This window comes from Leucopleurus acutus, assembly GCF_964270905.1.
Source record: "Leucopleurus acutus genome assembly, chromosome: X".
In the NCBI taxonomy this organism is placed as follows: domain Eukaryota; kingdom Metazoa; phylum Chordata; class Mammalia; order Artiodactyla; family Delphinidae; genus Leucopleurus; species Leucopleurus acutus.
This window is the reverse complement of record NC_139148.1, coordinates 131,970,836-132,115,014: the sequence shown is the minus strand read 5'-3', so window position 1 is coordinate 132,115,014 and position 144,179 is coordinate 131,970,836. Positions and strand designations below refer to the sequence as shown.

General features: G+C 39.1%; 1 protein-coding gene across 1 annotated transcript; it reads right to left on the bottom strand.

Annotated features, from left to right (window-relative positions):
• Nucleotides 1-48,308: 48,308 nt before the first annotated feature.
• Nucleotides 48,309-115,430, bottom strand: VAMP7 (vesicle associated membrane protein 7). The gene is made up of 8 exons (XM_082864277.1): nucleotides 115,313-115,430; nucleotides 100,626-100,780; nucleotides 95,061-95,118; nucleotides 92,934-93,071; nucleotides 83,331-83,421; nucleotides 61,933-62,000; nucleotides 54,250-54,342; nucleotides 48,309-50,140 (listed from the first exon to the last, which is right to left on the bottom strand). Exons 2-8 carry the CDS (start codon nucleotides 100,769-100,771, stop codon nucleotides 50,072-50,074), a joined length of 663 nt encoding a protein of 220 aa, XP_082720403.1. The 5' UTR covers nucleotides 100,772-100,780; nucleotides 115,313-115,430; the 3' UTR covers nucleotides 48,309-50,071.
• Between the last annotated feature and the right edge of the window lie 28,749 nt (nucleotides 115,431-144,179).

The window sequence follows — 144,179 nt, the reverse complement described above, 5'->3', positions numbered from 1 at the left end:
AAAGGTGGGGGGCACAGGGCAGCCCTTCCTGCAGGAGGCCTGGCAGCTCAGGGCACTGACACAATGTGCCTGAGAACCCCAACCTTTGTGTCGAGCACAAGTGCACCACTCCACGTGTGCCTGGGAGAACCCAGCTGAGACCAGAGGTTCCCAAACAGGGACATGTGCCCCCTGTCCAGGGTGCAGGAGAGTGCATGGTTTGTAAGGGGGTCACTTTGCAGCTGCCCCTGAAACTGGCCTTCCTGGAGCCCCTGCTTGCAGAGCAGCTCACGTGCAGAGGGACTCTGGTGCAGTCCCCCCTTCCTAGGACATTAAATCCTTAAGGCCCCATAAATGCAAGACATCATAACTTGGTTACCATAACAAATACAACACACAGGGCTGCTTAAACAACAGACATTTATTTCTCACAGTCCTGAAGGCTGGAAGTTCCAGAGCAAGGTGTCAGTGGGGCTGGTTCCTGCTGAGGCCTCTCTCCTTGGTGTGTACATGGCCGTCTTCTCCCTGTGTCCTCATATGGTCATCCCTCTGTGTCTGTGTCCTAATCACCTCTTCCTATAAGGGCACAGTCACGTTGGAGTATAGCCCACACTAGTGATTCCATTTTACCTTATTCATCACCTCTTTAAAGACCTTGTTCTCCAAACACAGTCCCATCCTGAGATCCTGGGGGTCAGGACTTAACATGTGAATTTTGAGGACACAATTCAGCCCACAGCAGGCACATGCCTTTCCTGGCCCGGGGATGTTTGTGTTAAGGGCGAGGACAGGAGATGGGACAGGTGGCCTCAAGGGAAGGCAGGAAATAAGCTGTTGGTGGAGCCAGGACAGTTCTGTCACGTGTGCCTCATCTATCCTCCAACTACATGAGAACCACTGCCCCCAAGTGGGAGCCCACTTGGACAAGGTGTCCGCAGTGCTGGTGAGAGGGGTGAACACAAAAATGTGTCACTTTTTTAATACAAGCAGTTTTTTTCAGCTTTTCTCTACATGAAAGGAATGATCCCAGGAAGGTCAGGACAGGATGGGTTGTCAACTGTCATGCTGTCCAGGGCTGCGGCTGTTCCCTGGAGCAAAGTGCTCTGTGACTTCTTCCTGGTGGGCGTGCTTTCCTGGAGCAGCCAGAGCTTCTTTTGTTTAGTTTCATGTGTGGCTGGTCCTCATCAAACCTTAGAAAATGTCTATAACTTTCTATTAATAGAGTATCTATCTGTACACTTTTCTATTAATACAGTGTATTCTACCTGCTGACCTGATCTGCCCTGTCCCACCTGCAGTAAATGCCTCTCTACTGCCTTGAAGTTTGACCGTGATAAAGTCATTGAAGGCATTTTTTTTTTTTTTTTTTTTTTTTTGCGGAACGCGGGCCTCTCACTGTTGTGGCCTCTCCCGTTGCGGAGCACAGGCTCTGGACGCGCAGGCTCAGTGGCCATGGCTCACGGGCCCAGCCGCTCTGCAGCATGTGGGATCTTCCCGGACCGGGGAATAAAACCATGTCCCCTGCATTGGCAGGCAGACTCTCAACCGCTGAGCCACCAGGGAAGCGCTGAAGGCATTTTTAATCTTTATGTCTTCTTAGTTACTTATTCTGAAGCTAAAAACCAAAGTTTGATACAGCCACTCCCCACACTCACATGTACATTTCCAGAAAGTGCAAAGTAATCTGTAGTGATGGATAGCAGATCCAAGTTTGCCTGGATTGGGGAGAGCAGGAGGAAAGTTCTGGGGATGAAGGTATGGATGAAATAAAAACTCATATTTTAAGGCAAGACAAGACAAATTAAAAACATAAGCTTTTTCTCTGCCCTTTGGCCTCCTCCCTCCCTACTAGTATGCATGTGCATTTGCATTATGTGTTCACCTGACCTCCCCAGTGACAGAAATATCTGTTCACACACAAAAATCATTTTTTCTCCTTCTGGCAACAGCCGTGTAACTCCTTATAAGGTAGCATTCCTTTCCTTATCCTGTAAGGGGTCACAATGACCCACCACTCACCTTGTACGTGCAGACGTCTTTGGTGGACTTTATGGATAAGGCCATTATATCATTTCCCTTAAAGATAATGATTGGTGCAGAACAGACAGGTCAGACGACCTGGGGAGATACTGGGCTGCACCTAAAAGAAGTTCTTAGCTTAAATACTTACTTATGACATTATTAAAGTCACTAGCTATATTACTTGTATTCTGACTATTTTACCAGATTATTCTTTCTTGCATTACCAAATGTGTGACCAAGCGTCCGATAAAAATAATGATGACTACGTGACCTAAAACAATTGTCAAATACATAGTTCTATAAGATCAGTGACTGTAATAGTGTAACTCTAGATATGGGAAGAAGCCACAAGAGGGAACCATTTCCTGGACCATAACAGACTAGTAGGACAGGCGGCCCAGAGGCTTTGGGCTACTGTTAACAGGGCCTAGTCCAGTAACAGAACATTGAGTGGCCTATCAAGGAAATCCTCGCCTAAACTGGGAATGAGCATTCCTAGCACCGTGAGATAAATTGATCACTAAAAGTCTCCCAAACCTTGGTCAAAATTAAGACCAAAAGGGAGGGGTTGTAACATGAAGAATGTTGCCCACCAACCAGTTCTACAAGAATTGTCATCACCCACCACAATCTCTGACTTACAGGACACGCTGAAAGGAATTCAGACAACAATCAGGATGCGGCACTTTGTGCCCTGGGAAAACTGGCCCGCAGAGAGTTCTATATTTTCAGGAGAAAATTTTTATGAACCTGGATTCTTGCCTCTTCCCACACTTAGAAAAGCACTGAAACCATTAAGGTATCTGTTCCTTGTGAATAGCAGTAACCTCCTACCAAGCTGTGTGCTTGGCTGCACGCACCCCTTCATCAAAATCACATATAAACTGGCTTCCCCCCTTGCCTCTTCAGGACAGTCCTCAGACCTTTCTGAAAAACTGTCTCCTGGGTTATAATCCTCAGGTTGGCTGGAATAAAGATTTCCATTTCTTTCTTAGATTGACCATTGATTAATTTTTCATTGACAGTATAATCATTATCTTGATGGGGTACATGTGTTTCCAAACCTATCAAATTGTACACTTTAAACATGTGCATTTGTCGTATGTCGATTACACCTCGATAAAGCTGTTAAAGTATCCCAGCGTTTTAAGTAATAATGCATCATTGCATGTTCAGCGGCTTAATGAGAAGTGACATTTTGATCTCTCCTGTTTCTGTGACTTAAATAGGAACCAAGTTCACCCCAGCTCCATCATCTTATTCTGATCTCGGTGGGGCTGCTGTTTGCCTGCAGTTTGCCTCTCACCGGTTTGGTGAGCCTCCCCTCAACACAAGCACGCACTTCTTGCAGTGCACATTGAAATGAGTCTTAACTATCAGAGAATCCAACCAGGCCTGTTCAATTGTTGCAACTTTCCTGGGCCATCAGGTTAAGCAAGACTTTCTCAGTGAAAGAGTAGCTGGTCAAATTGACAGTTGCTCAATTGCTGAGCCTAATGAAAGCTTTGTCCTGCTTTCTAGACACTGAGAAGGGATTCTCATAAATCCTCTTGAAAGTTTTCCATGGTTTGCTTTCAGTAAGATTGAAAGAAAAGCTAATGACATCGTCAGCTGATAGATTACCAAATATTTTGTGTAATATTTAGGTAGGTAGTTGGGAAAGAATAAGTGACATTTTTAAAACAAAACTCCCACTCTTATCTGAACAAGGTGTCTCAGTGCTAATGTGTAAAAGATACAAACTAGGAATAGATCCAATTTCTGAATCTTTTCTCTTCCTAGCAAATAGTCATGGTCATCCTTGAATGCATATAAAAAACAAAAGGGAAAAGTCACATTCATTCTATTAAAAGATATGTTTCCAAAAAGCATTTATCGGGCTTCCCTGGTGGTGCAGTGGTTGAGAGTCCACCAGCCGATGCAGGGGACACGGCTTCGTGCCCCGGTCCGGGAAGATCCCACATGCCGCGGAGCGGCTGGGCCCGTGAGCCATGGCCGCTGAGCCTGAGCGTCCGGAGCCTGTGCTCCGCAACGGGAGAGGCCACAACAGTGAAAGGCCCATGTACTGCAAAAAAAAAAAAACCAAAAAAACAAAAAGCATTTATCTTTAATAATTATAAAATATGTGTAATAATATATATACTGTTTTAATGAGTTGGAACTACTTATAATTGTAATAACAATTAAGAAAAAAATGCAACCCTTAGAACTCTATGATCATAGTAAATAAAACAAAAAATTAATAATCTATTTATAAACATGGATATGCTGGGTAGTCAGTGAGACTTCTAGGCATCAAAGTCCATTGCATTGGAATAAGTCTCTGAGTGACGTGGAATGAAAAGACAATTTCAAATAAAAAAAGAAGAACAAGAAGTTGGTCTGAGATGTTACATCCTGTGTGATTCCAACCAAATGACATATTGGGGAGGGCAGATTACAGAGACAGAAAGAGGATGGTGTTGCCAGGGGCTAGGGCATCAAATGGGCAGAGCACAGAGGATTTTTAGGGCAGAGAAATACTCTGTATGATACTATAATTGTGGATACATGACATTATGCATTTGTGTATATATGTATATATGTGTGTGTGTGTGTGTATATATATATATATATATAGTGATGTATACACACATACATGTGTAAAATAACTCAATAATCAATAGCCATACATATGTCCCAATAATACATAGCCCAGTAGAAAACTGGGCCAGTCATAAACAACATTTCACAGGAGAGCAAACTGAATGGGCCGGTCAACAGTGGTGAGAAGGTCCTCAACACGTGCCTTGACCTACGTGGTCTGAGGTCCCACATGGCTCTCCTTTCACCCACTGTGTTGGGGGAAGTTGAACCAGAATGTCTGGCCCTGTGTGTCTGACATGCCTCTACTGGCCCCCCAGATATGGGGCTCCTGGTGGGGGAAAACGCAGCCCCTCAAGTCCTTCTCCTTGGTCTCAGGTGCAGGGACCACCTCTCCGTGGGCCAGATGCCTTGGCACAGAGCAGCCGCTGGTGGGGGTGGCCCTCACTGAAGCAGCTGAAGAGGAAGGTCACCATCACCATGGAGGTGACCCTCTTCAAGTAGTACTTGCCCAGGGGACATACTCTGTGCAGGTGCAGCCACTGAGGGGGACATAGCTGGGGACATGGGAGCTGCTGGGGCATGTAGTGGGGGAAGGATGCTCCACACCAGGCAGGGTTGGTGGCTCGAACCTGTGGCAGCTCTGCAGCCCTGTGGTGCCCTGCCCGCCAAGATGCCAGGTGCACCTGATCACGTGTGTTTGCACCACTGGTGCATCACATGTACCTGATTTCTCACACATGTGTGCTCACTGCTGACCCCACATGTGCCTGATGTCAGACACACGTATGCTCACCTGCTCACTGCAAACCCATCACATACACTTAATCATACTGCTCACTGCTCACTGCTGCCTGTCACCCCCAGACCACATAGGTTGAGTCCTATAAGGAGGACAGAGTTGCCCTGCTGGACTTCATCAGCTGGTCCAGTGCTGCTGCTGTGAACTGGACCCTCACACGGGTGCTTCCTAGCATTCTTCACACTCGGGTCATGAGTTGCACTCTCCTGCCCACGTCAATTTCCAAGACCAGGAGGGCTCAGATCTCTTCCAGGGGCTGGCTTAGGTAAGGGGCTTGCTTGTTTTCTGGGCAACATTATCTGTTATCTCAGAGTGAAGGGGTATCGTGTACCCCACAGGGAGACATCCATTTCCTGACCCCAGGGCCTCAGGACGTGACCTCGTTTGGAAGTAGGGCCTGGTGGTGTAAGTAGGTAAGACAAAGGCATTAGGGTGGCCCCAATCCTGTGTAACTGTGTCCTTATAAGATGAGTGGAGACACAGACACGGAGGGAAGCCATGAGAAGATGAAGGCAGAGATGGGAGGGATGCAGCCAGAAGCCCAGGGACGCCTGGAGCCCCCAGGAGCTGGAAGAGGCGGGAAGGACCCTCCCCTGGAGCCTCCGCACTTTCCAGCTAGACGGCTACCATGAGTGGGCCTGAACTGAAGGCAGCACCGTGGCCCTGACCATTCGGTCTTGCCCGCGTGGTGCCCTGGGGAGTGGCTCTCACAGGACGCGGACCAGCGAGGTGTTTTCACATGAGACCGTGGGACACTGGTCCTGTAAACAGGCAGGCCCGTCTCACCTTTCCTTCTGGGCTCTGGTTTCACGGGGGACTGGGCACCGTGTGGGGTGGGCGTTCAGCCTCTGCACAGGACCCCTGGGTGTTGCTTAAAAGTGCAGGTTACACCCCAAGAATGACGGAAGGTGAAACTCTCATCTGTCTCTGTGGATCTGCCTGCCCCAGGGGCCTCGTGTGAGTGGAATCACACAGTATTTGTCCTTTTGTGTCTGGCTTATGTCACTGAGCATAATGCCCTCAGGGTCATCCACGCTATAGCCTGTGTGAGAATTCCCTTCCTTTTTAGGCTGAATAACATTCCTTTGTGTGGATGGACCATGTTTTGGTTTTCTGTTCAGCCATTAATGGACACAGGTAGTGTCTACGTTAATTTCTCATGTCTTATAATATTCAGGGAGTAACTTGCTCAGCACAGCCCCGACTCTGATGGGGTCAGCACCTCTTTCCTCAGAGTGTCCTACTGTTCAGTGAAGGGGGTTCATTCTCTTCAAACTCAGCATCAAGAGTTGGGGAGTTGACAGCCCCCACTGGGTCTCCTTCATGTGAGACTTTGCTTTTGAAAGAGCAGGCACCATGCACACAGGGGTGGTGGGCATGGGATATGGGCCCCTGGTGGACAGGTGGGTCACTGGGTGGAGATGGGGCAGTGTGCAAGGAGTTCAGCCTGTGGGTTCTCCACTTGGATGGCTTCCCTTGAAGAAGACAGTGCAGTGCCCATTCTGGGCATCATACTAGTGCAGGAAGTCACTTGACCAGAAGCCATAGGAGCCATCAGGCCCACACACACACACATGCTGCTGGGAAGCAGGACCTGAGTGTGGGGCTCTCGGTGACCCTGAATGTGCTACGTCTGGAGTCAACCCGTGGGATGGATTGTTCTGCCCAGGCTTCCAGTGCAGCTGCCTCCTGCTGGAAGCCCAGGACGCTGGAGTCAGGCCACTTCTGGTCTGTCCTTGCAGGAGCCTGGGCTGCACTACATGAAGCTCCCTGCTCACCCTGTTACCAAGTCCAACCTCACTCTGCTCACCACATGACAGGCCAATAAATTGGGAGACGAGATGTTGAGGCAAGGAATAGTGACTTTATTTGGAAAGCCAGGCATCCGAGAAGGTGGCAGACTAATGTTCTAGAGTACCATCTTCTCAGGGCCTGGATGCCAGTTTCTTTTATAGAACAGAGAGGGGGAGGAGGTAAGGAAATAAAGTAAAAAGGCCATTAGTCTTGCAAAATATCTCCCTGTTTGGCCAGCAACAGGGAGGGGATGTGATAACTTCTTCTTTTCTGCAGCCATTCACAGGTGGGCAGGGTCAGAACCTCTCCCTGTGAGCAGAACAAAGGCACTTCAGTTTAACATTCAGGCAGAGGGGCAGGGTTCCCCGAGGCAGGCCATTATGTATGCTTACAGCTATAGACAGCATCCTTTTAATGATTATAATAACAAAAGCAACTAAAACAAATGTTAAAGTAAAAGAAACAGATCCAACATGGAGTGAAATTTTGCTCTTCCCTGTTACAATTCCCCACAGTCAATGTTCATTCCACAATCTTGTGGGAAAAGGGGCGATGACCACTCTAACTGCTTCCTGAGGTGTAAGGTTGACGAGGGGTGATCATGGAATAGAATTGATCAGCCTTGTGCAGGGAATAATTCTTAGAATTTTTAGTAAATAGTGAAACTCCCAACTCTTTGAACCTGATGCTGTGTTGTTCAGTTGAATAGGATTAAACAAGTAGATTAACCCACCCTTGTCCAACTGTAAGGAAATTACAATCTCAGGTTAAGGAGTTTAGCAGTTTTCTTTGTATGGGAAAACGGCAAGAGTCTGGGCTCGCTGAAATCATTCCTTTGATATGCTCCTCAGCTATCTGGGGCCTGAATCCTGTATTTTCACATCCTGAGTTTCCTCAAGGTTCACCATAGGGAGTGGCTGCAGTCTGATGGCTGCTAGATGGCAGGCATTCTTCCTTCCACAGGGCTCAACAGCTCATGTTGGAGGGCTGCAATCACCAATGACTGTGGCAGGAAATATTCCATTTCTCAGATCCTCCTCTTGGTCTGGAATTCGACCAATATTTGGGAGACATTTCATGACCAAATTTTGTCCCACAGCACTGGGAAGGCTCATCCAAGATCAGGTGAAAATTCTTGTTGATATGCCACTCCAGGTGCTAATTTCCAGATTAAGCCCTGGTGATAATTAAAGATTCTCTGTCTTTCTAGTCTATTATGATCCAGAAAATGTTTTCCCTTATTGCTTCCTCACATACTTAGAATCACAGTATTACAATTATTCTATAAGAGTCATAAATGTGATCTATTTCCTCAAGATGTTGAGCTATCATCAATTGTGTTGGAAACCTGGTTACATACTAGGTACTCTAAGAGACAACAATCTTATAAAATAGACAGTATATAAGTAATGCAGCTAGTAACATTGACAAAGTCATAGTGCAGTAGGGAGACACAAAACATAAACAATTTGGAAACAAAGAACAAATTAAAACAATGCTTAATATAACTAGTTGTAAACCAGTTACAGTAAACCATCAAGTCCACAGGAGAGCTAGCTGGAGAAGCCAAATTCTGGCAGGATCAGGTAGAGAGAAAAAGCTAAATGTTTCACCTTTGTTTACAAGGGTATACTTTATCAACTTGTTGTAGGTCATAGCATAAGAGAAAAGGTCTTTCTGGAAAACAAAGATTAAGGCTAGTATATTTCCCAAAGTCATAAAATTATAAATTATATTTATCAGTTCACTCAGTCCCATGTAATTAATTCCTGTTGATCTAGATGAAGTAATGTTTTCCCATTAGTTTTGTCATTTGTTACCCAGTCTAATGGTATTATCTAAAGGCCATCAGAAACTTATATTTGTTAAAAAATTTCTTTTTATGAGCCTTCTTTTTTAAAATTAATTAATTAATTAATTTTTGGCTGCGTTGGGTCTTCGTTGCTGCGTGCGGGCTTTTTCTAGTTGCTGTGAGCGGGGGCTACTCTTCGTTGTGGTGCGCGAGCTTCTCATTGCGGTGGCTTCTCTTGTTGCAAAGCATGGGCTATAGGTGTGTGGGCTTCAGTAGTTGTGGCATGTGGGCCCAGTAATTGTGGCCCACAGGCTCTAGAGCGCAGGCTCAGTAGCTGTGGTACACGGGCTTAGTTGCTCTGCAGCATGTGGGATCTTCCCAGACCAGGGCTCAAATCCGTGTCCCCTGCATTGGCAGGCAGATTCTTTTTTTTTGTTTGTTTTTGCAGTACGCCGGCCTCTCACTGTTGTGGCCTCTCCCGTTGCGGAGCACAGGCTCCAGACACACAGGCTCAGTGGCCGTGGCTCACGGGCCCAGCCACTCCACGGCATGTGGGATCTTCCCGGACCGGGGCACGAACCCATGTCCCCTGCATCGGCAGGTGGACTCTCAACCACTGTGCCACCAGGGAAGCCCCTGCAGGCAGATTCTTAACCACTGCACCACCAGGGAAGTCCCTATGAGCCTTCTTGAAGATGTGGCAGTTTTGCAAAGCATCACCTTAGCTGCCCATGAATGATAAAGGTCTTAAAAAGATAAGATTAAAGATCTGATTACAATTCTTCTTGGCAAAGAAGCTTATCCAAGTTGTTGTGACATACAACACTTTAAGATAACAACTAAAACTATAAAATTATACCAGGATATATGCAAATTTCAGAAACTTTATATAATTTTTAGAATGTCTATATCAATAACATTTATTCATACTGTACAATCTGAGGAGGCTTATCATTCATTTGACAATGCTTTCCATGTAATTTAGCATACCAACCAATTCTAGTCAGTTTAATATATATATATTCCCCCCCCCCCGCCGCCTTGGAGGTGCCTCAGGGTCACAGTTCCCTAGCCCCAAAAAAGGAAGATTCCCAACCAGTGCCCCATCACTACAAAAGGGAAGAACCCCAACCAATGCCCCATTGGAGATGAAGCTGAATGAATGACCAAGGCTAGTTCAAAAGGGAAAAATCCCAACCAACACTCTGCCATAGGCAAAACCTACACAATAGGGAAGGCTCTCAGGGGCCCTCTGAAGCATCCCAAAGCTAGCTGAAGTCAAAAGAACTTTAATTAGAATTTGATAGGAAAATCATCAAAAATATCAAAAAAAATTTTTAAGCATTTGGTCAGATAGAAAATTTAAGAACAAATACAGCTCAAAGGCAAGATAGTTCACACAATCTGTTATCAAAAGCAGCATTCTAAGTAAACTTGTTCTCTTAGCAAAGAGGCACAAAATCTGGTCCTGCACCACTCTACTTTTAATAACAAAATCTATTTACCCAATTTAGTTTAATCCAATCTCAGCCTGACCATGCATAAAACTCCTTTTTACTCAAAACATATATCCCACTTTCCTATTATATAGTGAAATGTTTCATTATTTTTAGTAGTTTTAATTACATATTTAAATTAGAATCTCCAACTCTTAAAAACCTTAATTTCTAGTGAAAACCAAGAGGCAAGTAATAGTCACCAAATCTGGAGAGACTACTTTAGATAATTTTCAGAACATAATTATTCGTATAGAGTTTACCTAAAAGCTCTTATCTCGTTTACATTTACTTTAAAGTTTCATCATATCAAGTTATTTTCCTTACAACAGATGTAATAAGGTCTTATTTGATTCCTACGTACAAAAAAGTATTATGCTTAATATTAATGACTCTGAAGACATGTCTATATTAATTAGATCAACAAGCTTAAGCCACCTTCAGTACCAGATATCAGTTTAATGTTGAATATTTTCTAGATCATGTGAACCTAAAATTCATTCTGTCCAGTTTTATATTCCTGAGTATTTATATAAGCACTTAATTTTTTAAAAGTCAATTAGGTAGAGCTCTTTTACGAATTAATTTTGGTAATACCATACATCTACAACACACATAGACACATACAAACACACAAACAGAGAGACATAGTTCTCGTTTCAAAATTTCAGCCCTGAGTCAGGTACAGCATGTAAAATCCATCAGTTTACAAAAGTGGTTGGATTAAAATTGGGTTCCTGGCAATGGAACAAATCAAGCTCACTTGTCTAGATGGCTAAATCTTTTTACTAATGTTTATGGAAAAGACACTTAGGATTTCTATTTATCCTTGACAAGTCAATTTCTAAATTACTTTACCCTCTTTTCAAAATTTGCGTTTTAAAAAGATGGCAGAGGTAAAGGGTTCCTGAGAAGACCAGGTAGGACATTTGCATCTTAAAGATATAGGCAAGTTTCCCCTAGGATGACTTTGTTTCCCCTTTGTTTAATACTTACAAGCCTGTTAAGATAAATAGGGAAGGTTTGGGGAGTGGTAAAAGGATTGGTGGGTTTCGGATTATTTTTGGAACCGCACCTCTGGCCCTGTAAAGACTAGATTTGTAAAACAAGAACAGTTTTTTCAAAGAATTAGGTGGCTACCTCAATGATATTGAAGGACTGACATACCCATTTACCTACTTTGGAACGTTTTACTCTTAGCTGCTGTGATTCTTCTGCAATAGGAATGCAGAAAAAAGGCATCTTTTAAGTCCAGGACTGAGAACCAGCCGTATTCTCCCAGAATAGTTGTGAGCAGAGTGTGTTGATTAGGCACCACAGGGTTTAAGTCTTGGACTACTTGATTTATAGCCCTCAAATCTTGGACAAAGCGATATTCTGCTGAGTTTGGCCTTTTGACCAGTAGGATAGGGGTGTTATATGGGGACCTTCAAAGTTTAATCAGTCCTGTTTTCAAAAACTTTTCCAAAATTGGCTGAATTCCCTTTTGGGACTCTTGTCTCAGAGGATATTGTTTTAGATTAGGTGTTCCAGCATTCCTTTTACAAAGGAGATCTCACCCTAAAAGGGGGATTGAACACTGGATGTTTCAGGGTGAGGTCCCCTAGTTGGCATTCTAGAGATTGTAAGAACGAACGGTTTTGTACTTCTCCAGAAACTCCCTTGACCAGGTTAGACTGGGATGTTTTCTGTGCCACCTTGGTGTTTACCACAGAATATGTGACACCCGTATCTATTAGAAAGTCAATCAACTTGTTCCCCACTGTCAAAGTTACCCAGGACTCCTGTGGGGAAATTAGAATCAGATGTGTCAAGCCCAAGGGAGTCCCCTGGCCTCTTCATTCATTAACAGAGTGTTCCTCTCTTTTTAACATATGAGAGGCTCCTGTCCTCCTTCTATTATTCTTTAGTCTAGGACAATCTTTTTTTCCAGTGCCCTTCCTCCTTGCAGTAAGTACATTGTTCCTTCCCCAGTGTTGGCTTACCTTCCTTTAGGTTACCCCCCTTCTGGGAATTCAATGCTACTGCCAGAAAGGCTGCATTTCATTTTGCATCTTCTTGCTTCTGTCATTGTTCTCTGTTGTTGAATACTTTAAAAGCAACATCTACTAATTGAGAAGTGTTCATTCCAAATGCACCATCTAAATTCTATAATTTTCTGTTTATATCTGGGGTGCTTTGCCCGATGAAGGTCATATTTACCATCCTTAAGTTCTCAGGGGCTTCAGGGTCTATATCTGTATACTGCCTATAAGCTTGATAAATCCTTTCTAGAAACTCTATCTTGGTAAATCCTTTCTAGAAACTGTAGAAATCCAAATGAGGATGGATCCTCATTTGGTTTTTGTTTTATCTCCTGAATTTTCTTTAAGCTCTTTTGTCTAGGTCCCCTCTTGGATTTTCTTTCAGACCACTGCACCATAAGGCGGCAGCCCTCTGATTCCTTTTCCTCCTGATGCAATAGCATAAAAGCTTCTACACATGGAATCTCATCTCTTTTCCCTGCTCTTTTGCAAAACACTTCTAATTGCAAGATCATATAATAATTGAGTGAGCCATTCAGGAGCCATCATTCTTCTATCCTAACATATATTCAGTCCACACCCTATTACAATAGTACATCATGTCTTTCTTAGTCCACCATCACAGCTATGTTTTGCCCATTTATCTAATATATGCCCCAAAGGGCTCTCCTTCAGGATAGATGGAGTATTTCCCATTTTTATAAGTTTGATAACACCAAAACACAAAAGACGCAAACAAATTCCAACACAAAAGCCAAAAATAAATTCCAGCATTGATGCACACAAAACCAAAACCAAAACCAACGAACCGCTTCCCAAATCAGGTAGAGTCCAACAACAATTCCCCTCTCCAACAGGTACCCTGACCAAACAAATTGGCTTGCCCCATAAAGGGAAAGCCAAAATTGAGGGGGGAATATGCTCCTGGGGTGCACACCAGAGTGACTTACCCTCCAAAATTGAGTCCATCAACTAGCATAAGTTTGTAGTTTCCTTGCTTCAACTGCCAAGCGCTGGGGTAGCAGGTGCTGCTTCATGGAGTTTGAAGAGAAGATCTTCAGGACAAATGGTCCCAGCAGCTGCTAGGGTCTTGCCCTAAAATTCCTTGACCAGGACTGGCTAGCCACGAGCAGGAAGGCTCCTGGCTGGCTAAGCCAAATTTGTTACCGAGTCCAAGCTCACTCTGCTCACCACACAACAGGCCAATAAATCAGGAGATGAGGTGTTAAGGCAAGGAACAGTGACTTATTTGGAAAGCCAGGCGTCTGAGAAGATGGTGGACTAATGTCCTAGAGTATCATCTTATTGGGGTCTGGATGCCAGTTTATTTTATAGAACAGAGAGGGGGAGGATATGTGGAAGTAAAGTAAAAAGGCCATAAGTCTTGCAAAATATCTCCTGGTTTTGGTCAGCCTCGGGGAGGGGATGTCTTAATTTCTTCTTTTCTGCAGCTATTCACAGGTGGGTAAGGTCAGAATGTCTTCCTGTGAGTGGAACAAAGGCACTTTAACATTCAGGCAGAGGGGCAGGATTACCCAAAGTAGGCCATTATGTATGCCAATGGCTATAGTCAACATCCTTTTAGTGATTATAGTAACAAAAAGCAACGGAAAAAAAAAAAAAAAAAGCAACGGAGAGCAAAAGTTAAAGTAAAAGAAGCAGATCCAACATGGAGTCATATTTTACTCTTCCCTGGATCCCAACCATAATGTGGCCAGAGAAACTGGTAACATTTTTGTTTTGCATGTCAAAATGTTTAATGACAGAGAGATTTTGTTCCGTTTCCTGATGTGGGTGAAGTGTGGAGCCCAATGTTGATTTAGTCTCCAAGCAATGTACCATGAGAGTGAGCCCCCTGTCCAGAGATGAGAGACCCCACTTGTATGACCTGTCCTCCTAGGAGAGCAGCCCTAAGGTAGTTTAAACCTGACCAAGTTCTGTCTACACAGTAGATTTAGATCTCCCATATTCTGTCTACACCGAGTATGTTTAGACCTGACCATATCCTGTCTACACTGTGATATTAAGACCCAAGAGTGATCTGTCTACACTAAGTACATTTATACCTGGCTATGTTCTTTCTGCACTGGAACATTAGAACATTTATCTGAAGGTGTCCTCTCTACACTGAGTATATTTATTTATTTATTTTGGTAAGAAGAGATGCTTTTACTTCCCTGCTTTGTCCTCTTTGCTATTTTTTTAAATTTTTTAATTTAATTTTATTTATTTTTTTATACAGCATGTTCTTATTAGTCATCAATTTTATACACATCAGTGTATACATGTCAATCCCAATCACGTAATTCAGCACACCACCATCCCCAACCCCCTGTGGTTTTCCCCACTTGGTGTCCATATGTTTGTTCTCTACATCTGTGTCTCAGCTTCTGCCCTGCAAACCATTTCATCTGTACCATTTTTCTAGGTTCCACATACATGCATTAATATACGATATTTGTTTTTCTCTTTCTGATTTACTTCACTCTGTATGACAGTCTATAGATCCATCCACGTCTCAACAAATGACTCAATTTTGTTCCTTTTTATGGCTGAGTAACACTCCACTATATACATGTACCACATCTTCTTTATCCATTCATCTGTCAATGGACATTTAGGTTGCTTCCATGACCTGGCTATTGTAAATAGTGCTGCAATGAACATTGGGGTGCATGTGTCTTTTTGAATTATGGATTTCTCTGGGTATATGACCAGTAGTGGGATTGTTGGACCATATGGTAATTCTATTTTTAGTTTTTTAAGGAAGCTCCATACTGTTCTCCATAGTGGCTGTATCAATTTACATTCCTGCCAACAGTGCAAGAGGGTTCCCTTTTCTCCACACCCTCTCCAGCATTTGTTGTTTGTAGATTTTCTGATGAGGCCCATTCTAAGTGGTGTGAGGTGATGTCTCATTGTAGTTTTGATTTGCATTTCTCTAATAATTAGTGATGTTGAGCAGCTTTTCATGTGCTTTTGGCCATTTGTATGTCATCTTTGGAGAAATGTCTATTTAAGTCTTTTGCCCATTTTTGGATTGGGTTGTTTGTTTCTTTAATATTGAGCTGCATGAGCTGTTTATATATTTTGGAGATTAATCCTTTGTCCATTGATTCGTTTGCAAATATTTTCTCCCATTCTGAGGGTTGTCTTTTCATCTTGTTTATGGTTTCATTTGCTGTGCAAAAGCTTTGAAGTTTCCTTAGGTCCCATTTGTTTATTTTTGTTTTTATTTCCATTACTCTAGGAGGTGGATCAAAAAAATCTTGCTGTGATTTATGTCAAATACTGTTCTTCCTATGTTTTCCTCTAAGAGTTTTATAGTGTTCAGTCTTACGTTTAGGTCTCGAATCCATTTTGAGTTTATTTTTGTGTATGGTGTTAGGGATCGTTCTAATTTCATTCTTTTACATGTAGCTGTTCAGCTTTCCCAGCACAACTTGATGAAGAGACTGTCTTTTCTCCATTGTATATCCTTGCCTTCTTTGTCATAAATTAGTTGACCATAGGTGTGTGGGTTTATCTCTGGGTTTTCTATCTTGTTCCATTGATCTATGCTTCTGTTTTTGTGCCAGTGCCATATTGTCTTGATTACTGTAGCTTTGTAGTATTGTCTGAAGTCAAGGAGTCTGATTCCTTCAGCTCCGTTTTTTTCCCTCAAGACTGCTTTGGCTACGCGGGGTCTTTTCTGTCTCCATACAAATTTTAAGATTTTTTGTTCTAGTTCCATAAAAAATGCCATTGGTAATTTCATAGGGATTGCATTGAATCTGTAGATTGCTTTGGGTAGAATAGTCATTTTCACAATGTTGATTCTTCCAATCCAAGAACATGGTATATCTTTCCATCTGTTGCTATCATTTTTAATTTCTTTCATCAGTATCTTGTAGTTTTCTGCATACAGGTCTTTTGTCTCCCTAGGAAGGATTATTCCTAGGTATTTTATTCTTTTTGTTGCAATGGTAAATGGGAGTGTTTCCTTAAGTTCTCCTTCAGATTTTTCATCATTAGTGTATAGGAATGCAAGAGATTTCTGTGCATTAATTTTGTATCCTGCAATTTTATCAAATTCATTGATTAGCTCTAGTAGTTTTCTGCTGGCATTTTTAGGATTCTGTATGTATAGTATCATGTCATCTGCAAACAGTGACAGTTTTACTTCTTCTTTCCCGATTTGGATTCCTTGTATTTCTTTTTCTTCTCTGATTGCCATGGCTAGGACTTCCAAAGCTATGTTGAATAATAGTGGTGAGAGTGGACATCCTTGTCTTGTTCCTGATCTTAGAGGAAATGCTTTCAGTTTTTCACCATTGAGAATGATGTTTGCTGTGGGTTTGTCGTATATGGCTTTTATTATGTTGAGGTAGATTCCCTCTATGACCACTTTCTGGACAGTTTTTATCATAAATTGGTGTTGAATTTTGTCAAGAGCTTTTTCTGCATCTACTGAGATGATCATATGGCTTTTATTCTTCAGTTTGTTAATATGGTGTATCACACTGATTGATTTGCGTATATTGAAGAATCCTTGCATCCCTGGGATAAATCCCACTTAATCATGGTGTATGATCCTTTTAATGTGTTGCTGCATTCTGTTTGCTAGTATTTTGTTGAGGATTTTTGCATCTCTATTCATTAGTGATATTGGTCTGTAATTTTCTTTTTTTATAGTATCTTTGTCTGGTTGTGGTATCAGGGTGATGGTGGCCTCATAGAATGAGTTTGGGAGTGTTCCTTCCTCTGCAATTTTTTGGAAGAGTTTGAGAAGGATGGGTGTTAGCTCTTCTATAATTGTTTGATAGAATTCACCTGTGAAGCCATCTGGTCCTGGACTTTTGTTTGTTGGAAGATTTTTAATCACAGTTTCAATTTCATTACTTGTGATTGGTCTGTTCATATTTTCTGTTTCTTCCTGGCTCAGTCTTGGAAAGTTATACCTTTCTAAGAATTTGTCCATTTCTTCCAGGTTGTCCATTTTATTGGCATAGAGTTGCTTGTAGTAGTCTCTTAGGATGCTTTGTATTTCTGTGGTGACTGTTGTAACTTCTTCTTTTTTATTTCTAATTTTATTGAGTTGAGTCCTCTCCCTCTTTTTCTTATGAGTCTGCCTAATGGTTTATCAATTTTGTTTACCTTCTCAAAGAACCAGCTTTTAGTTTTATTGATCTTTGCTATTGTTTTCTTTGTTTCTAATTCATTTATTGTTGCTCTGATCTTTATGATTTCTTTCCTTCTGCTAACTTTGGGTTTTGTTTGTTCTTCTTTCTCTAGTTCCTTTAGGTGTAATGTTAAATTGTTTATTTGAGATTTTTCTTGTTTCTTGCGGTAGGCTTTTATAGCTATAAACTTCCCTCTTAGAACTGCTTTTGCTGCATTCCATAGGTTTTGGATCATCGTGTTTTCATTGTCATTTGTCTCCAGGTATTTTCTGATTTCCCCTTTGATTTCTTCAGTGACCTCTTGGTTATTTAATAACGTATTGTTTAGCCTCCATGTGTTTGTGTTTTTTACATTGTTTTCCCTGTAATTGATTTCTAATCTCATAGTGTTGTGGTCAGAAAAGATGCTTGATATGATTTCAATTTTCTTAAATTTACTGAGGCTTTATTTGTGACCCAAGATGTGACCTATCCTGGAGAATGTTCCGTGCGCACTTGAGAAGAAAGTGTAATCTGCTGTTTTTGGATGGAATGTCCTATAAATATCAATTAAATCTATCTGGTCCATTGCATCATTTAAAGCTTCTGTTTCCTTATTTATTTTCATTTTGGATGACCTGTCCATTGGTGTAAGTGAGGTGTTAATGTCCCCCACTATTTTTGTGTTACTGCCGATTTCCTCTTCTATAGCTGTTAGCAGTTGCCTTATGTATTGAGGTGCTCCTATGTTGGGTGCATATATATTTATAATTGTTATGTCCTCTTCTTGGATTGATCCCTTGATCATTATGTAGTGTCCTTCCTGTCTCTTGTAACATTCTTTATTTTAAAGTCTATTTTATCTGATATGCGTATAGCTACTCCAGCTTTCTTTTGATTTCCATTTGCATGGAATATCTTTTTCCATCCCTTCACTTTCAGTCTGTATGTGTCCCTAAGTCTGAAGTGGGTCTCTTGTAGACAGCATATATATGGGTCTTGTTTTTGTATCCATTCAGCAAGCCTGTGTCTTTTGGTTGGAACATTTAATCCATTCACATTTAAGGTAATTATTGATATGTATGTTCCTATGACCATTTTCTTAATTGTTTTGGGTTTGTTTTTGTAGGTCCTTTACTTTTCTTGTGTTTCCCACTTAGAGAAGTTCCTTTAGCATTTGTTGTAGAGCTGGCTTGGTGGTGCTGAATTCTCTTAGCTTTTGCTTGTCTGTAAAGCTTTTGATTTCTCCATCAAATCTGAATGACATCCTTGCATGGTACAGTAATCTTGGTTGTAGGTTCTTCCCTTTCATCGCTTTAAGTATATCATGCCACTCCCTTCTGGCTTGTAGAGTTTCTGCTGAGAAATCAGCTGTTAACTTTATGGGAGTTCCCTTGTTTGTTATTTGTCATTTTTCCCTTGCGGCTTTCAATAATTTTTCTTTGTCTTTAATTTTTGCCAATTCGATTACTATGTGTCTTGGCATGTTTCTCCTTGGGTTTACCCTGTATGGGACTCTCTGCGCTTCCTGGACTTAGGTGGCTATTTCCTTTCCCATGTTAGGGCAGTTTTCAACTATAATCTCTTCAAATATTTTCTCTGGTCCTTTCTCTGTCTCTTCTCCTTCTGGGACCCCCTACAATGCGAATGTTGTTGCGTTTAATGTTGTCCCAGAGGTCTCTTAGTCTGTTTTCATTTCTTTTCATTCTTTTTTCTTTATTCTGTTCTGCAGCAGTGAATTCCACCGTTCTGTCTTCCAGGTCACTTATCCGTTCTTCTCCCTCAGTTATTCTGCTATTGATTCCTCCTAGTGTAGTTTTCATTTCCGTTATTGTATTGTTCATCTCTGTCTGTTTGTTCTTTAATTCTTCTAGGGTTTTCTTAAACATTTCTTGCATCTTCTCAATGTTTGCCTCCATTCTTTTTCCAAGGTCCTGGATCATCTTCACTATCATTATTCGGAATTCTTTTTTTGGAAGGTTGCCTATCTCCACTTCATTTAGCTGTTTTTCTGGGGTTTAATCTTGTTCCTTCATCTTGTACATAGCCCTCTGCCTTTTCATCTTGTCTATCTTTCTGTGAATGTGGTTTTTGTTCCATAGGCTGCAAGATTGTAGTTCTTCTTGCTTCTGCTGTCTGCCCTCTGGTGGATGAGGCTATCTAACTATTTTATTTTTTAAATTTATTTATTTTATTCATTTATTTTTGGCTGCATTCGGTCTTCATTGCTGCACGCAGGCTTTCTCTCGTTGCAGTGAGTGGGGGTTACTCTTTGTTTTGGTGCACAGGCTTCTCATTGTGGTAGCTTCTCTTGTTGTGGAGCACTGGCTCTAGGTGCATGGGCTTCAGTAGTTGCAGCACATGGGCTCAGTAGTTGTGGCTCATGGGCTTCTAGAGCGCAGGCTCAGTAGTTGTGGTGCACGGGCTTAGTTGCTCCACAACATGTGGGATCTTACCGGACCAGGCTCGAACCCGTGCCCCCTGCATTGTCAGGTAGATTCTTAACCACTGCACCACCAGGGAAGCCCTACACTGAGTATATTTAGACCTAACAGTATTCTGTCACTCTGACCACATTGATACTTGATGAAGTACTGTCTACACTGAGTACATTTAGACCTGAGCTTGTTCTGTCTATACTGGAACATTTAGACCAGAATATTTTCTGTCTATGCTGGGAAATTTAGACCTTACCATCTTCTTTACACCAAGTATATTTAGACCTGACAGTGTTCTGCATGCACTAAGATGTGGAGACCTAGGTAGAGACCCAGCCTTGCCTCAGTCCTGGGAGCTTCAGGGTGGATGTGGAGACCTGGCCTGGCCTCAGCACTGGGAAGCTCTGTGCTTTCATCCAAATGTCAGTGCTCAGATGTCTGGGGTCTGGAGCTGATGTGGGCTTGTCTGGGTAAGAGCCTCTGCTCTGAGTGTGGTTACCTGGCCCTCCCAGGGGATGCATGCTGAGGGTCAGTGCTGTGGTAGAGGCCTCAGTTCTCATCCCTGTGAGGTTCACCTTCCCTAGGGCTCATGGAGATTCCTCAGGTGTGCTACCTGGTAATTATTCCTATTCACCAGCATGCACAGGGAGAGTAGGGAGGCAGGTTTACCTGGTGAGTTGACTGCAGGGCACGTGGACCTGGACTTAAGGCTGATGGGCAGCAGGTGAGGTTGCTTCTGCACTGTCCTTCCGGTCGACCATCCATCCCCACTCTCTGGGCCTGTCCTCCTTTTTCAGCCTTCCTGTCCCATGAGTTTTCTCATCACCTCAGTGAGAAAGGAAAAGGCTGAGCCTGCCAGAACCAAGGTGGTATGTTCAACTTTAGCATGAAAGCATTAAAAACAATTAAAATAACATAGAACCAAAGTGGAAACAGGAGGGGACTGACTTCTCTGGGCCAAGTGTGGGGAGAGGAGATGGACCCTACACTTCTTTCTAGGGTCCCAGGAGGTCCAGGAACCTGCCTTGTTCACACATATGGCCCCACTTAGCACAGCCATGGTGTCCTGACCAAGGTAGATATGTGACCCCAGGTGTGGAGTCTGGGGAAGTGGGAGTCACTTGGTGAGTGTGGCAGGTAACCCCAGGTTCAGGGTCTGGGAAGGTGAGGGTCACCCTGGAGAGTGTGGACGTGTGACCCGAGGTGGGCAGTTTGGGGAGGTGGGGATTACCCTGATGAGTGTGGAAGTGTGATCCCAGGTGCAGTGTCTGGGGAGGTGGGGTCACCCTGGAGAGTGTGGATGTGAGACCCCAGGTACAGAGTCTGGGGAGGTGGGGTCACTCTAGGGAGTATGGACAGGTGACCCCAGGTAGGGAGTGTGGGGATTGTGTGGGTCTCACGTCATCTGCATGGGTCAGGATCACGTGTACATCTGCTTTTTGGCTGTAGTGTGTCTTGTGCCCTCTGAGATTTCCAACATCTGAATTGAGGCTGTTGCCCTGATTAACCTGTGGTCCCTTTTCTTGTCTTAATCTTGTCACATTCATTTGAGGACAGGCAACTTTGAGTGAGTTGCTGTTCTGTGTTCTGCTGAGTGACAAATAACCCTTGGTGGTATCATATTAATATCATAGCATATTGTATATCTAATCTGAGGGGTGTCACCACTGTCTGCGTTCCCCTGAACAGAGCTTAGGTATCACAGACTAGCCCCCCTAAGAATGGTCCCTCACGTGCCATGGGAGGGTACCATTATGGCCCCCAAGGTGATGGATGGTGCTTGGGCCTCACACATTTGTGATAAAGGAGAGTCTAACTGGAATCCCAATTAATAAGACATCATTTAAAAATTTTGTTTTATTTTAAGTGAAATAAAACATACATTGCATACACTTTACAATCATCACCATTTTAAGTGCATGTTTCTGAGGCATCAGATATATTCACCTTCTCATGGAGTCATCACACCAACCCTAGAACTTTTCATCTTGTAAAACCAAAATTCCACAACAACGAAAGTCTCACTCCCATTCCCTCCCACTGTCCCAGCACTGCCGTCCACCTCAGTCCCTGAGTTGTCAACTCCAGGGCCCCCATTTGAGTGGAATCCTGCAGTGTTTGCTGAGGGATCATTTTGGAAGAGCTGACTTTCAGTCTGAAGCTCTGCCTGTTTACATCTGAAGAATCTGCATTTAGGGAGAGGGTATATGAGGAAGGGAGTGTATGAAGGACAGGGTGTCTGGGGTGCAGATGAGCCAGGACCTGACCAGCTGCTTGTTGGGCCCTCTGGTCCAGTCTCTTGGGCTGTGCCTCATCTGTATCATCACTGTTCCCGCTGGCACCCCTGGGGTATTGTTGTCTAAGTGAGATTCCTCTGGTGACCCTGCTCTCCTCCCCTCTTCCTGTTAGTTGGGGAGGGGGCTGCTTGCTGGGTGGTCTCTACTCCTGTGGCAGGAAGGACCCTGCAGGGTGGACCCATAGATTGCGAGGTGTGGTCCCAAGAGCATGGGGCCCATGTTGGACACAGCATCAGGGCTATGCAAGCACTCAGATCACTTCATCACCAACACATAATGTTCCCAAGACTCCGCTCAGGAGGGCATGACGGGTGGTCTGGGACCCTGTTTCTGTCGTGGAGCTCAGAGAGCACGTCCCCCATGGGCTCCAAATTCACCCCTGCATCTCAGCCATCTCCTTCTGTCCTGTCTTTGAATGCAGGAAAACGACCTCTGCTGATCATTGTCCACAACATAACGCCAGGTCCTGTCAATATTAGGATTCTTTAATTTAAGTATTCTGGGATAGCAACTGTTTTTTAGGCCTAAGAAGGAACAGCTCATAAGTGTAAAACATTTTCAGATGAAATTAACATTTGATGATTATCTCTATGCTACTCCCTTATTGACTTCTTTTTTTTAATTCCATTGATTTCTTTTTATATATTTATTATTTATTTTATTTGTTTATTTTTGGGGCTGCGTTGGGTCTTAGTTGCGGCACATGGGATATTCATTGAGGCATGCACGATGTTTCGTTGTAGCATGCAGGCTCTTCGTTGCATGGCGCAGGCTTTTCTCTAGTTGATGGGTGCGAGCTCAGTAGTTGTGGCACGCAGGCTTAGTTGTCCCACAGTATGTGGGATCTAGTTCCCTGACCAGGGATTGAACCTGTGTCCCCTGCATTGGAAGGTGGATTCTTTACCACTGGACCACCAGGGAAGTCCCTTGTTGGCTTCTATTAGTTATAATTCTCCTGGTTTTAGATCTGATGTGGGGATTATAGAGGAGTCAACATTTAATTCTTCATAATCTGTGTATTTGTAGCTTCAGCATCATTACTGACCCCTAGTTTTTATGGTTTGGGAAAAGTTATTGATTTCCTGTATCATGCAAAGGATTCACAATGATGATAGGGCAATTAAGATTACAATGATGGCTGGCAAATTGTTCAACTTCTCTTTAACTGTGCATCTGTTTTACACATATGAGTCAGTTTAGTTGTCAATATTAGTGAAATAATATAGAGGACTAGAAAACTTATTTTAAAAATTATTATTAATGTGTGATTATGAAAATGTAAAAGTTCTTCCATAATAGATGATGCTGCATCTTGAGAGCCTAGATGAAGTGGATGTGCCTTAGTGATACACAGGATTTTTGCCTGTGATTTAACTTTGACAAAGTTATGTAATTTTTTACTATTATCTCATTTATTGAGAAAGAAATAATGATTATGGTGTTGGCTTGACAGCAGTTGAAAACAATTCTATTCCTTCCTTATTTTAACTTTACATAGCAGTGTACGAACAGAGGTAAAATGACAGAGCTAGCATTAGACTGTAAATCTAAAGACAGAGATTGAGCCCTCTTTTTGCCAAACACTGTGGTGAATCAACAAATTGAATTGTAACTTCAAAGAAGCAGCTTCAGTTCTGCTGGTGCTTTTCCCACCTTTTTTTCCTTGATGGCAAAATTAGATTGAAGCCAGTTGACTAGAGTACATACCTATTAATGAAAATTTCCTGGGGTGGAAGAACATCAATCTAGTAAGGATTTAGCTTAATTAAAGTGTTTTCTTGGCACTCAACTGATGTAGGATAGAGTCTTGCAATCCTTATTTTCAGGAATTAAGTAAGTAATATTTGCTTACGGCTTTGAAAGCTCTTGGTCTAAACTAACCTAAATTCCTAGTCCAGCACTGATAGAAATCAGAGTTAAGGGTAGTAATCATGTGGCTATCACGATTAGTAATGATAGGAAGGTTATTTGTTTTGTATGTTCAAACTGTTGTTTTACTTTTGTGTTGTTTATTGAAGGGAATATAGTTAGTGATGTGGAGTATGTTAGCTGCAAGTAGAAATATATGCTGAGTACTACTATGATGGCTATTAGTGTTGGTAGAATGATGTTATCATTTTTGTTATCTCTTGGATAATTATTCATTTGGGTAAAAACCCTGATAGTGATGGGCGATGTCCTAATGATACTATAATGGTGAGGAAAAGGATTGTGATGGGAGGTGTTTTATCTCATGTGTGTGATAATGATACTCTTGTAGTACATGATCTGGGCATAAATAAGAAGAGGAGAGTGTTGTTATGATATAAATTAGTATGTTTAGGATTGTTATAATTGGAATATACTTTATAATAGCTGTTATTCATCCTATATGGGCAATTGATGAGGAGGGTGTTATTTTTTCCAGGTGAGTATGGCTAAGTCTGCCTCAGCCTCCAGCTATGATTTATAATATCACTATGATTAATAGTATATTTAGGTTGATGGATGGTGACATGTGGTATAAAACTGATAGGGGTGCAATTTTGTCAGGCTGATACCATCAGGCCTGCTGTTCATGGGATGCCTTGTGTGACTTCAGACACTCAGAAGTGAAATGGGGCAAGTCCTACTTTTGTGACAAGGGCGATTGTCATGAGGGTGGCTGCTGCTGGATTAAAGATTTGTGTTATTCTTTGTGTTCTTTGACCAGAGTATATTAGATTAATGATAATAGCCATTATAAGTAGTATTGATGTGGTGGATTGTTTTAGAAAATATTTGTTGAACGTTTCTATAGCTCATGAGTTAAATTTTTTATTATAATGGGGATAATAGTAACCAGTGTGAGTTTGTTACTACTATTATGGTTCCTGAGATGATGGTCAGTAGAATGATAGTAAAAATAGGGTTTCTTAGTACAGGAAGGATATACAACAACATTTTGGGGGGTATGGGCCCGCTGGCTTATTTAGCAGACCTTACTATTGCATGTGGTGTTATGTGGTAGCATGGAGAATGTAAAATTCTTAAGGGTAGTTTCAATTCCTATGATTATAGGAATAAGAGCATTTAAACCTCTATTATTTACTCTATCATAGTGACTCTTTTCTCACACATATTACTTATGTTTGTGGTGTGATGCCTGATGTGATGAAACCTCTCATATATAATACATAGGGCTAATGTTAGTGGTAAAAAAATTTTATAAGAGATGTAAGTCAGAAAGAGAAAGACAAATACCATATCATATCACTTATATGTGGAATCTAAATATGGTACAAATGAACCTATCTACAAAACAGAAACAGACTCACAGACATAGGCAATAGACTTGTGGTTGCCAAGGGGGAGCAGTATAGAGGAGGGAAGGACTGGGAGTTTGGGATCAGCAGATGTAAACTATTATATATAGAATGGATAAACAAGGTCGTACTGTATAGCAGAGGGAACTATATTCAATATCCTGTGATAAACCATAATGGAAAAGAATATAAAAAATATCTATATGTGTATAACTGAGTCACTTTGCTGTACAGCAGAGATTGGCACAGCATTGTGAATCAACTATATGTCAATATAAAATAAAATTAAAAAAATAAGAGATGTATAAGTTGATCCTTTCCAAATTGTGCATACGATGCTTGAATTCATAGAAAGGAGACTGTTAGGAGTGGGTTTTTTTGTTTTTTGTTTTGTTTTGTTTTGTTTTGTTTTTGCAGTACGCGGGCCTCTCACTGTTGTGGCCTCTCCCGTTGCAGAGCACAGGCTCCGGACGCGCAGGCTCAGCGGCCATGGCTCACGGGCCCAGCCGCTCCGCGGCATGTGGGATCTTCCCGGACCGGGGCACGAACCCGCGTCCCCTGCATCGGCAGGCGGACTCTCACCCACTGCGCCACCAGGGAAGCCCTGTTAGGAGTGTTTTAATGATGACATTAGCTGTATATAATTCTGGAAGGAAATGCGAAATTCTCCTAAAAATAAGATTGTTATGAAAATGTTTCTTATGATGATATTGACATATTCTTCTAGGAAGAACAGGGCAAATTGTCCGGCTACGTTTTCTACATTGAAGGCAAATACAGGTTTCTCCTTCTGTTAAATCAAATGGGGCTCCATTGGATTTCTGCTAGAATAAACGATTTATGGATGGGGTCAGGAGGAAAATTAGTTACAGGTGTTCTTGTGTGCCAGATAAAGGTTGGCACTTGCCACCTATCTCTACAAGGATTAACTCACAAGCTGCTGAGACCACTGACTTTCAACAACCCCTGAAAGGAGTTCAGGGCAGAGATCAGGAATGAGGCCCTCTGTGCTCTGGGGAAAACTGGCAGAACAGGCCTTCAGAAATTAGATATTTTCAGGAGAAAATTTTATGAGCCCAATTCTTGCATCTCCTCATATCTAGAAAAGCACCAAAATCTGTCATGGTGACATCTGCTTCATGAGATTAGCAGCAGCCTTCTGAAAAATCACATATGTACTGACCTTCCTCCCTACCTCTTTGGAGCAGTTTTTCAGAGTTGTTTGCAATGCTGTCTCCTGGGCTATAGTCCTCATTTTGCTCCAAATAAAACTTAACTCACAACTCTCACGTTGTGCATTTTTTTCAGTCCACATGTGTAATAATTGCTGTTGAAAGTGTAAATGATCCATTTATCAGTAGGACTGATAAGAGAATAACTGCTACTGTTACTTCATATGAAGTTTCCTGTGCTACTGCCCATAGAGCTCCAATTACTGCATATTTTGAATCTGAAGTTCATCCAGGTCAGAGGATGGAATAAATGGCTAGGCTTGATATGGCTAATATAAATAGTATGCCTAGTTTATATTAATAAGTGAATAAGGTATAGGAAGAGGAATTCATATTGTGAGAGCCAGGGTTAAGGCTAGCATTGGCACAATAATAAACATATAAAGTGATGATGTTGATGGTCATAGTGGTCCCTTAATAAATAATTTGACTGCATCAGCAGTAGGCTGTAATAATCCATAGGGGCTGGTGATGTTTGGCCCTTTCTGGATTTCAATATAGCCTAGGATTTTCCATTCAGTTAATGTAAGGAATGCTATGGTGAGTAAAATTGGGTAATTAGTGAAAGAATGTTAATTATAAACATATTCTTAGGAAGAGGACATGAACCTCTGGGAATAGAGGTTTAAGTTTTATGCAATTGCTGGGCTCTGCAAACCCTAACAAACCCTGTCTACAATAGGATATGTATAAATTAATTGAATGTAGATTTTATCATCATTTAGTTTGAAGGTGCTTTTGTAAAGTGGGCCTTATTTCTCTCATCCTTTCATACTGAGACAAATGTATAATAGATAGAAACCGACTGGGATTACTCCAGTCTGAACTCAGATCACATAGGACTTTAATCATTGTACAAACAGACCATTAATAGCAGTCACACCATTGGGATGTCCTGATCCAACATTGAGGTCATAAACCCTATTGTTGATATGAACTTTAGAAGAGGACTGAGCTGTTATCCCTAGGGTAACTCGTTCCATTGATCAATATTTTGAATCAATAAGTGGTAAAGCATTTTGACTAGTTGGTCTAAATTTTAATCACTCGGAGGTTGTTTTAATTCTTTTAGGTCACCCACCCAAAATTGTTAATCCATTAAAAGTGATGTTAGCAAAAAACAAAAAAAGTGATGTTAGCCCTTAAAGTTTATTGTTTATTTTTTGGATTAATTAATTAAAGCTTCATAGGGTCTCCTCATCTTATTTCCACCTCTTCACAGGAAGGTCCATTACACTGATTAAAAGAGAGAGTAAATCCCTTGTGTGACCAGTCATACAAGTCCTTCTTTAGAGAACAAACGATTAGGCTGTGTTCCCACAGTTGGGATACCACAGCCATTAAAGAGATGTCACTGGGCAGGCAGTGCCTCTAATACCAGAAGTGCTAGAGGTAATGTTTTTGGTAAACAGGCAGGGTTTGTGATTGCCAAGTTCCTTTTATTTTCTAAAATCTTTCCTTAAATGCATACTTGTGTTGGGTTAACAGTGTTTGAATAGATTAAGTATTAGTTTAGGTTTATTGTTAACTATCAGTGGGCTATCTGTTCTGATATAAGCTTATGCATGGAGAAATATTTCTTGTTACTCATATTAACAGTATTGATTCTATTAATTAATAGATTAGTCCAGTATTAAATTAGAAGTTGGTTTATTTACTATTGGTATTAAGATGAATGTGTTGTTGACCTTGAATGCTTTCTTAACTGGTGGCTGCTTTTAAGTCAGCTATGGTGATATTTATGCATACTCTCTAAGGAAGGTTGTATCTTATATCTAAGAAGCTCTACCTTTTTATAATAACATTTAAAATTATGTTAAAAGTTATGTTTTTAAAGTAATATTTAAAGTTAAACTAAAATTCTTTTCTGGACCACCAGCTGACACCAGGCTTGTTAGGCTTGTCACCTCTACTCATAAATCATTTCCACTATTTTGCCATAAAGATGAGTTTGTTCTTGTAAACTGTTCATAAGTAGCTTGTCTGGTTTCAGGGTATTTAACTTAAGTTCTCTTTGTTAAAGTTTTCTAGTTAAATCATTATGCAAAAGGTAAAAGGGGTAAGTTTTTGCTACTTTTAATACTTCTTCCATCATTCCGTTATGGTACTTTATAGCACCAGACAAATTTCTATATCCTATACTTAAGATGTTGAATGAATGTTTTATTTAATTTACTTAATGATAGTTGAATTTGGTGGGAAGTTTGGGCTACTTGTAGTACAAAGTGTTCATGCAGTATGAATTCTCTTGGGTGTGAACTAGGTGCTTTTCTTTTCTTATTTATTTTTTTAATTTTGGCTGTGTTGGGTCTTCGTTGCTGTGCACGGACTTCAGTAGTTGTGGTGTGCGGGCTCCAGTAGTTGTGGCACTCAGGCTCAGTACTTGTGGCTCGCAGGCTCTAGAGCGCTGGTTCAGTAATTGTGGCGCACGGGCTTAGTTGCTCTGAGGCATGTGGGGTCTTCCCAGGCCAGGGATCGAACCCATGTCCCCTGCATTGGCAGGCGGATTCTTAACTACTGTGCCACCAGGGAAGTCCCTAGGTGCTTTTCTTTAAGCTACACTTTGGTTCATCCAAGCACACTTTCCAGTATGCTCACCTCCTTACAACTTATCTCCTCTTATATGTCTGGAACTTATTACTGGCATATGAAATTATCAGTATTGGAGGGGAAGTGACAGTCAGTGTGTGTGTGTGCTTCATGGCCTGATTCATTTAAGCACTCTATTCTTAATTTACTACTAAATCCTCCTTTGGTTTTATTTCATACAATCTTTCATATAAATTATTTATATTCTTGAGGTAGAAATTGTAGCCCATTTCTTCCCATTCCATAAGTTACAACTTGACCTCAATTTTTTTTTTTTTTTTTTTTTGGTACACGGGCCTCTCACTGTTGTGGCCTCTCCCATTGCGGAGCACAGGCTCCAGACGCGCAGGCTCAGCGGCCATGGCTCACGGGCCCAGCTGCTCCGCGGCATGTGGGATCTTCCCGGACCGGGGCACGAACCCATCTCCCCTGCATTGGCAGGCGGACTCTCAAACACTGTGCCACCAGGGAAGCCCTGACCTAACATTTTTATGTCTTATAATTATGCTTACTACTGTTCCTTTCTAGGGTTTCCTGAGGATGGTGGTGTATATGTTTGGTGAGGTTTATTGGGGTTTATTGATTATAGAACAGGCTCCTCTAGCAGGGTATGAAGCACCACCAGGTCCTTTAAGGTTTAGGTTGATGCTAGTAAGTACTCTAGTGAATAATTTTATTGTTATAATTATTTGAATTTAGGGCTAAGCATAGTGGGATAGCTAATCCCAGTTTAGATCTTAGCTGTCATATAATCAGAAATGTTAAGTCACTTTTATAGCTTATTTTTATTTTAGCTAGGGCTTTTTAGCTTAGCTAGGATTTTATTTTGGGGTAATCTTTAACATGCTTTACTCTGTAGTTCTATTAATATGGGTTAATCTTATGACCAAGGTGGCTGATATGAAATTTGCCAGCCCTAATTAGTTAATATAACTTACTCAAACTTTCTTTTATGGCTTAATTTTTATCACTGCTATTTTCCATGGGGGCGAAATTAAGCAAGGCATTGTGAGCTACTTTTTAGTGTGCTTGATGCCTGCTCCTTTTAATCTTTTATGATTTAGAGGGCATTCTCAATGGGATGCAGATACTTGCATGTGGAATTTTATAAGAAATTAATAGGCTGGGATCACACCTATGTGTTTATGGAGTTAATAAATTCATCTAGGCATTTACAGTGCTTCACTTTAATTATTAAGCTACATTACAGGTTAAGCAGGACTTTGTACATATAAGATTTCTGTATTTAAGTGATATATTGGTATTTGGTTTAGTAGTTTGGGTTGTGTTAAAATTAGTATTGAAATATTTAATATTTTTTCTTATGCAGAGTATTAAAATGTACTTTATTATTTATTTTGTTTGAAGTAAATGGCAGATCTAGGGGGATGTCTTTCTATATAAGACTTCTATAGGTAATTGGTATTATGAGGAGGCTAGTTTGTAGTTATACTAACTTTGGGTTGGTGAGGTAAGGGCAATATGTTTGTTAGATGAGTTAGTTGACTCCTGTGTAGTTATATGCTTTGCCTTGTTTGGGGGGGGGTTGGCAGGGCAATAATGGCATACAAAGTATGAGATTTAGTGGGAAGTAGGAGGGTTTGATTAAGGAAGCTATTTACTTGAAACACATGTGCATATGTACATATATGTGTAATTGCTCTATGTACTATGACCATTGACTCAATAACACATTATAGTTGCTTATTGGTAAATAATTGGTAAATAATATTCAATTTAAGCTCAGTTACAAGTTGCTTGACTGTGTTAAAGCCTCTGATGGCCATAGCTGAGTCACAGCACCCCCCAAAATTTAAAAATACCAAATGCATGAAACCTGTTATGTGTTAACATGGGGTGGTTAGTCATTAGTCCATCAAGATGTCTTATTGAAGTAGAATGAGTAGGCAATTTTAGGTGAGATGGCCCTTAAGTAAGATGCAGATGCCAGATATAGTTCATTTACAAAAATCCCCATGGTTCATGGGCCCAGAACAAAGAGAGAGGCATGTTTGTGGGTGGGTTTATGATTTACTGTGGCTTACTGATTAAGCTCTCATTATCAGTTATGATAAACATGTTGACTGGAAATGATTTGACTTTATGTGGTATATATGATTAATAAATGTATGTCCTATGTAATATTAATCACTTCAATTATCCCTATGAATATCCTTAGGGGCTGGAATCTAATATGCATTGAACTGTTTTAATGTGTTATGTAATATTAATAGACTGATGTACATGCTTATATGCATGGGGTAGATAATTAATTCACAATTATACATATATGTACCATGTATGATAAAGCATATTATGTGTTTATATATGTGGGAGGGCACAATGCACAAATACATAGTAATGTTAGCTTTTATGATGTCATTTTTAAATACTTATATATTACTTAAAGATAGCGTTTATGTCCCATAGCAAATTGTTCAGGGCATAGTTTAAGTAAAATTTCATCTTTGGGTCCTGATGGTGGAGCTGGAGCTTCTTCCTTGAGTCTTAGTGAAATATATGTTCTCCTGGGCTTCCCTGGTGGCACAGTGGTTGAGAGTCCGCCTGCCGATGCAGGGGACATGGGTTCGTGCCCCAGTCCGGGAAGATCCCACATGCCGCAGGGCGGCTGGGCCCATGAGCCATGGCCGCTGAGCCTGCACATCCAGAGCCTGTGCTCCGCAACGGGAGAGACCACAACAGTGAGAGGCCCGCGTACTGCAAAAAAAACCAAAAAAAAAACAAAAAAAAAGAAATATGTTCTCCTTTTCTGGTTTACAAAACCAGAGTAATAAATATACTACAAAGACTCTTCATTTTAGGGGGTTGCTTTCAATAATGCTTGTTAGTGGTATTAGAAGAAAGTATAGAATAGATGCTGGTTGTCCAATGATAATAAATGAATCATTAATGGGTTGTCCTCCAATTTATGTTAGTGTTAATAAGCCTGCTACTAGTACTCAGAATAAGTATTGGCTAAGAGGTCAGAATGTTATACTCTGTTGTTTTGATGTATGAAATATTTGGACAATTGCTAAAATTAGGATCGAGAAGATTAAGGCTAGTACACCTATTTTTTGTGAATGGATCATAGAATTGTGTATGCAAATAAGAAATATTACTCTGCTTTGATGTGTGGGGAGTGTTGGAGGGGTTAGCTGGAGTATAATTGTCTGGGTCCGCTAGAAGTTCAGGTGAAAATACTACTAGTATTAGTAAGATTAGAAATAGGAACAAGGCACCCAAGATATCTTTAATTTTGCAGTATGGATGAAATGTGATTTTGCCCATATTGGATGAGATTCTTGTTGGATTATTAGAGCCTGTTTCATGAAGGACTAATAGGTGAACAGCTGTTAAAGCTGCAATAAAAAATGGGAGGATAGGGCTTCCCTGGTGGCGCAGTGGTTGAGAGTCCGCCTGCCGATGCAGGGGACATGGGTTCGTGCCCCGGTCCGGGAAGATCCCACATGCCGCGGAGCGGCTGGGCCCATGAGCCATGGCTGCTGAGCCTGCGCGTCTGGAGCCTGTGCTCCGCAACGGGAGAGGCCACAACAGTGAGAGGCCCACGTACCGCAAAAAAAAGAAAAAAAAAAAAAAAAGAAAAAAAAATGGGAGGATAAAGTGGAAAGTGAAGAATCAGGTAAGGGTGGATTTATCAACTGAGAATCCTTTTCAGATTCATTTGACTAGGCTGGGGCCAATGTAAGGAATTGCTGAAATGACTGTTGGTCCTCAAAAGGTATTTAGCCTCATGGTAAGATGTAATAACCTATGCTGTGGCTATTACTGTAAATAGTAGGATGATTCCAATGTCTCATGTTTCTAAGAAGGGTGCAAAATCCATAATACAGGCCTTCACCCTACATGAACAAATAAGCAAATAAAGAATATGGAAGCTCCACTTGCATGTAAGTATCGGATAATTCATCTGTAGTTTACATCTTGGTAGATATGCATTACAGATGAGAAAATGGTTATTGTATCTGATGTATAATATATTGCTAGGAATAAATCTGTTAATATTTGTAAAATTAAACAAATACCAAGCAGGGAATAGAAACTTCACTATGATGAGATATTTCATAGGACTGGTAGATCAATAAACTTGTCATTAGCAATTTTGATTAATGCGAGGGATTTTTGAATGTTGATCATTAGTGTTCTTATAGTTGAAATACAGTGAGGATTTTTCATGTCATTGGCCATGGTTACATTCCATGTAAGAATAATGATGACATACACTGTATTTAAGTACTATTTTTCTAGTTACTTGTATAGGCTTTTCTTTAAAACCTTCACAAATTTATTGTGAGCTTGTGTTAATTGTGAGTGTTAGAACTGGTTGTGGTATTGTAATGAATTTTGGTGGCTCATTTTTGGGCCTAATGGTTTTTTTTTTTTTTTTTGCGGTACGCGGGCCTCTCACTGTTGTGGCCTCTCCCGTTGCGGAGCACAGGCTCCGGACGCGCAGGCTCAGTGGCCATGGCTCACAGGCCCAGCCGCTCGGCGGCATGTGGGATCTTCCCGGCTCGGGGCACGAACCCGTGTCCCCTGCATCGGCAGGCGGACTCCCAACCACTGCACCACCAGGGAAGCCCGGCCTAATGGTTTTAAACATGTATTTAGGGTAAATGTTAATAGTTTGGGGTTATACAACAGCTATGGCTACTGAGCAGTATCCTGAGATTTGAGTTTCTAATAAAACCATCTTAGGTATATTTTTCATGTTATGATGGAAACGCAAATTAGAACACAATGCAATATATATTCATATACACTAAATGGTTATAATCAAGAACAAACAAATAAACGTGTTGGCAACAATGTAGCAAAACTGGAACCCTTACACATTTCTTATGGAAATGTAAAAGTTCAGACCATATGTTTGGCATTTCCTCAAAGAGATAAAAATTAAATTACCATTTGGTTCAACAACTCCACTCCTAGATACAGGCCTCCAAAGAATTGAAAACAGGTGTTCAAACAAAAAGTGGTACACGAATATTCATAGCAACTGTGTTCACAATAGCCCAAAGGTAAAAACAATTCAAATGCCCATCAGTGGATGAATGGATAAGCAAAACAGGGTAGATCCATAAACTTCCATATTATTCTGCCATATAAGAAATAAAGTAAAATGGTGCAGCCACTGTGGAAGACATTATGGCAGTTTCTCAAAATCTTAAACATAGAATTAACATATGATCTGTCAATTCCACTTCAGAGTATACACCAAAAATGTTTGAAAGCAGAATCTGAAACAGATATTTAGACACCCATATTCATAGCAACACTATTCACAATTGCCAAAAGGTGGAAGTAACCCAAATGTCCAAAGATGAATGAATCCATAAAAAGAATGTGGTATATACACAAAGGAATATTATTCGGCTTTATAAATGAAAAAATTTCTGACACATGCTACAACGTGGATGAGCCTTGAAGTCATTATGCCAAGTGAAATAACCTTGTCACAAAAGGTAAACGTTATATGATTCCACTTATAAGACGTATTCAGAGAAATGAAATTCAGAGACAGAAAGTAGAATGTGGTTGCCGGAGGCTGAGAAGCGTTTGTGTTTAATGGAGGCAATTTCACTTCGTAAAAATGAAAAAGTACTGGAGATGGATGCTGAGGATATTTATAAACTCCTGACTCTTTCTCTTCCCTGGAACACTCTTTCAGTTTCACCTGAATTGCAATTCTTTTTTTTTTTTTTTAATATTTATTTATTTATTTGGCTGCGCTGGGTCTTAGTTGTGGCATGTGGGATCTTCATTGCCGAGTGCGGGACCTTCATTGAGACATGCAGGATCTTTAGTGGTGGCATGCATGCGGGATCTAGTTCTCTGGCCAGGGATCAACCCCGGGCCCCCTGCATTGGAAGCATGGAATCTTAACCACTGGACCACCAGGGAAATCCCTGAATTGCAATTCTTAAGACCTCAAATAAACTCTTCTTATTTGCAGCCTTCTGCATTGTTTTTTGGTCCACACTTCATATAGGCTTCTTGGCCCTGAATTCCCTATCTCACAGGATAAGGGTGTCTCTTTACCACCCTTATGGGAGTGCACCTTTCATAAGGGAGATGTATTTCCTGCTTTCAGGGAGATAGAGAGGAAGGTCAGCCATTTCTTAAATAACTTTAATTCAAAATAATCACTATGCCATTGTGGCATATTTTGGAGTGGGCCAAGCTAAGCTTCAACAGTACACATAGGTTGGATATATTTTCTTGCATTGTCATTGGGGCACATTTAGCTCCCACATGTACATTTTTAATACCATTCTCTAATAAAATGAACCAGGGCTCTTTGAAGAAATGGCTGATGCTAGGACTGAGACAGTAAATATATAAGCCAGGATAATCTTGAAAGTAAGGAAGTTCCAAAAAAAAAAAAAAACCCCACAAGATGGAATTATGTCAAAGGAAACCAGGAGCCAATGGAAAGACCTCTCAATAGTCAAATCAAGAATGAACTGGGGTGTATGTATCTTTTCAAATTAGTGTTTTTTGGGGGTTTTATTTTATATTGGAGTATAGCCAATTAACAATGTTGTGATAGTTTCAGGTGCACTGCAAAGTGACTCAGCCATACGTATACATGTATCCATTCTCCCCCAAACTCCCCTCCCAACCAGGCTGCCACATAACATTGAGCAAAGGTCCTGTGCTACACAGTAGGTCCTTGTTGGTTATCCATTTTAAATATGGCAGTGTGTACATGTTGATCCCAAACTGCCTAACTATCCCTTCCCCCCAGTAACAGTAAGTTCATTCTCTAAGTCTGTTTTGTAAATAAGTTCATTTGTATCATTTTTTTAGATTCTGAATATAAGTGATATCATATGATATTTGTCTTTCTCTGACTTACTTCACTTAGTATGGTAATCTTTAAGTCCATTCATATTGCTGCAAATGACATTATTTCACTTTTTTTTTTTTTTTTGTGGTACATGGGCCCCTCACTGTTGTGGCCTCTCCCGTTGCGGACGCGCAGGCTCAGTGGCCATGGCTCACGGGCCCAGCCGCTCTGCGGCATGTGGGATCCTCCCGGACTGGGGCACGAACCTGCGTCCCCTGCATCGGCAGGGGGACTCTCAACCACTGCGCCACCAGGGAAGCCCTATTTCATTCTTTTTTATGGTTGAGTAGTATTACATTATATATATATATATATATATACCACATCTTCTTTATCCATTCATCTGCTGATGGACACTTAGGTTGTTTCTATGTCTTGGCTATTGTAAATAGTAGTGTTATGAAGACTGGGGTGCATGCATCTTTTCGAATTAGACTTTTCATCTTTTCCAGCTATATGCCCAGGAATGGGATTGCTGGATCATATGGTAGTTCTATTTTTAGCTTTTTAAGGAACCTCCATGCTGTTCTCCATAGTGGCTTTACAAATTCACATTCCCACCAACAGTATAGCAGGGTTCTCCTTTCTCCACACCCTCTCCAGCATTTATTTTTGTAGACTTTTTGATGAAGCCCACTCTGACTGGTGTGAGGTGATATCTCATTGTGGTTTTGACTTGAATTTCTCTAATAATTAGTGATGTGAGCATCTTTTCATGTGCTTATTGCCCATCCGTATGTCTTCTTTGGTGAAATGTCTATTTAAGTCTTCTGCCCATTTTTTGATTGGGTTGTTTTTTGATATTGATCTGTATGAGCTGTTTGTATATTTTGGAAATTAAGCCCTTGTTGGGCGAATTGTTTGCAAATATTTTCTCCCATTCCACAGATTGTCTTTTTGTTTTGTTTATGGTTTCCTTTGCTGTACAAAACTTATAAGTTTGATTAGGTCCCATTTGTTTATTTTTGCTTTTATTTCTTTTGCCTTGGGAGACTGAACTAAGAAAACATTGCTACAATTTATGTCAGAGAATGTTTTTCCTATGTTCTCTTCTAGGAGTTTTATGGTGTCATGTCTCATATTTAAGTCTTTAAGCCACTTTGAGTTTATTTTTGTGTGTGGTGTGAGGGAGTGTTCTAACTTCATTGATTTACATGGAGCTGTCCAGCTTTCCCAGCACCACTTGCTGAAGAGACTGTCTTTTCCCCATTGTATATTCTTGCCTCCTCTGTCAAAGATTAATTGACCACAGGTGTGTGGGTTTATTTATGGGCTCTCTATTCTGTTCCATTGATCCATATATCTGTTTTTGTGCCAATACCACACTCTTTTGATTACTGTAGCATTGTAGTACTGTTTGAAGTCTGCAAGAGTTATGCCTCTTGCTTTGTTCTTTTTCCTCAGGATTGCTCTGGCAATTCTAGGCCTTTTGTGGTTCCATATAAATTTTAGGATTATTTGTTCTAGTTCTGTGAAAAATGTCAGGGGTAATTTGATAGGGATCACATTAAAACTGTAGATTGCTTTGGGTAGTATGGCCATTTTAACAGTATTAACCCTTCCAATCCAAGAGCATGGGATATGTTTCCATTTCTTTGAATCACCTTCAATTTCCTTTATCAATGTTTTATAGCTCTCAGTGTATAAGTCTTTCACCTCCTTGGTCAGGTTTATTCCTATGTATTTTTTTAATGCGATTTTTAAAAGAGATTGTAGTTTTTACTTTCTCTTTCTGATATTTCACTGTTAGTGTAGAGAAATGGAACTGATTTCTGTATGTTTATCTTGTATCCTGCTAGCTTGTTGAATTCATTTATCAGTAGTAATAGTTTTTGTGTGGCATCTTTAGTATTTTCTATATAAAGTATCATGTCATCTGCATATAATGACAATTTTACCTCTTCCCTTCCAATTTAGATATCTTTTACTTCTTTTTCTTGTCTGATTGCTGTGGCTAGGATTTCCAATACTATGTTGAACAGAATTGGTGAGAGTGGGCTTCCTTGTCTTGTTCCAGATTTTAGCAGGAAGGCTTTCAGCTTTTCATTGTTGAGTATTATGTTGGCTATGGGTCTGTCATAAATAGCTTTTATTATGCTGAGATATGTTCCTTCTACACCCACTTTGGCGAGAGGTTTTTTTTTTTATCATGAATGGATGTTGAATTTTATCAAATGCTTTTTCTGCATCTATTGAGATGATGATGTGTCTTTGATGATCATCTTTTTGTCTTTCCTTTTGTTGATGTTGTGTATCACATTAATTGATTTGCATATGTTGAACCATCCTTGTGACCCTGGGATGAATCCAACTTGATCATGCTGTATGATCCTTTTTATGTGTTGCTGGATTCAGTTTGCTATTTTGTTGAGGATTTTTGCATCTATATTCACCAAAGATGTTTGCCTGTAATTTTATTTCTTGGTAGTGTCTTTGTCTAGTTTTGCTATCAGGGTGATGGTGGCTTCATAGAATAACTTTGGAAATGCTCCCTCCTCTTCAATCTTTTGGAAGAGTTTGAGAAGGATGGGCATAAGTTCTTCTTTGTATGCTTGATAGAATTCCCCAGTGAAGCTATCCAGTCCTGGACTTTTGTTTGCAGGGAGCTTTAAAATTACAGATTCTCTTTTACTTCTAGTATCAGTCTGTTCAAATCATCTATTTTTTCTTGATTCAGTTTTGGTGGGCTGTATGTTTCTAGAAGCTTGTCCATTTCTCCTAGGTTGTTCAACTTGTTGGCATATAATTGTTCATAGTATTGTTATAATTTTTTGTATTTCTGCAGTATTGGCTGTTATTTCTCCTTTCATTTCTTATTTTGTTTATTTGGGTCCTCTCTCTTTTCTTCTTGGTGAGCCTGTCTAGAGGTTTGTTGATTTTTTTATCCTTCCAAAATACGAAATCTTGGTTTTATTGATTTTTTCCTATTTTTTATTTCTATTTATTTCCTCTCTGATCTTTATTTTTTCCTTCCTCTGATGGAAGGAAATAATAGTTTTGTTTGTTCTTCTTTTTCTAATTCTTTTTGGTGGTAGGTTAAGTTGTTTATTTGATATTTTTCTTGTTTTTTTGAGGAAGGCCTGTATTGCTATGAACTTCCATCTTAGGATTGCTTTTCCTGCATCCCATAGATTTTTGTATGGCCGTGTTTTCATTGTGATTTGTCTCAGAGTATTTTAAAATTTCTGCCTTGATTCCATCATTGACCCACTGGTTTTTTAGTAGCATGTTATTTAGCCTCCATGTAATCTTTTTTTTTTTCCTCATTTTTTTTTTTTGTGGCTGATTTCCAGCTTCATGCTATTTTGGTCAGAAAGGATGCTTGAAATCATTTCTACCCTCTTATATTTGTTGAGGCTTGTTTTGTGTCCTCGTATGTGATCTATCCTAAAGAATGTTCCATGTGTGCTTTTTTAAAAACATCTTTATTGGAGTATAATTGCTTTACAATGGTGTGTTAGTTTCTGCTTTATAACAAAGTGAATCAGTTACACATATACATATGTTCCCATATCTCTTCCCTCTTGCGTCCCATGTGTGCTTTTAAAGAATGTGTATTCTGGTTCTTTGGATGTAATGCCCTGAAGATATAAATTAAGTCTAACTGTTCTATTTTGTCATTAGGATCTCTGTTGCCTTATTGATTTTCTGTCTGGAAGATCTGTCCATTGATCTCAGTGGGGTGTTAAAGTCTCCTACTATTATTGTATTCCCATCAGTTTCTTCCTTTATGTTTGTTGATATTTGTTTTATGTATTTAGGTGCTCCTATATTGGGTGCATATATGTTAATGAGTGTAATATCCTGTTTTGCATTGATCCTTTTATAATTATGTAAGTGTCCTTCTTTATCTTCCTTTACGTCCTTTGTTTTAAAGTCTATTTGTCTGATATGAGTGTTGCTACCCCTGCTTTCTTGTCATTTCCATTTGCATGAAATATCCTTTTCCATCCCCTCACTTTCAATCTATATGTGTCCTTCACTCTAAAATGGGCCTCTTGTAGGCAGCATATTGTAGGTTCTTGTTTTATTATCCAGTCTACCACTCTGTCTTTTGATCAGAGCACTTAGTCCATTGACATTTAAGGTAATTATTGATAGATAAGTATTTACTGCCATTTTAAACCTTGTTTCCTGTTGATTTCATACTTCTTCTTTGTTCCTTTCTTTTTATTTTTGTTTTTCCTTTTGTGGTTTGATTAGTTTACTTTTGTATTACGTTTGAGTTCCCTTCTTTTTGTTTTTTGTGAATCTATTGTATGTTTTTGATTTGTGGTTACCCTGGTTTTCAAGTATGTTAGCCCATTACTATATCTACTTACTTGAGACTGGTAGTCATATAAGCTCAAACACATTATTTAAAAAATCTACATTTTCTCACTCCCCTCCCCCACACTTTATCATTTTGATGTCCTATTTTACATCTTCATGTTTATCCTTTTGCTATTCATTGTAGTTAAAACTGCTTTCACAAATTTTTTTTTAAATCTATACACCTGCTTATATAAGTGATCTATAATCCTTTTATACATTTGCTTTTCCTACTGTGATTTTCCCTTTCCTACAGATTCTTGCTTCATTTCTATTTAGAGATGAAAATAAATATTTCAATTTTTTTTTTTTTTTTGTAGTACACGGGCCTCTCACCACTGCGGCCCCTCCTGCCGTGGAGCACAGGCTCCGGACACGCAGGCTCAGCGGCCACGGCCCACGGGCACAGCCGCTCCACGGCATGTGGGATCCCCCCGGACTGGGGCACGAACCCACGCCCCCCGCATCGGCAGGCAGACTCCCAACCACTGTGCCACCAGGGAAGCCCTCAATATTTCTTTTAGGATAGGTTTAGTATTGCTATATTCTTTTAGTTTTTGCTTGTCTGAGAAATTCTTTCTCTTCTATTCTAAATGATAATCTTGGTGGGTAAAGTATCCTAGCTTGCAGGTTTTTCCCCTTCAGGACTTTGGATTCATCTTGCCACTCCCTTCTGCAAAGTTTCTGTAGCAAAACCAGGTGATAGCTTTATGAGGGTTCCCTTGTAACTAACACTTTGTTTTTCTCTTGCTGCCTTTAGAATCCTGATATGCCTTGGTTTAGGTCTGTTTGGGTTCATCTTGTTTGGGACCCTCTGTGTTTCCTGTACCTGGATATGTTTCTTTCTTTAGGTTTGGGAAGTTTTCAGCTATAATTTATTCAAGCACATTTTTGATCCCCTTTTCTCTTTCTTCTCCCTTGGGGATCCCTATTGGCATGCTTTATATTATCCCATAAGTCTCATATGTTGCTTTTATTTTTTTTCATTTGTCTTTCTGTCTGCTGTTCTGATCAGATGATTTCCATTATTCTATCTTTCAGATCACTTATTTGTTCTTCTGTATTATTTACCTTGCTATTTATTGCCTTTAGCTCAGTTTTCATCTTGGCAATTGAGTTGTCTAGTTTTGATTGACTTCTCTTTAAAGTTTTTAGTTCCTTGTTACAGTGATCTGCATTTCTATTGATAGCCTATCTTAATTCCTTCAGCATTTTTATTACCTACTTATTGAACAAAGGGTCTGGTAGACTGAAGGTCTGTTTCATTGTTTGTTCTTTCAGGGGATTTCTCTTGTTCTTTTAATTGGGAGTGGTTCCTCTGCTTCTTCATTTTGCTTATATTTCTCTGACGCTATGAATTTAGGAGAAACAGTTATCTACTGTTGTCTTGAAGGCCTGTTTTTATGTGGGGTCATCCCTGTGTAGCCTGCACAAGTCTAATATTTTTGGTGCAAGGGCTGTTTTTGGTATGGATGCCTGCCATATCTTTCCTCAGGATGTGTTGGTCATTATCCCCTTGATAGGGGGCATGATAAGTGCTGTGGTGACCAGAGTCTGCACTGGATGTTAGACAGGGCCTCCTCTTTGCTCCATGGTTGTCACAGCCCTTTTGGGGACAGGGTCTGCTCTCCAGTTTTTGGAGTACAAGTCCCCAGATCCAGTTTTAAGCTGAGGTGTGAGGTAGGTGGAATTGGAGTGCTCCTGCTGGGAAAGGAGTCACTGTGTATTCCTCTCCAAGAGCTGTCCTCCAAGACTTGTACTCTGTGATGTTGCCTGTCACCCACTGTGTGTGCTCACAAAGTACACTGTTGTTGGCACTACACTTGGGTCCACCTCTGCTGTGGAAGTACTTGCAAATCAGCTCAGATTTCAGCCCCACCTCTGTGTGTGTGCACCCATAAAGCCTGCTGCTGCTGGTGCTGGACCCACCTCAGCTACGGGAGCACCGGTCATCACCTTGGATGTCCCCCAGGTGCTGCGCTCACAAAACTGCCAGAATGAATCTGCCAAAGTTGCACACCCACTGGGAGTCAGCTCAGAGTTCAGCCCTCTTGCCCCCAGAGCTTGCGTGCTCCAAGAACTCATAGCAGTGGAGCTAGGCCCATTGTGAGCAAGCTAAGAATGAGGCTGCTATGGCGGGGCCACACCCCTCCCTTCAGGCAGGCATTGATCATGGGGCTCTTATTGTGGACCTGAACTCCATCCTGCTCACACCACCAGTTGTGGCTCAGACCACACTCCAGGTCCTTTGGGCTGTCTCCACAGAGCCAAACTGAGTCCTGTCCCTGGGTCTGTCCACTGAAGCCTGGATTTCAGCACCCAGCCGATGCATACACTGGCAGGTACACATCTCAGGCTGGGGTGTTCAGTGAGGTGGCCAGGTGGCCTTCTGTGCAGGTCTATCTTTGTTCTGCCTGCTGCAAGCAGGCTGCTGCACTCTCCTCTGAGCCTCTGAAGCTCTCTATCTGTCCAGCTAATCTCCCAGCCAGTGAAGGGGGTTCCCAGGATGAGGGCACCTTTCCCCTTTCAGAGTTCCCTCCCTGGGGCATAGGTTCTGTCCTGATTCCTTTTTTTTTTTTTTTGCCCTTTCGTCCTATCCAGTTATGTGGTGATCTTGCAGCTCTGGTTGTATGATATCACCTGCCAGTGTTCAGCAGGTATTCTGTGAGAATTATTCCACATGTAACTATTTTTTATACATTTGTGGGAGGAGGTGACCTCCATGTCCTTCTATTCCATCTTGATCTCCTGTCTGCTCTCAATTGCTTTGCTCCATTATCTACATCGTAGGCTTCGTCCCACACACTCTGTTCTATATATAGCCTGTCCCTTTAGGGATAGCTTTAGAGCCTTCTATCTCTTGCCTCTCTCCCTGGGTGGAATATCTAAGGCACTTCTCTGGAGCTAGGGACAGGAACCCACTTCCCTCAAAGTGATACCTGTGCTTTCTGACAGGGTGCTGAGCTGGAGTGGCAGCCTGTTTGCCTTGGCACAGAATCTGTACTCTACAATTGACCTGGGGTGAGGGAGATTGGAGCCCCAGTATTTTCATCATGCTGCACCTGAGGTGAAGCCTCTGCCCTATGAAGGGGTACTAGGTAGAGGAAGGGAGCCTTGATTCTTGGCTGCACTGACCTAGGATTGAGCCTCTGTAATGTGGAGCTGGGGACATAAGAAGGGCTGGCAGCCTGACACTCCTGGGGAGATTCCATATCTCTTGACTGGAGCTGGAAGAGGAGGGATACCTATCTTCTAGCCTCACTCCATCAAGCTTGAGTTTGGAGGGGAAGAGAGGGAGTGGGTCAGGGTTAAAGTGCCACAGAATCTCACTGTTCTTACCAAGATGTAGCAGACTTTCCTGATTTTTTTTCATGTGCTGACTGCCCTTAAGTCAATTTCCAGGACTGCAATGGTGGTTTTTTTTTTTTTTCTTTACAGTTTTCACCAGCGTTGCTTGTTTTACTGGTGTGTGGGTCAAAGTTGATCTTTGTGTGCTCAGTTTATTTACTTCAAAAGCCACATGGAGCCATCAGAGAAAAAGTGGCTTTCAGAAATGTTAGCGCTAATCAGAAACCCAGTGTTCATTTTCCTCAGGATTGTTGTGTATGTTTTACCTGTAGCAAGTATTTGCAGACCATAAAGCAAATAATAAAATTAAAATTCATGCCTCTATATTGTAACCTTTAACATGTATTTATCTGTGCTTTATCTATTTATGCACAATGATGAGCAACTGAACTGCCCCTAACCCTGACCCCTACCCCTACTCCGGACAACTACCCCTGGCCCCTGATTCTGACCCTTACCCTGACCCCTATGGAGTCCTTAACCTGATCATAAACATGAACACTGGAAAATACTTGTAATTTTCTAATGGCACACATTTTTGGGATTGTAGTTATGCAGTAATATATAATTGATAAAGGTATACTTTTGATTTCTCATGTCTCACTGTACCTCCAGTCACAATTCTTTACTAGGGTCAGTTTCTAAGCAAGAATCTGAAGTACAAACCAACCTCTAGTATTTATTTTTTTCCCCATATTATAGGGCTGCAGTTAGAGGTGACCCCAAACCTATCCCCCAATATTAATCCCTATACCCTGACCCCCGATGAATTGACACATAAACTCCTTCATCCCTGGATACTCTTTGCTCTGAAATCTACTTCATCTGATATTACAATAGCCATTCCAATTTTCTTGATTGGTGTCAGCATGTATATTGTTCCATATTTTTACTTTAACCCATTAATGTTTAAAGTGAGTTTCTTATAGGCGTTTAGAGTTGACTCTTCCTTTTTTAAAATTCATTTTGACATTTAACAATGTATTTAACTGGTATGTTTCATTCAGATAGTTTGTATTGCTATGTCTTCAAGGTCAATAATCTTTTCTTCTGAAACGTCTATGCTGTCACTAATTCTATCCAGTGTATTTTTTATCTCAGAAAACCTAGCCTTCATCTCTAAAAATTCAATGGGCCTTTTCAAATTCCATATTTTACTTACTTTTTGGAACATATGAAATATAATATTAACAACTTTTTATGTCTTTGGTAATTCTAACATCTGTATCAGTTCCACGTTTATTTTAATTGAATGGCTTTTCCCTTATTATTGGTCATATTTTCTGCTTCTTTGTGTGACTGGTCATTTTTTATTTGCTGCCCTGCCCAACACTCTTTTACCTTGTTTATATTCCCACAAATATATCCTTAAGCTTTGTTCTAGGACAGTTACTTGGAAACAGCTTCTAAGGTCTGGATTTTAAGATTTATTATCCTGGGTGAGACTGTTAAGTCTAGGCCAGTGGTTCTTTTTTCTTCTTTCTTTTTTTTTGCGTTATGCGGGCCTCTCACTGTTGTGGCCTCTCCCATTGCAGAGCGCAGGCTCCAGATGCACAGGCTCAGCGGCCATGGCTCACGGGCCCAGCCACTCCGTGGCATGTGGGATCTTCCCAGACCGGGGCACGAACCCGTGTCCCCTGCATCGGTGGGCGGACTCTCAACCACTGCGCCACCAGGGAAGCCCTAGGCCAGTGGTTCTTAACCAAGGTTGATTTTGTTCCCCACCCCAACTTTGCAGGAACATTTGGGACATTCTTAGTTGTCACAATTGGAGAGAGGGTGCTCCTGGCATCCAGTGGGTTGTGGTCAGGGATGCTGCTAAACATCCCACAATGCACAGGACAGTCTCAAAGAACATCTGGCCCCAAAGGCCAACAGTGCCAAGATTGAGAAACCCTGGTCTATGCAAGACCCTTCTGAGTACTCTACCCAATACCCTGTGACTCATGAGGTTTTCCTGTCTATCTCCTATCTGTAGGGTTATTCCTAGCCCTGTGTGGGTGTAGGATATTCTTCCTTCTAGTCTTTGGGTGGTTCTTTCCCTGCCATTGGGTAGTTTCCTCAGATCTCTAGAGTCCTCTCTCTGCAACTGTCTCATTTTTAGTACCATGCCCTGCCCTGCAAACATCTCTGGGTATCTGTCATGTGTCAACTTAGGGAATCTTCCAGGCTGTTCCTGGGTTCCTTCTCACTCCATTGTAGCCTGGATACTCTCTCAACATAATAAGCTGGGGCAATAATTGGGTTCACCTCTTTGAAATATCACTGCCCTTCATTGCCTGGAGTCCAGTGTCTTAAAAACAGTTGTTTCAAATATTTTGTCCTTTACTGGGTTATTTCAGGTAGGAGGGTAAATACAATCACTGTTACTCTATCTTGGCCAGAAGTGAAGTCTGTAAGGGGTATTACTGAATTTAATGTTCTCTCTCTGTGCATGAGACTTTTCAACTTTTCTTTATGCTGGTTCAAATTGGAATGCAAATAAAAAACAAGTAAATCAGGGTGTCAACCTGTGCATATGAATTTTCTTTCACAGTTATTCTTTTTGGAAGAGATGTAACAAGTCACAACATATTTTGAATTTAGACGTTTTGTTTTAGTAAACAACACGCATCCAAAATAATTTTGTACAATGTACCTTGACCAAAAGAATGCTTTAACTTCCCAAATGGTCTTTCTCCATAAGATGAAGCAGTTGATCTTAAAAATGAATATAGGAAGAACTTGACTGTGCTAGACTGGCACCACTGTTCTTGCTAGAAGCTGGGAATTTCATTAAAATTCCCTTCCCTATATGCTTTTAGAATTGTTTTGCCAGTGAAATGAACTCACGTAAGACTTGGAAAGCAGAAGGAAAGTGGAGGCCAATACTCTTTGAAGGTCAGGGCAGTCAGACATGAAGACGCTAAGGTGCCTGACATACCCTAGCTTCTTCTCTATCTCCTCCACTCTGCATCCAGCTCATCCTCTTGACCACTGGCCCTGCTGACCAACTGGGGACACAACTGGGTACTTGGCATCAGGCTTACTGAGCCTGTGGCTTCTTTTCCACACAACTCTTGTCACACACCTATTTTGGCAAACAGACGTGTAGGGATTCTCAGGTTTTCCAACAAGCTCCAACCTGTTCAACAGCACTAGCACTTTAAGTGGAAATGCTTAGGACTGTTCCTCTGATCCCCTGGCACCTCCCTTCCAGACTTTATCTTCCTACTTTGTCATACACCTGTATAAGCTTGAAGACAGTATTAAACCCCTTGTTTCAGTAATACTTGTGTTGGCTCTGTTTTACTCATTGAATTCAAACTGAATCATAGGTTAACCACCACCACCACCACCACTCTACCCCATTTATTATTTTTTAAAAGATGGAGTAGTCAGAAACAGATCTGCTTCTAATGTAAAACACTGTAGGAGGGTCTAGGGCTGTTATTTCTGTTGTTATATCAATTTCATTAAGATATCCAGGGAAGCAACCCAATTTCTTCGTCTATCTTGAGGCTGGGAAAGCAGAGTTAAGCAAGGAAGAATCATTATCTGATGGAAGCCATATCCATCTATTCTGAAGGAAACTTAGGGACTGTGACACTATTTGACCTTGTGGCCAAGGGTTCGAAGTAAAGAGAAATAATTAGCTTTTACCACTTCTTTCTTTGTTCATAACAACCAAATAGCCTTTTTTCCCCCTCTGTCTGGTTAGGGAATGCACACTTCAGTTGAAACCTGGATGAGGCCTGGGGAGAGTTAAATGGGCTGTTTTTGAGTTGCTCTAGCATGTACAGAAACATATTCTACCTTTCTTGACTTCAGTTACCTAGGTTCAAAGGCCCAAAGTGACAGATTATTGTTTCGTTGTGGCCCAGTTTTTGTACATTTCATCTTTGCCACTCTTTATTTCTTTTTTTCTTTACCCAAACCTGTTTTGCTCCAACAAATTATTCTCTCTCACCCTCAAATGCCTTCCTTTGAGCCATCTATTTCAGAACCAGTCAGTTGTGTTGAACTGGATTACAATCCCTGGGGTTCTTTTCCTGTTCTGTCTCAACCATGGTCTCAGGATGATGGCTGTAGAGGCTGTGTGGTCATTTCATGATCTTTCATTGTTTTTGGTATGCCCTACATACTTTTTTAACTTCTTTTGTGTCTTTTGGTTTTGAAGAAATTTTTTACACCTGAGACAGTGCTATAGCTCTTTACTGTAAGGCTCCAGGTCACACTTTTAAATGTATTTTCAGCATAAGTAAAATACTTTTGTTCTGTAAACTATAGTAAAATGTCATCAGAAGAAATCAGACTGCAGGAAGAAACTCTAAAACAAGCAACTCATTGTATTACTCTTAAATTTTATTAATGCCTTCAGTTTGTGCATCATTTAAAACAAGATATGTGCTTTAAAAAGCATTCTTATACATAAATAGATCAAGGGATGGTTAAGTAATTTATCCCTAAAACATGCACATCATTTTTATTCAGGTGTGTATAAGAAAGGGAAATAAGCTTTAAGTCTTTTTCTTTGGATTAAAGACATTTGGAAGTTATTATTAAGGAATGCCAAATGTTTTCATGGAACAAATGTGTTTTCCAATAGGAAATGCTGATGTAATTAAAAGGCATTAGTGTTGATAAAGAGGACTGAAAAAACATTTTCACTATACATGTTCACCAGGAAAAGAGTCCCAAGGGGTTGAAAATATGTCAAATAAACGAATCAGCATGAATTGAAAGATATAGATGGAAGAACAGGTAGCAGGTGCCAGATTATGTGACACATAAATATTCAAGGCACATGATTAGGCTAAAAAGGTGACTAGGTTTTACAGACCAATTTGTTCTTTCATTGGGAAAATAGTCAAATGTAATATAATTTCCATTTACTGGCATTTATTGATAAATAAATGCAATTAGATCTACAGCAGCAAATGCTGTCCTTTCAGATACACACCAAAAGTACACACTAGCTAACAGATGCCAGAGTAGCCAAAGCAGTATGATTACACTCCAGTTATTTCACACTGCAGTTACATGGATGTTAGCTAAAATGTCTTGTACTGTTTCTATGTATCATACTGTCTACTCTCAAGTTTCCCAAAAGAATTCTTCAAAACTAGGCAGATTAAAGAACTTACTAAACCACAAAGGATGCTCAAACTACTATTCAACACCAGTCAAACCCAAACCCTGGAGTTGATTGCTGACTATATTCAGTTTGGGCTTTTCCACTGTGGTTCTCTTCCTTTTCTTTGGTGAGCCAGAGGAATGTGTCTCCCCACTCCCTCCACTACCCATTCTATTATCTACACAATTGCCCTAAATACCCACCAAAGAGAAAGGAATATGTAAAAAACCACAACCTTCAACAATATTTAAACCACCGTCTTCTCAAATCAACTGCAATGGAGAAACAGAGACTATCAAGCTCTGCGAGGTTTGTGAATGATCAAAACTTTCTTCCTAAAAGTTAATAATAGGCAGACAAGGATAATTCTGTTTGCTTCTAACAGGCTAGCAAAACGTTCCCCATCTGACTGAGATAAAATGTTTAATACTTTACCTGCTTGGGCTCCTAGAAACACCAACAATTAATTACAATTCCCCAAATTAACAACAATTTTCCATGTATTTTATTTTCAAGCACTTAAAACCCTTCAAAATCAAAAGACATTAAGACGAGATGTTAGCAATACTGTCTCTTAAACTTTTGTGTGCACAAAGGTCATCCATAATTTCAGTAGACAGCTCATAAGACAGGTGGTTTCTACCTTGGTGATAGCTTTGTGCAGTTATAAACAAAAATGTATCTATAAGTAGATGACACTAGTTAACAAACCAAAGAAACAAAATGCCTTTTTAAGGCTACTGCTGCAATAAATGGTTCAGTCTGAAGTGCACTGGAATAAACTGGTTGATAGGACAAAGATAAATCTGGAGGCATAGAAGAATATTAAAAAAAGAGAAAGAAGAGGGTTGAAGAGACTGGCAGACACCATCTGTCAGTATTAAAAGGCTTGAATCACACGGATTGCTTTTAACTCTTTGTTCTCTCATATCCTTGGTTAATGATAACTTTTTTATTTCTTCACACAGTTTGGCCATGTAAATCCACCACAGAGTGGTGACACAATAATATAGATGAATACCTGGGGAGGGGCAGAGAAGGCAATTTTATTTTCTTGAATCCATCATAGGCTCCTAAATAATATATAAAGACTGATGAACAAATATTGGTTCCATTAGAGTAGGAGTTGTGTAATAATACAATATACTAATCAAGTATTTTCAAACACAGAAGTGGAATTAAAATGATCTTTTTTGATATAACCCACATCCACTTGAATTCCACTGTTTTCTTTTCTGGTAGGGAAAGCAGTGGGGTTGTTTCTCTTCACTGGGAAGTAGGCAGAATGGAATTATATAAGCAACTCTACTGATAACATCATTGTCATAAAGATCACAGATTAGCATGATTCCCTTAAGTATGATTTTATAATTAAGTATATTTTTAGGTTTTTGCACATGGATTAATTTTTCATTATCAGGATGATTAAAAATATTAAAAAGCATGAGTAGACTCTACATCTATATCACCTATGAGCAAAAATGTTGCCATGAACCTTTCAGTGGATTACAATGATAATTATAATTACCCAATTATAAGTAACACAGCAAAAATACTAGTCCTAATAAAGATGTACTAGCGTTTTAGGACTCAAAAACAGGATACACTGTATGATTCTGTTACGTGAAGTCCTAGAAGAGGCAAAAGTAGTCCACAGCAAAAGAAATCAGAACAATGGTAGCCACTCAGCTGGGGGTGGGGGTTGACTGAGAAAGGACATGAACCGTCTTTCTGGGGATGAAAACACTCTGTATCTTGATAAAAGTATGGGTTACACAAATGTGTGAATCTGTCATTGAACTGTATGCTTAAGATATGTGCATTTTCCTTTAAGTATCTCAATTTTAAAAAGCTTTAAAAATTGAAAAAACAAAAAAGAGGTATTAGCTTTTTAATTATGGTATTATAATTTTAAATTATGATATTCTGCATGGCATATGCTTGCTCAGATTACTACATTCCAAAAATAGATTCATTGTAAAATTTAGGTTCGCATTAAATCAGTCATTTTGTTCTGATTTAAATTGCAACTTTCTAAGATCTTTAAGTGACTGATTTCATTACTCACACACTTAGAAAAAAATACATTATGAATTACATGCTCCCTACCTAAAGTCAGCAAAGTGTTTTTCCTTACTTCTCTATAAATGTTGGGGGTAGGGGTTATAGAAAATTCTGGTTATTAATAAATAGGCTAAACTACTCAACATATTCACATAAACACAGATATTCCAATTTGATAGAAAGTTGACTCTTTGCCACGGCTAAAATATAAGGATTTTTAAAGGTGAAGTACAATATGTTAGGTGACAACACCTTCTGGTAAAGGGTTGGCAAGTTGGCAAAGTACTCTGCATGTAATAAGTAATCAATAAATATAATCTGAATTTAATAATAATCTACCTTTATAAATCAATCTAAATTCCTAGACCAAAGAAGGAGGAAGAAGCTAAGCTGAGAAGCCAAGAATGTGCCACCTGAGGATCCTGAACAAGGGAACAATCAAGGCACAATTTCCAGTACAACATTAATAGAGCTATAGCTGCCCTTCTCTGTTAGGCAAGTCCAGCTGTCTAAGGTGGAAGACCTTCAATAGGGGTCAAGGAGAAGTGGAGCTGAGTCAGAGATATCTGCTAGGAGTTAACTTTGGGCATCTGTAAATGAAAAAAGGATGAGGAGGAAATGCTGCTTTGCCCAGACACAAACTACCCCCAAAGCAAAGGATCCCTCCCCCACTCCTTAGAGCAGCAGCTCTCAAGCTTTTGGTTCAGGACTTCTTTACACTCTTAAAAATTAGTGAGGACTCCAAAGACCTCTTGTTTAGAGGTGGGTTATAACTATCAACACTTAACCATATTAGAAATAAAATTTTAAAAATATACCCATTACGTATAAACATAACTAACTACATTTCTGTGAGGTCAGTTTTGTGTGTCAACTTGGGGAGGCTACACTGCACTGGTATCCAATCAAACACTAATCAAGGTGTTGCTGTATTTTGTAGATGTGATTAAAGCTCATAAATCAGTTGACTTTAAGTAAGGCAGATTATCCTACATAATCTGAATAAGCCTGATCCAAGCAGTTAAAAGGCCTTAAGAGTGGAGCCAAGGTTTCCTTGAAGAAGATATTCTGCCTGTATATACAGGTTTGCTCCTGCCCCTCAGGTCCAGCCAGCCCTTCCTGACAGCCTGCTCTGTGGATTTTGGACTTGCCTAGCCAGCTCTTGCCCTTGCAGAAACGAATTCCCTATGATATATCTCTGAATATATATCCAGACAAATTCAAGGAGAGAGTATATTTGTTAACAAGTACAACTTCTATGAAAAAAAAATGTTAAAATAAGAATAATAAAAGTTCTTAGAAATTTAAAGCATGGCTTTAAAAAATAAACATTTAAAAATTAATTTTTAAAAAGAAGAACTGGATAGCAGAATGAACAGAGCTGGAAGAGTTAGCTGAATGATTCACCCAGAATGTGTTGCAAAAAGGAGTTTAAACATATTAAAAAGGTTACCAGACATGCAGGATAGTTCAAAGAGGTCCAATATCTTTTTATATTGGGGTTCCAAAAGGAGGACAGCATACAGACTACATTTTTTTTTGTTTATATTGATGTGGACCATTTTTAAAGTCTTTATTGAATTTGTTACAATATTGCTTCCGTTTTGTGTTTTGGATTTTTTGGCCACGAGGCATGTGGGATCTTAGCTCCCCAACCAGGGATTGAACCTGCACCTGCTGCATTGGAAGGCAAAGTCTTAACCACTGGACCACCAGGGAAGTCCCTAGACTACTTTATATTTATAGACAAGGGTAAGTAAGTAAGTATTAGGAAACTGAACTCACCATGCATTAAAAGAATACTACAGGCTTCCCTGGTGGCGCAGTGGTTGAGAGTCCCCCTGCCGATGCAGGGGACACGGGTTTGTGCCCCGGTCTGGGAAGATCCCACATGCCGCGGAACGGCTGGGCCCGTGGGCCATGGCCACTGAGCCTGCGCGTCTGGAGCCTGTGCTCCGCAACGGGAGAGGCCACAACAGTGAGAGGCCCGCGTACCACAAAAAAAAAAAAAGGAATACTACATAATGACCTCTTAGTACTTATCCCAGAAATGAAAGAATAGTTAATTATTAGTGCTTTCATTAATGTCATTCAATATATTATTAAATGTTGTTATATTATCAATTCATTGGGTAGAGAAATACCATTTCTTAAAAAAAACTTTTAGCACTCTAGAAATAAAATGTTCTTTAACTTCACAATAAAAGTGACAAGAATTCATAGTAAATATCACTCATAAATATTAGAAGCATTCCAATTAAAACCAGGAACTAAATAAAGATTCCTACTGATACCACAATTATTCAGCACCGCTTGTAAATGAAATGTGTGTGTGCGTGTGCGTGTGTGTGTGTGTGTGTGTGTATAAATAAATGATGAGGTTAAGATTATTAATAGACAGTATCATAATTTATCTATAGGAGTCAACAAACTACAGCCATTGCTTGTGAGCTAAGAATGGTTTTTATATTTTTCAACAGTTGTTTAAAAAAATAATATGTGACAGAGACTGTATGTGAACTGCAAGGCATAAATATTTACTATTTGGACCTCACAGAAAGTTTGCTGACTCCTGATCTACAGCACACAGAAGAATCAACTGACAAACTATTACAACTACTAAAAATTATGCAAGGTTGCCAGAAACAAAACAGATGAATTAGAAAAGAGAAAACAGAAACAAAGGAATAGAAAACAGAATTAACTAGAAAACAGAAATATAATTAGAAAATATTCACTCAATTAGAAAATGCAAGTTTAAAAGAGTCCCATTTCAGCAGTGAGAAAACCATTAAATAATCAGGAATATCTGGAATGCCTTAAACGACTACTTACATATAAGAATTCTCAGTAGGGAAATAGGGTTTAAGTAGGGATGCTATGACACAGTAACTTCATAGGAAAGCTAATCCCTGGTCATGTGTTTCACCATTAAAATTTATATGTAGCTCATTTCAGAGTGCTAATCATTTTTTTTCAGAGTGCTAATCACTGAGAAAGAATTCCAGCACCTAATTTCTTAGAGATTGAAAAATAAAATCATATATTAAAAGGACAAAAACTTACGACTGATATGATGATGATGATGATAGTGAGCTTGAGATTCTTCATACACATGGCTCGGGCAAGATTTCTGCTGGTTGTTTTGAAGGTGACAGACTAGAAAAAAAAAAGCATTAATTGTCTGATCCCTGGCATTGACTACATGATTGATTTGCAATAATACCTGCAAAACTTTTACTTTCATTAAATTCTGTTTCAATGGTTTTTACCCCTTCCCTCTCCACAGGTAGAGACTGGCCATTCATAATCACTAGTTCCACAAAGCAGGACTCTGCCACATATATGGTAAGCAGTATGAGCCCACTGGAAAGGATTCCCTCCTTTTTCTTCTCCACCACAGCAATGCATGTGATGTTGAGCACTAGAAGTAGTTCTTCGTGATAGCAGAAAAGCCTTTTCATCTTCATGCTTCCAATAAGAAAGCATGAGCTAGTTGGCTGCAAACACATTTGCCTATTCTGCCCAGTATAATCCTGGCATTGTGAACCATAAGAACCTGTTCAATTTCCATAGGAAGATATGTATTTACTCGTATGAGGGCCCAAACCCAAAGAACTTCACTCCTTCAGTTATCCATTTTCTGTTGCAGCATCAATTTCTCAATAACTACTGAACGATTCCCACCAGGACACAAGCAGTTTAAAACAAACAAACAAAAATCCCTAAGAGCCCAGCAATTCCACTCCTAGGTATATACCCAACAGAGATATTACATGTATAAGTTCATCTAAAGACATATACAAAAATGTTTCTAACTGCACTATTTGTCTAATCTCAAGACTGGAAACAACCCAAATGCCTACTAAGTGTACTGTATCATAAAGAATTTAACCTTGCCCAAACAGGGATCTGACCTTTGCTCTCAGCTCCTGGGAGGTAACCTTTTCTTTTCTGGGGGCCATGGGCTAGCCAAATAGTAACAATGTGATTTAGTGCAGGGACTACTCACTCTAGAAAGCCCAACTATATGATTTAGGATAGGGGCTCTGGGTCTCTAGAGGAGCTAGAGACTGGAGACTCAGATTAAGCAAGTAGGCAATCAGTCAATCATGCTTATGTAATGAAACCACAATAAAAACTGAAAAATGAAATAACAAGGTCCTACTGTATAGCACAGGGAACTATGTTCAGTATCCTATAATAAGCCATAAAGGAAAAGAATGTGAAAAAGCATACATATATATATATATATATATATATATATAACTGAATCACTTTACTGTACACCAGAAACTAATGCAACATTGTAAATCAACTATACTTCAATAAAAACAACAACAAAACTGAACAATGAAGCTTGGGCAAGCTTCCTTGTTGTACAATGCTCTGTGTATTTTGTGAAATAAAATTCATATTTTATGGCAAGACAAAAATTTAAACATAAAAATTTTTCTCTGCCCTTTGGCCTCCTCTCTCCCCACAATGTGCACTGTGTATCTGCATTATGCATTGACCAAACCTTCCCCATCAGCAAAAACTCCTGCTCAACCATAAAGACCAACATTCTCCCAGCACCAACAAGACAACTTAAAGATAACATTCCTTCTTGATCTTGTAAGGGGTCACAGTGACACTTAGATCTGGATTGTGTAAGTGTCAATAATATGTCATTTAATGTCCAGTCCTCTGTCTCAAAAGCCTTACAGAACTGTGACTTGACTTCTAACAGGCGGAACAGTTCTCTGAGCTTTCTGAGATTCTCTTCCCTGGTTATAATTCTCAAATTTGGCTCAAATAAAATTTTCCATTTCTTTCTTAGATGGACTGATTAATTCTTTGTTGACAATGTCATCACACATCTATGCTGGGAGAGTAATGAGCCCATGGGGAGAGAACAACAGAAACTGTGGGTTTGTTACCTCTCCAACTCCACCCCATGCGCTGCTTCTTTTGGCTGAGCTTAATCTGTAACCTTTGCCTGTGAAAACCATAACTATAATAGCTTTCATAGAGTTCTGTGAGTCCTTCTAGTGAGTTATCAAACCTTAGAATGGTTTGGGGAATGAACAAACTTGCAGCTGGTGTCAGAATTGAGGGAGGCTTGGGGACTGTGCCCTCTAAATTGTACATAGTTGGTGAACTTCTCAGTTGCCCAAACTCTTTTCAATTACTCACAAACTAAGTCACAATAAAGACTCCAAGAAGGAGGAAGATAATATGAATAAGAAAAAGTAGTGAGCAATGAAACTAATAAACCTAAATACAGTTATGTGATTCAACAGGTTGGGGTGAAGATTTCTCCACAATCCTCAGGTCAGTATTTGAACACTGATATATCACCTGTTTAAAACCAGTTCAACTATAAAGAACAATTGTTACACCTTACCAAAGCTTCCCTTGGGGATGGGTGGGGGTGGATGTAAGTAGAAAAGAACAAAAAGATATAAAAACCCCTGTGAGAATGACAAGGGCAAGCTGACCAGCCTGATGGCCTCTCCACTTCATGTAGATGGTTTCACTAGCAGCTGATGATGCACTAAAAATGGGCAAAGGACTTGAATAATTTCTCCCAAGAAGATATACAAATTGTCAATAAGCACACGGAAAGATGATCAACATCATTAGTCCTTAGGGAAATGAAAATCAAAACCACAATGACATACCACTTCATACCCACCAGGATGGCTATAAGAAAAATATGGAAAATAACAAGTGCTGGTGAAGATGTGGAAAAACTGGTATCCTTGCACATGTTGGGAATGTAAAATGGTGTGGCAGTTATGAAAAAATGTGTGGTAGTCCCTCAAAAAGCTAAACATAGGATTACCATATGACCCAGTAATTCCACTCCTAGGTAAATACCCAAAGGAACTAAAAGCAGGGACTTGAATGGATACTTGTATATGCCAATGTTCATAGCAGAATTATTCACAAGCGCCCAAAGATGGAAATAACTCAGTGGTCCATCAACAGATGAATGGATAAATAAAATGTGGTATATCCCTATAATGGAATATTATTCAGCCATAAAAAGAAATGAAGTCCTGACACATGCTACAACATGGATGAAACTTGAAAATATGATGCAAAGTGAATTAAGCCAGACACAAAAGGACAAATTATTGTAGGATTCCAATTATAGATCTCTAGAATAGGCAAATTCATAGAGACAGAAAGTAGATAAGAGGTTACCAGGGGCTGGGGGGAGTGGGAATGGGAACTTATTGGTTAACAGTTACAGAATTTGTTTGGCATAATGACAAAGTTTTGGACATAGATAGTGATGATGGCTGCACAACACTGTGAATGTAATTAATGTCACTGAATTATACACTAAAATGGTTAAAATGGCAAATTTATTATATGTATATATTTCACCACAATTAAAAATTATAATGTAATATGCCAAAACCCATTGAACTGTACACTTTAAATGGGTCAACTGTATGGTCTGTGATTTATTGATCAATAAATAAATAATTAAATAAGGTTGTTAGAAAAACCAAGAGGTGATAAAATGAAACAATTTTTTAAACATTTGAATAAACAAAATAAAAAAGAGGAACAAAGAGGACAGAGCAAATAAAAACCAAAGAGCAACATAGCTTACTTAAACTCAACTCTATCAATATTTATATTACATGTAAGTGGAATAAACATTTCAATTATAAATATACTTTATATATTAAGCAATGTAGAGGAAAGCATGCAAATGTTAAGGAGACACATGAAAGACATAAAAAAGATCAAAATCAAACTTGTAGACATGAAAAATACACAAAATGGGAGTAACAGATTACAAACTGCAGCATAAAAAGATAAGTAAACTCGAAGACACTGTAATAGAAACTATCCTAAATGAAACACAGAAAGAAAAAAGACTGAAAAAAACGAACAGAGCATCAGTGAGTTGTGGGACAACTTCAAGTGCTTTAATGTACACATAACTGGAGTCCTAGAAGGAAAGAAGGACAGAAAAATATTTGAAGAAATAACAGCTGACTGTTTTCATAATTTGATAAAAACTACAAACCCACAGTTCAACAAACCCAGAGCTGAAGAAACATAAAGAAAACTACACCAAAGTATATTATAATCAAATTTCTTAAAACCAATGATAGAAAAATCTTATAAGCACCCAGAGGAAAAAAAGACAAATTATATATGTAAAAACAACAGTGGAATTTTTGTCAGAAAGAAGATAAAAGACAGTGATGAAACATCTTTCAAATATTGAAAGAAAAAAATAATATAGAATTCTATTCTGTGAAAATATCTGTAAGAAAAGGAAGTGAAGTAAAGACTTTTCTGATATACAAATACTGAAAGAATTCATTACTAGCAGACCTACACTACAAGAAATGTTAAAAGACATCCTACAGGCAGAAAGAAAATGTCACCAGATGGAAATCTGGATCTACACAAAAGAATGAAGAGTTACGAGAAATATTAACTACATGGATAAATAGAAAAGATGTTTTTCTTATTATTTAAATCTCTTTTGAAGGTTATATGTGTGTATAAAAGTATGACAAAAATAGCACCAAGGCCAGGTAAAAATTGGAGGTATACTATTATAAGGTTCTCATACTATTTGTGAAGTGGGATAATACCACTTGGAGGTAGACTATGATAAGTTAAAGCCTTATACTGTAAACCTTAAAGCAATCACAAAATAACAAAACAGAATAAAAATGGAATTTAAGACATACTCATTAATGGAACAGAAGGCAGAAAAAGAGAGTGAAGGGAACAAAGAACAGATGGTAAAAAAAAAAAAAGGAAACAAATAGTAAAATGGTAGATTTAAAACCTTCCCACAAAGAAAACTCCAGGCTGAGACTGCTTCACTGGTGAATCCTTCCAAACAGCAAAGAAGCAAATAATATCGATACTACCTAAACTCTTTTGGAGGATAGAGAGAGAGAGGTAACACTTCCCAACCTGTTTGATGGGGCCAGTATATCCCTGATACCAAAGCCCAAAAAGAAAAATAAATTATAGACTAACATCCCTCATGAACACAGATACAAAATTTCTGAATAAATCAATAGCAAATCCAGTAAGGTATTATATAAAAAGGATACTGTATCATGATCTTGCAGGAATGCAAGGTTAGTTTAACATTCAGAAATAAATATTAGTTTAGTAAGTTAGGTTCAGTCATATTAACTGATTAAAGGAGAAAAACCATATAATCTTCTCAATATATAGAGAAAAAATATTTGATAAAATTCATGAATAAAACTCTGAAATGAGGAATTGAAGGAACTCCTTTCACCTGATAAAGGGTACCTATTAAAAAATCTACAGCTAACAACATAATTGTGAAAATACTGAATTTTTCCCCATAAGATGTGCTTCATTCAAGAATGTCCAGTCACAACTTGTCTTCACTATTGTGTAGAAGGTTCTAGCCAGTGCAATAATACAAGGAAAAGAAATAAAATGTAAGCACCTACAAAAAAGCTCATAGAACTAATAAGTGAATTTTGGAAAGTTGAAGGATACAAACCAGGTCAATATACAAAAATTAATTTCATTTCTATATAATTAGCAATAAATATTGGAAAACAAAATTTAAAATAGAATGCAAAAGCATGAAATTCTCAAAGGTATATTTCACAAAATATGTGCAAGACTTGTACACCAAAAACTAAAAAGCACTGGTGAGAAAAATTAAAGAAATCCTATGCAAAAGCAGACATATGTCAAGTTTATGGATAGGAAGACTCAATGCTGTCAAGATTACCAATTCTCCTTAAGTTGACCTATCAGTTAAATGCAATCACAATCAAAGATACAAATTTTTTTTAAGGATGGAAAATAACAAGCTTATTCTGAAACACAAACGGAAATGCAAAGGACCTAAAATGGTGAAGACAGTCCTGGTGAAGAACAGAGTGAAGGACTTAGGGAATTCTATAAAGCTACAGTTAGCAATACAGTGTGGTACTGGCATAAAGACAGACAAAGAGAACAATGTAACAAAATAGAGAATCCAGAATTAAAGCCCCACAGAGGAGGATGGATAAATAGTGGTAGGTAGACTTATACAATGGAATATGTAGTACAAAACACTAAAAAAAAATAAATTATTACTACATTCAACAACATGGATGAATCTCATAGGCATACTGGTGAGTGAAAGGGGACAGATGCAAATATATAACATACGTTTCCATTTTTCTATACATTTTAAGAATGGGAAAAACATTATCTAGGGTGATATAAGTCAGAAAAGTTACTTCTGTTGGGGATTATTAACTGGAAGGGGCTTGAGGCTGCCTTCTGAGGTGCTGATAGTGTTTTATATCTTGACCTAGGTGGTGGTTACATGGGTATAAACATATGTAAAAAAATAACTGAGCTGCACACTTATTAAAAGTAGTACATTTACTGCACTTTATTGTATTTGTTATTCCTCCATAAAAAGAGGCAGCAGTTAATGAGTACCTTTTGTTAATCTGGGTGATGTAGTCAACAAAATTAAGAAAGCTTTTTTTGGAAAGTGCAGACTATACTAGTACTGGTCAAACACAGGCCACTCCAGCTAAATAAGGTCATCTTCAGGGACTAAGGATACCTAAGAGATAGACTGGAAGTACAAAAAAACTTGTCATCAGATCTACAATCAGACACCTGTCTCTCTTTGTCCCCAAGCAACAGTTTACAAAGTGAGCCATTATAGAACCCTGGTGTCTTAACTTCCTGTATGGTGCCACCCTTCCTCCAATTTCCATGTACTTTGGTGAAAAAACTATTATCCTCCTAAGACCTACCGTTAATAGATGTCTCTGTAAAACTAACAATAACAATAAACCTTTAAATAGCTCTTACTATGTATCAGACACTGTGTTAGGGATTTTGCATGCATTGTGTGCTTTAACCCTCAAAACACTATGAAGAAGATTCATCTTCATTTTACAGATGATGATGACTGAGGCATAGAGAGTTTAAGTAACTTGCCTAAGGTCACACAACTAGTGAGTGACAGAGCTGGGATTCAATCCCAGGCAACCAGACTCTAGAGCTTGTGCTCTTAACCACTACAATCTACCTGTCAGTAAGAATGAACAAGATCACTCACTGATATCTGTTTCAAGGGGTAAATTTCTACTCTTCATGTAAATTTGTAATTGTACAGACCCAAATTGTAACTGATCTCTGCCCTCCTTCTATTCACTGTATATGTATCATCTTCCCTGAAAACTTTCATCCACCAACCAGATGGAAAATGCAGAGACACACGTAATTGTAGCATAAGTAGGTTACAGGGACACATCCTTCCCTATCAATCTCTGCCTCTTGCTTAATACAAAAAAAGCTCAAGCTGTCACGGTAAGCAAGAAAGTGACTGAACTGTCTGATTTTTAGGATCCACAATGGGTCACAACTGGCCCGCACTTTTGTTTTTTTTTTTACGAATATACAGAGAACAGACTGGTATATGTAGCTAAGGTGCTAAATTATGTAGGCATCAATCCAAAGCTTTAAAAAATTGTTTCTTTATATTGAGTATGTTTTCCAAATGAAAGCTTCCTTAATGGCTATTAATGGGTTATGGCTTTTTTCTATGCCTCATTGATATCCTCATGATCACAACGTAGTCACATAATGGGGGTTAGAATGGAAAAAAAACCCCACTAAAGTATTGAATTTAAGACATTTCCCTATTATATTAGCCATCAACCACGGTTTCTCTAGTTTACACCCTGGAAAAATATTACCATACCCCATACTTACCGAATCCACGAGATTTTCTGTTTTATCTATCAATAATTCCAATCTTTCGCCTCGCTGAGCTACCAGATCTGAAAATGTTGGAAAAACAAAAAATATCATGTTTATATTACAAATCTACTAATTTTGCCTTTAAGCCAAATCTGATTTTAATTATTGTTGGTATTCTTGACAACTCGTATTTACTATGGAAGCACTTATATCTTTAAGTAATGAAAGACTTTAGTAAAGCTTATCAACTAAAGTAGGTGTTGTCAGTTTTTTTGTAAAGGGCCAGACACTAAATATTTTAGGCTTTGTGGGCCAAATGGTCTCAATTGCAATTACTGAACTCTGTCAGCCATAAACAATAAACGAATGGGCATGACTGTGTTCCAATGAAACTTTATTTGGAAAAAGAGGCCAGATTTGATCCAAGGGCTGTAGTTTGCAAACACCTGAATTAAGGGTATGATCTGAGAGTAAAAACCAAAAAAGAACCTTCAAAATAAATGAGAGTTGGACATTTCCAGAACTGCAGTGTGAGGAGCTCCACAGAGCCTCTCTCCAATAAAACCACCATAACTGGTAAAAATTATAAAAACAAACAAAAACAAGTTAAAGTCTCTGAAAACTGTGAATGTCCTAAGGGCATACAGCAAATGAAGAAACATTTACACAAGAAAATCAATGAATTCTTAGTAAGAAAAGTGAGAGTCTATGGTATTTGAGACATGATCTACTCCATGCTTCAGTTCAGTGAGATGGAAGGTCTACTCCTGGCAAATAAAGCCTGGGAGCGCTCTTTCCCCTCAGGTCCCATTCAAAGGCTATGCTTCGCCCCCAGGAGGAGCAACTCATCAGCATTTCTCCTCCTACCTCACCCCATCCCCAGGTCCATAAGGCAGAAGCTCTATTCTAGCATGGCATGACTGGTAGGTGTGAGGCTTCCTCCATCTACCTAGCCCCCATGCACAGGGCAGAAGCTCTACCGCAGGTGGAGGCCAAGAATAGTGGGCTCTGAGTGCCCCTGCCCTGACGTAACTCATAGAGTAGAGGTTCCATACTGGGAGAGGCAAGCCAAGAAAACCAGGGTTACCCAGCACTCCACTGGTAGGGCAAGGGTGTCACTCCAAGAGAAGCAGTCCACTGTCCCTATCCATAGCTCCAGAACAGTGGTTCATAGATTGTTCCCGGGGGGAAAGGCAGGACTTAAGAACAGAGAGCTTTCCTAAGAGAACAGACTTTATTTGGAACAGAGTATGGGGAAGTTCAAGCCTAAGGGTGCTGTCAAAAACAATGGAGATTTGAGAGATGAGCAGTTACAGGAAGCTGGGAGCTTCATGAGAATAACAAGCTAAACCATGTGACAGCTAGAAGTTTAACAGAGTACCTGGGGGAAGAGTCAGCTAAGAAGAACCCTCCTGAGGTCCAAACAAATACCTAAGACTGGCCTCAAACACAAGGGAACCCAAATCTAATTAGATCACTGGAGGACTTTATGTATGGGAAACTGTCAGAAAAATAAAAATGGAACAATTAGTCTGCAATTAGTGGAGGCTAACAGCTGGGTGAGGTACCACAGAGGCAGGCTTAATAGGGAGATTAGGAAAAGAAACAAGAAAGCTGTGTCATTCCAGGGTGACTGTGTGCATGCCCAAGGCTGTTCCCTCTGAGAGGTGACATTAGAGGCTGCACACTGTGGGAGAAATAGACTTCAAAGAAAAAGTGCAGCCAAGTCACTAAACAAGTAAACCAGCAAACAATACACCCTAGGGGTTGGGAATCAGTACCCAGAGTTGCTACATTATTGAAAATGTCCAATTTTCAAAAAAAGTTATGATATGAAAAGAAACAGGAAAGTGTGATCCATACACAGGAAAAAGAGCAGAAATTAGAAACTTGCTTTGGGGAGGGGGAGCTCAGCTGCTTCACTCAACAATGAAATGAAATTAGAAATCAATAACAAGGAAAACTTATGGGATTAAGTAAAAGCAGTGAATAGAAGGAAATTTATAGCAGCAAACACCTACATTACAGAGAAGAAAAATGTTATAGACTGAATTGAGTCCCCACAAATTCATATATTGAATCCCTAACCCCTAATGTGATAGTACTTGGAGATGGGGCCTTTGGGAGATCATTAGATTTAGATGAGGCCATGAAGGCTTATGATGGGATTAGTGGCCTTATAAGAAGAAACACCAGAGAGCTTGCTCCCTGTCTTACTTCCAGCCATGTGAGGACACAGTGATAAGGCACCATCTGCAAGCTGGGAAGAGAGTTCCCATCAGAGCCCAACCATACAGGCACCCTGACCTTAGAATTCCAGCCTCCAGAACTGTGAGAAAATCAATTTCTGTTGTTTAAGCCACCCAGTCTATAGTAATTTTTTATAGTACTCTAAGTTGACTAAGACAAAAGATCCCAAATTAATAACCTATTGTTCTATCTTAAGGAACTGGAAAAAGAAGAGCAAACTAAATCCAAAGCTAACAGAGGGAAGTAGATAATAAACATTAGAGCAGAAAAAATATATAGATCATAAAAGAAAAATAGAGAAAATCAATGAAACCAAAAGTAGGTTTGAAAAGATCAACAAAATTGACAAATATTTGCACAAACAGACCAAAAAAAGAGAGAATACTCAAATTACTAAAATAATAACTATCAAATTCATAGAAATGAAAGGGATCCTAAGAGAATACTATGAACAAGAGTATGTCAACATATTAGATAAATGAAATGGATAAATTCCTAGAAAGACACAAACCACCAAAACAGACTCAAGAAGAAACAGAATATCTGAATAGAGCTACAACAAATAAAGAGATTGAATCAGTAATTTTTAAACTTTGCAGAAAGAAAAGCACAAGCACAGATGGCTTCAAGGGTGAATTCTACCAAACATTTCAAGAAGAATTAATACCAATTTTTTACAAATTCTTTTAAAAATAGAAGAGGAGGGAATACTTGCAACTCATCCTATAAGGTCAGTATTACTCTGGTATCAAAACCAGATAAAGGTATCACAAGAAAATAATAGATCAATATCTCTTATGAATAAAGACATAAGAAGTCCTCAGTAAAGTACTGGCAAAATGAATCCAGCAATATATAAAAAGGATTATACACCATGATGAAGTGGCATTTGTTTCAGAAATGCAAGGTTGATTTAGTATTCAAAAGTCAATTATTGTAATGTTTTAATAAAATAAAGGACAAAAACCAATATGATCATTTCAATAGATACAAAAAAGGACTTGACAAAAACCAACACCTTTACATGATAACTCAACAAACAAGAAATAGAAGGGAACTTCCTGAACCTGACAAATGGCACCTATGAAAGAACCACAGCTAACATCATACGTAACTGTGAAAGTCTTCCTAAGATCAGGAATAAGACAAGGATGTCCACTCTTGCTACTTTCATTCAACACTGTACCAGAGGTTCTAGCCAGGGCAATTAGGCAGGAGAAAGAAATGAAAGTTATCCAGATTGGAAAGGAAGAATTAAAACTCTACTTTCAGATGGTATGATCCTAGATATATAAAATCATATGGAACTATTAAATGAGTTCAACAAGATTGTACAAGATCAAAATACAAAAACCAACTGTATTTCTATACATGAGCAATGAAAAATCCAAGAAAAAAAGAGAAAAATTCAATTTACAATAGCATAAAAAATGGGAACAAGGCAAGAAAGATGTTGGAAGAGAGATACTATTAAAAAGAAATTATTCTGGCACTTGTCAAAAATGGTAAGAAAGACTTTATTCAAGACTATTGCAATAGGGGTCAAGATTATTGGAATGGGGAGAGAGACTGAGCTCAACTCTGAATATAACAAGGACAAGTGATGTCAGCATCATAGTGGCATAAGATATTCCTTTCTGTCCCCCCTTTTAAACAACTAGTTAGGCATCCATCCATGAACAAAAGTCCCTCTGTTAGAGTTCTGGGATCCAGATATGCCAAGGGACCTGGGAGGAGTCTCATCCACCTGTGCATCAGTAATAGGCAGAAAGACCATTGTATGAGCTGTGGAATCAGCAGGACCGGTGAACCTGCCCCAATCCCTCTTGGCCATGGTTGGGCTGGGGAAAACCTGAAGAGTACTGACTTGAGCAGGCACCCAAGGACAAAAGAGAATTTGTATAACTCCAGCCTTGCTGAGGGGAGATTCCAGCATGCTACTGGAGCAAAACAAAACAAAACAAATTTGAGGCTGGGACCTCCATGACTGGGGGAAGGGGGAAGGGAAGAAATCAGGAAAGAAGCAGGTAAGAATATCAATATTAAAGGGATATAGTTCCTGATGACTGTGTTCAAGACTTCAGTGGAAAGTCCATCCATGAGCTTCTGGGAAACCCTCACCCGATGATCCCCTCACCAGTCCCACAGTCACCCCCAATGCCCAGAGGGCAAGACTCACGCCTCCCCCCACTCTCCGGCTAGCTCCTTATATGTGCTCCTGAGTTCAGTGGCAAGAGCAAGCTCCAATAAAAGAAGTGCTCTCAAAATACCTGACCAGGGTCTATGTGAAAGGGAGAAACCAAAAACTTGAACTGTAGTGCTACCTTCTGAAAAACAAAAGAGAGGTTTCTAGCAGACATCCTGGTGAGCTGTAAGACCAGACAAGACATAAAAGAATAATTATGCCACAAGAGGGAGCAAGAAGCATGGAGCAGGTATATCCACACAAGGTCAGAGAAAACCCCCGATGTAACAGGACGTATGAACAATATTTCCCACCTGAAAGCAATTAGCAAAGTTTTGAGGAAGTATCTGCTACTTCATGTGTGAAAGCAGTGACACAAAACTCCAAGGAACATGAAGAGTCAAGGAAACATGATATCACCAAAAGGTAATAATCAGGGCTTCCCTGGTGGCGCAGTGGTTGAGAGTCCGCCTGCCGATGCAGGGGACGCGGGTTCGTGCCCCGGTCCGGGAGGATCCCACATGCCACGAAGCAGCTGGGCCCGTGAGCCATGGCCGCTGAGCCTGCACGTCCGGAGCCTGTGCTCCGCAACGGAAGAGGCCACAACAGTGAGAGGCCCGCGTACCGCAAAAAAAAAAAAAAAAGGTAATAATCATTCACCAATAACCAAAGACATGAAATTTTAGGATCTAGCTGATAAAGAATTCAAAATAGCAGGTTTTTGTTTGTTTATTTATTTATTTATTTTTAGCTGTGTTGGGTCTTCGTTTCTGTGTGTGGGCTTTCTCTAGTTGCGGCGAGCAGGGGCCACTCTTCATCGTGGTGCACGGGCCTCTCACTGTCACGGAGCACAAGCTCCAGACGCGCAGGCTCAATAGTTGTGGCTCACGGGCCTAGTTGCTCCACAGCATGTGGGATCTTCCCAGACCAGGGCTCAAACCTGTGTCCCCTGCATTGGCAGGAAGATTCTCAACCACGCTGCCACCAGGGAAGCCCAAAATAGCAGTTTTGAGGAAACCAAAAGAGCAGCAAGAAAACACAGAAAGACAATTCAACAATATCAGGAAAACAGTACATGAACAAAATCTGAAATTTAATAAAGAGATATAAATTATGGAAAATAACCAAACAGAAATTCTGGAGCTGAAGAATTCAATGAGTAAAATGAAAAATGCAATAGAGAGCATCTATCTCAGAGTAGACTGAGTGGAAGATAGATTAAATGAGCTAAAGGATAGGAAATTTGAAATCAGAGGATAACGAAGAAAAAATAATGAAAAAGAGTGATTTAGAAAGCCTATGTGATCTATAGGACTCCATCAAACATACAAATATTATAATAACTGGGGTTCCAGAGGAAAAGAGAGGGATAAAAGGCAGAAAAGTTATTAAAGATATAATAGCTGAGAACTTCCCAAACTCAAGGAAAGACTGGGACATCCAAATTCATGATGCTAATCACCCTATTATCTCAATGCAAAAAGACCTTCTTAAGATAAATTACAATGAACCTGTCAAAAATCAAAGAGAAATTCCTAAAAGCAGCCAGAGGAAAAAGATTGTGACCTACAAAAGAACCCCCATTAGGTTATCAGCAGTTTTCTCAGCAGAAACCCTATGTGCCAGGAGAGAGTGGAATGACATATTCAAAATGTTGAAAGAAAAAAACTGTCAGCCAAGAATACTCTATATGGAAAAGTTATCCTTCAGATATGAAGGAGAAATAAAGATGTTCCCAGACAAACATAAGCTGAGGGATTTCATCACCACCAGACCTGCAATGCAAGAAATGCTGAATGGAAAAGACTCTAATTAGTGAAATGAAAACATATGAAAGTATATAATACACTGGTAAAGGTAAGTATGCAGATTTAGAACACTCTAATTCTGTAATAGGTTGGTGTGTTAAACACAACTACAGTATAAAGGTTAAAGCAAAAGAGTATTAAAAATAACTACAGCTACTGGAGAGGAGTCAAGATGGTGGAATAGGAGGACATGGAATTTGTCACTCCTCACAAGTACATCAAGAATACATCTACAATACAATACATCTCTCATAGAGCACCTGCTGAACATTAGCAGAGGACTTCAGACAACCTAAAAGGACAAGAAAAATTCCCTCACAACCAGGTAGGATGAAAGAAAGAAGAAAAAAAGAAAAGAGGAATCAAAACAGGGACCAGCAATCTGGTGGGAAGCTGAAGGTGAGGAGAGGTCCCCACACTCAGAAAAACTCCCTCACAGTGGGGAAATCAGCTGGGACAGAAACGGATCTTTGGGGGATCAAAGGAGAATGCAGTGGACACTCTGTGGAAGGCAGGACAAAGACTGCATGCATGGTCTACACTGCAGCTCTGCACATTCTGGCCTGAGTCGTGAGTTGCCTGTTGTGGAGGGGGGCTGGGTGCTGCAAAGTGGGGTTTGGAGTGCAGACCCAGGGAGGGGGCAGCTGTTGGCTGTGAAAAGACAGTCTGAAGGGACAGGAGTAAGGAGCTCCACAACTGGGAAAGTCTGTGGAAAAAATCCAGGATACCATAGAATCAAGGTGTCATTGTTCAGTGGTGCGTGAGGGGTGGAGCCGCCATTACAACCCCTTTCCCCACCCACCAGCTTCTTCAGCCTCTGCAGGCACTGAGAGGGGCTCCCATCTGAGCAGGCCCACTTGCCTCTCGAGCTGGGGTCTCTGCCCGTGGGCTCTGGGGGACTGAGCGCTGCACACCCCAAAACCTCCTTGGGAACCAGCTCTGGGCACCCCTGCCTGGTACAAAAAGTCTGTCGATGCTGGTGGGGGCTGAGAACTAAAGTGTGGGGTTGGAAGAATGGGTCTGGGGAGAGGAGTACTGTTGGCTGTGTGGATATAGCAGAGGGGACAGGAGTGAGGGGATGCGCAGCTGGGAATGCCCCTAGAGGAAGTGTGGTCTGCCTGGAAAATGAGGCACCATTGTTGAGAGACACGTGGGGGGCAGGGCCACCACCGCCCCCACATTCCAGCTCCTGCCTCTGCGGGCACTGGGAGGGACTCTCACCAGAGCGAGTGTGCCAGTCTGTTGCAACTGCCTGCTGGTTCTGCCACCGCAGGCAATTTGCACACAGCCCACCTGTGGCCGCTGTACCCCTCCCTGGCCTGAGTAAGTGGGCTGCAAGCAGCCACTGCTTTCGCCTCCCTCTCGCCTGGGCAAGGAACAGATGCCTGAGGGTGGTGCACACGCAGAGGTGGGGTCAAAACCAAAGCTGAGGCCCAGGGGCAGTGCGACTAAGGAAGAGGAATGGAAATCTTTCTGTGCAGCTGTGCAAGCCACGGATTAAATCCCTGAGGTTGGCTTGCTAAATCCTGTGTCTGTGGAATACCTGAGTAGACAACGAGTGTTCCACAACTGAGACCAGTCTAGCCTTTGCAGCAGTGGACTCTGGGGGCAAGGAGTCTGGCCAGGTCAGAGTCTGAGTTGGCCCCACAGTACCCACAGCAGGTCCCGAGGCCTAACTAGAGGTATTGGAAGGCCTCCTGGGGAGACAGGGATTGGCTCTGGCTCACTGTGGGGGCAAGGACACTGACAGAGGAGGCCCCAGGAAAATATTCTTATTACTATTATTCGTTTTTGGTTTGTTTCATTTTGTTCAGTTGTTGGTGCTGTTGCTTTTATTATTTTATTATTTTTTACCTTTCTATTCTTTATTTTTATTTAAAAATAATTTTTAACATATATATATATATGTATTTTTTTTTTTTTTTTTTTTTTTTTTGCGGTACGCAGGCCACGTTGTGGCCTCTCCCGTTGCAGAGCACAGGCTCCGGATGCGCAGGCTCAGCAGCCATGGCTCATGGGCCCAGCCACTCCACGGCGTGTGGGATCTTCCCGGACCAGGGCATGAACCCAGGTCCCCTGCATCGGCAGGCAGACTCTCAACCACTGCGCCACCAGGGAAGCCCCTAACATATATATTTTTAAATTTTTATTTTACTTTTTTGTTGTTTTGTGGGTTTATTCTTGTTTTTGTTCTTTCCCTTTTACTTTTTTATTGTTTTTATGTCTCTATTTTGTTTTCTTCACTTTTTTTGCTGTTTGCTTTCTGTTTTAGTTTTATTTTTCATTTTTTTGTTTTTGTTAGTTTAGTCCTTATGGACTATTCTCATCTTTGAATTCCTTTGCTTGTGCTCTTGTTTTGTTTTTATTTTATTTTCTTTTTTCTGTGTGTGTGTTTGTTGCTGCTGCTGTCTCTTTGCTGTTGTTTTTTCTATTTGTCTTGGATTTTGTTTGTCTGTTTGTTTTCTTTTCTATTTTTCCTTTTTTCTCTGGCCGCTCTGTGAAGTTTGCGGGCTCTTGGCTCCCTGGCCAGGGGTCAGGCCTGGGCCTCTGGGCTGGGAGCACCTACTCCAGGACACTAGACCGCCAGAGAATCCCTGGGCCCAGGGAATATTAATCGGTGCACGTGCTCCTGGGGTATCCACATCAACACCAGGACTCAGCCCACACAACTGCCTGCAGGCTCCAGTGCTGGACACCTCACGCCAAACAACCAACAAGATAGGAACACAGCCCCACCCATCAGCAGACAGACTGCCTAAAGTTGTACTAAGCTCACAGAAACCGCAAAACACACCACCTGACGCGGCCCTGCCCTAAGAGGGAAAAGACTCAGTTCCACCCACCAGAGCACAGGCACCAGTCCCTTCCACCAGGAAGCATACACAAGCCCCTGGACCAACTTCACTCACTAGGTGGCAGACAACAGAAGCAAGAGGAATTACGACCCTGCAGCCTGTGGAAAGGAGACCATAAACACAGCAGGTTAGACAAAATAAGAAGACAAAGAAATATGTTGCAGATGAAGAAGCAAGGTAAAAACCCACAAGACCAAATAAATGAAGAGGAGATTGGAAATCTACCTGAAAAATAATTCAGAGTAATGACAGTAAAGATGATCCAAGATCTCGAAAACAGAATGGAGGCAAGGATAGAGAAGATACAAGAAATGTTTAACAAGCACCTAGAAGAACTAAAGAACAAACAATCAGTGATGAACAACACAATAACTGAAATGAAAAATATACCAGAAGGAATTAACAGCAGAATAACTGAGGCAAAAGAACGGAGAAGTGAGCTGGAAGATAGAATGGTGGAAATAACTGCCGTGGAGAAGAATAAAGAAAAAAGAATGAAAAGAAATGAAGACACCCTAAGAGACCTCTGGAACAACATTAAACACACCAACATTTGAATTATAGGGGTCCAAGAAAAAGAGAAAGGGAAAGGTACTGAGAAAATATGTGAAGAGATTGTAGGTGAAAACTTCCCTAACGTGGGAAAGGAAATAGTCAATCAAGTCTAGGAAGTGCAGAGAGTCCAATACAGGATAAACCCAAGGAGAAAAAACAGAGACACATATTAATCAAACTAACAAAAATTAAATACAAAGAAAAACTATCAAATGCAGCAAGGGAAAATCAACAAATAACCAAAAAGGGAATCCCCATAAGGTTATCAGCTTATTTTTCAGCAGAAACTCTGCAGGCCAGAAGGGAGTGGCAGGACATATCTCAAGTGATGAAAGGGAAAAACCTACAACCAAGATTACTCTATTCAATGAGGATCACATTCAGATTCGATGGAGAAATCAAAAGCTTTACAGACAAGCAAAAGCTAAGAGAATTCAGCAGCACCAAACCAGCTTTTCAGCAAATGCTAAAGAAACTTCTCTAGGCAAGAAACACAAGAGAAGGAAAAGACCCACAAGAACAAACCCAAAACAATTAAGAAGATGGTAATAGGAACATACATTATCTATAATTACCTTAAGTGCAAATGGATTAAATGCTCCAACCAAAAGACACAGACTAGATGAATGCATTCAAAAACAAGACTCCTATATATGCTGTCTACAAGAGACTGACTTCAGACATAGAAACACATACACACAGAGAGTGAGGGGATGGAAAAAGATATTCCATACAAATGGGAATCAAAAGAAAGCTGGAGTAGCAGTACTCATATCAGAAAAGATAGACTTTAAAATAAAGACTATTATAAGAGATAATGAAGGACACTACATAATGATCAAGGGATCAATCCAGGAAAATATAACAATTGTAAATATTTATACACCCAACACAGGTGCATCTCAATACATAAGGCAAATGTTAACAGCCATAAAAGGGGAAACTGACAGTAACACAATAATAGTGGAGGACTTTAACACCCCACTTACACCAATGGAAAGATCATCCAGACAGAAAATAAATAAGGAAACACAAGCTTTAAATGATACAACAGACCACATAGACTAAATTGATATTTATAGGACATTCTACCCCAAAGTGGCAGAATACACTTTCTTCTCAAGTGCTCACGGAACAGTTTCTCCAGGATAGATCACATCTTGGGTCACAATCAAGCCTCAGTAAATTTAAGAAAATTGAAATCATATCAAGCATCTTTTCTGACCACAATGCTATGAGATTGGAAATCAATTACAGGGGAAAAAAACTGTAAAAAGTACAAACACATGGAGGCTAAACAATATGTTACTAAATAACCAAGAGATCACTGAAGAAATCAAAGAGGAAATCAAAAAATACCTAGAGACAAATGACAATGAAAACACAGTGACCCAAAACTTATGGGATGCAGCAAAAGCAGTTCTAAGAAGGAAGTTTACAGCAATACAACCCTACCTCAAGAAACAAGAAAAATCTCAAATAAACAAGCTAACCTTACACCTAAAGCAACTAGAGAAAAAACAAACAAAACCCAAAGTTAGTAGAAGGAAAGAAATCATAAAGATCAGAGCAGAAATAAATGACATAGAAATGAAAAAAACAATAGCAAAGATCAATGAAACTAAAAGCTGGTTCTTTGAGTAGATAAACAAAATTGATAAACCTTTAGCCAGACTCATCAAGTAAAAAAGGGAGAGGATCCAAATCAATAAAATTAGAAATGAAAACTGAGAAGACACAATTGACACCACAGAAATACAGACGATCATAAGAGACTACTACAAGCAACTCTATGCCAATAAAATGGATAACCTGGAAGAAATGGACAAATTCTTAGAAAAGTACAACCATCCAAGACTGAACCAGCAAAAAATAGAAAATATGACCAGACAAATCACAAATAATGAAATTGAAGCTGTGATTAAAAATCGTTCAACAAAAAGAAGTCCAGGACCAGATGGCTTGACAGGTGAATTCTATCAAACATTTAGAGAAGAGCTAAAACCTATACTTCTCAAACTCTTCCAAAAAACTGCAGAGGCTGGAACACTCCCAAATTCACTCTGCGAGGCCACCATCACCCTGACACCAAAACCAGACAAAGATACAAAAAAGAAACTTACAGGCCAATATCACTGACGAACACAGACTCAAAAATCCTGAACAAAACACTAGCAAACAGAATCCAACAACACATTAAAAGGATCATACGCCATGACCAACAGGGATTTATACCAGGGATGCAAGGATTCTTCAACATACGAAAATCAATGTGATACACCATATTAACTAATTGAAGAATAAAAACCATATGACCATCTCAATAGATGCAGAAAAAGCTTTTGACAAAATTTAACACCCATTTACGATAAAAACTGTCCAGAAAGTGGGCATAGGGAGAACCTACCTCAATATAACAAAGGCCATATACGACAAACCCACAGCAAACATCATTCTCGATGGTGAAAAACTGAAAGCATTTCCTCTAAGATCAGGAACAAGACTAGGATGTCCACTCTCGCCACTATTATTCAGCATAGTTTTGGAAGTCCTAGCCATGTCAATCAGAGAAGAAAAAGAAATACAAGGAATCCAAATCGGAAAAGAAGAAGTAAAACTGTCACTGTTTGCAGATGACATGATACTGTACATAGAAAATCCCAAAGATGCCACCAGAAAACCACTAGAGCTAATCTATGAATTTGGTAAAGTAGCAGGATACAAAATTTATACGCAGAAATCTCTTGCATTCCTATACACTAACAACAAAAGATCAGAAGGAGAAATCAAGGAAACAATCCCATTTACCATTACAACAAAAAGAATAAAATACCTAGGATAAACCTACCAAAGGAGGCAAAAGACCTGTATGCAGAAAACTATAAGATACTGATGAAAGAAATCAAAGACGACAAAAACAGATGGAGAGATATACTGTGTTCTTAGATTGGAAGAATCAATATTTTGAAAATGACTATACTATGCAAAGCAATCTACAGATTCAATGCAATCCCTATCAAATTACCAATGGCATCTTTCACAGAACTAGAACAAAAAAGTTCACCATTTGTATGGAAACACAAAATACCCCAAATAACCAAAGCAATCTTGAGAAAGAAAAACGGAGCTGGAGGAATCAGGCTCCCGGACTTCAGACTATACTACAAAGCTACCGTAATCAAGACAGTATGGCAATGGCACAAAAATAGAAATATAGATCAATGGAACAGGATAGAAAGCCCAGAGATAAACTGACATACCTATGGTCACCTAATCTATGGCAAAGAGGCAAAAATATACAATGGAGAAAAGACAGCCTCTTCAATAAGTGGTGCTGGGAAAACTGGATAGCTACATGTAAAAGAATGAAATTAGAACACTCCCTAACACCATACACAAAAATAAGTTCAAAATGGATTTAAGATCTAAATGTAAGGCCAGACACTAGAAAATTCTTAGAGGAAAACACAGGCAGAACACTCTTTGACATGAATCACAGCAAGATCCTTTTTGATCCACCTCCTAGAGTAATGAGAATAAAAACAAAAACAAACAAATGGGACCTAATGAAACTTCAAAGCTTTTGCACAGCAAAGGAAACCATAAACAAGACAAAAAGCCAGCCCTCAGAATGGGAGAAATATTTGCAAACAAAGCAACTGACAAAGGATTAATCTCCAAAATATACAAGCTGCTCATGCAGCTCAATATCAAAAAAACAAACAACCCAATCAAAAAATGGGTGGATGACCTAAATAGATATTTCTCCAAAGAAGACATACAGATGGCCAAGAGGCACATGAAAGGATAATCAACATCACTAATCATTAGAGAAATGCAAATCAAAACTACAATGAGGTATCACTTCACACCGGTTAGAATGGCCATCGTCAAAAAATCTACAAACAATAAATGCTGGAGGGGGTGTGGAGAAAAGGGAACCATTATGCACTGTTGGTGGGAATGTAAATTGATACAACCACTATGGAAAACAGTATGGAGGTTCCTTAGAAAACTAAAAATAGAACTACCATATGACCCAGCAATCCCACTACTGGGCATATACCCTGAGAAAACCATAATTCAAAAAGAGACATGCACCCCAGTGTTCATTGCAGCACTATTTACAACAGCCAGCACATGAAAACAACCTAAATGTCTACTGACAGATAAAGAAGATGTGGTACATATATACAATGGAATATTACTCAGCCATTAAAAGGAATGAAACTGGGTCATTTGCAGAGACGTGGATGGACCTAGAGAATGTCATACAGAGTGAGTAAGTCAGAAAGAGAAAAACAAATATCATATATTAACACACATATGTGGAATCTACAAAAATGGTATAGATGATCTTATTTGTAAAGCAGAAACAGACACAGACATTGAGAACAAATGTATGGATACCAAGGGGGAAAGTGGGGCGGGGGTGAGGAAATTGAAACTGATACATATACATTAGTGATACTATGTATAAAATAGACAACAAATGAGAACATACTGTATAGCACAGGGAACTCTACTTAATGCACTCTGGTGACCTAAATGGGAAGGAAATCCAAAAAGAGGCAATATATGTGTATGTATAACTGATTCATTTTGCTGTACAGTAGAAACTAATACAACATTGTAAAGCAACTATACTCCAATAAAAACTAATTAAAAAATAATTACAGCTACTATAATTTGTTAATGAATGCACAATATAAAAAGAGGTAAAGTGTGATGTCAAAAAGATAAAATAGGGATAGTAAATGGGTGGAGAGTTGTATGCAAAGTTAAGTTGCTATCAGCTTAAAACGGACTATTTTATCTATAAGAGCCTTTATGTAAGCCCAATGGAAACCACAAAACAAAAATCTATATTAGATTCACAAAAGACAAAGAAAGGGGAAATAGAGGACACAACCACAGAAAATCACCAATTTCAAAAGGTAAGCAGAAGTAGAGGGAAATAGGAACAATGAAACTATAAAACAGGCAGAAAGCAATGAATGAAATGTAATTAGTAAGTCCTTTCATAACAATAATTACTCAAACTGTAAATGGACTGAATTTACCAATCAAAAGGCACAGAGCGGTTGGACAGATTAAAAAACAAGACTCGGGCTTCCCTGGTGGCGCAGTGGTTGAGGGTCTGCCTGCCGATGCAGGGGACATGGGTTCGTGCCCTGGTCCAGGAAGATCCCACATGCCGCAGAGCGGCTGCGCCCGTGAGCCATGGCCACTGAGCCTGCGCGTCCGGAGCCTGTGCTCCGCAACGGGAGAGGCCACAACAGTGAGAGGCCCACGTACCGCAAAAAAAAAAAAAAAAAAACCAAACAAACCAAACAGAAAAAAAAACAAGACTCAACTACATGCTGCCTACAAAGAGACTCACTCCAGATTTAAGTCCACACACAGGCTCAAAGTGAAGGGACAGAAAAAGATATTCCATGCAAGTAGAAACCAAAAGAAAGTGGGTATAACTATACTTATATCACACAAAATAAGACTGTACACCAAAAATGGTAACAAGAGACACATTAGGTCATTATAAAATAATAAAGTGGTCAATTCATTAAGAAGATATAACAATCAATGATATGCTCACATGATATCAGAGCACCTAATTATCTTAGGCAAATACTAAAAGATATGAAGGGAGAAACAGACAATACAATAATATTAGGGGACTTCAATACCCCACTTTCAGCAATGGATAGATCATTCAGACAGAAAATCAAAAAAGAAACATTGGACTCAAAACACACATTAGACCAAGTGAACCTAACAGACATGTACAAAACAATTCATCCAACAGAAGCAGAATACACAGTCTTCTCAAGTGCACACAGAACATTCTCCAGGATAGATCATCTGATAGGACAAAACAAGTCTTAACTAACTCAAGAAGATTGAAATCATACTATCTGTTTTGTCCACAATGGTATGAAACTAGATATCAACAATAAAAGGAAAGCTAGAAAATCTACAAATATGTGGAAATTAAATAACACACTCCTGAACAACCAATGGGTCAAAGAATAAATCAAAATGGAAATAAAAAAATCTTGAAACAAGTGAAAATGGAAAGACAACATACTAAAACCTATAGGATGCTGCAAAAGCAGTCTCAAAGGGAAATTTATAGTGATAAATGCATATATTAAGAAAACAGAAAGACCTCAAATAAACAACCTAACTTTACACTTCAAGGAACTAGAAAAAGAACAAAGTAAGCCCAAAGTTAGCAGAAGAAAGGAAATAACAAATATCATGGTGGAAATAACTGAAATAGAGACCAGAAAAACAATAGAAAGTATCAGCAAAACTAAGAGCTGGTTTTCTGAAAAGATAAACAAAATTGACAAAGCTTTGGCTAGACTAAGAAAAAAAGAGGACCCAAATAAATAAAATCAGAAATGAAAGAGAAGATATCACAACTGATAGCTCGTATGATAGCTCAGAAATACAAAGGACCATAAGAGACTACTATGAAAAGTTATATGCCAACAAACTGGATAACCTAGAAGAAATGAATATATTCCTAGAAACATACAACCTACCAAGACTAAATCAGAAAGTAATAGAAACTCTGAAGATTCTAATAATGAACAAAGAGATTGAATCAGTAATCAAAAGCCTCCCAACAGAGAAAAGCCCAGTACCAAATGGCTTCACTGGTGAATTCTACCAAACGTTTAAAGGAAAGTTAATGCCAATTCATCTCAAACTCTTTGAAAAAAACTGAAGAGGAGGAAACACTTCCAAACGCATTTTACAAGGCCAGCATTACCCTGATACCAAAGCCAGATAAGGACACTATGAGAAAACAAAACTAGACCAATATTCCTGATGAATATAGGCGCAAAAATTCTCAAAAAATATTAGCAAATTGAATTCAACAACACATCAAAACAATCATACACCAACTAGGTGGGATTTATCCTTGGGATGCAAGGATAGTTTGATATACACAAATCAATACATGTGACATACCACGTTAATAGAATGAAAGATAAATATTTATGATCATCTCAATAAATGGGGAAAAGACATTTGACAAAATTCAGCATAATTTCATGACAAAAACTCTCAACAAACTGAATATTGAAGGTGTTTACTTCAACATAATAAAGGCCATTATGTCACACCCATAGCTTAACATCATACTCAATGATGAAAGATTGAAAGCTTTTCCTCTAAGATCAGGAACAAGACAAGGGTGCCCACTCTCATCACTATTATTCATAAAATACTAGAAATCCTAGCTAGAGCAATCAGGCAAGACAAAGAAATAAAAGGCATCCAATTGGAAAGGAAGAAGTAAAATTGCCATTATTTAAGATGATATGATATTATACATAGAAAATCTTAAAAGATTCAACCAAAAAAACTGTTAAACTAATCAATGAATTCAATCAAGTTGCAGGATATAAAATCAACATACAGAAATCAGTTGTTTCTATATAATAACAAAATATCAACAAAAGTAATAAAACTATCCCAATCAGAATACCATAAAAAATAATAAAATATTTAGGAATAAACTTAACCAAGGAAGTGAAGATCTGTGTGATAAAAGCTACAAGAATTTGATGAAAGAAATTACAAACAAATGGAAATACATCCCATGTTCATGGATCAGAAAAATTAATATTGTTAAAATATTCATAGTACCCAAAGTCATCTACAGATTCAATGCAATCTCTATCAAAATTCCAATGGCATTTTTGACGGAAATAGAAAAACCAATCCTAAAATGTATATGAAACCACAAAAGATCCCAAATAGCCATAGTAATCCTGAGAAAGAAGAACAAGGCCAGAGGCATTACACTTCCTGATTTCAAACTATACTATAAAGCTATAGTAATTAAAACAGTATTGCTGGCAAAAATAGATACATGGACCATTGGAACAAAACAGAGAGACCAGAAATAAACCCCCACATATAGAGTCAACTAAGATTTGACAAGGGAGTCAAGAACACTCAATGGGGAAAGGATGGTCTCTTCAGCAAATGGTGTTGGGAAAACCACATGGATAGCCACATGCAGAAAATTGAAATTGGATCCCTATATACATCACTCAAAAAATTAACTTGAAATGGATTAAAGACTTAAATGTAAGACCTGAAACCAATAGAACACCTAGAAGAAAATATAGGGAAGAAAGTTCTTGACATTGGTCTTTGCAATGATATTTAGCATACCAAAAGCACAAGCAATAAAAGCAAAATCAACAAGTTGGACTACATCAAACTACAGAGATTCTGGACATGAAAAGAAACAATCAACAAAATGAAAAGGCAACTTATAGAAAGGGAGAAAATATTCACCATATATTGGATAAGGGGTTATCATCCAAAATATATAAAGAATTAATACAACTCAGTAACAAAAAAACAAACAATTGGATTAAAAAATGGGCAGAGGAACTGAATAGAATTTTTCCAAAGAAGATATACAAATGGCCAACAGGTACATTAAAAGATGCTCAACATCGCAAGTCATCAGGAACATGCAAATAAAAACCACAATGAAATATCAACCTCATACCAGTTAGAATGGCTATCATCAAGAAGAAAGAGATGAGTGTTGGTGAGCATATGGAGAAAAGGGAACCCTTATGCACTGCTGGTGGGAATGTAAATTGGTTCAATCACTATGAAAAACAGTATGGAGTCTCCTTAAAAAAATTAAAAATACAACTACCATATATATCTAGCAATTCCATTTCTGAGTTTCTATCTGAAGGAAATGAAAGCAGGATATTGAAAGGATATCTGTACTCCCATGTTTATTGCAGCATTATTTCACAACAGCCAAGATATGGAAACAAGCTAAGTGTCTGTCAATGGATGCATGGATAAAGAAGAGGTAGTGTACATATATAATGGAATATTATTGAGCCATGAGAAAAATGAAAATCCTGCCATTTGAAACAACAGGGATGGATCTTGAGGGCACCATGCTTAGTGAGATAAGCTAGTCAAAGAAAGACAAATATTGTATGATATTACTCATATGTGGAATCTAAAAATGTGAACCTTATAGAACCAGAGTAGAATGGTGGTTACCAGGGGCTGGGGGGTACAGGAATTGGGGAGATGTTGTAAAAGGGTACAGACTTGCAACTAGAAGATTAGTAAGTTCTGAACATCTAGTGTACAGCACACTAATTGTAGTCAACAATACTGTATTATATACTTCAAAATTGCTAAGGCCACATTTTATATAACTCCATTTATATGAAATGTCCAGAACAAGCAAATCTATACAGACAGAAAGGAGATTAATTGTTGCTTAGGTCTGCAGGTTGAGGGGAAAAGAGGAATGACTGTAAATGGGTAAAGAATTTCTTTGGGGGGTAATGAAAATATTCTAAAATTGATTGTGGCGATAGTCACACAACTCTGTGGACATAGTAAAAACCATTGGATTGTATACTTTAAATGGGTAAATTGTATGGTATGTGAATTATATGTCAATAAAGCTGTTAAAAAATCAAAGGGAGATGATTAGAAAGGTTTTTGCTACATTTTTAATTTGCTATTTCTGTAATTCTAAACATAAATGTCATTTAAGAGGAGTTGATTAAAAAGGTTCATTTTCTGGAAACATTATGCATCTGCAATAAATACTATTGTAGCAGTTGGCTGCTTCCACTTTTAGGCCAAATAAATATATTTGGTGACCAAAAAAAAGAGAAAAATATTAGTAGTTTTTCAATAGGTATATTGAAAGATATATTTAAGAGTTCTCTAGTCTGCATCTAGACCTATATTTAAAACTAAAATCAATGAAAGGAAATCACTTCAAATAACCCAGAGACATACATATTAAGAAATATAGGGCTTCCCTGGTGGTGCAGTGCTTGAGAGTCCACCTGCCGATGCAGGGGACATGGGTTCGTGCCCCGGTCCAGGAAGATCCCACTTGCCATGGAGCAGCTAGGCCCGTGAGCCATGGCCACTGAGCCTGCGCATCCAGAGCCTGTGCTCCACAACGGGAGAGGCCACAACAGTGAGAGGCCCGCGTACCACAAAAAAAAAAAAAAAAAAAGAAAAGAAAAGAAAAAAAAGAAATATAAAAATGTTTCTGCCTTTTGATTATTAATCCCATTCCTGGGAACTAATCTCAACAAAATAAGAAGAATATAATAGGCACAGAAACATTTATAACAGTACTGTTACTATAACACAAACTCTAAATCAGTGCTACCTAAGAGTGTTTGCTACTGCTCAACTAAATTTCCAAGTATACTGTTCAGTCAAATTGACATTTTCATAGCAAGATGTTCTCAATGAAGGAAGCACAGCATTGACTTCTATTCTGGAGCAAGCTCCTTGCTGGTTGTAAAACAGCACTCTGAGTAATAATGCTCTAAAGACCCAAAGTGTCCAACATAAGGACATAATTGGTAACCTGTGATATAACTCAAAGAAATACTGCATGAGCATAAAGTAGACTAACAGCTAACAATCATTCAGCTCTTACTATGTGCCAGGGACTGTACACAGTGTTTTACATACATTACCTCTTTTATCCTGGTAATCTCAGGTTCTATTACCTCCTTTTTGCAGATTAAGGAGTAAAGGTCAGAGAGGTTAGAGGACTGATCAAGGTTTAATAGCAGGTAGGAAGTGAAATCAGGACTCAAACTCAGGCATGTATGACTCCAAATCTTGATTACTCTATTATACTGCCTCCACAAAACTGAATATAAACTATGATTAACTATGTATACATGTAAGTAAAAATTTAAAGGAAAGAAAATGTAAATAAAACTTTAGGATGGTGAGACAAAGTAAATTTTTTAAAATGTCTTTTCATAACTTTTAAGAGTTCTAATAATAAATGTAAAATTCAAAGAGTAAATTCAAAATTATAACTAAATGGACATTTATGAAATGACATCTCAGTTAAATATCTTGTAAAGCATTTATATACTAATTTTTGTTCAATTTTATATTAAGAATTTATTCTCTGCAAGACATTCCTCTTAGAAGATATATTTAAGAGTGGTTCTATAACTTGAGTGTGCACTGGAATCCTCTGGAGGGCTTGTGAAAACACAGATTTCCCACTCCAAGAGTTTCTGATTCAGTAGGCTTGGGGTGGGGCCTGAAAATTTGCATTTGTAACAGGTTCCCAGGGGATGCTGATGCTGCTGGCCCAGGGGCTATATTGTGAGAACTGGTGCTATTAAAAAATTAACATCATCCTAAATCTAAATACCACTGTTATAATCAATTAAAAAATAAACAGTGCATTTCTCTGGATTACTTTAATGTGGTAAATAGGTTCTTGACAAAACACAGGCCAATGGAATTCATGCCATAGTTCATTCTCTTGAAGAATACAACAGTTTTTTGGTCCAATTCTTTCTCAGTCAAGAGCTACAAACTTTCTAAGGAGGGCAAATAGTTATACTTTAAGTGTCTATACTGATGATATCAACTATCTGGGTATTTCCAGCCAAAACTGACTAAATTATTCTAAGTTGCTGAACTGTTTAAGGGTCTTGGAAATTAGTCTTGCTAAGCAAGCTAACAAATTTAGAATGAATAGTCATAAGTGCTAAAAAGAAACCATCATACAGCAGGCAGTATCATAGGTAAGTAATATCCATATCTCAGCTGACAATTAGCTTCCAATATTAAGAATAAGGAAGTGCTATTTCAGCCTCTCTAGAATGATTTGACCCCAATCAAGTAATCTATTATCATTTTTGCCCTCATGCATGCGGAGTATGCCATGAAACATACCTATGTTTCTGACCATGATTCCTTTAAGTTCATCCACTTGGGCTTGAGTCTCCATCACTTTATCTAGGCCCTTATTCTCGGAGTGATGCTTCTATAAAAGAATATGATTTAACTCATGATACCCAGACATTATTTACAATACAAAAACAAAAAGAAGAGGAATGACATTGAAGAATGCTATAAAACTGTCTTTATCTTTGGCACAAAAGATAGATGTCACTCCATTCAAAAATTGTTACCAAAAATATAGGCAAGCATAAAATTTGCTACCATATGAAATATAATTGTTATAGTATAAAAAGATCACCTTATTTTAAATGAAATAAAGCTAAACGTGTTACATCAAATATACATCTGAGACTCCTGGGGCAGAAGTAGGGTGTTATATAATCTGTGCTCAGACAAGGAAGAAAGGAGAAAAGACTGTAGTGGGGGCAGGGGGAACAGGACAGGGAAAGGGTACTCTAAATTTTCCCCCATTTCTTGGGTATGATGAGGTAGGGACTGGCCCAGCTTCTGAGCATCTGTTCTTGTTATCTGTTGGGATCAGAGTATGCATCCTATTTTCATTGGCTTCTTATAGGATCTAGAAATGTAAGACACTGAAGATAGTATATATATTTTGAAATTATTATCTATAGCAAACAATTGTGGACTGCTTAATACACAATATGCCAGTCACTTCACTGTGCTAAGTGCTTCAAATAAGGGATATTATTTAATCCATGCAAAAACTCTATGACGAAGATGCCATTTTTATTATCTCCATTTATAGTCAAGGATCCTGGCACAGATTTGTTTAGAGGTTCACACACACATCTGGAGCTAAAGACAAACCAGCTAAATTGGAAGTTTTGCTGCCAGCTAACCCTATTTACCTTTTTCCCCCCTTGTGATGAGAACTCTTAGGATTTACTCTCTTAACAATTTTCATACATAACATAAAGCATTATTAATTATATTTATCATGTTGTCCACTATATCCCCAGTATTTATTTATCTTATAACTGGAAGTTTGTACTTTTTGACTGCCTTCATCCAATTCCCCTCCTCACAACTCTGCTTCTCTGATCTATCTTTCTATGAGTTTGTTTTTAAAGTATGATTGACCTATAACACTATGTTATTTCCTGTTACACAACATAGTGATTTGATATTTCTACACATTTCAAAATGATCACAACAATAAGTTTAGCTATGATATGTCAAAATTCAAAGATATTACATAGTTATGACTATATTCCCAACACAGCACATTTCATACCTGTGACTCATTTATACTGCAACTGGAAGTCTGTAACTCTTAATCTCCTTCACCTATTCTTTCCTACCCCCAACATTCTCCCCTCATGCAACCTATTTGTTCTCTGTATCTATAACTCTGTTAATGTTTGGTTAAGTTTGTTCATTTGTTTTGTTTTTTTAGATTCCACATATAAGTGAAATCATAGTGTTTGTCTTTCTCTGACTTATTTCACTTAGCATTATAGCCTCTAGATCCATCCATGTTGTTGCAAATGACAAGATTTCATTCTTTTATATGGCTGAGTAATATTCCTGTGTGTGTGTGTCTGTGTGTCTGTGTGTGTGTGTATGCCACATCTTCTTTATCTCTTGATGGGCATTTAGGTTGCTTCTATATCTTGGCTGTTGTAAATAATGCTGCGATGAACATAGGGGTGTATGTACCTTTTCTAATTACTGTTTTTGTTTTCTTTGGATAAATACCCAGGAGTGGAACTGCTGGATAATACAATAGTTCTATTTTTAACTTTTGGAGTAATCTCCATATTGTTTTCCATAGTGGCTGCACCAATTTACAATCCCATCAACAGTGCAGGAGGGTTCCCTTTTCTCCACATCCTCACCAACACTTGTTATTTGTTGCCTTTTTTGAAAATAGCCATTCTGACACGTGTGAGGTAATATCTCATTGTGGTTTTGATTTGCATTTCCCTGACAATTAGTGATGCTGAGCATCTTTTCATGTTGGCCATGAAAAGATGTTGGCCATCTGTATGTCTTCTTTGGAAAGACAGCTATCCAGCTCCTCTGCCCACTTTATAGTTGGTTTGTTTTTTATATGTTGAAGTTCTATCAGTTCTTTGCACATTGTAGATATTAAGCCCTTATCGGATATACTGTTTGCAAACATCTTCTCCCATTCGGTAGGCAGCCTTTTCATTTTGTTGGTAGTTTCCTTCACTGTGCAAAAGCTTTTCAATTTGGTAAAGTCCCATTTGTTTATTTTTGGTTTTGTTTCCTTTGCCTGAGACATATCCAAAAAAATATTATTAGTACCAATGTCAAAGAGCATACTGCCTATGTTTTCTTCTAGAAGTTTCATGGTTTCAGGTTTTATATTTAAGTCTTTAATCCATTTTGAATTTATTTTTGTGCATGGTGTAAGAAAGTAGTCCAGTTTGATTCTTTTGCTGTAGCTGTCCAGATTTCCCACACCATTTGGTGAAGAGGGAAAAAGACAGCTTTTTCCCCACTATATTCTTACCTCCTTTATCGTAGATTAATTGACCATATAAGCATGGGTTCATTTCTGGTCTCTCTGTTCTGTTCCATGGATCTATGTGTTTTTGTGACTGTACCATGCTGTTTTGACTATTGTAGCTTTGTAGTATAGTTTGAAATCTGGGCGTGTAATACCTCAAGCTTTGTTCTTCTTTCTCAAGATTGCTTTGGCTATTCTGCAACTTTTGCATCACCATACAAACTTTAGAATTATTTGTTATAGTTCTGTAAAAAATGTCATTGGTATTTTGATAGGTATTGCATTGAATCTGTAGATTGCCTTGGGTAGTATGGTCATTTTTAACAATATAAATTCTTCAAATCCATGAGCACAGTATATCTTTTCATCCGTGTCTTCTTCAATATCTTTCATCAGGGTCTTATAGTTTTCAGAGTACAGGTCTTTTACCTCCCTAGTTAGATGTATTCCTAAGCATTTTATTCTTTTTGATGTGATGGTAAGGGGGATTGTTTTTAAATTTCTCTTTCTGATAGTTTGTTGTTAGTGTATAGAAATGCAACAGATTTCTATATATTAATTTTGTATCCTGCAATTTTACTGAATTTACCATTTCTAACAGTTTTTCTGGCAGTATCTTTAGGATTTGCTATATATAGTATCACATCATCTACAAAGAGTGACAGTTTTACTTTCGAATTTGGATTCCTTTTCTTTCTTTTTCATGTCTGATTACTGTGGTTAGGACTTCCAATACTATGTTGAATAAAAGTGGCAAGAGTGGGCACCCTTGTCTTGTTGCTGATCTTAGAGGGTTTTAGCTTTTCACCACTGAGTATGATGTTAACTGTGGGCTTGTCATATACAGCCTTTATTATTTGGGGGTATGTTCCCCCTTTGTTCAGAGGTTTTATCATAAATGGATGTTGAATTCTGTCAAGCTTTTTCTGCATCTATTTAGATGATCATATGGTTTTTATTCTTCAATTTGTTACTGTGGTATATCACATTGATTTCCAGATACTGAACCATCCTTGCATCTCTGGAATAAATCCCACCTGATCATGCTGTATGATCCTTTTCATGTATTGTTGAATTCAGTTTGTTAATATTTTGTTGAGGATTTCTGAATCTATGTTCATTAGTGATACTGGCCTGTAATTTTATTTGTGATATCTGTGTCTGGTTTTGGTGTCAGGGTGATGCTGACCTGTAGAATGAGTTTGGAAGTGTTCCTTGCTCTGCAATTTTTTGGAATAGTTTATGAAGGACAGGTGTTAACTCTTCTTTAAATGTTTGGTAGAATTCACCTGTGAAGCCATCTGGTCATAGACTTTTGTTTGTTGGAAGTTTTAAAATTACTGACTCAATTTCATTATTGGTAGTTGTTCTGTTCATGTTTTCTATTTCTTCCTGGTTCAGTCTTGTGAGATTGTACATTTCTAGGAATTTGTCCATTTCTCCTAGGTTGTCCACTTTATTGGCATATAATTGTTCATAGCAGTCTATTATGATCCTTTGTATGTCAGTGGTATCTGTTGTAACTTCTCCTTTTTCATTTCTGATTTTATTGATTTGAGACCTCTCTTTTTTTTCTTGATGAGTCTGGCTAAAGGTTTATCAGTTTTGTTTATCTTATCAAAGATAACTAAGATAGCTCTTAGTTTCATTGATCCTTTCTATTGTTTTCTTAGTCTCAGTTTCATTTATTTCTGCTCTGATCTTTATGATTTCTTTCCTTCTACTAACTTTGGGTTTTGCTTGTTCTTCTTCTGGCTCCTTTAGGTGTAATGTTAGGTTGAGATTCTTCTTGTTTCCTGAGGTAAGCTTGCATTGCTATAAATGTCCCTCTTAGAACTGCTTTTGCTGGATCCTACAGATATTGAATCATTGTGTTTTCATTTTCATTTGTCTCCAGGTACTTTTTTAATTTCCTCTTTGATTTCTTCAGTGATCCATTGGTTGTTTAGTAGCATACTGTTTAGCCTCCATGTGTTTGTGTCTTTTGCAGTTCTTTTTCTTATAGTTGATTTCTAGCCTCATAGCATTGTGGTCAGAAAAAATGCTTGATATGATTTCAGTTTTCTTAAATTTGCTGAGGCTTGTTTTGTGGCCTAGCATGTGATCTATCTTGGAGACTGTGCCATGTGCACTTGAAAAGAATGTGTATTCTGCTGATTTTGGATGGAATGTTGTATATATGTCAATTAAGCCCATTTAGGTCTAATGTGTTGTTTAAGGCCAGTGTTTCCTCATTGATTTTCTATCTGGATGATCTGTCCATTGAGGTAAGTGTGGTGTTAAAGTCTCCTACTGGGCTTCCCAGGTGGCACAGTGGTTAAGAATCTGCCTGCCAATGCAGGGGACATGGGTTCGAGCCCTGGTCCGGGAAGATCCCACATGCTGGGGAGCAACTAAGCCCGTGTGCTACAACTGAGCCTGTGCTCTAGAGCCCGAGAGCCACAACTACTAAAGCCCTCAAGCCTAGAGCCCGTACTCCACAACAAGAGAAGCCACTGCAATGAGAAGCCCGCGCAACCCAACGAAGACTCAATGCAGCCAAAAGTAAAAAAATAAATTAATTTTTTTTAAAGTCTCCTACTATTATTGTGTTGCTGTCAATTTCTCACTTTATGTCTATTAATATTTGCTTTGTGTATTTAGGTGCTCCTATGTTGGGTGCATATATATTTACAATTGTTATATCTTCTTGGATTGATTCCTTTATCATTAAGTAGTCCTTCTCTGTCTCTTGTTACAGACTTTGTTTTAAAGTCTATTTTCTCTGATATAAATATTGCTATCCCAGCTTCCCTTTCATTTCCATTTGCATGGTATACCTTTTTTATCCCTTCACTTTCTGTTTTCGTCTTCAGATATGAACTGAGTCTCCTGTAGGCAGTATATATATGGGTCTTGTTTTTGTATCCATTCAGCCACTCTATGTCTTTTGATTGGAGCATTTAATCCATTTACATTTAATTATTGACAGGTATGTACTTATTGTCATTTTGTTAACTGCTTTTCAGTTGTTTTTATACTTCTTTTTTTGTTCTTCTTTTGCTCTCTTCCCTTGTGATTTGATGAGTATCTTAGTGTTATGTTCGGATTCCTTTCCCTTTTTTTGTGTGTGTATCTAGTATAGATTTTTGGTTTGTGGTTACCATAACGTTTATATGTAGCAATCTATATATACATACGTGATTATTGTAAGTTGCTCATCTCTTAAGTTCAAATGCATTTTAACAACCCTGCATTTTTATGCCCCCTCCCACCACATTGACATATTTTACATCTTTTTTGTTTTGTGTATCCTTTATTGTGGTTATAGGTGATTTTACTCCTTTTTCTTGTAATCTTCCTCCTAGCTTTATATGTGGTTGGTTTACTACCTTTACTGTATATTTGCCTTTACCAATGAGATTTTTCCTTTCATAATTTTCATATTTCTTCTTGTGGCCTTTTCTTTTTTGCTTGGAGAAGCCTCTTTAACATTTCTTGTAAAGCTGGTTTGACGGTGCTGAACTCTTAGCTTTTGCTTTTCTGTAAAACTTTTGATTTCTCCACCAAAACTGAATGAAAGCCTTGCTGAGCATTCTTGGTTGTAGGTTTTTCCCTTTTATCACTTTAAATATATCGTGCCACTTCATTCTGGCCTGCAGGGTTTCTGCAGCAAAGTCAGTTGACAGCCTTATGGGAATTCCCTTGTATGTGACACTTTGCTTTTCCCTAGCTGCTTTTAATATTCTTTCTTTAATTTTTGCCATTTTAATTACAATGTCTTGGTGTGGTCCTCTTTGGATTGATCCTGTTTGGGACTCTCTGTGCTTCCTGGACCTAGATATCTGTTTCTTTCCCCAGGTTAAGGAAGTTTTCAGCTATTATGTTTTCAAATATGTTCTCTGCCCCTTTTTCTCTCTCTTCTCCTTCTGGGACCCCTATTATGCAAATGTTAGTACATTTGATGTTGTTTTAGAGGTTTCTTAAACAGTCCTCATTTCTTTTTATTCTTTTTTCTGTTCCACCTCAGTGATTTCAACTACTCTGTCTTCCTGCTCACTGATCCATTCCTCTGTATCATCTAATCCACTGTTGATTCCTTCTAGTGTATTTACTTCAGTTATTGTATTCATCTTTGTTCGGTCATTGTTTACACTTTCCCTTCGTTAAAAAATTCTAACTTCTCACTCTGTTAATCCAATCATCTCCTGGGTTCTTTGATCATCTTTACAATCACTACCTTGAACTCTTTATTCGGTAGATTGCTTATCTCCACTTCACTTAGCTCTTCTTCTGGGATTTTACCTTGTTTCTTCGTTTGGAACACATTCCTCTGTGCCTTCATTTTTCCTAATTTCCTTTTTTTATTTCTATGTATTTTGTAAGTTGATTACATTTTCCGACCTTGAAGAAGTTGGCCTTTTCTAGGAGACGTCCTGCGAGTCCCAGCAGTGCACTTCCCTCTGGTCACCAGAGCCATATGCTATAAGGATACCTCCTACATGGGCTGTGTGGGTCCTTCTGTTGTGGCTGGCTGACTACTGTGGATAATCTGGTAGGCATGGCTGGTCCCCAGTCTGGCTGGTTGCCAGATCCTGCCTTGTGTGGAGGCTGTCAGCCGCTGGTGGGCAGGGCCAGGTCACAAGGCAGCTGGCTGTAGAGGTCCAGGGGATCCTGGGGTCTCTGGTTGCAGGGCCCTGGGGATCCCAGAGCTGGTGTTGGCCTGCTGATGGGCAGAGCTAGTTTCTGAGATGGCTGGCTGTGGAGTGTGGGGTGTCCCGAAGTTGGTGTTGGTCTGCTGGTAGGCAGGGCCAGTGCCCAGCGGGTCCTAGGGCTAGTGCAGGCACACTGCTATTCAGGGTCAGGTCCTGGGCCCTTTGTTGGGCAGAGCCAGGTCCTGGAGTAGCTGTAGGCTCAAGGGTTCTTAAGGCAACCAGTCTGCTGGTGGGTGAAGGTGTGTCCCTGCCTGGCTAGTTGCTTGGCTTGAGGTGTCCCAGTACTGATGCAGATAGGCTGATGGGCAGGGCCAGGTCCTGGCATTAATACGCTAGAGGGAAGATTCTAAAATGGTGCTTGCGAGCTCCATTAGTAAAGGATGGTAGAACAAGCTCCCAAAAAAGGCTGCCACCAGTGTCTATGTCCCCAGAGTGAGCTCCAGGTGCCTCCTGCCTCTCCAGGAGACTCTCCAAGATCAGCAGGTGGGTCTGATCCAGGCTCCTTTCAAATTACTGCTTCTGCTCTGGTTTCCAGAGCATGTGAGATTTTATACATGCTCTTTAAGAGTGGAGTCTATTTCCCACAGCCCTCTGGCACTCCTGAAATTAAGTCCCGCTGGCCTTTGAAGCCAAATGTTCTGGGGGCTCATCTTCCCAATGGAGGACCCCAGGGCTGGGGAGCCTCATGTGGGGCTTGGACACCTCGCTCCTTGGGGAGAACCTCTGCAATTGTAATTATCCATTTGTGGGTCACCCACCCAGAGGTATGGATCTTGATTATACTGTGTCTCTGCCCCTCTGTCTTACTGTGGTTCCTTCTTTATATCTTCAGTTGTATAAGATCTTTTCTACTAGTCTTCTGTTCTTTCTCATCAATAGTTGCTCTGTAAATAGTTGTAATAGTTGTAATTTTGGAGTGCCCATGGAAGGAGGTGAGCTCAGGGTCTTCCTATTCCACCATCTTGGCCACCAACCTGACCCTATTTACTTTCAAATGCGCACTGGTATATATTTTGCTGGTGATGTTTTACATAGCTTCACATATATGAATGTTTCCTAGTGGAAGTATGAAACAAACCAACTGATTGAATAATAAAGATTTATAACTATTTAAAGGAACTTCATCCCTACAGGATGCATATTTAGAAGTGTAATCCTCAAAAAGGGTATTAAAAAGGAGAAGTGAAAAGGAACGTGTTCAATTACAGTAAGTCTCTTTTTCTCATTCACAACACCATCACAGATAAAACTTATGTCTTTGTACTCAAATAGTTTCATGGATAAAAGGTAACTAAGCATTTTTTTAAGGTCTCCACATCCTTAGTCATCAGGGAAATGCAAATTAAGACCACAATGAGCTATCATTACACACCCACAAGGACGAATTACATTAAAAAGACAGACCATAACAAGTGTTGGCAAGTATGCAGAAACACTGCAAGTGCTAGTGGGAATATAAGTGGTACAACCACTTTGGAAAAACGTTTGACAATTCATTATAAAATTAAACATCATTCACCATATGACCCAGCAATTCCATTCCTAGGTATTTACCAAGGAGAAATAAAAACACGTCTGCACAAAGATTTGTACATGGATGTTCATAACAGCTTTGTTTGTGATAGCTGAAAACTGGAAGTAACTCAAATATCCAGCAACAGGTGAATGGAGAAACAAATTGTGGTGTATGCATACAATACTACTCAGCAAAAAAGGAAACTACTGATTTATACAACATGGATGAATATCAAAAAGCTTACACTGACAAAACAAGGAAGACACAAAAGAGTATATAATGTATGATTCCATTTATAGGAAATTCTAGAAAAGATAAAACTAATTTATGGTGACAGAAAATAGAGCAGTGGTGGCCTCAGGCAGAGTGATGGGGAGGGAACTGACTGCAAAGGGATATGAGGAATCCTTTACGGTCATGGAGATGTTTTGTATCTTGAAAAGGGTGGTATTTCACGGGTGTATACATATGTACAACTTTACTGAGCGGATAATTAAGTATTCATACAGATGAACAGACTTTCAAATGACTGACTGAGCTGTTCAAAAATTAAATTTGCCTCGTGGGAGGGTAGAGGTTAATGTATAGGTTAAGAGGCCATTTGGCATGTTGAGTGGATTTACACATTAAATGGGTAGTTGATCTTTAATCTCTTTCCCAACCCTGAGATACTCTGAGCACCATTTATAGAGAATATCACCAATTATTCACTTTCCATCCTAAAATGGCCCCTGTATATATTTTTTTAATCAGGGAAGTTTTACTATCTTGGCATATAATAACACAATCAGAAAAATACACTGCAGGTCAGAGTCCCCTATATTCATGGTGCTTTAAGGTAATAAAGAAGATATGAATCAAATACTATATCCTGAGAAAGATCTTACCAGCTGTGCAGCCAAGACACTTGAGAACTCACTATTCATGGCATATGGGAGCGCTGTTTGTGCTCTTGAACCATATGTAGTCTGGAACCTCTTTTTTATCTCATTCAGAAAATTAAAGGCTCTGGAACGCTCAAAATCCTGAAAGGAGATCAACACAGAGTTTACATTACAGTAAACAAAGACGATATGGATGATTAACAACAACCAGAAGAACAGCTAACATTTACTAACAACGATTCTATGAGGAGGAACTGACCTCATTTTACTGATAAAGAAACAAAAGCTCTGAAAAGGCAACTAACTTGCCAAAGGTGAAACAACTAGTAAATGAAAGAGCTGAGAGTCTAATCCAAATATGTTTGATTACTGCCAACTAAGATAACAGTACCTAGGTTAGCTTCTTGAGAGCAGGAATTGGGTTTTACTCCATCTATATCTTTCACAGGATCTATTAGAAAGCCCAGCACAAGAAGATGCTTAAGAAATCCATAATAGTACAGTCTTTCACATACAAAGATAACACTATTGACATAAAGTTTGAATTGATTTTTTTCAATAGTGGTGGTACATTTGAAAAGATCAAGGGATGTACGCTTATCTAGTCCCAGTCAAAATGTGTGTGTGTGTGTGTGTGTGTGTGTGTAACATATATACAAAAATATAATTATAGCTCAAGAAATATAAGACTCAACTCTGAGCGTCCCAAATTTAGTGATATTTCTCACCTACTCCAAGCACTTTCACATCAGTCATTTCAGATATAGCTGTATTTTTAAAATAATTTTAGAAAATACTGTGAAATCAGGGAATATAAATCATTGTGATGATCACTGTGGTTGACACTCCTCTCCATTTCACCTAAGATGATTAGTCTAAGCCAAGAGTTCTTAAAGTGGGGTCAATGGTCCAAATTCAAGGAGCTGATGTACTTGGATAGAAAAAAAAATCTCATCATTATTTTCACCAATCTTTAACTCAAATTTCAATTGTGAATGTGGTAACAAACCGGAGAAGTATTTAACAGTACCTGTGACTTTGTCACCAAGAGAAGTCTTTTTTTCATATACCATCAGTTATAAACATCTCTCAAAATATTATTTATACTCATCACCACATCAAAATAATTTTTATTTATTAGACCCATGAGTAGAACTTGTTATTTAATGAATTCATAAAGAAGCATATACATTACTATATCAATATTTAAAATATTTTGAATACTGTATTTCAATAGAATTGGTTTTGTTTACAATCACACATTTAAAAAAATTCTGGGAGGGGCCCATGAGTGCCAAAGGGGTCTGTGACACAATAAACGTAAGAACCCTGACCTATGGCAATCATGCCAATTCCATGCCTCTTGTCAGTGATCAATTTAGAAATAAATACTTAACCTAGTCCTAGCCAATAAGTCATGAAAAGAAGTCTACTTTGAAAGCATGGGGAGGGGAGGGTGTGCATCTGGGAAGTTTCCTCATTCATACAGTAAGAGACTTGAGAAGACATAGTCCGTCTTTTTTGGACACAAATAAATAAGCATGTGGCTCCATGCAACCATAAGGGGAATGTGTCCAGGAAGAAGCTAACACTAGGATTGCAGAGAGGAGAAAGGACCTTGATGACCACCGTTAAGTTATTGAGCATTTTCCATCTAGAAGCTACAAATACTCAAAAACAACCTACCAATGTGAACTACAGGTTTACAAAGCTGATCATAATGTATTGTGATTTTGTTTTCCCAAAGTCCACATACATTAAAAGAAATTCACTATTGATTGGAGGAGTGAAATAATCTATTTACTATTTCAGATAAATAAATTTTGAGGGGGTCTGATACCAAAGAATCATAATTATGAACACCAATTCTCACTACACAATAAAATAAATGTAGAAATTACAAGAGGTTAAGCTAAAACTCTACAAAACCAAGCTGATTTGCATATACCCAGATATCAACTTTTATTTTGTTTTGCTGCTCTATATAATAAATACAAAGTATAGAAAAAAATTTCCAGCTACAGACATTATATTCACATCACCTTTACCCACCACAGATACAGATAATTAAGAACCAGCTCTATTAACATTACACATACTTAAATAGCAACATGTCTTCAAGTTACTTACATCATCAGTGATACAAAGATATACAATCCTGTCTTGGCAGATGTAATGAAACAAATAACTGTAGAATAAAAGATATAAAACTTACTGTGGTTATGAGTAATATCTCTTTCACTTCTATCTATGTATAAGAAATTTTAGTACTGCCAACGTGACCATATTATTTATAGATACTGTCTATTCTCCCTCTCCCCTATATACATGTTCCTCTGAAGTCAAACTGATAGAAATAAATAAGAAATTAAAACAAGCTACATAGTGCAATGTTATGCACATTACCCATTAAAATAATAACTGCAAAAGCATAATTGGACTTTTTTTTTTTTGGCTGTGCCACGTGCCTTGCAGGATCTTAGTTCCCCAACCAGGGATTGAAACTGGGCCCTGGCAGTGAAAGCGCCAAGTGCTAACCACTGGACCGCCAGGGAATTCCCAGATACTTAAGGTTTGAACAAGAGATGACATCTGAGGGACACGTAATTAAGAATAACCCCCAAATGGGCCATACAGTCTTCTTTGACTTCTCCTAAGATTTCATAGCAAACACTTTTTCTACTGAATACTCAACAGTAACATTTATTTGTCATCTACTTTGAACTAGTTACTGGGCTAGGTGCTGAGGATACAAATAAGCAAAACCATCAGTCCCTGCCTTTACAGAGATGAAAGTGCAGGCAATTGTGGAACAACATAGTAAGCAGGATGATAAGGAGTTAAGGGTAGTACATGGTGCTGTGAGGACGTAGAGGTGACACCTAACAGAGTTTGTCAAAGGGTAACAGGAAAACATCCTGGAGCAAGTGATGTTTGAGCTGAGACCTGAAGACTAAGTAAGAGACGGCAAAAAGAACAAGCAAGAGTGTTCCAGAGTGAGAGACCAACAAGCTTAAGGGCTTTGAGATAAAAGAGCAAATACTGGGTTTAAAAGTAAAATTAGTTAATATGACTAGAGCAGTTGTCCCCAACCTTTTCGGCACCAGGGACCAGTTTCGTGGAAGACAATTTTTCCACAGGCGGGGAAGGGGTGATGGTTCAGGCGGTCATGCGAGCGATTGGGAGGATGGTTCAGGTGGTAATGAATGTGAGCGAGCAATAGTTCAAGCAGTAATGCGAGTGATGGGAGTGATGGGGAGCAACAGATGATGTTTTGCTTGGTCACACGCCACTCACCTCCTGCTGTGTGGCCCGGTTCCTAACAGGCCTTGGACCACCACCGGTCCGCAGCCTGGGGCTTGAGGACCCCTGGACTAGAGTACAGAATGTAAGGAAAAAATAAACTGCTTGCACAAATGAGGTTGTAAGTAAGCAAATATCATGCTGTATAAGACTTTCAAACCTCACTATGCATTATCCTAAGAACAATGAACAAGCATCAAAGGGTTTTAGCCTGGGAGTGTGATCAGATTTGCCATATAAAAGGATGCTTAGGCTAAAGTGTGGAGAACTGACCGAAAGGAGGACCAGACAGAAGACTATTGAAGTAGAACAGTGAGAGAAACAAACTAAAGTACTATGGGCAGTGAAGAAGGGACTGAGAAGAAATAATAGAACTTGATGACTGGCTACTGGGGGTGAGGCAGAGGGATAAGTCTATTTTGCTTCCCAGATTTCTACCCTGGGCAAGTAGATAGACAAGAATACTTGTTGAATTGTATTATTAATGTTCACATAGAGGCTTGATATGAATTACAAGGAGGTATGGGAACTCAGGCAAAATGTCTTCCTCCACCACTGAAATTGCTGATATCAACTCCACCAATGATTTCCACACTGCATATTCAGTGGCTCTCTCTGACACATTTGATAGTGCGGATCACTTCCTTCCTCTAGAAAGTGTTTTCTCTCCACTAGATTTCTTAACACCAGGCTTGCCTGGTTTATATGGTAGTCTCTTTCGCTCTCTGTTGATGTCTTGCAGCATCCGGAGCCCCCTGCTTTTCTCACACACATTCCCTGGAGGGTGGCATCCACTCTCTTGTTTTGCTGTCGATATCTGTTTTCAGCTACTACAATAATAATGATTCCCAAATCTAAATCTGACCTATCTCCCGAGCTCCAGGCCTGCATACGCTACTGTCTACTAGACATATCCAACAGGAGTACCATAGACAACTTAAACACTACAGGTGCAAAAATGAAAGTCATCATTTCCCCCACAAAATTTGTTTCTCCTAAACCACACTTGGGGGTATGTTGGTGCAAAGACCACAGAAGGTAATGAGATATGGTCCTTGCCATCAAGGAGCCTATAGTCAGAGGACAGAGACAAAAAATAAAGATAGCAATTATAACACTGCTTCATAAGTGTTACAATATGAATAAACACAGGATGCTATGGAGATACACAAAAAGGGGGCACCTGGCCCAGTCTTGGAATTCAGGGGTTTCCAGAAGAGGAAACGTATAAGCTCAGGAAGACAAACTCAGATTTTTAAAAAGTAATAGCTATTGCAAGGCTAGGAAGAGAGAAAGAACCCAACACTGAAATGCACGTAGCTGAGTATGGCTGGAGAACAAAACTGAGGGCTCAAGTAAAGAGAGATAAGGCCAGAGAAGGGAGCAGGGGCAGATCTTGAAGAATCTTTCAAGTAGTGTTAAGGAACTTTACCCTGAGTACCTGCTGAAGGAAGGGACATGATCAGAACTGCCCTTTCATCAGAAGGATTAAAGTGACAATTAAGAAAGTATTTCATTTGGAACCTGTAAAATGAGCAAAAATTTACCGGGGGCCTAGGAATGGAAGGACATTCCAAGACACAAAATCATGAAAAAAGTATACCAAAGCTTGAAATAACATAGATAGGTCAGGTAATGACAAAGATTTCTATAGAGATAAGGAAAGAAAAGTCAGGAATAGACAAAATTGTGAAGGCTGAGTTTGGGCTTTATTCTAAAAGCAATGGGTTTTAAGCAAGAAAGTATAATCATAGGAAAGTGAAATACAGATTTAAGGAGGGATCAACTAGAAGCAGAAAAACCAGCTAGGAGGAGGTTATTAGAAATGCGAAACAATGAATGCCTGAACAGACGCTATGACAAGTGAGGATAGAGGAGATTGAAATACCTCCTGGAGGAGAATGGCAAGGATTTGGTTAAGGAGTCAAATATGATTCTGAAGTTTTAGGCTTAGCCAACTGAATGACTGGTGATGCTATTAAAGAAAGAAAGAAATAGCAAAAGGAAGGTCAGATTTCAGGGAGAAATGATTTTCATACAGTAAAATGTACTTTTTTCTGTTGGTGTACAGTAATAAAAGATATTTTATTCCCAAGCTGATTGGGATGATGGAACATGATTATAGGAAAGAAACTAAGGCAGAGGGTTAAAAAGAAAAGACAACTCAGTGATAGAGACTTACTCCAAAGGATACCGGGTAGGACTGGGTCAGGATGCTGGTGGAAAGACACAGCAGATGGATAACATCACTTTCTTGCACTATAACCACATTTTCATTGGATTATATAGTCTAGCTTCTCTTGTAGCTATAGATATGGCTAGTGACTAAGTTCTGCCTGATAAAATATGAGTGGAAGAAACATGCCCTACTTCCCAGCCTTGCCTCTACAAAGATGACATGTGCTTTCCCTGAGCACTTTCCTGGGAACTGACTAGAAACACAATCGTTGAGCCCAATAAATTTTTGAAGAAACCCTAAAGCCATACTCACAAGAAACTGAGGTCATTTAACCCAGAGGTAACTTCTTAGCCCCTAAACTACACCAGGAAGTGACAGACTACAAAACCTATACAGTTCCCAAAGATGACACACTAACACCCATTCTGGATGTGGCCAGAGAGGATAATGGACCAGGAAGAGCCTCCTGGAGAAGAAAGGGAGAAAAGATGAAGAATTTCTTCCAAGAAAGCAGAACCACTAACCACTCCCAGGTCAGAATAAGAGTCTCTAAAATTGCTGTGGAGTAGTTATTTGAATATTGCTAAGAAGCAGTGACATCTATGTGTTTCTTGTTCTTCCCTTTTCTAAATCGAGGTTTACAACTTCCACTTGGTGATGCTGTTCTTATTCCACCAATGTCTATTGGGTTGGTCTGATGAAACAGGGAGATCATATGACTTGTCTTTTAGTTTGTTGTTAATGGGCCACAGGAGCCACTCCTGTGCATGATGGAGAGGACTGCGTATCACTCGGACTGTCTGGACCTGGAGCTGGACACAGCGATCAGATGAGTCTTTGGGGCCACCTCCTGCAGAGAGGAGGTATGCTCCATGTTTGGGAAGAAGAGTACATCCTAATATTTTGGTGGCCCAGAAGAGTAGACTGGAAGATTGCAAGTTGTCTCCTGATGTCCTATAACTTCCTCCAGAGTAACAGAGCTTTAGCTGAGCATATGGCTGCACAGCTAGAGATGACAAATTCTAGTCTCCACTCCAGCTAGGTTAGCTACATAACTATGCAGTCAACAATAAACTGTCAGGCCACTTCTGGGCTTTGCCTTTAAAAATACTGGGCAAGCACAGGGAAGTAACAAGAACAGAAGAAGCTGCCTTGGCCAGAGTTGGAAGGCACTAATTAAAAATGGCAGAGCCACCCCACCAGTCCCGAAGTACTCATCTCCGGGCTATCTCATAAATTAATACTGTATTTTGGGTTCTCTCTCTTACAGCAGCTTAGACTAGATCCTAAATTATACAAGGAGTTGGCCCTGGAAACCAATAAGGACCTCCTTCTGAGATAGGGTCTAAGGAAATTAGGATGAGTTAGGTAACCAAAGATTGTTAAGTACTGAGGAGGAAGGTTGAGGCACTTTTTATGATTACTAAGATTTCCCACCTATGCCCCCTCCAATTCATTCTCCAACCAGCCACGACAGTGATTTTTCTAAAGCAAAAGCTTACCAAGTCACACCCCAGCTGAAAACTTTCAATGCCTTCCCATTGCCCATACGGTAAAGTACAACCCCTTAACATGGCCTATGAGGCCCTACAGGACTTCTCTTCTGTCGGTCTCTCTAGCTTTATTTTCACCATGTTGGGCACCAGTCACAGACAAACACCTGCAGTTCGCTAAATATGCCTCCATACTTCTCTACCAGCTGTTCCTTCTACCTGGAATACCATCCCCCTATCCACTAGCTTCTACCCTCTACTGTGATTACCTATGGATTTGACTGTCTCCTTCATTAAACTATAACCTCCATGAGGGCAAATACTGAGTGATTTCTTGTATCCCCAGCACCAAGCAAAGCGTCTGGCGATAGTCAAGTGCTCAGTAAATATTTACAGAAAGAATGAAAGAAAAAAATATTCTTTATCTTAACTACATCAAGTTTCACATGTACTAGAGCTCTATAGCAAAGTCACTTTTATATCTAACATTTCCATATCTTTCTTTAAAATATTAATATCACTTTGATGACAGAATAAAATAATTTTTAGTTAAATTTAAAATTAATAGAACCAGACATTTTCTAAGCTGGTAAAGATCATTGTTCTGTCAGCTTATTCAAATTATCTACTGAGAAGCTTGCTTTTCTAGTTTTCTACTTTTCTGATTATAATAATATAATTCACTTCTTTCACCCGCTACCCACACAGAGCAGAACTCACTTGCCGTGTGAGTACGTTAGCTTGTTATTTTCAGAAGGTATCTTAGCCAGAATCTGCTCTGTCACCTCCAGGAAGTTGCCTCCACACCAAGCATGTTTGGCAAGGATAGTGGTTCCCCTGGCAACAACAGCGAAAAGAATGGCCATGGCTTCGATCTATCAAAAGGAAAAAAGACACATAAGACTTAGAATATTTCTTTGACATAATCTTTCAAAAGTAACTTACTATCGTTATCAACATCCATCTGGAGACAGTACTGACCAAGGCACTGTAACATTAAACAGAACAGACTTAACAACAGACTTAACAAAATCACAGTCTTCTACAAACTTATAACCTAAACCACACTGATATGCATTCATATTTAGAGAAAAACCAAATGCATACACATAATATATTTTTATGTGTGTGTGTATATACAATGTAATGTATATGTGATACATGCATACATACACATACATTACACTGATACATAGGTTGCATTTACAAATTACACAGCACAAACTGTTATCATCCTCTGAAAAGCAATGACCATAGATGGCAAAGGGACATAAAAATGTCTTCATCCTTTAATAAAGTAATCCCATCCTGAAAATTTATCCTAGGGAAATAGTTCAACAGCAGTTAGATTCTATATTCACTAATATACCTATTAACAATAATAATAGCCCATATTTATTAAGCACTTACTATGCACCAGGCACCATTTTAAACACTTAATTTAATCCTTACATCAATGAAATTAATACACTATCATGATACTTACATTAAAATGAGGAAAATGAAGTATAAATGACTTAAATAATTTGTTCAGAATTACAGAGCTAGTAAGTGGTAAAAGATGGTATATAAACCCAGGCAGTATGGTTCTAGAACTCACAATTTTATCCCTATACTATATTCTGCCTGTCCTGCGAAGGCATTATCCATCACAGAAATAAACTGAAAATAACCCAAATCTTCTGCAAGAGAGGAATGGTTCTATAAATTATGGTAAGATCCTTTATAAACAAAATATTTCTAAAACAATACAGAATGAGTTTAAGATTACAGTAATACCTTGGAGGTATTGCAAGTTCAGTTCCAGACCACCGCAATAAAGCAAATATCACAATAAAACAAGTAACATGAATTTTTTGGTTTCCCAGTGCATACAAAAGTTATGTTTACACTATGCTGTAGTCTATTAAGTATGCAATAGCATTATACCTAAAAAAACACAATGTACATGTCTTAATTTTAAAAAACTTAATTGCTAAAAAATGCTAACCGTCATCTGAGCCTTCAGGGACACAGCAGTAACACCAGAGATCACTGATCACAGATCACCATAACAAACATACTGAAAAAGTTTGAAATATTGCAAGAATTATTAAAATGTGACACAGAGACATGAAGTATGCAAAATACTGTTGGAAAAATGGCACTGACAGACTTGTTCAATGCAGGGTTGCTACAAACCTTTGATTTGTTAAAAAAACAAAAACAACAACAAAAAACCCCAGCAATATCCGTGAAGCACAATAAAGCAAAGTGCAATAAGAAGAGGTATGCCTGTATTTTCCTCGTGTTTATGAATTTGTACTATTTTTTTTCCCCACAGAATAGCCTGGTTTCTCTTATTTAATGGCATGAACTTATAAAAGAGATGAACAAATATCTTCCTATTCTTCAACTAACTCTTCAACCTAATGTTATTTGTTAACATGTTCAGTTTCATCCAATAAGCCAGAGTCATCTTGGGTGGCAAAGTGAGAGTCACTTATTAAAAATTCAAATCCTTGGTATAATTCCCTGAAATTCTGATTCAGTAGGCCTGAGGTGGGGCCCTGGAATATACACTTAAGAGCCAAGTCTGTCTGGATGCAGGTGATACACATGACCACGTTTTGTGAAACACAGTAACTATAAAACGCTTGAGGTCAGGGAATCCACTGATTCCCTCTTGGAATGCCTTTGGTATGAAGGACAGCATACAGAACAGAAATGCTCATGTGTCTCTTGAGCTGAACTCCTCTTGGAGTCTCTTCATTGCACTCTCTAAATGAAGGTGTTTCGCAGGGTTGTGTCCTCAGCCATCTTCTTTCTGGATTTCTCCACACACATATGTAGTAGCATGTTATAATTTCCAAATGACTTTCTCATACACTATATTCCTTGAACCTAAAAGCCTCAACTGACCATGTAACATGCTCCAGGTACTGTTCCATTTCTTAAAATTATCATCTACACACTATCTCTGCTTCTCTATCTTCTTTTAACTCTTCTCTTCTATAATCTGGCTTTTCCCCTCAACACTCCACAAAACCATGCTTGTCAAGATCACCAACAGCCTCTACATTGCAAACTTCTGTGGTCATTTCTCTATTCTCACCTTACTTGACCTCTCAGAAATAGTCAACACATCTGAAAAACCCTCCTTCTGGGAACACTCCTAAATGTCTGGCTGTTCCTTCTGTCTTCTTGCTGAATCCTTCTCCTCTAGCTGACCTCTAAATGTTGACTTTCCATGGGTACTGGTTCTACACTCTCTTATCCTAGATGAGCTCATCTAGACCTGCCATTTTAAACATGCTTTATTTGCTGAAGATACATTGCATACAGAAAAAACCAAAGGCACAACCAAAGTTGAGGGAAAAACCAAAGACAAAACACAAGGCATACCAAATAGTTGAGGGAAAGGTAGATGAATAGAGACCCACAAAGAAGATGGAGGAGGACCAACCAGGAAAGTGAAAGGAAAGCCAGAAGAGTATGGTGGCCTTGAAGCCAAAGGAAAAGAAACCTTGAAGAAGGAACAAGTGTCACCTCCCAGCTCTGTTCACTGATACACAGTATTAAGACTATAAAACAGTCACTGAAATTTTATAAGGAAGGAGGTCATTGGTAAGGGTCAAAGAGACATGCAGTGGAGTGGGAAAAAAACACAAAGAGAAACAGAGATGAGAAATCATATGGTCCCTGAGACAAAGAGATGAAAAGGTAGCAGCCTCAGTCCTTTAGCAGCTTCAAGAAGAAAACTGAGTTTAGCAACAATACAAAAAGATCTAGTGTGCTAGCGGACCATAAGTTCGTTATGAAGTGTTATGATGTAATTGCTTAAAATGCTTATGTAATCTTAAATTACATTAAGAAACAGGGTATCTTGATCTCTTTAAGTATTATTGCCATTATACTCTGTGCTATTTAGAACACATGTGTAATACTGAGTTCAATTCTAGGTACAGTATTCTAAGACTGGACAGAAGGGCAAAGTATGGTGAGAGACCTGGAGATTGTATCACTTGAAGAATGGCTAGAGGAACTAGAAATATTACACATGAAAAAGACAGCAATCTTCAAGTTTATATAAAGTATAGTCACCTAGAAGAGGGAGGACATTATTTGGAATATAACTAGGAACAGTGAATATAAGTTATAAGGATAGCTATGTAAGTTATGCATAGCAGTGTTTTATTCAATAAAAGCAGTCCTCAATTTTAAAAATGCCTATTAAACATTGGGTACATCGCAACCGAAACTTTACTTTCCTCTCAGATGTCACTAATAAACATTTCTTGAGGGAACCTTCAAGATAGCACAGGAGTAAGATGTGAAAATCACCTTCCTCCCCACAAATATATCAAAAATACATCTACATGTGGAACAACTCCTACAGAACACCTACTGAACACTGGCAGAAGACCTCAGACTTCCCAAAAGGCAAGAAAATCCCCACGTAGCTGGGTAAGGCAAAAGAAAAAGGAAAAAACAGAGACAAAAGAATAGGGATGGGACCTGCACCTCTGGGAGGGAGCTGTGAAGGAGGAAAAGTTTCCACACCCTAGGAAGCCCCCTTCACTGGTGGAGATGGTGGGGGAAGCTTCAGAGCCACGGAGGAGGGCGCAGCAACAGGGGTGCAGAGGGCAAAGCGGAGAGATTCCTGCACAGAGGATCGGTGCCGACCAGCCTCACCAGCCTGAGACGCTTGTCTGCTCACCCACTGGGGTGGGTGGGGGCTGGGAGCTGACTGGACCTGCCTAAGAGGCAAGAGACCACTGTTTTGGGGTGCGCAAGGAGAGGGGATTCAGAGTACCGCCTAAACGAGCTCCAGAGACGGGCGCAAGCCATGGCTATCAGCTCGGACACCAGAGATGGGCATGAGATGCTATGGCTGCTACTGCAGCCGCCAAGAAGCCTGTGTGCAAGCACAGGTCACTATCCACACCTCCCCTCCCAGGAACCTGTGCAGCCCACCACTGCCAGGGTCCCGAGATCCAGGGACAACTTCCCTGGGAGAACACACGGCGTGCCTCAGGCTGTTGCAACGTCATACTGGCCTCTGCGGCCACAGGCTTGTCCCACATTCCGTAACCCTCCCTCCCCACACTGGCCTGAGTGAGCCACAGTCCCCTAATGAGCTGCTGCTTTAACCCCGTCCTGTCTGGACAGGAACAGATGCCTGAGGACGACCTACATGCAGAGGCGGGGCCAAACCCAAAGCTGAACCCCAGGAGCTGTGTGAACAAAGAAGAGAAAGGGAAATTTCTCCCAGCAGCCTCAGGAGCAGCAGATTAAATCTTCACAATCAACTCGATGTACCCTGCATCTGTGGAATACCTGAATAGAAAATGAATCATCCCAAAGTTGAGGCGGTGGACTTTGGGAGTAACTGACTTGGGGTCTGCTGTCTGGAACTGATTTCAGATTTTTATGTTTATCTTAGTATAGTTTTTAGCACTTATTATAATTAGTGGATTTGTTTATTGGTTTGGTTGCTCTCTTCTTTTTTTCATTATTACCTTTTTATTTTAATAATTAAAATTTATTTTTATTTTAATTATTAAAAAAACTTTTTTTATTATTCTTTTTTTCTCTTTTTCTTCTGAGCCGTGTAGCTGACAGGGTCGTGATGCTCTGGCCTGGTGTCATGCCTGAGCCTCTGAGGTGGGAGAGCTGAGTTCAGGACATTGGACCACCAGAGAACTCGTGGCCCCATGTAATATCAATCAGCGAGAGCTCTCCTAGGGATCTCCGTCTCAACGCTAAGACCCAGCTCCACCCAACAGCCAGCAAGCTCCAGTGCTGGATGCCCCATGCCAAACAACTAGCAAGACAGGAACACAACCCCACACATTAGCAGAGGGGCTGCCTAAAGTCATACTAAGTTCACAGACACCCCAAAACACACCACTGGTTGCGTCCTGCCCACCAGAACAACAAGATCCAGCCCCGCCCACCAGAAAACAAGCACATGTCCCCTCCACCAGGAAGCCTACACAATCCACTGAACCAACCTTACCCACTGGGGGCACACACCAAAAACAACGGAACTACGAACCTGCAGCCTGTGAAAAGGAGAACCCCAAACACAGTAAGTTAAGCAAAATGAGAAGACAGAGAACACAGCAGATGAATGAGCAAGGTAAAAACCCACCATACCAAACAAATGAAGAGGAAATAGGCAGTCTACCTGAAAAAGAATTCAGAGTATGATAGTAAAGATGATCCAAAATCTTGAAAACAGAATGGAGAAAATACAAGATATTTAACAAGGGCCTAGAAGAACTAAAAAGCAAACAAACTATGATGAACAACACAATAAATGAAATTAAAAATTCTCTAGAAGGAATCAATAGAAGAATAACAGAAGAACAGATAAGTGACCTGGAAGATAAAATAGTGGAAATAACTACTACAGAGCAGAATAAAGAAAAAAGAATGAAAAAAATTGAGAACAGTCTCAGAGACTGCTGGGACAACATTAACCACACCAAGACACAAATTATAGGGGTCCCCAGAAGGAGAAGAGAAAAAGAAAGGGGCTGAGAAAATATTTAAAGAGATTACAGCTGAAAACTTCCATAACATGTGAAAGGAAATAGTCAATCAAGACCAGGAAGCGCAGAGAGTCCCATACAGGATAAATCCAAGGAGAAACACATCAAGACACATATTAATCAAACTATCAAAAATTAAATACAAAGAAAAAATATTAAAAGCAGCAAGGAAAAAGCAAGAAATAACACACAAGGGAATCCTCATAAGGTTAACAGCTGATCTTCCAGCAGAGACTCTGCAAGCCAGAGGGAGTGGCAGGACATATTTAAAGTGATGAAAAGGAAAAACCTACAACCAAGATTACTCTACCCAGCAAGGATCTCATTCAGATTAGACAGAGAAATCAAAAGCTTTACAGACACACAAATTTAAGAGAATTCAGTACCACCAAACCAACTTTACAACAAATGCTACAGGAACTTCTCTAGGCAGGAAACACAAGAGAAGGAAAAGACCTACAAAAACAAACCCAAAACAATTAAGAAAATGGTAATAGGAACATACGTATCAATAATTATCTTAAATGTAAATGGATTAAATGCTTCAACCAAAAGACATAGACTGGCTGAATGTATACAAAAACAAGACCCGTATATATGCTGTATACAAGAGACCCACTTCAGACCTAGGGACACATACAGACTGAAAGTGAGGGGATGGAAAAAGATATTCCATGCAAATGGAAATCAAAAGAAAGCTGAAGTAGCAATTCTCAGATCAGACAAAATTGACTTTAAAATAAAGACTAAAACAGGAGAAAAAACGGACACTACATAATGATCAAAGGATCAAACCAAGAAGAAAATATAACAATTGTAAATATTTATGCACCCAACCTAGGAGCACCTCAATACATAAGGGGAAATCGACACTAACACACTATTAGTAGGGGACTTTAACACCCCACTCTCACCAATGGACAGATCATCCAAAATGAAAATAAATAAGGAAACACTAGCTTTAAATGACACATTAAACAAGACAGACTTAATTAAAATGTATAGGACATTCCATCCAAAAACAACAGAATACACTTTCTTTGCAAGTGCTCATGAAAAATTCTCCAGGATATATCATATCTTGGTTCACAAATCAAGCCTCAGTAAATTTAAGAAAATTGAAATCATACCAAGTATCTTTTCCGACCACAACTCTGTAAGACTAGATATCAATTACAGGAAAAAACTGTAAAACATACAAACACATAGACGCTAAACAACACATTACTAAATAACCAAGAGATCACTGAAGAAATCAAAGAGGAAATCAAAAAGTACCTAGAAACAAATAACAATGAAAATACGATGACCCAAAACCTACGGGACACAGGAAAAGCAGCTCTAAGACGGAAGTATATAGCAATGTGATCCTACATCAAGAAACAAGAAAAATCTCAAATAAACAACCTAACCTTACACCTAAAGCCATTAGAGAAAGAAGAACAAAAATACCCCAAAGTTAGCAGAAGGAAAGAAATTATAAAGATCAGCTCAGAAATAAATGAAAAAGAAACGAAGGAAACAATAGCAAAGACCAATGAAATGAAAAGCTGGTTCCTTGAGAAGATAAACAAAATTGATAAACCACTAGCCAGACTCATCAAGAAAAAAAGGGACAAGACTCAAAGCAACAGAATTAGAAATGAAGAAAGAGAAGAAACAACTGACTCTGCAGAAATACAAATGATCATGCGACAACTACGAGCAACTGTATGCCAATAAAACGGACAACCTGGAAGAAATGGACAAATTCTTAGAAAAGTATAACCTTCCAAGACTGAACCGGAAGAAAGAGAAAATATGAACAGACCAATCATAAGCACTGAAATAGCAACTGTGATTAAAAATCTTCAACAAACAAAAGCCCAGGACCAGGTGGCTTCACAGGTGAATTCCATCACACATTTAGAGAAGAGCTAACACCTATCCTTCTCAAACTCTTCCAAAAAATGCAGAGGAAGGAACACTCCCAAACCATTCTACAAGGCCACCATCACTCTGATACCAAAACCAGACAAAGATGTCACAAAAAAAGAAAACTACAGGCCAATATCACTGATGAACAAAGATGCAAAAATTTTCAACAATATACTAGCAGAATCCAACAGCACATTAAAAGGATCATACACCACGATCAAGTGGGGCTTATCCCAGGAATGCAAGGATACTTCAATATACGCAAATCAGTCAATGTGATACACCATATTAACAAACTGAAGGATAAAAACCATATGATAATCTCAATAGATGTAGACAAATCTTTCAACAAAATTCAACACCCATTTATGATAAAAACTCTCCAGAAAGTGGGCATAGAGGGAACCTCCCTCAAAATAATAAAGGCCATATATGACAAGCCCACAGCCACCATCATTCTCAATGGTGAAAAACTGAAAATATTTCCTGTAAGATCAGGAATATGACAAGGGTGCCCACTCACCACTATTATTCAACATAATTTTGGAAGTTTTAGCCACGGCAATCAGAGGAAAAAGAAACAAATGGAATCCAAATCGGAAAAGAAAAGTAAAACTGTCACTGTTTGCAGATGACATAATACTATACATAGAGAATCCTAAAGATGCTACCAGAAAACTACTACAGCTAATCAATGAATTTGGTAAAGTAGCAGGATACAAAACTAATGCACAGAAGTCTCTGGCATTCCTATATACTAATGATGAAAAATCTGAAAGGGAAATTAAGGAAACACTCCCATTTACCATTGCAACAAAAAGAATAAAGTATCTAGGAATAAACCTACCTAAGGAGACAAAAGTCCTGTATGCAGAAAACTATAAGCCACTGATGAAAGAAATTAAAGATGATACAAACAGATGGAGAGATATAGCATGTTCTTGGATTGGAAGAATCAACATTGTGAAAATGACTATACTATGCAAAGCAATCTACAGGTTCAATGCAATCCCCATCTAACTACCAATGGCATTTATCACAGAACTAGGAAAAAAATTTCACCATTTGTATGGAAACACAAAAGACACTGAAGAGCCAAAGTAATCTTGAGAAAGAAAAACAGAGCAGGAGGAATCAGGCTCCCTGACTTCAGACTTTACTACAAAGCTACAGTAATCAAGACAGTATGGTACTGCCACAAAAACAGAAATATAGATCAATGGAACAGGATGGAAAGCCCAGAGATAAACCCATGCACGTATGGTCACCTTATCTTTGATCAAGGAGGCAAGAATGGACAATGGACAAAAGAAAGCCTCTTCAATAAGTGGTGCCGGGAAAACTGGAGAGCTACATGTAATAGAATGAAAATAGAACACTCCCTAACACCATACACAAAAATAAACTCAAAATGGATTAAAAACCTAAATTTAAGGCCAGACACTATAAAACTCTTACAGGGAAATATAGGCAGAACACCTTATGACATAAATCACAGCAAGATTCTCTTTGACCCACCTCCTAGACAAATGGAAATAAAAACAAAAATAAACAAATGGGATCTAACGAAACTCAAAAGCTTTTGCACAGCAAAGGACACCATAAACAAGACTAAATGACAATCCTCAGAATGGGAGAAAATAGCTGCAAATGAAGCAACTGACAAAGGATTAATCTCCAAAATACACAAGCAGCTCATGCAGCTCAATATCAAAAAAAACAAACAGCCCAATCCAAAAATGGGCAGAAGATCTAAATAGACATTTCTCCAAAGAAGATATACAAATTGCCAACAAACACATGAAAGGATGATCAACATCATTAATCATTAGAGAAATGCAAATGAAAACTACAATGAGGTATCACCTCACACCAGTCAGCATGGCCATCATCAAAAATCTACAAACAATAAATGCTGGAGAGGGTGTGGAGAAAACGGAATCCTCTTGCACTGTTGGTGGGAATGTAAATTGATACAGCCACTATGGAGAACAGCATGGAACTTCCTTTAAAAAACTAAAAATAGAACTACCATATGCCCCAGCAATCCCACTACTGAGCATATACCCTGAGAAAACCATAATTCAAAGAGTCATATACCACAGTGTTCACTGCAGCACTATTTACAATAGCCAGGACATGGAAGCAACCTAAAGTGTCCATCAACGGATGAATGGATAAAGAAGATGTGGCACATATATACAATGGAATATTACTCGGCCATAAAAAGAAACTAAATTGAGTTATTTGTAGTGAGGTGGATGGACCTAGAGTCTGTCATACAGAGTGAAGTAAGCCAGAAAGAGAAAAACAAATACCGTATGCTAACACATATATATAGAATCTAAAAAAAAAAAATGGTTCTGAAGAACCTAGAGGCAGGACAGGAATAAAGACACAGACATAGAGAATGGACTTGAAGTCACGGGGAGGGGGAAGGGTAAGCTGGGATGAAGTGGGAGAGTAGCACTGACATATATACACCCCCAAATGTAAAACAGATAGCTAGTGGGAAGCAGCTGCATCGCACAGGGAGATCAGCTCGGTGCTTTGTGACCACCTAGAGCGGTGGGATAGGGAGGGTGGGAGGGAGACGCAAGAGGGAGGGGTATGGGGATATATGTATACATATAGCTGATTCACTTTGTTATACAGCAGAAACTAACACAACATTGTAAAGCAATTATACTCCAATAAAGATGTTAAAAACAAATAAGCATTTCTTACTCTCTCCTATACTGCTAAAAATCACACCTGTAATCAAGTCTCACATGGGCCCACTATTATTATCTTGCAATAGAATCTGTAATGTCTTAATGAATATTGGGACAATAGAAACAACTGTGGCCAAAAGAATACTGCATTTGAAGTCCGAAAACATGGCTCTGCTAATTATTAGCAGTATGTGAATGTCCATTAAATGATAAAGTGCTATATAAGATCAGATTCAAGAAGAAAAAGAATTAAACTATAAGCCAGAAAGAGAAGAAAAAAAAGATAATGGAATATAAAGGAAAGTTGTCTTAACACTGTCCCTCCCTGTTCTCTTACTCACTCCTTGCTTGGTCCCATAGCCATCATCCCAATTCTACTACATTCCTGCTAAGAATCTTGTATGAGTTTCCTGTGGCTGCGTGACAAAGTACCAAAAGATGCAAGGCTTAAAATAACAGAAATTTATTGCCTCATAGTTTTGGAGGCCAGAAGCTCGAATTCAAGATGTTGGCAGGTCCATGCTCCTTCTGAAATCTGTAGGGGAGAATCTCTTATAGAATCTCTTCCTAGCTTCTGGTGGTTTGCTGGCAATCCTTGGCGTTCCTTGGCTTGTAGCTGCAGCACTTCAATCTGTGCCTCCATAGTCACATGGCATTCTCCACGTGTGTCTATGTCTTCACATGGTAGTCTCTGCGTCTCTTCCCTTCTTATAAGGACACCTACTCCTGTATGACCTCACTTTAACTTACATCTTAATTACATCTGCAAAGACCCTATTTCCAAATATGGTCCCATTCACAGATAGCAGGGGTCAGGATTCAACATCTTTTTTGAGGACACAACAAATCCCATCTTGGGAACTCACCAGTCCTCCCAAATCACTCCTACTCTCCCCTCTCCACATATTCATATCACCCCAACTTGCCTCCCTCTCTTCTCCAAAACCTCTGTCTCACATCCTTCCATAATCATATTAGAGGCCTGTCCTTAGAACGATGGGCCAGAAGAGCAACCTCCAACAGCTTAGAGTTAGAAAGACCAGTTTCTACTGCCCAGAAAGTTTTAAGGAAAGAACATTTTTGTTTCAGTTGCTGGGATTCCAAAAAAAAGATATGCTACGGGGGAATCCGAGTGAGAATTCTGAATGTAGTTTTTTATAGAGGAATTATTAGAAATTGTGGTGAAGGTCTTTAAGTCCATTAAAGGTTATATATGATGCTATTCATTGGCTTAACAACCGAAATGTCATAAGTAGCATTATTTATAGAAAAAAATGCACCCAGAGTTTCAAACAATAATCTTACAAAGGAAATTCTGGGATATATCCATTTGTAAGGGATTGCCTGCATTAAAAATATTGCTAACAAAATAGCACAGCAACAACATAAATGTCCCTCCTCAGTGGAGGCATCTTCAAATGGAAGTTGAAGATGGTTTCAGGGAACTGAGTAGGGTAAAAGGACGAGTCAGTGTTTCTCACACTCAAGTCTTTGTGTTCTGAGAAATTTTTTAATTCTGTATTTTTATTTTGATAACATTAAAAATATATACGAATACCCGGATTATCTACATGTATACCATATAAATGAGTGATGGCAAACAATTCAGTGCTGCATTTGCATTACGAAGGCATAGGTGCCAAGAAATTCCCTAAAACAGTGCTTAATTTTTAATGTATTGGAGACATGTCTGGCTGCTCCTAGGCTGACACATCCTAAAATCATAATAACAATCATGACTCAAGCATTCTTGTATTCCTGTTGTGTTTTTTAATCAGTTATAAGGACAAAATTTATACTTTGCAGTAACGATTTACATCTGAAAGATACCTGCATGGAAAAAGACTTTTATTTTTAAGAACTGAGACTTAGTTTTCTGACATTCTGAAAATGACAGTGTGGAAGAATAACTAACTCATAAATTATCTCAAGCTAAGCAAAAAATAATACTCAAAGGTGTTTGTACCAAATGGAACCCAAATGATACTATAATGTGCTATATGAATAAACACTGCGCAACTATTCAAACAGAAGAAAGAAATGGAAGAATTAACTCGTCACATAGCGCATGGCAATAGCCAATGCCAAATCAAAAGAAAGCATTTTGTATCATTATCTGTATTACTGCAAGGAAATGTATTATGTTTAATCCTTGCAACAGTTCATTAGCAGAATGTTTCACAGGAAATACATTATGGAAATTAAATTTTTTCCACCATTGTATCATGGGGCATACTATTAAATTGTCCCATTAAATTAAATGTGGGGGGCATGGAAGGTGCTCAGGAAAAAGATGGGAACTCATTTTAGGAGACAGGTATGAAACAAGAGAAGGCACAGAAGTGAGAACATGCTTGAGAAGGTAAATAAACTAGCCTGATGAGATGGAATGGTCCACATTTGGCAAATGAGAAGGTTTTGGGATAAGTCTAATGGCCATATGTAAAAAGAAGGCCTTGTATAAATTAAGTAACTTGTATTTCCTCAAATAGTTTTTCTATTTCAGTTCAACACATGTTCTAAGGCTTTACTATATGGCACCCAATATAGTAAACACTGGAGGTATGAAGACCAGCAAGAAAGGACGTCTATACTCAAGGAAACCATAGTAAAATATGGAAGACAGACATAAACAAATAAATGCAATAAACTTTAAGGGTGAATAATCTAAGAATGCACCAATTGTTTAGAAGATTCCTTAAAGTTTTGTGATTATCTCATCTTGGATGAAGAAAAAAAAAATGCAGGTGTCAGCCTATGTATTGGGAATTCCCTCAGTATACAATTATTTCTTCTTGGAAGAGAGGTCAAAGTCTGTTTTATCCTTACTAGGTTCTCAATGTCCAGCACAGTGCCTGACATATAATAATCCCTCAAATATTTAATAAACACTGAGCATGCTTTGGTTTTAAATATACTGTAAATGACAGATAACTTTATATTCAGTAGGACCTGGCAGGAACAATAGTTTGATTACCAAACTATCTCCCTAAGATAAAGGAGTCGAGCTGAGAATAATCCAATCCTCAACTCTTCTTAGGGAGGAACTAAGCAAATGACAGAAAAGCCACCAATTCTGATGTAATAACCTTGGAGGAGACAGAAGAATGAAGAACAAACATTGATATGAGAGAGAAAAAGAAGAAGTGTTTATGAAAATCCTGAAGTCTGGTCACAGATCAAGACTATTCTTGTTGGTATTACAAATATTCTTTTGGGGTGATGCTCTGAGACCCAACCCAACCCTTCTAACTTTCTCAGGACAGGAGACTACCCTGTCAAGTAAAACATTTGTTCTATTTTCCTTTAACCACCACCACCATATAACATCACCTTGATTCTCGTTTGCCCCTTCCACACACACTCACAAATATGTAAGCTACTGAGAGTAGCGATCTCCTATGTCTTGTTTCCAGCTATATCCCTTGCACTTAGAAGAGTGTCTAGCACATATTAGCTGTTCAATAAATGTGTGTTAAACAAAACATATGAGTGGCTCTGCTCTCAGTCACAGCTTTTCAAAGGGAAAAAATGTCCGAAACATGACAGTATACTCCGGGATCAAGGGTGGGACAATGGAGGTACAGGTAGTTGAGAGCAATTAATAAGACAAAAAGAAAAGGACTTGATAACTGATTGTTTGTGGGGGTTATGGAGGAGGGAGGTGTAAAGCATTTACTAAAGAGTCTAGTACGTGGTCAGTTTCTTGAATATTGGCCAATAGTAATAAGAAGAACAACACTGTACAGGTCTGACGCTGAGGAAATAGGTCGGGGCAGAGATATAGAGCTCCTATCCGAACTGAGGAAGAAGAATTACAACACTGGGCCTTGGAGGAAGGGCACGCAGAGGGCTAGGAGCCTAGAAGTAGGAGGTTAACCAGAAAGTGACGTCATCGAAACAAGGGCGTAGAGAGTTTTTAGAAGATTCAAGAAATCTCAAGATATTCAAATGGTACAAAGAGGTCTTGCAGAATGCAAACTGAGGGAAAGTTAACATTCTTTTTTCCTCTGTAACAACTTAAGTGACGCATTCTGACTCTTTCACTCGAGGCCCTGTTAGCGGCATAAAACGCACTTCACCAAAACTGGACCTGTCCGACAATTCGAACTGTCGACACCAGAGAAACCCTAGTCAACCTTGCAGTGCCTCCTAATTCCACCTTCCCGTCGACACCTCTGCCCTCCCTCTGCCATCGTCTCCCCGCCTTCGGCCCAGCGCTCCCCGCTGCTTTTACCTGTCTGGACACCGTGTGAGAACTCGGGGATCGGGACAGAGTCGCGCCGGTTAGCGCGGGGTCGCCAACTGCCTGCTCCCGGAGGAGGCTGAACCAGACGCCGCCGGCTTCCGCAAAAGCGCCCCGCCCGCGCGCGGCTTCCTGGGAATGTGAGCGCTCCTCCAATGGGAGCGAGAGGAGGGGAGGGGCCTGCTGCGTTCCCAGCCTCCGCACTTCCCAGGAGCCGCACTGCATTCTGGGAGTGGTAGTTTCGGCTGCCTATCGCCGAATCTGTCACTCGCTCCATCAACAATTCTTGTCATAAACAACATCAAGCGCTGTTCCTTAGAGAAAGCGAGAGAATGCCCGGCCACAAAAAGTCCACCGGCGGGATAAATGAAGAGCCGAGCTTTCCCCACCGTCTCCCTGCTTAGTCTCAGCAGGTAACGTCGCCTGTTACTTCACAGACAAGATAGAATTCATCTGACAGGAATTCCCTCTACTTTCGCCACGAAATTTTTTTAACCTCCTTGGATCCCTCAGCAATCCTTTCTCCCATTCTTTTGCAATAATAAAAATGGTAATAATAATAATAAACCAACTACTCTCCTTTGATGTAAACTCCCTCATCCCCTTTACATCCCTATTCCTTCTTACTCAGTCGAGCTCCACTAATAAACTAGTCTGTCTCGTGTCTCAACGGCTCCCTGCTTATTTGCCCTTTATTATCAGCATTTAAAGATTGTCAAAGTTTCTCTCATCTAAAATATTCCGAAGTCAGCTTTCTCAACCCCACACCACCCCAAACCTCTCACCACACACAGACTTAACTTCTCCTTTCCAGTCAAAATTCTCAACCGTGTTGCTAGAATAGACACTTTTTAACCATTACAATACTTCAACTCTGCAGGATTTTACATTGGTTATTCCCTCCTTCTTGAAACCCCCTTAGTTTGGGCTGCTTTAACAAAATACCTCAGACTGAATGGCTTAAGAAGAAATTAATTTTCCACAGTTCTGGAGGCTGGCAAGGTTCAGACTAGGGTGCCACAGTATGGTGGGGTTCTGGTGAGGACCTGCTTCCTGGCTTGCAGACTGCTGCCTTCTTGTTGTGTCCTCATGTGGTAGAGAGATAGTATCTTTCACACATCTCTTATAAGGGCACTAATCCCATTCATGAGGGCCCCACCCTCATGATCTAATTAACTCCCAAAGATCCACCTCCAAATACAATCACATTGAGGATCCAGGCTCTAATATATAAATTGGGGTGGGAAGAACACAAACATTCACTTTATAGCACCCTTTATTCTCTTAGCTTTTTCTAAGATGCTGCACTCTTCTGGTTCCCCTCCCACTTTTGTGGCAGATCCTCATTTTCCTTTGAAATGTTCATTTTCCATAGGGCTCTTCCTTACACTCTCTTCTTTTCTTAGTCGTCAAACTTTTCTTGGGTGATCTTAACTAATCCCATTGCTTTGATTATCATCTGTATGCTGATGATTCTCACATATAGGAAGCCCGGACAAGACTCCTGTAACCCAGACTGAAATATCTAATGAAAGCTGGGCATCTCTTTCAGGCACCTAAAACTTAATGTAGTCTTTAGTTGACCTAATACATTTCTACTCTCCCCTCTCCCATAAGCTGCTCCTCCTTCTCCTCTAATCCCATCTCAGTAAATGGCACAACCATGCAATCAGTTGCCCACACCAGAAAGCTGGGTATCATTTTGAATGCTTTCACTCCCTCATAGTTCACATCCAAATAATCAGCAAGCCATGTTAATTCCATTCCCTAAATATCTCACTTGTCAAACTTCAGTTTTCTCATCTTTGAAATGAAGATAATAATGGCACCTGTCTTCAAAGATTGCTGCAATGATAAATGAGCAATACTTCCTGGCAAAGAGTAAGCACTCAAGGACAATAAGCATTTATTGAACAAGCATTATATTTGTCATTAGTTCTTCTTTATTAGGTCTTACATTATGATAGCTAGCATTTACTTTATACTTAGGGAGAAAGAAAAGGAAAATGAGAAATGGTGAGATATTTTGTGTAAGTTACAATCCACTGCATTCCTCAGTATTTTTTCAATCATGACAAAAATATAGCAGTAGTCACGAGGCACTATACAAACTGTTCTACTCTAATGTGTGCAATATATACCATATCTTATTTATTGTTATCAGCTCTGGCTGGGCTATAGACATTAAAAAAATCATGACAAATGATCCGAGCACTAGAAACCAGAAGTAATATCTCTGTACCTACAGTATCTCCTTCACCATCTCCCTCCCACCCACTCCTCATCACTTGAAATTGTTCTATCTAAAACAAAATCTGATCATTTCCAACTTCTACTTAAAATCTTAATTCACTCCCCATTATGTAGAGGATAAAGTCTAAGATTCTAAACGGAGAATTCAAGGCCCTCAATGACCTGACCTCTCTCTACCTTCCCTGCTTCATATTCTGCTTCTCTCACCAACACATCCTGTGTTCAAGCCTACTGTTGTATGGTGTCATTCACTAATTCATCCATCTATCTATTCCTCCAACAAATATGTACTAAGTGCCTACTATGAGCCAGGCCTATTCTGGATTCTGGTGATATAGCAGTGAACAAGACAGACAATGTCCTTGCCTACTGGAGTTAACACTTCAATGCCATGCTCTTTCATGCCTCAGTGACTTTGCACAGGCTGCCTCCCTTATCTAAGTCTTATTTACCCTTCAAGACATATCTTAAATATCACCTCTTAATTTTCCAGCCAAGTACACGCTGTTTTAAGCTTTTTCATCCTCTGCAAAGGTTTACTTTTCATCTTAATATTAATTTAATTTTATTCAATACCTATTATTTGAGATGTTACTTTTTAAAAAAAATTATTTATTTACTTTTGGCTGTGTTGGGTCTTCATTTCTGTGCAAGAGCTTTCTCTAGTTGCGGCGAGCGGGGGCCACTCTTCATCACGGTGCGCCGGCCTCTCACTATCGCGGCCTCTCTTGTTGCGGAGCACAGGCTCCAGACGCGCAGGCTCAGTAGTTGTGGCTCACGGGCCTAGTTGCTCCACGGCATGTGGGATCTTCCCAGACCAGGGCTCGAACCTGTGTCTCCTGCATTAGCAGGCAGATTCTCAACCACTGCGCCGCCAGGGAAGCCCGACAGCATAGTATCTTAGAAAGAGAAGTTTTGGATCCAGACAGTCCTGAGTTAATAGCTATATGAACTCTAAACATTGCCTCAATTTAGAGGTTTTAGAGCTCTATCAAAGCCCCTCTTGTTACTCTATATTCTCTCCTAAAGTAATCTCACCTGTGCTTCAAAATTTGTATCTCTAGCACAAGCATTTATACTGGGAAATCAGGGAAAGTTCTCTCTGATGGGGTAATATTTAAGCTGAAATATAAATGTCAAGAAGGAATCAGCCATAAGAAGATCAGAGGGAACAGAAATAAAGCCATAGTGACTGGAGGGTAGTGGAAGTGAGGGGAGAGTAGTAGGAGAGGAGATCACACAGGCCTTTCTGCTCCTCCAACATGTCAAGCTCCTCCTCACTTTATATCTTTGCACCAGCTCTCTCTGCTTGGAGTTTGTTCCCTCTTATCTTTTTGTGGCCAGAGGGTCTTGCAAGGCTGCGTAAGCTAGAAGAAGGAGTTTGGACTTTATTCTAAGTGTAATGGGAAATAGAGAGGTTCAAGCAAAGGAGTGAAATGATGTATGGGTTTTAAAAAATTATCTGGCTTTATTTAGCATACCAATATACTGTCTACCCTGGTAATAAATTAATATGTACAGTTTTCAAAATATGTTGGGTAGTTTCCAAGAGGAGTGCTTCTGCATGTGTATACTACAGTGCATGCAGAACCATTTAAATAGGTGACTTTATAATTTGATAATTTTCAAATTTAGAAGTTCTGTTACCATTTCATCAGGTTACTGAAAAATGGATTCTCTTTTTTTATAATACATGATTTTAGATAGTATGAGCTTATGGAGTAAAGGTTTCAATTTCCATTTCAGTTCCTGCAGCTACCAAACCTGGAATTATAGAACTGATGGTGTAGATAACCTAATCCAGTCTCCCAATTATACACATGACAAAGATTACAAAGCTAAGAAGAGATGGAGCCTGGATTACAAACTAGCTTTCTTATAGTAGGTGCTCCAGAACTGTCTGTTGTGCTAAAATAAGATACATATATCATACAGAACTCTAGTCATATCTGAGAGATCCTGGTTTTACATTCTGCTTAACAGGATTGGATCGTGATGTGTTATTTTGTAGTTCACAAACAAATCTAGTGACTGTTGTTTTGGCATCAACATCATTCACATTATTGCAATTTATCACTGATCACCAGTGCTATTTATGCTTCTTTTCTCCTGGATATTTGGACTTGGGCAAATTTTCTTCCTGTTCGTCTGTGCTCAAAATAGATCTACCTTGAGAATGCCTGTTCTCCTTTGAAATTCACAATCAGTAGAGGGAGCTAACACATTATCAATATCTACAAAATCATTGACATTTGAGTATGGGACAGTTTGTTTCTCTTTGTAGCTCATTCCAGTTAGTGTCATCACACTTCCTGCTCTGTTGGCCTTAGCCATCAATGGTTCCAACACCAGCTTTGGCAAAGCAGCTGTGGATTACTTCTGAGGTTTCTATCCCACATAGCAATGAAATTTCTCATTGGACATGCCGTTTCTTTACATCTGCAATAGAACAGTGCTTCTCATAACATACCAAGCATTTCCATCATCCAACTTTTGATGATTTATTATTTCTCAGTCAAATGGCTACACGTAGCCATGGTGCTGGCAGGCAAAAATAAAAGACTACAAACGTTTTAATTTAAACCTCTTGTTTCCATGTGCAGCTAACAGTAATAGAATGTTCACATTCTGGTAAGCCATTTTACTTTCTAATTGCAGGAGCCATTTCCCAAACAACCTGCCAGACATCAGTGCATTTTTGTTAAGTTTATATACACACAGGAAAGTTGTGTATAAAAGGGGAGTTTTCAAATTTCCATATTGATTCTAATTTCTTGCTCCTCTCAGCATTCTAATGGAGGAAAGCTGATGACCCAGCTTTCTTTATATATTTATTTTTCTCCAGGACAACATTCTTCTGTCAGAGTGTTCCTCTGGTTTGGTCACAGATTATAGAGGTGCATTAGATATGCCCCCAAGGACACATCTATTCAGATTTGGCTTCTCATTTTCAAGACAATCATCAGCAAACAGAGTTATTGTAGGTGCTTCACTGTTTAGGTTAAGTAAAATGATATTGTGATAATGCTGAAAGCATTGTTGCCAGTCATAAAGACTTGACATCAACTCCCATCTGAAGAGCAATTTCATTAGCCTATTCTAAAAACAAGTGAGCATCCAGATATAGAAATATCTGCCCTGGTCTGGCAAAATTATTCAAGTGTTCCACTTACTAAGTTGGCATATTTTGCTCTTCTCATTCTGTTATGAATTTTACCTCCCTCAGCTCCTTGACTTTTTCCAGTTTTCAAAAAAAATACAGAATATTCATGAAGAAATTCCAAGTTTTTTGACCATTTAACTTTTTGACTTTTCTTTTTTATCCACGAACATTTAGTCCTGGAGAAATTGGGAGCTCACTATATTTTCACTTTAATGGCATGACAAACACTGCATGGAGTGTAACAGAAAAGGCCTGCTTCATAGAACATGAACATTCTCAAAAGGGCAAGACCAAGGGCAAGCCTGAGGCTTGGTGCAGGAGATGAAAGTGCAGCACTGACAAGGCAACTAAGTGTCTTAAGTTCCAAAGTTTCCAAAGCAAAGGTGATGTCAAACTGTAAAATGGGCTACTTTGAATTATTTTTATAACCAAGTCAAAAATAAGGGATACTAATGACTTTGGGGTAGATACTGCTGCTATCAGACAGCAAGTAATTAGGTTTAAGACATTAAAATGATGAAACAGAGGGAAAGAAAGCACTGACTTGAAATTATCCTCCTTTACAATTCTGATGAAAAATTGAGAACACTTAGAGTTCAAAGCTCTAAGCATAAAATCCATATGTTGGCTTACTTATAATCTGATGTAAAGAATCCACAATCTAACACAATAACAAACCACAAAACTGGTGTCCCTATGGGAGAGGCCTGTAACTTGACATTTGTTTTTTCCACCTTGCCTCATTTCCAATTGTTTAGAATTTTTGACTCCTCAAGCCTTCAGCCTTTAACCAATGATTTGCTGGTGGAAGGGGCTGGGATTGTTTCTCCACACATAAACTGATCTTTGTCATCAATCACTTTCATAATGAGAGAACATCCAGGACACATAGCAATGTCTTCCCCATTCTCCAACTCTTCCTTGGTAGGGATGAAGATGCCTATATAAGTTATCCCCACATGCACAGGGGTAGAAATACATCTCTAAGGCGTGATCATATTGCACGTCCATGATTTCTATCTTGGAACAGAGCTGGTATGTTCCTACCTTTGAGTTTTTGCATCAGCTGTTTACTCAGCACTGAACGCTGAACCTCCGTATCTGTGCACATGTCTTTCTCTGGTATCAAATAGTATTCTAAGATAAATATATATTACTGCATTTAATCATTGGTGTAATGGTAGGAAGTCGTTATTATTGTCATCAACCTTTTTTTCCAGATAAGAAAACCGTGGCTCCAAGTTGCACAGAAACTGAAGGGGCCAAGGTTTGCCTCCCGAGGTCTTGGCTTCCTAACCCACCCCGTCTTTCACAAGTTTCAGAAGTTCCTTAAGAGGGAGTGCAAGGAAGGATAGGCAATCAGTGTTGGTTGACTAAATCCAACAGTTCCAGATCGACCTGTTTGCTTCCGTTTGTCCCCTCCATTTCTGTTCCTGTGTCCTGGGCCTTCCTGTCACTTTGAAAAGGGACGATTACAACGCAGAAGCCGCAGAGATGGGGGAAGGAGCAGAAATCTCACATTTCTCAGCAAAATGGTTGTAAGACAGTCCGTAAGTGCTACCGAAGGGTGAAGTATTTCAGAGTACACAGCCCAGGGACCTTGGCAGAAAGGGCCCAAGGGGCCCAGAGCTTGAAACAGAGCCGGGAACAAGGTCAGGGGACAGAGACCAGGCAGGCCTGGCGTTGTGTCACTGCCTGTGGCAGCTTCTCTGCTAAGGGTGCAGCGCTCCAGTGAGGAATGGAAGGGTAGGAGGGCCGCTACCCTTCCATACTGAACATGGCCGCTGAATGCGGGCTCGTGACCCCGGTTCGGAAAAGCAGCGGGAAACCGACCGAACCCGTGACCTTCTTCAAGGGGCAAGGGAGCAGAACAGTCATGAAGAGCAGGTTAGCTTTGGTTTTCTTTTGTTTCTTTTATTGCTTCTCAAAAACACAGTGAGCAGGATTTCATCTCCCTCCCCACTCGGCTCGGGATTTACCTGGAGCACTTCTCTGACAGGGTGGGGGGTCGGGGTGGGGACCACCGATAGAGTCCAGTCCTAGAGTCTAAAATAGTAAGGCTCACAGGGGTTGCTCTAAATCATCCCGGGGTTAGAGACTGTGGAGCTGGGACTAGAACCCAAGGCGGCTGCCACCCACACCTTTGGTGTCCCCAAGGCATCACAAGCCTTTTTTTTTTTCCTTCCCACTACAGCCTTCAACTTTATTTCAAATCTGTGGCCACGGTAGTTCCCTGTAAGGAAAAGAAATTTAAAAAGGCTTCAGAGGGCTTCCCTGGTGGTGCAGTGGTTGAGAGTCCGCCTGCCGATGAAGGGGACACGGGTTCATGCCCCGGTCCGGGAAGATCCCACATGCCGCGGAGCAGCTGGGCCCGTGAGCCATGGCCGCTGAGCCTGTGCGTCGGAGCCTGTGCTCTGCAACGGGAGAGGCCGCAACAGTGAGAGGCCCGCTTACCGCAAAAAAAAAAAAAAAAAAAAAAAAAAAAAAAGGCTTCAGATAGCTTACATGTAAAGATAATGGTTTTCATGCTATGTTTTAAGAGTATCTGAAAGCTGTGAGTCCATATGTAACACAATGGAAATCAAGGGATATATGTTTTTAATTTGGGTATCTTACTTCCTTCTGGGAAGTAATTGCAGAGTGTTTTGGAAGCTGTGTAAAAAAAAAGTGGCTGGAATTCATTCACGTATGCTGTGGCTCACAAGATCTCTAGGATACACTCTTGCTCAACTCTGCATTCTATCTTCACACAGCTGTGCAGATAATTAGCTTTGTTGAGAGATGGAAATACTTTTTGCAAGAAGACAGTAAGTTTCTAAGTATAATGGAAAGTCATATAGAAATTTAAGAGGATTGAATCAACATACAGGCTAATGGCTTCTATTTAGCAAACATTTATTGGAGCCTGCTGAAGACCAAGAACTGGGAGACTACAAACAAGGATAAAACCATACGTTCACAATCTGGGTCAGGGTACTTAGCATGGTAGAACAATAATTGATATGAGAGAGATTTTATGAACAAAGTAGGCAGAGGAAAGGAAACATTAACATTTTATTTATTGAACATATATTTAATGAGTCCCTGCTATGTCCGAGATACTAATGCAACAGTACACAAAACACAGTTCCTGCTCTCTTGGAGACTGCAGTGGCTGAGTTCCTACTAAGTGTCAGGCACATTCTTACATTCATTTTTTTAGATATATGTGGTCTCAGTTAATGTTCCAACAACCCTGGGTAGTATCTTCTTGAGGTCCATATCTTAAAATTTCAGTAACAACTAGAATTTTACAAACAATCCATAAACATCTCTTTATGTAGATATATAAAAGAACATGGTGAAAATGGTGAGAAAGCTTGGGCTTAACTCTTGTTAAATGTTAATAGCAAATCAGAAATTCAAATCCAATGTCTCTTTTTACTCCACGGTCCCCATATACCTTTATACAATGCAGCTTCCTGTGGGGCCAAGCCCAATCTGACTTCACAGTCAAACTGCATCTTAAAGGATGAGTGGGACAGGAGCATAACAGAGACAAAGGTTACTGCTTATGTAATAAATCCCACAGAAAGAACTTCTTTTCTTCAGTCATTAAGGTAACATGATTTAGTTATCCAGACTTACTGAGTTATTCATACAATTTTAGCCTGCCAAATTAGGAAGGCCAACATTCTAGGAAATTTTTTTAGAAGTTATTGCCATGACTTTGATTACCTGCAATTAAACAGAGCAGTTCAGTTCAACAAACTTTACTGAGCCATAATGTGCCAAGAAGTATGCTAAGTACTAGAGATACATGCTCTGAAAAGACTTAAATAATATATGCAATTGAGACATTTTTGTCCTGGATTTTGTTACAATTCTGATTTCAATACAATTCATATGACTTCATCTTTCTGACTCTCTATAAATTATGAGGTTGTATTAGCTGGTCATTAAGAAAAATTTTTATAATTTAGCTGTATTAGAATCTGGCAAAAAGCCTTTTTTAAGTGGTTACTTTTCTCTTTCAAATTTTGCTGCATTCTATGGTCTGGTACTTGATACTGAGGAATAACATAATAATCTTTCACTGTATCTTGGTTGGCAGGTGCTGGCAGTTGATGCATATAGAAGTTGTATCACATTTTTATTGCCCAAGGAGGACCCTAAGAAACTCTCATTATATGATCATGAAGAAGTGAATGTAAATGTCCATTCACCAAGAATTTGGTGGTTTCTTCCTAGAACCATTGGACTAAAACATTGATCCTTTAACACCAGTGTATGCATAGGCTACACAAGAATCACCTGGGGTGTTAGCTGTTAGCATAGATTCCTGGCCTACAAAGTCACATTTTTGAGGGTGTAAGATGAGTATCTGTATTTGTAGCAAGGAACACAAGTGATGCTGATAAGCTTAGAAAATACTGCAAAAGCAGAGACTATGGAAACCTATTTAATTCCCCAATTCCAAAATAGGATCAGATTTAATCCTAAACTGGGATCAGATTTTTCAATTTGCAGTAGTGCCTACCAGAGTTAACAACACAAACAGAATGCCATTTAGTAGATATAACCAAAATCTATCATCCTGTAGTTTCAAGTCCATTTACTGTCCATAGTCTCTAGGATACACTGCTACCGAGGCCTAATTTCAGCTGCCACTTTGTAAAACAAATGCAAACGAAATCTGTCACTAGACAGACTATAAGCCTCATTATTTTCCAACCTTATTCAAAACCTACTTTCATTTGATAAGTCATAAAAGTTTTTTAAGTTACACAAGTAATGCATGATCAGTAATAGAAAAATCTGAAAATGCAAGTAGATAATAAGGAAAATATAAAAATCAACCTTAATCTTACCATTTAGGGTATATATCTCACAAGACTTTACATGTATATAGACGTGTGTATGTGTGTGTAAAAAATTACTTTAATTTTTTTCTGAGTGTGTATGATTTATGACATTGTATAGGAAAGCAAAATTCATTATACCATGGAAAAGGCCACCGATAAATTGATCACATAAAATTAGTCCGCCTCAAAAACCTAAACAATAGCATCTGTACTCTTCATCATATCATTGGTCCTTCGTTGACTGTTGAATGCTAACAATGCAAAAATTACAAATTAATGGGAATTCCCTGGTGGTTCAGTGGTTAAGACTCTGCTCTTCCACTGCAGGGGGCGCAGGTTCAATCCCTGGTTGGGGAACTAAGATCCCGTGCATGCTGCGTGGCATGGCCAAAATAAAAAATTACAAATGAATTGCAAGGTAAAATTATAAATCATGCAAAAGATACAGGATTTCATAAATTTGAAAGTAGTGTTGGATAATTGCTTCAATACACCAAAGCCACTGACACATGAATTAGATCAGTTAACAACTGAAGTGAAGAAAATCTACATGGAGGATGATTGATAGGTATTTTGATACCAAATTAATGAGGAGTCTTTAGAAGAAACAATGAATTGTTCAAATGTTTGGGCAAAAATCACCTTTTTATGCTAGGAGAACAATAAATGGGGTGAAGGATACTGTATAATGTGATACTTTTATTGGAAAAATGCCCCAAATCCCCCAAACAATTCTTATTTCATTCTTTGTCCAATCTAAAAATTAGTGCATAACTGCAATTAAAACCTAAATTCTTTTAAATATGAGATTAAGCAAGCTTATTTTCATAATCTTAGGTTTTATTTTTCTGGATGAAGTCCCAAACAAACCTTTTATCCATCATTTGTGATGAAATTTTTTTCCCCTTTTAGGTTGATTCCCTTCAGGTTGCATTTTAAGTACCAGTTGTCCTCGGATAATGAGGACTTTCTATGTGTGTGCATGACATTGTTTTTGTTTTTATTTTAATTGAGATATAATTGACATATAACATTATACTAGTTTTAGGTGGAACCTAATGGTCCAATATTTGTATATATTTTGAAATGATCACCACAATAAGTCTAGTTAACATCCATCACCACACATAGTTACACCTTTTTTTCTTGTGATGAGAACTTTGAAGATCTACTCTCTTAGCAACTTTCAATTATATAATGCAGCATTATTAACTATAGCCACTGGGTTGTATATTATATCCCCAGGATTTATTTGTTTTACAGCTGGAAGTTCATACCTTTTGACCACCTTCGCCTATTTTGCCCACCCTCCCGAATCCCCCACCTCTGGCAACCACCATTCTATTCTCTGTATTTTTGAGTTCAGTTTTTTCCCCAAGATTCCACATATGAGATCATACGGTATTTGTCTTTCTCTGTCTGACTCATTTCATTTAGAATAAAGCCCTCAAGTTCTATCGATGTTATTGCACATGGTAAGATTTTCTTCCTTTTTATGAATGAATACTATCCCATTGTGTGTGTGTGTGTGTGTGTGTGTGTGTGTGTGTGTAAAACATTTTCTTTTCCATTCACCCATTGATAGGAACAGCTTGCTTCCATGTCTTGGCTATTGTAAATAATGTGGCAATGAACATGGGGGTGGATATATCTTTTTGAGTTAGTGATTTTGTTTTCTTTGGATAAATACCTGGAAAAGGAATTGCTAGATCATATGGTAGTTCTACTTTTATTTTTTGAGGAACCTCCATATTGTTTTCCATAGTGGCTGCACCAATTTACATTCCCACCAAGAGCTCACAAGAGTTGCCTTTTCTCCTCATCCTTGCCAACACTTGTTATTTCTTGTCTTTTGAAAATAACCATTCTAACAGATTTGAGGTGAAATCTCATTGTGGTTTTTTCTTTTATGTACTTTTTTTTACATTTTATGAGAGTACAATTGCTTTACAATGTTGTGTTAGTTTCCACTGTATCACAAAGTGGATCAGCTATATGTATACATATATCCCCATATCCCCTCCCTCTTGTGTCTCCTTCCCACCCTCCCTATCCCACCCCTCTAGGTGGCCAAAAAGCACCGAGATGATCTCCCTGTGCTACGTGGCTGCTTCTCACTAGCTATCTATTTTACATTTGGTAGTGTATATATGTCCATGACACTCTCCCACTTCATCCCAGCTTACCCTTCCCCCCATACTGTATCCTCAAGTCCATTCTCTATGTCTGTGCCTTTATTCCTGTCCTACCACTAGGTTCACCAGAACCATTTTTTTTTGAGTCCATATAGATGTGTTAGCATACGGTATTTGTTTCTCTCTTTCTGACTTACTTCACTCTATATGACAGACTCTAGGCCCAACCACCTCACTACAAAACTCAATTTCGCTTCTTTTTATGGCTTAGTAATAGTCCATTGTATATATGTGCCACATCTTCTTTATCCCTTCATCTATCAATGGACATTTAGGTTGCTTCCATGTCCTGGCTATTGTCGATAGTGCTGCAATGAACATTGTGGTAGATGACTCTTTTTGAATTATGGTCTTCTCAGGGTATATGCCCAGTAGTGGTATTGCTAAGGCATATGGCAGTTCTAATTTTGGTTTTTTAAGGAACTTCCATACTGTTCTCCATAGTGGCTGTATCAATTTACATTCCCATCAACAGTGCAAGAGGATTCCGTTTTCTCCACACCCTCTCCAGTATTTGTTATTTGTAGACTTTTTGATGATGGCCATTCTGACTGGTGTGAGATGATATCTCATTGTAGTTTTGATTTGCATTTCTCTAATGATTAATGATGTTGAGCATCCTTTCATGTGTTTGTTGGCAATCTGTATATCTTCTTTGGAGAAATGTCTGTTTAGGTCTTCTGCCGATTTTTGGATTGGGTTGTTTGTTTTTTAATATTGAGCTGCTTGTATATTTTGGAGATTAACCCTTTGTCAGTTGCTTCATTTGCAAATATTTTCTCCCATTCTGAGGGTTGTCTTTTTGTCTTTTTTATGGTTTCCTTTGCTGTGAAAAAGCTTTGGAGTTTCATTAGGTCCCATTTGTTTACTTTTTGTTTTATTTCCATTTCTCTAGGAGTGGGTCAAAACGGATCTTGCTGTGATTTATGTCATAGAGGGTTCTGCCTATGTTTTCCACTAAGAGTTTTAGAGTGTCTGGCCTTACATTTAGGCCTGTAATCCATTTTGAGTTTATTTTGTTTATGGTGTTAGGAAGTGTTCTCATTTCAGTCTTTTACATGTAGCTGTCCAGTTTTCCCAGCACCACTTATTGAAGAGGCTGTCTTTTCTCCACTGTATATTCTTGCCTCCTTTATCAAAGATAAGGTGACCATATGTGCGTGGGTTTACCTCTGGAATTTCTATCCTGTTCCATTGATCTATATTTTTGTGTTTTTTGCCATTACCATAGTGTCTTGACTACTGTAGCTATGTAGTATAGTCTGAAGTCAGGGAGCCTGATTCCTCCACCTCTGTTTCTCTTTCTCAAGGTTGCTTTGGCTATTCGGGGTCTTTTGTGTTTCCACACAGATTTTTAAATTTTTTATTCGAGTTCTGTGAAAATGCCATTGGTAGTTTGAGGGGATTGCATTGAACCTGTAGATTGCTTTGGGTAGTAGAGTCATTTTCACAATGTTGATTCTTCCAATCCAAGAACCTGCTATATCTCTCCATCTGTTTGTATCATCTTTAATTTCTTTCATCAGTGGCTTATAGTTTTCTGCATATAGGACTTTTGTCTCCTTAGGTAGGTTTATTCCTAGATACTTTATTCTTTTTTTGCAGTGGTAAATGGGAGTGTTTTCTTGATTTCGCTTTAAGATTTTTCATCATTAGTGTATAGGAATGCCAGAGATTTCTGTGCATTAATTTTGTATCCTGCTACTTTACCAAATTCATTGACTAGCTCTAGTAGTTTTCTGTTGGCATCTTTAGGATTCTCTATGTATAGTATCATATCATCTGCAAACAGTGACAGTTTTACTTTTCTTTTCCGATTTGGATTCCATTTATTTCTTTTTCTTCTCTGATTGCCGTGGCTAAAACTTCCAAAACTATGTTGAATAATAGTGGTGAGAGTGGGCACCCTTGTCATGTTCCTGATCTTACAGGAAATGGTTTCAGTTTTTCACTATTGAGAATGATGGTGGCTGTGGGCTTGTCATATATGGCCTTTATTATGTTGAGGGAGGTTCCCTCTATGCCCACTTTCTGGAGAGTTTTTATCATAAATGGGTGTTGAATTTTGTTGAAAGGTTTTTCTGCATCTATTGAGATTATCATATGGTTCTTATCCTTCAATTTGTTAATAGGGTGTATCACATTGATTGATTTGCATATATTGAAGAATCATTACATTCCTGGGATAAGTCCCACTTGATCATGGTGTATGATTCTTTTAATGTGCTGTTGGATTCTGTTTGCTACTATTTTGTTCAGGATTTTTGCATCTATGTTCATCAGTGATATTGGCCTGTAGTTTTCATTTTTTGTGACATCTTTGTCTTGTTTTGGTATCGGGGTGATGGTGGCCTCGTAGAATGAGTTTGGGAATGTTCCTCCCTCTGCATTTTTTGAAGAGTTTGAGAAGGATAGGTGTTAGCTCTTCTCTAAATGTTTGATAGAATTCGCCTGTGAAGCCATCTGGTCCTGGCCTTTGTTTGTTGGAAGATTTTTAATCACAGTTTCAATTTCAGTGCTTGTGACTGGTCTGTGCATATTTTCTATTTCTTCCTGATTCAGTCTTGGCAGGTTGTGCATTTCTAAGAATTTGTCCATTTCTTCCAGGTTGTCCATTTTATTGGCATATGGTTGCTTGTAGTAATCTCTCATGATCTTTTGTATTTCTGCAGTGTCAGTTGTTACTTCCCCTTTTTCATTTCTAATTCTGTTCAATTGTGTCTTCTCCCTTTTTCTCTTGATGAGTCTGGCTAATGGTTTTTGTTTTCAATTTTCAAAATGCTTTCAATTTTGTTTATCTTCTCAAGGAACCAGCTTTTAGTTTTATTGATCTTTGCTCTTGTTTCCTTCATTTCTTTTTCATTTATTTCTGATCTAATCTTTATGATTTCTTTCCTTCTGCTAACTTTGGGGGGTTTTTTGTTCTTCTTTCTCTAGTTGCTTTAGGTGTAAGGTTAGGCTGTTTATTTGAGATATTTCTAGTTTATTGAAGTAGGATTGTATTGCTATAAACTTCCCTCTTAGAGCTGCTGTTGCTGCCTCCCATAGGCTTTGGATCATCGTGTTTTCATTGTCATTTGTTTCTAGGTATTTTTTAATTTCCTCTTTGATTTCTTCAGTGATCTCTTGGTTATTTAGTAGTGTCTTGTTTAGCCTCCATGTGTTTGTATTTTTTACAGTTTTTTTTCCTGTAATTGATATCTGGTATCATAGCATTGTGGTCAGAAAAGATACTTGATACGATTTCAATTTTCTTAAATTTACCGAGGCTTGATTTGTGACGCAAGATGTGATCTATCCTGGAGAATGTTCCATGAGCACTTGAGAAGAAAGTGTATTCTGTTGTTTTGAGATGGAATGTCCTATGAATATCAATTAATTTCATCTGGTCTAATGTGTCATTTAAAGCTTGTGTTTCCTTATTTATTTTCATTTTGGATGATCTGTCCAATGGTGAAAGTGGGGTGTTAAAGTCCCCTAGTATGATTGTGTTACTGTCGATTTCCCCTTTTATGGCTGTTTGCATTTGCCTTATGTGTTGAGGTGCTCCTATGTTGGGTGCATAAATATTTACAATTGCTATATCTTCTTGGATCAATCCCTTGATCATTATCAAGGATCGATAGTGTCCTTCTTTGTCTCTTGTAATAGTCTTTATTTTAAAGTCTATTTTGTCTGATATGAGAATTGTTACTCCAGCTTTCTTTTGATTTCCATTTGCATGGAATATCTTTTTCCATCCCCTCACTTTCCGTCTGTATGTGTCCCTAGGTCTGAAGTGGGACTCTTGTAGACAGCATATATACGGGTCTTGTTTTTGTATCCATTCAGCCAGTCTATGTCTTTTGGTTGGAGCATTTAATCCATTTACATTTAAGGTAATTATCAATATATGTATTCCTATTACCATTTTCTTAATTGTTTTGGTTTGTTTTTGTAGGTCTTTTCCTTCCCTTGTGTTTCCTCCCTAGAGAAGTTCCTTTAGCATTTGTTGTAAAGCTGGTTTGGTGGTGCTGAATTCTCTTAACTTTTGCTTGTCTGTAAAGCTTTTGATTTCTCCATTGAATCTGAATGAGATCCTTGCTGTGTAGAGTAATCTTGGTTGTAGGCTCTTCCCTTTCATCACGTTAAATATGTCTTACCATTCCCTTCTGGCTTGCAGAGCTTCTGCTGAACGATCAGCCATTAACCTCATGGATTCCTTTGTATGTTATTTACTGCTTTTTCCTTGCTGCTTTTAATATTTTTTCTTTGTACTTAATTTTTGATAGTTTGATTAATATGTCTCTTGGCATTTTTCTCCTTGGATTTATCCTGTATGGGACTCTCTGTGCTTTCTGAACTTGACTGACTATTTCCTTTCCCATGTTAGGGAAGTTTTCAACTATAATCTCTTCAAATATTTTCTCAGATCCTTTCTTTCTCTCTTCTTCTTCTGGGACATCTATAATTCAAGTGTTGGTACGTTTAATGTTGTCCCAGAGGTCTCTGAGACTGTCCTCAATTCTTTTCCTTCTGTTTACTTTTTTCTGCTCCGAGGAAGTTATTTCCACCATTCTATCTTCCAGGTCACTTATCAGTTCTTCTGCCTCCGTTTTTCTGCTATTGATTCCTTCTAGAGTATTTTAAATTTCATTTATTGTGCTGTTCAGCATTGTTTGTTTGGTCTTTAGTTCTTCTAGGTCTTTGTTAAACGTTTCTTGTATTTTCTCCATTCTATTTCCAAGATTTTGGATATCTTTACTATCATTACTCTGAATTCTTTGTCAGGTAGACTGCCTATTTCCTCTTCATTTGTTTGGTCTAGTGGGTTTTTACCTTGCTCCTTCATCTGCTGCATACTTCTCTGTCTTCTCATTTTGCTTAACTTACTGTGTTTGGGGTAAGCCTCCTTTTCACAAGCTGCAGGTTTGTAGCTCCCATTGTTTTTGGTGTCTGCCCCCAGTGGGTGAGGATGGTTCAGTGACTTGTGTAAGCTTCCTGGTTGGGGGGACTGGTGCCTGTGTTCTGGTGGGTGGGGTGGATCTTGTCCTTCTGGTGGGCAGGGCCACATCCAGTGGTGTGTTTTGGGGTGTCTGTGAACTTAGTATGACTTTTGGCTGCCTCTCTTCTATGGGGTGGGGTTATGCTCCTGTCTTGCTAGTTGTTTGGCATGGGGCATTCATCACTGGAGCTTGCTGGCCGTTGGGTGCAACTGGGTCTTAGTGTTGAGAGGCAGATCTCTGGGAGAGCTCTCATTGATTGATATTACATGGGGCCAGGAGGTCTCTGGTGGTCTAATCTCCTGGACTCGGCTCTCCCATCATGGAGGCTCAGACCAAACACCTGGCTGGAGCACCAAGACCCTGCTAGCCACATGGCTTGGAAGTAAAAAAAGAAAGAGAAACCGAACAGATAGAACTGCAAAACAAATGGTAAAAGCAAAACTAAACTGACAAAGTCATACAAAGAAATATACACACACACAGTCATAAAAAGAAAAAACAAAAAGCCCCACAAAAAACACACACACAAAAAAACCAAACAAACAAAAAAAAACAAACATACAGAACCCTAGGACAAATGGTAAAAGCAAACCTAAACAGACAAAATCACCCAAAGAAACATACACTCTCAAAAAGAGAAAAAAAAAAAAAGGAGGAGAGCAACCAAAGCAATAAACAAATCCACCAATGATAACAAGCACTAAAAACTAAGCTAAGATGAACATAAAACTAAAAACAAATCAAATGCAGAAAGCAAACCCTAAGTCTACAGTTGCTCCCAAAGTCCACCGCCTCCATTTTGGGATGATTCATTGTCTATTCAGGTATTCCACAGATGCAGGTACATCAAGTTGACTGTGGAGATTTAATCCGCTGCTCCTGAGGCTGCTGGGAGAGATTTCCCTTTCTCTTCTTTGTTCTCATAGTTCTTGGGGTCCAGCTTTGGATTTGGCCCCACCTCTGCATGTAAGCCACCCTCAGGCCTCTGTTCCCCACCCAGACGGGAGGGGGTTAAAGCAGCGGCTGATTAGGGCTCTCTTGCTCACTCAGGCCAGGGAAAGGGAGGGATATGGTAGTCATAATTGGAATGTGGGGTGAGCCCATGGCAGAAGAGGCTGGCATGACATTACAACAGCCTGATGCATGCTGTGTGTTCTCCCAGGGAAGTTGTCCCTGGATCATGGGACTCTGGAATTGGCGAGCTGCACAGGCTCCTGGGGGGAGGTGGGTAGTGAACTGCACTTGCACACAGGATTCTTGGTGGCAGTGGTGGCAGCGTTAGTGGTCCATGCCTGCCTGTGGGGTCCTAGATGATAGCTGTGGCTCACGCCTGTCTCTGAAGCTCACTTAGGTGGTGCTCTGCTATCTGTGGGCACATGGAGCAGGAAGCCCCTCTCCTCACGCACCCCGAAACAATGGTCTCCTTCCTCTCCGTCAGGTCCAGAGTTTTTCCTGGACTCCCTCCCAGCTAGCTGTGGCATACACTAGCCCCTTTCAGGCTGTGTTCACGCAGCCAACCCCAGTCCTCTCCCTGGGGTCTGACCTCTGAAGCCCGAGCCTCAGCTCCCAGCCCCCACCTGCCCCAGCGGGTGAGCAGACAAGCCTCTCGGGCTGGTGAGTGCCAGTCGGCACCGACCCTCTGTGCAGGAAACTGTCCGCTTTGCCCTCTGCACCTCTGGTGCTGCACTCTACTCTGTAGCTCCAAAGTTCCCCCCCCCCACCCCCATTCCCACCAGTGAAGGGGCTTCCTAGTGTGTGGAAATTTTTCCTCCTTCACAGCTCCCTCCCAGAGGTACAGGTCCCATCCTTATTCTTTTGTCTCTGTTTTTTTCTTTTTTCTTTTGCCCTACCCAGGTACGTGGGGAGTTTCTTGCCTTTTGGGAAGTCTGAGATCTTCTGCCAGCCTTCAGTAGGTGTTCTGTAGGAGTTGTTCCACATGTAGTTGTATTTTTGATGTATTTGTGGGGAGGAAGGTGATCTCCACATCTTACTCCTCCACCATCTTGAAGGTCCACCCCCATTGTGGTTTTCATTTGCATTTTCTCTGATGATTAGTGATGTTGAGAACCTTTTCATGTGAATACCCATTTGAAAACCTTTGGGAAAATATCTATTCAGGTAATTTGCCCATTTTTTACTTGGATTATTTGTGGGTTTTTCTGACACTGAATTGAATGGGTTCCTCATATATTTTGGATATTAACCTCTTATCAGATATGTGATTTGCAAATAATTTTCCCCATTCTGTAGGTTTCCTTTTCATTTTGTTCATCATTCCTTTTGCTATGCAGAGGCTGTTTAGTTTGATGCAGTCCTCCTTGCTTACTTTATTTTGTTGCTTGTCGTTTAGGTGTTATATCTAAAAACTCATTGCCAAGACCAATGTCAGAAAGGTTTTTTCCGTTTGTTTTCTTGGAAGAGTTGTATGGTTTCAGGTCTTGCATTTGTCTTTAATCCTTTTTTTTTTTTTTTTTTTTGTGGTACGCGGGCCTCTCACTGTTGTGGCCTCTCCTGCTGTGGAGCACAGGCTCCGGACATGCAGGCTCAGCAGCCATGGCTCACGGGCCCAGCCGCTCCACGGCATGTGGGATCCTCCCAGACCAGGGCACAAACCCGCGTCCCCTGCATCGACAGGCAGACTCTCAACCACTGCACCACCAGGGAAGCCCAAGTCTTGAATCCATTTTGAATTACGTTTTGTGAGTGTTGTCAGATAAGAGTCTTAGTTTCATTCTTTTGCATGTCAATATCCAATTTTCCTAGCACTATTTATTGAAAAGACTGAATTTCCTCCATTGAGTATTCTTGGTTCCCTTGTCAAATATTAGTTGGCCATGTATGCATGGGTTTATTTCTGGGCTCTTGGATCTGTTCCATTGGTCTATGTATCTGTTTCTATGTGTTTGTTTTTATTTATATTTTAAACATAAATCAATTTTTTTATTATATTAGCTCTATAATATTGTTTGAAATCAAGAAGTGCAATGCCTCCTCCAGCTTTGTTCATCTTTCTCAGGATTTCTTTGGCTATTTGGGGTCTTTTGTGGTTCCAAACAAATTTTAGGATTGTGTGTTTGACTTCTGGTATTTTTCCATTGGAATCTTGATAGGGATTGCATTTAATCTATAGATGGCTTTGGGAAGTATGGACATTTGAACAATATTAATTCATTTCTTTATAAGATTTTTTTTGATGTGGACCATTTTTAAAAGTCTTTAGTGAATTTGTTACAATATTGCTTCTGTTTTATGTTGTGGTTTTTTGGCCATGAGGCATGTGGGACCTTAGCTCCCCAACAAGGGATCGAACCCACACCCCCTGCATTGGAAGGCGAAGTCTTAACAACTGGACCACTAGGGAAGTCCCAATATTAATTCTTTTAATCCATGAACACTGGATATCTTTCCATTTTTTTTGTGTCTTCTTCAGTTTCTTTCATCTGTGTCTTATAGTTTTCAGTGTAGAGATCTTTCACCTCTTGGTTAAATTTATTCCCAAGTATTTTGTTGTTTTTGATACTATGATAAATGGGATTGTTTTCTTTATTTCGTTTTCGGATAATTTTATTTTTAGTGTATACAAATGCTGCTGGTTTTTGTATGTTGATGTTATATCCTACAACTTTACTGAGTTTATTGATTAGATCTAACATTTTTTTGGTGGAGTCTTTAGGATTTTATATATATAAAATCATGTCACCTTCAAATAGAGACATTTTTACTTTTCCCTTTCCAATTTTGAACCTTTTATTTAGTTTTTTTGCCTGATTGCTCTGGCTAGGACTCGCAGTACAATAGTGATATATATATATATATATATATATATATACACACACACATATATATATATTCACATTTTGCTTATCCATATATCCATTGATTGACACTTGGGTTATTTCCACATTTTAGTTATTGTAAATAATACTGCTATGGACATTGGTGTTCAACTATCTCTTCAAGACCCTGCTTCTAATTCTTTTGGGTATACCTCCAAAGTGGAATTGCTGGATAATATGGTAGTTTTATTTTTCATTTTTTGAGAAACTTCCATACTGCTTCCTACAGTGATAGTACCATTTTACATTACCATCAACAGTGCACAAGGTCTCCAATTTCTGTACAGCCTTGCAACACATTATTTTCTGTTCTTTAGATATTATCCATCCTAATGGGTGTGAGTTTTGATTTGCATTCATCTGATGATTCATGATGTTGAGAATCCTTTCATGTGCTTATTGGCCATTTAGATTTCTCCATATCTTCTTTGGAGAAATGTCTGTTCAAGGGCTTTTTCCATTTTGAATCAGGTTGTTTGTTGTTGTTGAGTTTTAGAAGTTCACTATATATTCTGGATATTGATCCTTTATCAGATATATGATCTGAAAACATTTTCTCCCATACTGTGGGCTGCCTTTTTACTGTTTATACTGTCTTTTGATGCACAAAGTTTTAAAATTTTCATGAATTCCAATTTGTCTATTTTTTCCTTTTGTTTCTTGTGCCCTTGGTGTCATATCCAAGAAACCATTGCCAAATCCAATGTCATGAAGATTTTCCCTTATCTTTTTTCTAAGAGTTTTAGAGTCTTATGTCTTACATTTATCTATCTGATCTATTTTGAGTTAATTTTTTTATATGGTGTTAGATTAGGGTCCAACTTCATTCTTTTGCATGTGGATATTTAGTTTTCCCAGCACCATTTGTTTAAAAGACTGTCCTTTCTCCCATTAAATGGTCTTGGTAACCTTGCAAAAATTATTTGACCATATGCATGAGAGTTTATCTCTGGGCTCTCTATCATATTCCATTGATCAATATGTCTGTCTTTATCCCAGTACCACACTGGTTTTGATTTGCATTTTCTGATGATTAGTGATTATAAGTGCCTATTCATATGCTTGGCCATTTGTGTATCTTCTTTGGAGAAATGTCTATTCATTTCCTTAGCCCACTTTTTGTTTGAGTTCCTTATATATTTTGGATATTAATCCCTTATTAGATGTATGGTTTACAAATATTTTTTCTCATCCCATAGGTTGTTTCCTCACTCTGTTGATTGTTTCCTTGCTGTGCAGAAGCTTTTTGGTTTCATGCAATTCCATTTGTTTATTTTTCTTCTGTTGCCTTTGTTTTGGGTGTTTGTGATGCTTAATTTCATGTATTAACTTGATTGGGCTAAGGAATGCCCAGATAGCTGGCAGATCATTATTTCTGGTGTGTCTGTGAGGATGTTTCTAGAAGAGATAGCCATTTGATTCAATAGACTGAGTAAATAAATCTACCCTCAACAATGTGGGAGGGGAACATCGAATCTGTTGGGGGACCTGAATGGAGCAAAAAGTCAAAGGAGGGGCAAATTCTCTCTCTTTTTTTGAGCCGGGATGTCCATCTTTTCCTGTCATCAGACATCAGAGCTCCTGGTTCTTGGGACTTCAGACTTCAGGACTTACATCAGTGGTTTTTTGGTTCTCAGGTCTTTGATGTTGGACTGAGAGTCATACCATTGGCTTCCCTGGTTCTCAGGCCTTCAGACATGGACTGAATTATACCATCAGAATTCCTGGTTCTCCAGCTTTCAGATAGCAGATTGTAGGACTTCTTGTCTCCATGACCACATGAGCCAATTCCTATAATAAATCTCATATCTATCTATCTATCTATCTATCTATCTATTTATCTATCTATCTATCTCTGTCTCTATCTCTAAGGTTCTGTTTCACGGAAGATCCCTGACTAATACAGGGTCATATCCAAAAAAAATCATTGTGCAGACCCATGTCAAGAAGTTTTCCCCTGTGATTTATTCTAGTAGTTTTACAGTTTCAGGTCTTATGTTTCAGTCTTTAATCCATTTGAGTTAATTTTCATATAAGGTGTGAGATAAGGGTCCAAGTCCATTCTTAGATATTTACAAAAAGAAAATTTTCTTTTTGTAAATATCCAATTTTCCCAATACTATTTATTGAAGTGATTATTTTTCCTCATTGTATATTCTTGCACCCTTGTCAAGGATCAGTTGACTGTAGGGGTATAGATTTATTTCTAGGCTTTCTATTCTGTTCCATTGGTATGTGTGTATATTTTTATGCCCGTATCCTATTGTTTCAATTACTTTAGCTTTGTAATACATTTTGAAAACAGGAAGTGTGTTGTTTCCATCTTAGTTCTTGCAAAAGATTGCTTTGATTACTCAGAGTCTTTCGTGGTACCATATGAATTTTAGAATTGTTTTTCCTATTTCTGTATAAAATGCCATTGAAATTTTCATAGGAGTTGCATTGAATCTATAGATGACTTTGGACAGTATGGACATTTTAACAATATTAATTATTCCAACTCATGGACACGGGATATCTTTCCATTCATTTTTGTCTTCTTCAATTTCTTTCATCAATGTTTTATAGTTTTTCAGTATACACATTGCTCTCTTCCTTTGTTAAATTTATTCCTAAGTATTTTATTCTTTTTGATGTTATTGTAAACAGCACTGTTTTCTTAATTTCTTTTTTGGATAGTTGGTTGATTGTATATAGAAATGAAACTTATTTTTTGTGTGGATTTTGTATCCTGCAACTTTTTAAAATTTATTGATTAGTTCAAACAATGTTTATGTGACATCTTTAGGGTTTTCTGTGTATAAGATCATGTCATCTGCAAACAAACATTACTTCTTCTTTTCTCATTTGGATGCCTTTTATTTCTTTTTCTTGCCTAATTGCTCTGGTTAGGACTTCCAATGCTATGTTGAATTGAAATGGTGAGAGTGGACATTCTTGTCTTGTTCCTGATCTTAGAGGAAAATCTTTCAACTTTTTACCATTGACTATGATGTTAATTGCGGGCTTATCATATATACCCTTTATTATGTGGAGGTAATTGTAGTTGGAAAAGATACTGATATGATTTTAGTCTCTTAAATTTGTTAAAACTTGTTTTGTGGCCCAACATATGATCTATCCTTGAGATGTTTCATGTGCACTTGAGAACAATGTGCATTCTGCTGCCATTGGATAGAATGTCCTGTATATATCTGTAGGTTCATTTGGTCTGTAGTGTTACTCAAGTGTTCTGTGTCCTTATTGATTTCCTGTCTGGATGATCTATTGTTGAAAGTGGGCTATTGAAGGCTCCTGCTATTATTTTATTGTTATCTATTTCTCCCGTCATTTCTGTTAATATTTGTCTTACATATTTAGGTGTTCCAGGGTTGGATGCTTATATATTTATAAAAGCTATATCCTCTTGATGAATTTACCCCTTTATAATTATATAATTACCTATTTTGTCTCTTCTGGCAGTTTTTGACTTAAAGTCTATTTTTCTGGTCTGACTATAGCTAACCCTTCTCTTTTGATTATTTGCATGAAGTATCTTTTTCCATCCCTTCACTTTCAGCTTATATGTGTCCTTAAAGTTAAGTGAGCTTCCTGTAGGCAGCATATAGTTGGATCTTGTGTGTGTGTGCCTTTTAAAAAAAATCCATTCAACCTGACAGCTCAAGATGGCAAAGTAGAAGGATGTGTGCTGGCCCCTTCTTACAAGAACACTGGAATCACAACTAACTGCTGAATAACCATCGAAAAAAAAATGCTGGAACCTACCAAAAAAGATACCCTACATCCAAAGACAATCAAGAAGCCACAGCGAGATGGTAGCAGGGGTGCAATTGCAATAAAATCAAATCTCATACCCATTGTGTGACCCAAAAACTGGAAAACAATTATACCACAAAATATTTCCCATTGGAGTGAAAGTTCTGGGCCCCACATCAGGCTTCCCAGCCTGGGGGTCTGGAAATGGGAGAAGGAGTCTCCAGAAAACCTGGCTTGGAAGGCCAGTGGGTTTGACTGCAATACTTCCTCAGGACTGGGGGAGATAGAAACTCCACTCTTGGAGGGCACACACAAAGTCTTGTGTGCACCAGGACCCAGGGCATAAAAGTGGTAACCCCATAAGAGACTGGGCCAAACCTACCTGCTAGTATTGGAGGGTCTCCTGCAGAGATGGGGGGCAGCTTGGCTCACTGCAGGGATGAAGACACTGGCAGCAGCTGTGCTGGGAAGTACTCATTGGTGTGAGCCCTCCTGGAGGCCGCCATTAGCCCCACCAAACAGCTTGTAGGCACCAGTGCTGGGTTGCCTCAGGCCAAACAACCAACAGGGAGGGAACACAGACCGATCCATCAACAGACCAGTGGATTAAAGTTTTACTGAGCACAGCCCTGCCCACCAGAGGAACAAGACCCAGCTCTACCCACCACCAGTCCCTCTCATCAGGAAGCTTGCACAAGCCTCTTAGATAGCCTCATCCACCAGAGGGCAGACAGCAGAAGCAAGAAGTACAATCCTGCAGCCTGCAGAACGAAAACCACAATCACAGAAAGTTAGACAAATGAAAAGGCAGAGGATTATGTCCCAGATGAAGGAACAAGGTAAAATCCCAGAAAAACAATTAAGTGAAGTGGAGCTAGGCAACCTTCTGGAAAAAGAGTTCAGAATAATGATAGTGAAGATGATCCAGGATCTCGAAAAAAGAATGGAGGCAAGGATTGAGAAGATGCAAGAAATGTTTAACAAAGACTTGAAGAACCAAAGGACAAACAAACAGAGATGAACAATACAATAACTGCAATGAAAAATACACTAGAAGGAATCAATAGCAGAATAACTGAGGCAGAAGAATGGATAAGTGACCTGGAAGACAGAACGGTGGAATTCACTGCTGCAGAACAGAATAAAGAAAAAAGAATGAAAAGAAATGAAAACAGCCTAAGAGACCTCTGGGACAACATTAAACACTCCAACATTTGCATTATAGGGGTCCCAGAGGGGAAGAGAGAGAGAAAGGACCTGAGAAAATATTTGAAGAGATAATAGCTGAAAACTTCCCTAACATGGGAAAAGTAACAGTCACCCAAATCCAAGAAGTGCAGAGAATCGCAGGCAGGATAAACTCAAGGAGGAACATGCTGAAATACATAGTAATCAAACTGACAGAAATTAAAGACAAAGAAAAAATATGAAAAGCAACAAGGGAAAAATGACAAATAACATACAAGAGAACTCCCATAGGGTTATCAGCTGATTTCTCAGCAGAAACTCTGCAGGCCAGAAGGGAGTGGCACAATATATTTAAAGTGATGAAAGGGAAGAACCTACAACCAAGAGTACTCTACCCAGCAAGGTTCTCATTCAGATTTGACAGAGAAATCAAAAGCTTTACAGACAATCAAAAGCTAAGAGAATTCAGCACCACCAGACCAACTTTGCAACAAATTCTAAAGGAACTCCTTGAGGCAGGAAAGAGATCAACAACTTAAAATAATCTTGTACATATATAGACTGCCACATCAAAACCTCATGGGAACAGCAAACCCCAAAACTACAACAGATACGCACACAAAAATGAAAAAGCAACCCAAACACAACACTAAAGATGGTCATCAAACCATAAGAGAATAGGACAAAAGAGGAAGAGAAGAAAAAAGAACTACAAAACAAACCCAAAACAATTAAGAAAATGGTAATAGGAACATACATATCGAGAATTACCTTAAATGTAAATGGATTAAGTGTTCCAACCAAAAGACATAGACTGGCTGAATGGATACAAAAACAAGACCTGTATATATGCTATCTACAAGAGACCCACTTCAGAGCTAGGGACACATGCAGACTGAAAGTGAGGGGATGGAAAAAGGTATTCCATGCAAATGAAAATCAAAAGAAAGCTGGAGTAGCAATAACATATCAGACAAAATAGACTTTAAAAAAAAAGACTGTTATAAGAGACAAAGAAGGACCCTACATAATGATCAAGGGATCAATCCAAGAAGAAGATATAACAATTATAAATATATATGCACCCAACATAGGAGTACTTCAATATATAAGGCAAATACTAATAGCCATAAAGGGAGAAATCAATAGTAACACAATAATAGTGGGAGACTTTAACACCCCACTTTCATCAATGGACAGATCATCCAGACAGATCAATAAGGAAACTCAGGCCTTAAATGACACATTCTACCAGATGGACTTAATTGATATTTATAGAGCATTCCATCCAAAAGCAGCGGAATACACATTCTTCTCAAGTGCACATGGAGCATTCTCCAGGATTGACCACATGCTGGGCCACAAAGAAAGCCTCAGTAAATTTAAGAAAATTGAAATCATATCAAGCATCTTTTCCAACCACAATGCTATGAGATTAAAAATAAACTACTAGAAGAAAACTGTAAAAAAACACAAACACGTGGCAGCTAAATGATATGTCATTAAAAACCAATGGATCACTGAAGAAATCAAAGAGGAAATCAAAAAATACCTAGAGACAATGAAAATGAAAGCACAATGATCCAAAACCTATGGGATGCAGCAAAAGCAGTTCAAAAAGGGAAGTTTATAGCAATACAATCTTACCTCAGGAAACAAGAAAAATCTCAAAATAAAGCAACCTAAACTTACACCTAAAGCAACTAGAGAAAGAAGAACAAGCAAAACCCAAAGTTAGTAGAACGAAAGAAATCATAAAGCTCAGAGCAGAAATACATGAAATAGAAAGGAAGAAAACAATAGCAAAGATCAATGAAACCAAAAGCTGGTTCTTTGAGAAGATAAACAAAATTGATAAACCTTTAGCCAGACTCATAAAGAAAAAAAGGGAGAGGACTCAAATCAATAAAATTAGAAATGAAAAAGGAGAAGTTACAATTGACACCACAGAAATACTAAGGATCATATGAGACTACTACAAGCAACTGTATGCCAATAAAATGGACAACCTGGAATAAATGGACAAATTCTTAGAAAGGTACAATCTCCCAAAACTGAACCAGGAAGAAATAGAAAATATGAACAGACCAATCATAAGTAATGAAATTGAAACTGTGTTTTTAAAACTCCCAAGAAACAAAAGTCCAGGACCTGATGGCTCCAAAGGCGAATTCTATCAAACATTTAGAGAAGAGCTAACACCTATCCTTCTCAAACTCTTCCAAAAAATTGTAGAGGGAGGAAAACTCCCAAACTCATTCTACGAGGCCACCATCACCCTGGTACCAAAACCAGAAAAAGATACCACAAAAAAAGAAAATAACAGGCCAACATCACTGATGAACATAGACACAAAAATCTTCAGCAAAATACTAGCAATTCGAATCCAACAATACATTGAAAAGGATCACACACCATGATCAAGTGGGATTTATCCCAGGGATGCAAGGATTTTTCAATATCCACAAATCAATCAGTGTGATATACCACATTAACAAACTGAAGAATAAAAACCATATGTCATCTAAATAGATGCAGAAAAAGCTTTTGACAAAATTCAGCACCCATTTATGATAAAAACGCTCCAGAAAGTGGAGATAGAGGGAGCATACCTCAACATAATAAAGGCCATATATGA

Coding starts and splice junctions, on each gene's coding strand:
- VAMP7 (XM_082864277.1), bottom strand. CDS start 100,771: ATGGCCATTCTTTTCGCTGTTGTTGCCAGGGGAACCACTATCCTTGCC. Junction 83,422..92,933: donor GTGTCTTGGCTGCACAGCTG/GTAAGATCTTTC, acceptor ATTCTTTTATAG/AAGCATCACTCCGAGAATAA. Junction 54,343..61,932: donor CAGAAAATCTCGTGGATTCG/GTAAGTATGGGG, acceptor TTTTTTTTCTAG/TCTGTCACCTTCAAAACAAC.